At 42.6% G+C, this 144179-nt stretch overlaps 2 protein-coding genes across 3 annotated transcripts; one reads left to right on the top strand and one right to left on the bottom strand.

Annotated features, from left to right (window-relative positions):
• The first annotated feature begins 37540 nt into the window (after window positions 1-37540).
• COL17A1 (collagen type XVII alpha 1 chain) lies at window positions 37541-78714 on the top strand. The gene is made up of 55 exons (XM_068961563.1): window positions 37541-37589; window positions 39503-39547; window positions 40472-40576; window positions 42045-42176; window positions 43201-43248; window positions 44117-44152; window positions 45290-45337; window positions 46500-46643; window positions 47878-48036; window positions 48594-48665; window positions 49960-50031; window positions 50995-51063; window positions 52375-52536; window positions 52909-52986; window positions 54163-54207; window positions 55242-55463; window positions 56199-56417; window positions 56752-56781; window positions 57157-57183; window positions 58406-58432; window positions 58535-58597; window positions 59305-59409; window positions 59701-59763; window positions 60408-60443; window positions 61055-61108; window positions 61351-61386; window positions 61895-61930; window positions 62543-62605; window positions 63827-63862; window positions 64135-64206; window positions 64936-64962; window positions 65971-66006; window positions 67759-67794; window positions 68033-68113; window positions 69341-69376; window positions 70874-70931; window positions 71051-71106; window positions 71244-71297; window positions 71929-71988; window positions 72330-72356; window positions 72655-72687; window positions 72764-72838; window positions 73147-73197; window positions 73660-73785; window positions 74304-74441; window positions 74770-74838; window positions 75123-75242; window positions 75760-75849; window positions 75949-76059; window positions 76409-76555; window positions 76818-77156; window positions 77649-77786; window positions 78001-78063; window positions 78216-78296; window positions 78662-78714. The coding sequence occupies exons 1-55, from the start codon at window positions 37541-37543 to the stop codon at window positions 78712-78714; spliced, it is 4458 nt and encodes a 1485-aa protein (XP_068817664.1).
• A 1976-nt stretch (window positions 78715-80690) lies between these two features.
• SLK (STE20 like kinase) lies at window positions 80691-140837 on the bottom strand. 2 transcript variants are annotated; one of them, XM_068961339.1, is made up of 19 exons: window positions 140688-140837; window positions 119083-119247; window positions 117444-117492; window positions 114952-115101; window positions 109639-109711; window positions 109288-109482; window positions 108668-108749; window positions 107332-107460; window positions 105360-106724; window positions 103215-103345; window positions 102869-102992; window positions 101255-101434; window positions 98718-98810; window positions 91150-91279; window positions 90180-90304; window positions 89460-89648; window positions 88798-88923; window positions 87434-87547; window positions 80691-84271 (listed from the first exon to the last, which is right to left on the bottom strand). In XM_068961339.1, the coding sequence occupies exons 1-19, from the start codon at window positions 140835-140837 to the stop codon at window positions 84125-84127; spliced, it is 3717 nt and encodes a 1238-aa protein (XP_068817440.1). In that variant the 3' UTR covers window positions 80691-84124. The 2 variants fall into 2 exon arrangements, with proteins under 2 accessions (XP_068817440.1, XP_068817441.1); XM_068961340.1 differs by lacking the exon at window positions 98718-98810.
• Window positions 140838-144179: the final 3342 nt, after the last annotated feature.

Here is a 144179-nt window from a genome sequence, read left to right as displayed (position 1 = left end):
TGTTTTCCCCAGTCTCACCCATGGGATGTTAGCTTTTCTGATTTGTGTTCTTCTTTCTCTAACTGGGTACTGATCTCGGAGTGGCAGAACAGTTTCCACCTTTATATGGGGAGAGGAAATCCATGGCTACCTGTAACACCTTCTCTCCAAGTAGTTTAAAGAAGCTTAGGTTCTTTAGCTTTATTGTCAGGCTTAACACTATACTGATTTTGCAAAATAGCCAATGATATCTTTACATCTCTTCCCATGAGTTTTCTGGGCCCTAGAACAAGCCTGAGGCTATTCTGGGATGATAAAGCTGGCAATCTGATGGGCTGTAAGAACTGGGAGTACAAGTAGATCATTACTGTGGAGCTTTTGTGTGGTGTGAGATCAAATGAAATTAACTTTCTGTTTCAGACTTTCCAGCTTTTATGATAAAATCCCCTTTGAGTATTAACTTATCAGATCTTGAAACTAATGCAAGTTCCCTCCCACCCTGTTCCACCCCCAGCCCCATTTGTCTGAGCATCAGAGAAAACTCTTCTCTTTTCTTCTGTCTTCCATTCGTGTCTCTCTCCTCACCTAAAAAATCTTCAGAGGTTGATTGAATAAGTTAAGTTTCATGTAAACAACTTAACTCACTCAATCCTTTCTCAGATGCCTGAGTTAACCCAGACAAACCAAAAGTGGAAACTCAAAGGTCACATACCTGCTACATTTTTATCCCTTTAAGGAAAAGTCCCCTTTTGTGCTTTTCCTGTGCCAAGAACCTTATTCTCTACCCATGAATTATCCCTAAGAAAGCAGACAGGCTTGAATATTGGCAAGGCTTCTATATATAGTAAATCAATATGGCAAGCCATCAACTGGGATATTTCTTTTCAGTCTGGGTTTGTTTTCCCAGGTTTTCAGTTTAGATTGGTGACTTCCTTTCAAAACTACCTATTAAAATGTTATTTTAAAAAAATGTTGTTTAAGTTATGATAATATATTGTTAATTGATTACTTCTTGAACCTCATAATACTCTTGCAAGTTACATAGGATTATTATGAAAAACTTATATTGAAGTTAATGTTGCTTCTTGTTGCTTCTAGGGAAAAAGAAGGACTGCTTCTGGATTTTTACCTTTTTGCCATTGAAAAGTTTAATTGAGTTCTTTAGCTATTCCAGAGAGGTTGAGTATTTGAGATAATCAGAAATTATTAAATTTTAGTACCCCATTTCAGGTACTCTTCCTGCAGCAGTTATTTTAATATAGATGAAATGCATACAGTCTGATAAATGTAAGTTGCAAAAACATTACCTTATACAACATATTTGATTTTATGCCACACTAGTTATCCTGCCCTTTCAAATAACCTGTTAGTGTGAAGGAGATCTGAGCCCATTTCTTCCCAGAGAAAATAGTGGGTGGAAAAAGTTAGCAAAAGCAGGATTATTCTGTTTAACCTCATAATTGAGAATTGTTAGAACTTTCACAGGATTTTAATAGCATAGATTTGGGCCACAAATTTGGGGGTGATTCTTGAAGTTCCTCGGTATTTAGGATACTTAAAATCATCTTAAATAATTTTCTCAAATGCCATAGCATGAAGAAGCAAACGAAAGATCTGTATTCTAGTCTTGATTCTACCATTAATTACATTCAGCAACTTATTCAGTCTATTTGATTATCAATTTTTTCACTTGCATCATTGTTGGTTGATCTCTAAGACCTCTTTGAGCTCCAAGATTTTATGATATTAATATTAGAACCATGCCCATTTTTAACTAAAATTAGTCTCAGAGTCTAGCGTTCTTCTGAGACTGTTTAATCTCTTCATGGTACTTGTGAAAACTAGGTGTCTGTGTGGCCTTCACAATGAGGGAGGTACATTTGAGCCTTTACATTTACGTGAGTCACTCTCAACTCTTGGAGATATAAATATCTCTTCTGAAGGTCAGAATATTTTGTAGAGTTTTATATCATGATACTTGTACTTTTGGAATCAACTGGTTGGAAAATTAGGCTATGCCAGAGGGCTACGTTGACTCTGATAATGTTAAAAATGAATTTGTATTTTATTATCCACAATAGCATTTACATATATTTAGAGAATACTATTACTTATTATGTATCTATATTTGAAGAAAACTATTATTTATTTTTAGGTATCAGTGAGGATGCTTTCAACACCAATAACCATATTGGCTTAAATGATAAGGAAGTCTATGCTTGCACATGCAAGGGATCCAGAGGTAGGGTGGCCTTAGGACTGTTTATTCAGGTGCTCAAGTGTTGGCACTGAGAAGCAAGGATGTTTTCAGTTCTCTTCCCCTCACTGTAGAGATCTGTGGAGAAGGCAATGGCACCCCACTCCAGTACTCTTGCCTGGAAAATCCCATGGACGGAGGAGCCTGGAAGGCTGCAGTCCATGGGGTCGCTAAGGGTTGGATATGACTGAGCAACTTCACTCTCACTTTTTACTTTCATGCATTGGAGAAGGAAATGGCAACCCACTCCAGTGTTCTTGCCTGGAGAATCCCAGGAATGGAGGAACCTGGTGGGCTGCCGTCTATGGGGTCGCACAGAGTCGGACACGACTGATGTGACTTAGCAGCAGCAGCAGTAGAGATCTGACTCTTGTGACTACAGTGTTTTTTAGTAGTTCCATATCACATCCAGATAACAATATCCTGAAAAAGAAAAGGGCTATCTCTTTTCGTCTCCTTTGAAGCAATAAGCCTTTCTTAAAAGTCCCTTGACAGACTTCATGTACTAAAGGCCAGGGATGGGTCATGTTTCCTCCAACAAATTCATCACTAACAAGAGCAATGGGTTAAGATGAAGTTTGAGAAAGAAACAGGGAACCAGCTACCATGACCACTAAAACAGATAATATATTCTCAGTTGACAGTGTGCGGTGCACAGAGCTATGATAATAACCCTATGTCCTGCCCACTTCTGGAAATCCTTGCTCCACTCCTCTCTTTAGGACATTAACACCACATTATTAATGATTTGTATATCCCCCATGGGGAAAAAATGAAATGAACAGTTCTGAAGTAAGTCACCCTAACCTGTGTGTGCATCTTTCCTAGAGGACAGATCTCAAATATTTCAACAAATATAATACCATGTGTTGTTTTTTTATTAGTTAATGTTGCTACTGGAAAAAAAAAAAAAGCAGAAACCTGCCCACTGACCCAGTCTCAAATGAGATCACAGAAGTTTTGGTTAGGTATCATCTCTGCCAATTATTTCTGCCATAAGAATGGTAATAAAAGAACTCAGAAGGCAAAATCCAGTGCATCTGCTCCTAGTAAAAAAGTGGGTATTCCAGAATGTCTAAGCCAACCAAGAAGAAATCTCACTAGCCAGGAGCTAAAAGACATATGAGGAAAAATTTGAATGATTTTAAATATTGTATTGGGAAGATAATAAAGGAGCAATGGAACAACACTTTGATTGCCTAAGTCTCCTGGTGTCCTAAAAGTCCCACTCCACTTTTTTTTTAATTTTAGGATTTTCACATGTTCCTAGAATATAGGAACTGGGCGGGGGGAGGGACTGAAATGCTCATTGCTCCCACATTAACAGCAATAAAAATCCAGATGAAATATAAAATCATAATTCCCTTCAACCCAGCAGAGCACTGAGTTTGCAGGACAATCAAGCAGCCTGTAATTAAGGAAAAGCAGGCTTTTTCCCCAGAGAAGGCAATGGCACCCCACTCCAGTACTCTTGCCTGGAAAATCCCATGGACAGAGAAGCCTGGTAGGCTGTACTCCATGGGGTCGCTGAGGGTCGGACACGACTGAGCGACTTCACTTTCACTTTTCACTTTCATACATTGGAGAAGGAAATGGCAACCCACTCCAGTGTTCTTGCCTGGAGAATCCCGGGAACGGAGGAGCCTAGTGGGCTGCCGTCTATGGGGTCGCACAGAGTCGGACACGACTGAAGCGACTTAGCAGCAGCAGCAGCAGCAGTAGCAGGCCTTTTTCCAGGACACAGAACATAAGTACTGGTCATCTATAGCAGGACACACAGAAAGACCCAAGTCATCTTACAATGAGGTTAAGAAAAATTCAGGTAAAAATTTTAATCAGTTCAAAGCCTTTCTTTCCCAACTGCATGTGAAACATTAATAAAGGAAGACTGTTTTCCAGGGCGTAAAACAAACCTCAACAAATTTAAGGGAACTGCAGTCATACCAAGTATGTTCTCTGACCACAATGTAATAAAACTAGAAATTAATAATGGAAACTATTTGGAAAATCCCCCAAATATTTTAAAATTAAATTACTCGTGTCAAAAAGGAAGTCACAAGGGAAATTAAAAGATGTCTTAAAATGAAAACAATATATCAAAATTTGTGGGAGACTGTACATACTTAGAATATTTAGCAGTAGTGTTTATATTACACATTATAATGTAATGTGTGTGTATGCTCCGTCACTTCCGTGGTGTCCAACTCTTTGTGACCCATGGACTACAGCCTGCCAGGCTCCTCTGTCCATGGGATTCTCCAGGCAAGAACACTGAAGTGGGTTGCCATACCCTCCTCCAGTGGATCTTCCCAACCCAGGGATCGAACCTACAACTCCTGTATCTCCTGCATTACAGGTGGATTCTTTACCTGCTGAGCCACTGGAGAAACCCGTAAAGGTTATAATAGATGAGAAGAAAGATCTCAGATCAATTATGTAAGCTTCCATCTTAAGAAACAATAAGCAAAGAATGCCCTGGCGGTCCAATGATTACGACTCCATGCTTTCACTGCCAAGGGCCCAGGTTCAATTCCTGGTTGAGGAACTAAGATCCTACAAGCCTCGAGGTGTGGCCAGAAAAAAAAAAAAAAAAAAAAAGAATCAAGCAGAAGGAAGGAAATAATAAATGGGCAGAAATTAATGGAACTGAGAATATGAAACAATAGAGACTTCTGGTTTTCCAGTTCTACATGTACGGAGCCAACATTCAAACCTAACAAGTAAATATCTGAATACACTGAAAAAGCAACAGGTCTTCTTGGATTCCTAAGAGAGGGGAGAACACAGAGCAAACCACTGCCCCCAAGACTGGAGAGTCAGACAGGTGAACAGAGGGAGTCATGTTTTACTGGAGCAGAGATTCATGAGCAGAAACTACCCCTGAAACAGGTGCTGGTTTAGGAAAACCTGAACTGTAGCCACCAAACTGCTAAAGACTCTGTGTGGACAACTCAGAGGGTTGAAAACTCCAGAGGGACCCAGTTATAGGTAGCCCCATAATATTGTGAGATTAACTTTCAGGTGTTTGACCTCATTCCCATAGTAAATAGTGGAGGAAAAATCCCCTTTTGCTTCTGGCAGGAAGAAAAAAGGAATCATGTTGAAATATACCAGAGAACTCATTCTTAACAAGGCCCACCATCAGGGAAAACTAGTAAACTAGAGCCTAACCTGCTGGAGTATTTTCATGAGCCTAACTGACCTGGAGAAGGGAATACTGAGCTCCAGCCAACTCTAGCTATTCTGTCCCACTTACATGGGTAGAAAAAAAAATCCAAATAGTTGTAAAGTTCGCAGTCCAAAGGCATAAACTTTAAGACTGAGACCTAATCATAGGACTAAAGAATGCTCCCCTCTCCCACACCTCACCACCACATACCTAGATGTCTGTTTACAGCTATTCCTTTTACCTGGTACGTCATGTCCAGCTTATCAATAAAAAATTAGAAGGCACACCAAAAGGCAAAAAAACACAATATGAAGAATCAGATATGCATTAGAACCAGATACAGCAGAGATTTTGGAATTATCAGACTGGGAATTTAAAACTACTGCAATTAATATGCCATTGGTTCTAATGGATGAAGCAGACAGGATGCAAGAACAGATGGGCAATGTAGGCAGAGAGATGGAAATATTAAGAAAGAACCAAAAAGAAATCCTAGATAATAGAAAAAAAGCATAAAGGAAATTTTAAAATGCCTTCAACAGGCTTATTAATAGACTAGACGCAGCTGAGGAAAGTGTCTATGGGCTAGAGGATATATCAATAGACTTCAAAAAAACAGAAAAGCAAAAAGAACAAATGACTACAAAATATAGGTCTGTGAAACTATTACAAAAGGTGCAATACATCTGACATGGATATGAGAAGGATAATAAAGGGAGAAAGAAGCAGAAGAACTATCTAAAGCAATAACAATGGCTGAGAATTTCCCCAAATTCATGTCATACACCAAACCCCAGACAGGAGGCTTAGAGAACACCAAACAGGATAAATGGTAAAAAAAAAAAAAAAAAAAAACCCTACCCACAGGCATATCATTTTCAAGCTACAGAAAATAAAAGATTTTTTAAAAATGCCAAAAAGTCAGAAGAATACCTTACCTATGGAAGAACAAAGATAAGAATTATATCTGACTTCTCAGAAACCATACAATTAGTGGACTGAAATATTTAAAGTGTTGAGAGAAAAAAAACTCGCTACAGACCGGTTCCAAATAGGAAAAGGAGTAAGTCAAGGCTGGATATTGTCACCCTGCTTATTGAACTTATATGCAGAGTACATCATGAGAAATGCTGGGCTGGATGAAGCACAAGCTGGAATCAAGATTGTCAGGAGAAATATCAATAACCTCAGATATGTAGATGATACCACCCTTATGGCAGAAAGTGAAGAAGAACTAAAGAACCTCTTGATGAAAGTGAAAGAGGAGAGTGAAAAAGTTGGCTTAAAGCTCAACATTCAGAAAATGAAGATCATGGCATCTGGTCCCATCACTTCATGGGAAATAGATGGGGAAACAGTGGAAACAGTGGCAGACTTTTATTTTGGGGGGCTCCAAAATCACTGCATATGATGATTACCACTATGAAATTAAAAATCACTCCTTGGAAGAAAAGCTATGACCAATCCAGACAGCATATTAAGAAGCAGAGACATTACTTTGCCAACAAAGGTCCATCTAGTCAAGGTTATGGTTTTTCCAGTAGTCATGTATGGATGTGAGAGTTGGACTAAAGGAAGCTGAGCGCCAAAGAACTGATGCTTTTGAACTGTGGTGTTGGAGAAGACTCTTCAAAGTCCCTTGGACTACAAGGAGATCCAACCAATCACTCCTGAAGGAAATCAGTCCTGAATATTCACTGGAAGGACTGATGCTGAAGCTGAAACTCCAATACTTTGGCCACCTGATGCAAAGAACTGACTCATTTGAAAAGACTTTGATGCTGGGAAAGATTGAAGGTGGGAGAAGGGAACGACAGAGGATGAGCTAGCTAGGATGAGCTAGATGTCCAACTCAATGGACATGAGTTAGAGTAAACTCCAGGAGCTGTTGATGGACAGGGAGGCCTGGTGTGCTGCAGTCCATGGGGTCGCAACTGAGCCTAAAGGTCTGTGCCCTGTGAAATTATCCTTCAAAAGTGAAAGAGAAATAAAGATTTCTGATACAAACAAAAATTGAGGGGCTGAGTTGCCAATAGACCTGCCTTCAAAGCAATGTTAGAAGTTCTGTAGAAAGAAGGAAAATGATAGTGGTCAAAAATTGTATACAACAAGAACCTACTGTATAGCACATGAAACTCTGCTCAGTGTTATGTGGAGGCAGCCTGGAGGGGAGGGGAGTTTGGGGGAGAATGGATACGTGTATATTTATGGCTAGGTCCCTTCCCTGTTCATCTGAAACTATCTCAACATTGTTTATTAATCAGCTATACCCCAATACAAAATTAAAAGTTTAAGAAAATAAAACTAAAACTGTATGGTATGATTTCTAAACACTTAGGAATTTTCTAGATACCTTTTAGATACTAATTTTTTTTTTAAGTGTTCTTGATGTATAATATGTTACTGATGTTCAACATGAAAGTGAAAGTGAAGTCGCTCAGTCGTGTCCGACTCTTTGCAACCCTGTGGACTAGCCTATCAGGCTCCTCCATCCATGGGATTTTCCAGGCAAGAGTGCTGGAGCGGATTGCCATTCACAATTTTTAAAGATTATACTCATTGTTATTATAAAATTTTAGCTATATTCCCTGTGTTGTACAATATATCCTTGTAGCTTATTTTATACATAGTGGTTTATACCTTTTAATCCCATACATCTATTTTCCCCTCCATCCTTCTCTTTCCCTGCTGGTAACCACTAGTTTGTTCTCTATTATATACTGATTAATTTAACACTTCTATAGTCAGAGAGTATATTTTATAAGTTCTGTATTTCAGTACGGTTTGAAATTTGCTGAGATTTGTTTTATGGCTTAGCTTATGGTTTTCTTTTGATGAAAGCTCTTTGTATACTTAAACTGAACACGTTTTCTGTTACTGTTTGGTGTGCTGCTGCTGCTAAGTTGCGTCAGTCATGTCTGACTCTGTGTGACCCCATAGACGGCAGCCCACTAGGCTCCTCTGTCCCTGGGATTCTCCAGGCAAGAACACTGGAGTGGGTTGCCATTTGGTTCTTCTATACTGTTTGGTATAATGTTCTATAAACGTCCTGTAAGTCATATTGGTAAACTTGACAAGTTTTTCAAATATAAATATCCTGAGAGACTATTTTCTTCTTCTATCAATTATTAAAATAGTGTTTAAACAACTATGGTTATGGGTTTATGTCTCCTTAATCCTAATTTTTATTTATTTAGAAGCTATTAATTGCATAAATACTTAGTTTTTCATAACTTCTTAAGTAGTTGACTAGTTTTTTTTTTTTGTTAATTCTGATGTAACCTTCTTTATATCTAGCATGTCTCATGGTCTGGAAGTATACTTTGAGATACTAAAAAAATGCAGTTTTCTTACAACAAAATCCTGTTGTTTCTCTTATTCTTAGTTGATTTAATAATAACGGTTTGTTCAAAATAATACCAACAATGTATTCAATTATGGATGCTTGTGCATTGTGTGTGTGTATTCACATTTCTGTATGCTTTTGTAAGTTAAATGAAAAATAGCAATGACATAAGAGACAGGAGGGAGGAGTTAGAATTATTTTATTATAAGGTACTCTTATTTCCAATGAGGTGCTATGGCATTATTTGAATGTGGACTTTAGTTGTAAGTGTATGTGGCAAACTCTAGGGCAACCACTAAATAAAGTTTAAAAAAGCAGAAACAAGAATACAGCCAATATGCTAACAAAGGAGAGAAACTGAAATCAAATACTCAAAATCACAAATCACACAGCAGGAAAAAAAATGGAAAACAAAAAATAGAAACAGGTAACAGATAGGAAACAGTGACAAAATATGATAGATATTAATACAGCTATATCAATAATTAAACTTTGAATGTCAGTGATCCCTGGTGGTCCAGTGATTAGGACTTCACCTTCCAATGCAGGGAGTATGAGTTGGATCCCTGGCTGGGGAGCTAAGATCCTACATACCTCATGGCCAAAACACCAAAACATAAAACAGAAGCAATATTGTAACAAATTCAATAAAGACTTTAAAAATAGTCCATAAAGAAATGTTAATAAATAAATAAATGCACCAATAATAGATTGTCAGAGTGGACCAAACACAAGACCAACTCTTTGTTGTTTACAAGAAACCCACTTTCAATATAAAGATGTATATAGATTAAAAGTATGGATGAAAAATAAAACAACTGAGACTTTGCTTTGTTTTATTTTTGGCCACACTGTATGTGAAAATTCCCAACCAAGAATTGAACCAGTGCCCCCTGCTTTAGACGGACAGAGTTTTAAGCACTGGACTACCAGGGAAAAACAACATAACATGCTAACAACTTAAAGAAAGCCAGAATATTCATTCATTTGGCAGACAAACCAAGGGAAATTATTAGGAGTAAAGAAAAGCATTTCATCATGATAAAGAGGTCAATTCTATAAAAAGGTGAAAATGAAAGTTGCTCAGTCATGTCCAACTCTTTGGACCCCATGGACTGTAGCCTGACAGGCTCCTGTATCCATGGAATTCTCCAGGCAAGAATACTGGAGTAGGTAGCTATTCCCAGTTCTTAATGTGTATGCACCTAACAGAGTGTCAAACTACATGAAGCAAACATTAACAGAATTACAAAGAGAAATAGATGAATCAACTATCATAATTGAAGACATCAACACTCCTCTATCAGAAATAGACAGATTCAGCAGGCAGAAAATCAGTAAGGACTGTACTGAACTCAACGTCATTGATCAGCTGAATACAGTTGCTATCTATAGACTAGTATTTCATCCAAAAACAACAAAATACACATTTTCTCAAGATTCCATGGAACAGTCACCAAAATAAATCACACTCTGGGCTATAAACACACCTAAACAGATTTAAAATAAAAGTTATATAATGTCTGCTCTCAATTACAATGAAATTAAACTAGAAATCAATAACAGGTATGGAAGCCTGATACAACATTTAAAAATCGGTTTATGTAATCCATTACATCAATAGGCTAAAAAAAAAAAAATCACATGATCATATCAGTAGACAGACACACAGATCAATGGACTATAACAGAAAGCTCAGAAATAGAACCAGATTTATGAATAGTTGATTTCTGACAAATTTACAAAGGTCACTCAATGAAGAAAGGGTAATCTTTTCAATGAATAATGTTGGAACAATTGGACATCCTTGTGTTAAAAAATGAATCTTAATCCATACCTCTAACTTGACACAAATTAACTCAAAATGATTCATAGACATAAACATAAAGCTGAAAATAATAAAACTTCTAGAAAAAAAATGAGAAAATCCTTGTGAACTTGGATTAAGCAAAGATTTCTTATACATGTCTCCATTAATATAATAGAAAAAAAAAGATAAGTTGGACTTCTAAGAAACTCAATAAAATGTCACTTCTAGCCACAGACTAAGATAAAATATTTAGAAAACACCTGTCCGATAAAGACTTGTATCCAGAATATATGAAGAATTCTCAAATTCAATAATAAGAAAACAACCCGATTTGAAAATGGGCAAAGATTTGAATAGACACTTCACCAAAGAAGATATATGAGTAGCAAATAAACCCATCCACATCATAATGGTCCGCATCATCAGTCACCAGAGAAATGTAGAGTAAAACCATAATAAACTCCACACTTAATAGAACGGCAAAAGTCAAACAAATGGACAATACTAAGAGCTAATAAGAATGCAGAACAATGAATTCTCACATGTTATTGGAAGACATGCAAAAGGGTACAAACATTTTTTAAAGCAATTTGCCAGTTTCTTATCCATTATCTGCATTTATCTAGGTCAGTATTCCACTCCCAGATACTAACTCAAAAGAGATGGAAACTTAGATTCATATAAAATCTGTACACGAGTTTATAGCAACTTTATTCATAATTAAACAAAAATTGGACACAATCCAAATGACCATCAATATGTGAATGTATGAAAATTGCATATGCAAATAATGGAGTATTAGTTATAAAAATACAAAGGAATCATGTGCATAATGATATGGATGAATCTCAATTGTTAAGTCAAAGAAGCCAGGACATTTTGGAAAAGGCAGAACTATGGGAACAGAGAATAGATGAACAGTCACCAGGGACTGGAAAGCGGGGCTACAATGGAGCAGAAGGGATTTGGGGGTATGACGGAGCTGTCCTGTATCTTGAATGTGGTGGTGGTTAAACACCTATATGCATTTGACAAAACTCATAGGATACTTCAGAGAAGGCAATGGCACCCCACTCCAGTACTCTTGCCTGGAAAATCCCATGGACGGAGGAGCCTGGTAGGCTGCAGTCCATGGGGTCTTCAGGCGTCGGACACGACTGAGCAACTTCACTTTCACTTTTCACTTTCATGCATTGGAGAAGGAAGTGGCAACCCACTCCAGTGTTCTTGCCTGGAGAATCCCAGGGATGGGGGAGCCTGGTGGGCTGCCGTCTATGGGGTCGCACAGAGTTGGACACGACTGAAGTGACTTAGCAGTAGCAGTAGCAGTATAGGACACTTAAGGCAAATTTTACTGAATGTAAGTTATGTGACTTACATCTGATTCTGGCAGATGGCTATAACACCAGATCCTCCAAAACACAAGATGGGAATCACTGGTGTAACAATAATTCAGAAACTTTCAGATGCATGTTATAATCAGTGGAATATAAGTCAATAGGAAAGTCAGACAATGAGATCTGATTTTCAGTGTGAGTCTATGTACAGGAGTTAATACCCATGAGGAAAACAGTGGTAATCACAAACCAGATAATAGGGTGTGGTCTTCATGTTAACAAAGATAGTCCTTGTGGGGACATGTTTTGTGAGAACCAAACCCATTTCTGAATCATGGCCTACAGTACAAAGGAAAGCTCATCACCTGACACAGACCTTGCAAACCTTTGGGCTAAAAGCCAATAAAACGCAGTAATAAAGCCCTCTGTCAGGTGGTTTCCTGCTGTTTTGTTAAATTCTTTTCTCTTGCTTCTCAATAAAGATCAAACCTAATACAAATTTTAAATAACTGGCTTACTTATATGCACTTTTGAGTGCACATCTTTGTCTGAGCAGCATTGAACTTTTCATCCCCTTGATGCTTCTGACATATCTCCCATGTCACTTCTGAGCAAATAAAGTGCGAATATCTTGGTTTCCCCAGTTCTTAGAAAGGCTTAACACCACCAGGGTGGGCAGGTCAACACTGCCAAATGTAAGGCTAGAAATCACTTCTCACTCAGACAAGAGGATTTTCATTTCTTCCATGAATGCAGGAAGCTTTTGGATTACAAGCATATTTTTCTCTGATTATGAAAGAATAGCATCTGCTAAGGCCCACACGTCACTTATTTTTCTTTGATCCATTGCTGACTTTTGGTAAAACTATCTATAAATGTTGAATTATTAGAAACAAGCTGCAGATAACTTAGTAGGGTGTGTGTTAGCCATAACACATGGTGGTTTTTCACTTATTAAATGTATTACCTATTGTTGATAAATTCTAATATTATCCTATTGTCTTAATATCTACATTTTTCAAGACAGAAAAGTAAATCATTTTTTGAAACCTCCTATTTGTAGTGTGTTAGGTCATGAACATAGACAAAATGGAGACAGAGAAGAATCCAAACCAGAGAGAATGACTTTTTTTTCCAGTATCCTTCATTGAAATGTAAACTCTAACAGGTAGACTTTTAAGGAAAGTAACTTAGTAGGAAAGGGGAGGTAAGGTGCTGTGGTGTGTGTTTGGTTTGGAAAACTCTCAGCGTCTTCCTAGGCCCTGTCCTCTCTCTCATTCAACAGGAATTGCTAGATGTTTGTCCTAGCCTTACTGATACACCTGGGTTCCTTTCCTTTATCACCTTTGCCTTGCTAAACATGAGGCCCTATTGTCTTTCACCTAAACTATTGTTGCCATAGTCTTCTGATCAGCCCCACTATCCCATCTCTATCTTATTTACTCTGCACTATCATCAAATACATCTTTGGCCCAGTTCTCATCATTTCATTTTTTTACTTCCCACAGCTGTCCTTCACCCACAGAACAACATAGACCCTCGAAGACTGGCATTTCAGATTCCCCATGATCTGATGGCCACTCCCATACTTCAGACCTCTCCCCACCTACTCCTTTTTCATAATATGTTTCAGTTTCCTCCTCTCCTCTACTCTCTCCTGGGTCTGTGCCTCTCATGCTGGACTCTGCACTTGAAATTCCATCCTCGCCCCCATTTTCTTAGTACCATTCAGCCTTCAAAGTCCAGCTCAAATAACATCACTTTCATGAAGCTTTTGCCCCCAGCTGGAAGTGAATTTCCATAGTTCTTCATTCTCTTGTGCATTATTCTTCCCTATATTGTAATTATTTGTCCATGTGGTGAATTTAGCCATGTATCTTTCCTTTACATTGTCAGTGCCTCGAGGGCAGGTTTTATAGCTCATTCTCAATTGTATCTATACACCTAATACCTTGTTCATGGTAGATCCTCGATAGATGTTTCTTTATTCATTCTACAAATAAGTGTGAGTTTTGAATGGATAAAAGAATCAATAGATCTGAAATTAGAAGAAAGGAAACTCAGATTGCTTTGTTATTATAATAAAGGCAGCAAGGAACAAAATTTGGGAACAATTCAAGAACCATTATAGAAAAAGAGCAGATGGAGACATTAAGCTAATAGTGAAGGGCAAGAGTTGGTACTATTTTTTAGCTGCATCATTCCAAAAGCCAAACCTCTCCATAGACTCTGACATATACTGCTATCATAATTGTTTACAGGGAAGTCTTATTGTCCAGGAGCACTTGCTAACCAAAGAGAAAGCTAGTAGGAAATATAGTCTTCTAGCCTTAGAAAGGTAGTCTCAAACAGTGGCAAATAATTATTGTATCATTTTTATTTTGATGTGTATGAATTCATTTTTTTAATTCAGTGGATTTACTGTCCACAAAAGAACTGAATCAATGATTATAGATACTGAAATTGTCCCACTAAATAGAAAACTTTCTTCTCTCACCTCCTTCTCATGAACTTCACCTCCTTCTCAGTGAATGTCACTCATGTTGTTTCTTAGAAATGCAAGGCAAGTGTGTCCCAAAGCATCAGGATTCCCAGATGAAAGTATCATAAGAATACCATGTCACTTTCACGTGTTTCTGCTTTATGGGTAGAGGGTCATAGATTAGGTGGAAATCCATCTATAGGGTTCACTCCTTTTAACCAAACAAATCAAGGGAAATCTACGATTGGTGAGGTAGTAACTATCCATTTGACAAAAACACCACCCTGATAACAAAAATTGGATTTACACATCACTTTTCAGAAACTCATCAACCATGGAAAATGGGGGCCACCTACACCTACATCCCTTCACTCAGCGAGGGATGAAAGTGGTCACCAGGTGCCAGTCTGGGCTACATGTGAATGGATATTTTTTCCTCCCCAACCTATTTAAAAGTCTGTAGGTAATCTGGGCAGGGTGAATATTTTTTCAGTTGCCTCCTAAGGAAATTTTCTTTCTGATGCATCAAAAAATTGATTAAATATGACTCATCAACATAGCTGCAGATGGAGCAGGAACAAGAAACACCTTTCCGGTGTCTTAGTCACTGCTATCTCCTAAATCTCTTCATTTTAGCAAGAATTTTGTTGCTTCTTGGTTTAACTTAAAGTATTTAGAAGACCATTATTTCAGTACCAAGAATATGGTAGGAACATGTTATATGAATGTTGGGTGAACATAAGCTTTCTTTTACTCTATGTACCAAGATAATGTCTTACTGCAAATGATTTTGCCAAGCGCAATAGACTATGAGCCTAGAGTAACTAGAATATAAGGACTTAATTCTAATTTTCTTCTCCTCAAAGTACCTAGTACAAGACTCTGTAAACAGTATCCACACATGCACATATGAATAGATGGGAGCATCCATACACACCACAAACACACATACCTCCTACACACAGCTATTGAGTAAGCTCAGAGGATCCTGGATGAATTACTTTGTGATTTATCTGCTTTAGATCTGACTTTTTCATTGTCCCTGGAGAATACCCGTATTATTACAGAAACCCAAGGGAAGGGAAAAACCTGTCATGCTGATTCCTATGGTTGGTTAGCATGTTTGGTTTTATATAGCAGTTATAGCTGAATAATAGATTCTGTGGGTGTCAAGTCCTAATAGATGGATTTTTATCTGAAGTCATCAATAAATTATACCAGCACCATAATGATGTTGACTGAAAATATCCCCACTATTCCAATGATTTTAGTTATTATTTAAGAACTTATTTCACTTGCCCTCAGGCTGACCTGTTCCGATACTGCCTATTTCAGTTCAAAGCTATGGGCATACTTATATTTTAAGATACAGTACACAAGAGTTCAAAAGTCAAGTGGAATATAGGCTCTGCCACTGTATAGACATCTCCCATCCTCCTCCTGTTTGCCATGACTCTCACTCCACTACCGTATTCAACACTCCTGACAACAGACGCCTTTTTCACCCCACACTAGTCAGTGCTGCCACAGTCAGATATCCAACAGTTCAATCAGTGAAGATGCTCTCTACCTGAAGACAGGATCAGATCCCACAGGTCCAGGGCTCAGTCCCACAGGACGGTTCCCCAACTTCAGATGCCCATGGCAAGTCGTAGGCCCCCAGGTTGCTCACAGCTTCTGTCCAACTTGGCTATAGACTGGAGGTTTCCATTACCCTCTTCCTCTTGGATTTGATTATTTGCTAGAAGAGCTCACAGAATTCAGGGAAACATTTTTGTTTACCAATCGTTTAAAGATATGATAAAAGATACAGATGAACAGCCAGCCAGATAAAGAGATGCATAGATAGGATGAGGTCTGGGAGGGTCCTGAGAGCAAAGCCTTCTGTCCCCATGGAGTTGGGGGAGGATGAGACGTGCCAGCCTCCCAGTACGTAGATGTGTTCACCAACCTGGAGACTCATTAAATCACATACTGTTGGGATTTTATGGAGGCCTCATCATGTAGGCATGATCAATCATTAACTTCTTTTCCATCTCTTTACCTGTCTCTGGAGCCACTTATCAGATGTAAGATCTTTGGCCTGGTGACTAAACCTCTCTGAATTTCACCCTTCCCAGCTATAAGATGAAGATAATAACAGTATATACCTCTTAGAGTTACTGTAGAGGTTAAGAGTTACTGTAGAGAAAAAAAAAAGTTACTGTAGAGGTTAAAATAAGTATGTAAAATATTTGGCACAAAATAGATATTAGAAAGATTAGTTCCACTCTCTCTTTTTTCATAATAGTATAAACACTCAAACAGTCAGTGGCTGCATAGAGTTATTTCCTAATGTCAATTTAAGAACATTTGTAAAGTACCAAGAAACACCTCCCTACCACAGCTCATGAGACCTTATGTGATCTAGCCCCTGCCTATCTCTCCAGCTTCTCTTTCACTGCCACCCTCCCTTCAGTTGGTGTACTTAAATATTGCTCCATCACTCTTCCTCAAACTCACCATGTGTCTTTCACTTAAGAGCCTTCTCTCCTTTTTCTAGATTCTAGAACTCTCCATCTCTCCTTTCACCTGTGTAATCTCTTTTCTACCTTCATCAGTTTAGTGTCACTTTTTTAGCAGCACTTTCTTGTGTATCCTTTAAGATTATGTCTCTTCTTTTGCTCTCTTACAGTATCCAGAACTCTTCTGTATAGTAGTTATCACATTCTTAATTGTACATTGGTACATATGTGTTTGTTATGTAGATAATTTGTTACGAATTGTCTCCTCTTAAAATTCAGATGTTGAAGCCTAGCCCCTAATACCTGAGAATGTGATAATATTCGGAGATATGACCTTATAATAAGCAATTAGGTTTAAAAAAGGCTGTTACCACTATGGAGAATAGTGTGGAGATTCCTTAGAAAACTGGAAATAGAACTGTGACACAACCCAACAATCCCACTGCTGGGCATACACACCAAGGAAACCAGAACTGAAAGAGACACTTGTACCCCAATGTTCATCACAGCACTGTTTACAATAACCAGAACATGGAAGCAACCTAGATATCCATCGGCAGATGAATGGATGAGAAACCTGTGGTACATATACACAATGGAGTATTACTCAGCTATTAAAAAAGGATTCATTTGAATCAGTTCTAATAAGGTGGATGAAACTGGAGTCTACTATACAGAGTGAAGTCAGAAAGAAAATCACCAATACAGTATATATGTGTTAGGTAGGTAGAATAGGGAAAAGGAGTCCAAAATGGTGGTGGCCAAAAGACAAGGAAGGGAAAAGCCTGCGAAAATAGAACAAAAGAAGGTCCGAGGACCAGAGTGAAGACTTCAGGTAGAACAAACAGCACTCCTGGCTAAGCCCAATTTGCCTGGGGCAGGCCCAAGTGGAGGGAAGAAACATATAAAAGGAGGAGCCGAAGCGCTTTCTCTCTCTCTTTCTCTCCCACGAGCGTGCACTCTTTCTCTCTCTCTCCCTCTCTTTCTCCTTCTCTCTCTCCCTCTCTCTCCCCCCCTCCCCGCGCACCCCTCCACCCTCTTCTCTTCAAGTCTTTGGGTTGGCATGCCCTCACACTTCGAGGATGGATTCTCTTGCTATCTTCTAAATGAAATAGAGCTGTAACACTGATTTGCCTAAGAGCTATAACACGGTTTGTCCAAGACCCGAGAGCTGTGACGTGCCAAGGGCTTTAATGTCCATCGTTCCAAATCTTTGTTGAGACGAGACAAAGAACCGAGGAATGTACACTCGCATAACATATGGGATTTAGAAAGATGGTAACGATGATCCTATATGCGAGACAGCAAAAGAGACACAAATATAAAGAACAGACTTTTGGAGTCTGTGGCAGAAGGCAAGGGTGGGATGATTTGAGAGAATAGCATTGAAACATGTATATTATCATACGTGAAATAGATTGCTCGTCCAGGTTCCACGCATGAGACAGGGTGCTCAGGGCTGGTGCACTGGAACGACCCTGAGGGATAGGGTTGGGAGGGAAGTGGGAGGGAGGTTCAGGATGGGGAACACATGTACACTCATGGCTGATTCATGTGAATGTATGGCCAAAACCACCACAATATTGTAAAGTAATTAGCCTCCAATTAAAATAAATTTTTTTTAAAAAAGGCTCTTAGGTGAACCCTAATCCAGTCTGACTGGTGTTCCTATAGTGAGAGGAGATTGGACACACAGACCAGAGATGCACATGCAGAGAGGGCCATGCAAAGATAGAAAGATGATGTTGTCGTGCAGTCACCCAGTTGTGTCCAACTCTCTGTGACCCCATGGACTGCAGCACTCCAGGCAAGAAGAGAGCTGTCTGCAAACCAAGGAGAGAGACCTCAGGATGCGCCAAGCCTGCCAATGACTTGATCTGAGACTTCTGTCGCCGAGAGTTGGGAGATGATTAATTTGTGTTAAGTTTTTTTAAAAAAAATTCTTTGGAGTTAATTTGAAAATCTAATTGGTTTCATTCAATGATGAACCAAACAACATTCCATTCAGTAAATAGAAGGGTTCTCCTAGGGGTTGTACAAAATGGAAGGCTTTCATAGGCAGAAGGAGAGAGGAGCAAGTATGTTACTCAGTTCAGTTCAGTCGCTCAGTCGTGTCCAACTTTTTGCGACCCCATGAACCGCAGCATGCCAGGCGTCCCTGTCCATCAGCAACTCCCACAGTCCATCCAAACCCATGTCCATCGAGTCGGTGATGCCATCCAACCATCTCATCCTCTGTCGTCCCCTTCTCCTCCTGCCCTCAAGCTTTCCCAGCATCAGAGTCTTTTCCAATGAGTCAGCTCTTCGCATCAGGTGGCCAAAGCATTGGAGTTTCAGCTTCAGCATCAGTCCTTCCAATGAACACCCAGGACTGATCTCCTTTAGGATGGACTGGTTGGATCTCCTTGCAGTCCAAGGGACTCTCAAGAGTCTTCTCCAACACCACAGTTCAAAAGCATTGATTCTTTGGTGCTCAGCTTTCTTTATAGTCCAACTCTCACATCCATACATGACCACTGGAAAAACCATAGCCTTGACTAGATGGACCTTTGTTGGCAAAGTAATGTCTCTGCTTTTTAACATGCTCTCTAGGTTGGTCATAACTTTCCTTCCAAGGAGTAAGCGTCTTTTAATTTTATGGCTGCAGTCACCAACTGCAGTGATTTTGGAGCCCAGAAAAATAAAATCTGACACTGTTTCCACTGTTTCCCCATCTATTTCCCATGAAGTGATGGGACAAGGTGCCATGACCTTAGTTTTCTGAATGTTGAGTTTTAAGCCAACTTTTTCACTCTCCTCTTTCACTTTCATCAAGAGGCTCTTTAGTTTTTCTTCACTTTCTGCCATAAGGGTGGTGTCATCTGCATATCTGAGATTATTGTTATTTCTCCTGGCAATCTTGATTCCAGCTTGTGCTTGTGCTGGAAGCTTATGCTTCTTCCAGCCCAGCGTTTCTCGTGATGTACTCTGCATAGAAGTTAAATAAGCAGGGTGACAATATACAGCCTTGACGTACTCCTTTTCCTATTTGGAACCAGTCTGTTGTTCCATGTCCAGTTCTAACTGTTGCTTCCTGACCTGCATATAGGTTTCTCAAGAGGCACGTCACGTGGTCTGGTATAAGTTATTAGCTTGAAAAAAAATTGTTCCAGGCCAGGTCATCTTATGTTTGGGGGTAAGGGAATGGCAAGGGTGTTTTTATGCCGATTACCTCACTAGGGCTGATCAGGAAATTTCAATGTTTGTTTAAAAGTCACATACCCGGAGTGGCTGAAACTGCAGTGAAGTCTCATGTAGCTGTTGCTGGGGCAAATGAGGGGCTTCCCTGGTGGAGCTAGTGGTAAAGAACCTGCTTGCCAATGCAGGAGACATAAGAGATGTGGGTTTGATCCCTGGGTTAAGAAGATCCCCTGAAGGAGGGCAGGGCAACCCACTGCAGTGTTCTTGCCTGGAGAATCCCATGGACACAGGAGCCTGGTGGGCTACAGTCAATACAGTCCCACAGAGTTGGACACAACTGAAGCAACTTAGCACGCTAGCATGGGACAAATGGTTTGGGTCTTGTTTTATTTTTTAGCAAATCCCCTTTTGATAAACTCTAACTGAGAGACGTGATCAAAATTTAAGGCATTAGCGCCACTCTTGGCTGCTGCTGCTGCTGTGTCGCTTCAGTCGTGTCCAACTCTGTGTGACTGCACAGATGGCAGCCCACCAGGCTCCCCCATCCCTGGGATTTTCCAGGCAAGAATATTGGAGTGGGTTTCCATTTCCTTCTCCAATGCATGAAAGTGAATAGTGAAAGTGAAGTCTCTCAGTCGTGTCTGACCCTCAGCTACCCCATGGACTGCAGCCTTCCAGGTTCCTCTGTCCATGGGATTTTCCAGGCAAGAGCCACTCTTGGCTACCACTCTGTAGTTCTTGCAGCTTCATTAATCCTGGGTGTGGTATCCTAAGGTCCTTCTGTTTGGTTTAATCCCTGTGACACTCACAGGTCACAGTCCCCTGTTCATAATCCTTCAATCAGTCATTCTCTTTCCTTTTCTGACATGCCAGTCTTAGGGAGATGATTTGCTTGGCAGTTAGTGGCTGCGAACATATATTTAGTTTTTGAGAGGATATGATGCACCAGGGGGATTTTTATAATAACTACAAATAGATCAATTCCCAGTGTTTGGAGTGCACTTTGGAGCTGTGGTCCCCAAAACCCAAACCAATCAGAATCAAATAAAAATACACCATCAAAGGAGTTATTTCTAAGCCAAGTGGCTTGGTCAGTGATTTTTTAAATTTTATTTCAATTAATTTTTATTGGAGTATAGTTGCTTTAAATGTGTTAGTTTCTACTGTACAGTGAAGTGAATCAGCTATATGTGTGTGTGTGTGTGTGTGTTTGTATCATCTCTTTTTTAATTTCCTTCCCATTTAGGTCACCACAGGGTTCCCTGATAGCTCAGTTTGTAAAGAACCCACCTGCAATGCAGGAGACCTGGGCTCGATCCCTGAGTTGGGAAGATCCCCTGGAGAAGGGAAAGGCTTCCCACTCCAGTGTTCTGGCCTGGAGAATTCCATGGACTGTATTGTCCGTGGGGTCACAAATAGTTGGACATGACTGAGCGACTTTCACTCACTCAGATTTCCCTGAGCTATAGAGTATGTTCTCATTAGTTATCTATTTACTCAGTAATCATTTGTAACCAAGTTTCAACTCCTCACAAAGTGCTAATCCAGGTGCATCAGGTAGTGTGGGCCACAGCATAGACACCTCCTTATTTAGCTAAAAGAGAATCAAGGACTATCCTTTTATCAAGAACAAACTTGGCTAGAGATTCCAATGATTTTTGCTGGGAAGCTAATTGCTTAGCAAGAGAATCTGCTTTATCATCAAGGGTTAAGGAGAGGTCTCAGGAAGATAGAGGGAAGAGAGAAATAGGTGAGGGAGATTAAGAAGTACAAAATAAATGACTCACAAACATGAAATGTACAGTGTGGGAAACACAGTCAAGAACTACATCATACCTTCATACAGTAACATAAATAGACTTACGGCGGTCACTTTGAAATGTATAGAAATATCAAATAACTATATTGTGCACCAAGAACGGACATAGTGTTGGCCAACTATATTTCAAAAGCAAACTCAGAAAAAGAAATCAGATTTGTGGTTACTAGAGGTGAGGAGCAGGAGGAGGGGGAAATGGATGAAGGCAGTCAAAAGATACAAACTTCCAGTTATAAGATATATAAGTAATAGGGTTTCAATGTACAACACAATAAATGTAATTAACACTGCCATATGTTATATATGAAAATCATTAAGAGTAAATCTTAGCAGTTGTCATCACAAAGAATAAATATTTTTTCTATTTCTTTATTTTCACATTTATGTGAAATGATGGATATTCACTAAATTCAGTGTGATCATCATTTCTTGATGTGTGAAGATCAAGTCTCTAATCTGTGCGTCTTGAACCTATACAGTGCTATATGCAGATTATGTCTCAATAAAACTGAAATAAGAAAAAAAAGAGTTTCAGAGAGGTTACTGATCATGGTCTCACTTATGTCTACTCCTAATCAGAAAACTAGGCCGTGTTCACTGCTACAGACAGAAACTGTGAATCAGGAAAAAACTCCTGGTCAGTCCTTTCTGGAATAGTTAGGGACATGGTTAGATAGCCTAGGAGGCCCTGCTCAGCTGCGCTTCTGCCATTCAGGCATCCATAGGTCCACTCAAAGGTTACAACCACAGACAAAAGCAAATCCTGTTGGGGCACAAACACTTCCATGAAGGTGGCACTGTTAATGGATTCATTTGTAAGAACTGTTGTGTGAGCCCCTTCAAGTCAGGAGTTGGTGAGATTTTTCCGTTAGCCTGAAATAAAAATTGCTCTAAATTTCAGAGGTTACTCCCCTTATCAGTGTCTTGGGAGATACAGATGAGGGTGTTATCTTTCTAGGTCAATGTCAGAGTAAAGGAAAGACAAGAAAGGGTTTCATGTTTAAGTAGGAGGTCTTAATCTATCTGTGGTGGGAAGGGGCTTTGGACCATTGCTCACAAGGCTGGGATCAAAGCAGGCCTCTGCTATTATTTCAGGCAAGTGGCTAGAGTGGGCAAGGCCACAGGAAGCTCCTCTAACTATGGGGCAGAACTGAGGTGCTAAGAGCTGAACCCTAATTTCTCTTCCAGTTGAGCTGTACTGACCTGGGTATTCTGCAATCTGACAATGTCTAACTGGCTTAATTAGGAGCAGTTGGCACAGCCCATGCCCCTTCCCACCACAAATACCCTGGTGGTACTTGCCACCACAGTAACTGAGCACCAGCAGGAGCCAGCAACAACCAGTGGTTTCTTTCTCACTAACAAGCTTACATATAATAGAAATGGCCTTAGCTTGTTGTGGGGGTCATTAATTGCCCCAAGACCATGCCTCCCTTTGGCTGTTCTGAGATTTTTAAATTGTTCCCAAGGAGAGTGAGTTTTAGGGAAACACACTTGCTGGAGTCATCCAGGCTTCTCATTGGGATTGGAAAGTCAAAAAGCCTTTTGTTTTTGGCCAGTCTTTGGCTGTCAGCCCTCTCTGTGAGCCATCAGCCCGAGGCTGGGGCCTCCTGCCATCCGTCACCATGGGATTCTGGTTGGGGAAGGGAAGAGGCTGTCTGAACGAGAGCAGGTCTTTATTGTCTCCCAGGGCATGTCTTGTTTGCCCAGCACTGTCCATCACTCTCCAAATCAGGGCCAGGGACAGTGGCGAGCATGGGCAAAACACTGGAGCCCCAGAACATGTCGCCAAGGGAGGTGCTTAGGCCTCCCTGGGGCTGCCAGGACTCGTTCCTGGGCCAGGGTGGGTTCTCACTGCTGCAGCATCTGGGAAGGTATCACAGTGCAGAGTGTGAGTCTATTCAGGTCCTGGGTGGGTCTTTGTCGAAGCAACAGAAAGGACTGGGTCCACCCCCATCAAACAGCCTGAGCAGAGGGGCCACGAAGATGTCTCAGCCTGAAGCTAGAAGGTCTCAGGTGAGGAGAATCTCCCAAATTGGTGATTCTTAGTCCTGTCTGCCGGAGAAGGCAATGGCACCCCACTCCAGTACTCTTGCCTGCAAAATCCCATGGATGGAGGAGCCGCGAAGAGTTGGACACGACTGAGCAACTTCACTGTCACTTTTCACTTTCCGGCATTGGAGAAGGAAATGGCAACCCACTCCAGTGTTCTTGCCTGGAGAATCCCAGGGATGGGAGAGCCTGGTGGGCTGCCGTCTATGGGGTTGCACAGATTTGGACACGACTGAAGCGACTTAGCAGCAGCTTAATCTATCACTTTGGAAGCAGCCTAACTTGATGGCAGCTCTTCCTTGTCAGTTAGATTTGGAGATCTCTAGAATCTGTACAGAACCACAGGTCAGGTATAGTCCTTGTAGTTGTGAGATGTGTATCCGAGGCTCAAGTCCTGAAGTCTCACTGCCATCTGGGTAGTGAGGAGGACCAGTCACAGCCCCTTTCAAGGTGATTGAAGGGCCATCTTTGTTCTTGTGATTCCAAAACAGAAGGGTGGGAGAAATTTAAAAACATTTCTCCTAGCCAGATATTTGAGGAAACTAGAAGAATTCAGGATTCAGTCTAGTTTACATTTATATAACAAAACCTCAAAGATAATTAACAGGACTAGAATCTAATGTCTATAAAGGTACAAACATATTTCTCTTTACATTTTTTCCCAAGCATAATCTCAGTGAAACTAACTTGTTTATATTAAATTTGGTCTGGTTGTTGATGTAAGTGCAAGAAGGGAAGGCTACAACCCATCCAGAAAACATACATGCAACAACAAAAACATTGATCACCTGTACTAAATGACAACTGAACAAAGCCCAGGTAGATACACTCAAAGGACCCAGAAGGAGGAGTTCTGAGGCCTCTGGGGACAAATAAAAAGTTTTCCCTATTGTGGATTAAGAAATTTGAAAACAAAATGGATTTTGCCAGGGAACCAGGAAGAACCAAGCCACTGCCTTTTTTGCCCCCATAGCCCTTTCTGTTCGTTTCACTTACAGCCATTGTTTACCCATTTTAATGTCTCCGATTCAGGAGCAGACTGTTGCCATGTTACAAGGACATCAGAATGTCAGAAGTTAGACAACGAGGGGTCATTTTCTGCAGAAGCAGAATGGGCTTCACCCACAAGTGCCACAATCGCTGTAGATTCTATTGCTGCTGCCCTTGTATGAAAATCAGCCAGGGAATTTCCCTGATATCATGTTCAGTCCTTTTGGTGCGAGCCTCAATTTTGATGACAGATGGCACTTTATACCAGCATTTTACATAATTTCTGGAACACTTACATCTACCTCTGAAGACACAACATTAAGGAAAAAAAATCTTAATGTTACTTCTTATTTGGCAATGCTTCTCATGTAATTTAATATATGAAGAAAGCCTAACTAGTTTAACAAATATTTGGGATGTTCCAGGGGCCCTCTGGAAAAATCCCAAAGTTTTTTCTAGATCAGAAAGACTTCATTTTTAGAACTTGATTTTGGAAAGTTTGTCAGAAATATCCAAAGGGTTGGACACTTGACTAAATAGGATTATGGATCAATATAAAACAATTCTTTAGTTAGCAGATGAAAGAAAATTTAAGTTCTACTTTAACATAAATACACTATGATGTTGAACTTTAAATTTTAAAACCCTTATAGTAAAAATTGGATTTTAACCAGTTTGATTACATGAGGTACAATACTTTTTTTCTCTTTCTTTCTTTATACATTTACTCTGTCCTTCATTTTCTTCCATTTCTTTGAAATAAACAGATATTCTAGTTTAGACAAAATTACTCTCACTTCCTCTTAACAAAAATAGATCTTCAATCCTCATTCCTTTTCTTAGCCAAAAACACAATCTACTTTCCTGGCATATGGAGATGCTTTACTTTTTATTTTCAGTAGCTTTAATAACATTAGTATTCAAAACCCTTAATTTCTAGTGAAAATTTAGGATGTAAACAGTTGTACACTGTCTCTTATACCAGCATTCTTTAGATTGACAAATTTGTGAATACATTTTATTATTTCTAGAAACGTCCTTCTTCACAATGTAATCTTTCATTGTGATAAAAGGACATGTTTTCTAACAGAACCGAGTATACCTTAAGTTCCTCTAAAAAGAAGCCAAAAATAGATAAACCTATGTTCAATAAATAATATTTTAGTTTTTTTGAAACACTCTATTCAGTGAATTTCTATCATTAACCTTAATTTACCAAAACTCTAAGGTTCCAACTTACTAAAATATTTTAGAAGTTAGTTTTAAGTACATATGCCAGAAAATATAATTGTTAAAATGTTTATAAACTCTTTTCCCAAACTAAATCGTTTGGTCCCTAAAGTGGTTTGTCCTATCTGAACTTCATCATATCTATTTTTCTTATTGATAAATTTGTAAACAAATGTAGAATAAAAAGTGTTAATATTTAAAGCTGATAACTCTAAAGACATGTCTGTTTTAATTAAACCAAAAACTTTAACTAGATTTTATTTATGAAGGATTAATCTTAGATCACATAGACTTAAAAAGAACATTTGGGTTAGTCTCTATATTCTGAGAGTTGTGGAATACCCAACTCTTAGTTTATATAAGTACTTGAGTTTAAACCAAATTAAATACAGCTCTTTTGCAAAATTATTTTTGGCAATAGCAGCCATAGGTACAAAGTATCTCACATCCATAACATGTACATATAGACACACATAGACATGCCAGCAGAGATCTTATAACAACTCATATTTGTGGAGAAGACACTTGAGTTTTTGCTTTTTTTTTTTTAATCTTCCCAATTTCCAAATACTTCTTCCCCATTTTCTTCTGATGAGAAACATGCGTATTTCAAAGAACGGCTCTTAGGTTCTAGAGAAGATGAGGGTAGAAGATTCATAGAGAAGGCATCCAAATTTTCTCCAAGATGGAGTTTGGGGACATATTTACTAGACAATTCTGTTTCTAATGTCCTGATATCTACAACTATTTTGAAATGAATAAAGGAGGTTTGAGAATTGACAAAAAAGGATTGATACGCCCATCCGCCTATGGTTGGAGTGTCTCTTTCTCTCAATATATTTAGCTTAGGGCTTTGAAAATAAATTCCTAGCAGGCCCTGAATAACAGCTTCCAATCTGGCCTCATTTCTAATCTAAAAGTTATTAAATCCTTTCAAACATCTTGTCAGGTTTCATTTGGGACAAACTGAATATTTCTGGCAGTATTGAACAACCCAATAAATTTTAACTTTAGTTCCCCCTTGGCTGTTTAAGGGAATAATGCAGCAGTTTACCAGAAAATCCCTGAGTTTCGTCAACTTTGGGAAGGTTGTGTATCAGGGCACCTAAGTTGATGTTGAAGAATCTGCCTAGGGCCTTTGAAGACAATCTTTTTTCCAGTGTCTCCATTGTTTATAATTGAAGCATCAATTTCTGGGCCAGTGTTTTGATGAACTCCTAGAAGAGTGTAATGGGGGAGGCCTAGGTGTTGTTTTAAATACTAGCTGTGTCTTTCATTTTTCATTAGTCTTTTACAACAAAACTTAATGAAACTGTTTTAAAATTTCAAAAAATTTTAGAGCCTTCATCATAGTAATTAAAATAGGTATTCCGTCCTGTTTGATTTGGGAACTCTTGCTTTTAAGGGCACTTTTTTAAAAATTTAAATTTATTTATTTTAATTGGATGCTAATTACTTTACAATATTGTATTGGTTTTGCCATACATCAACATGAACCCGCCACGGGTGTACACGTGTTCCCCATCCTGAACCCTCCTCCCACCTCCCTCCCCTACCATCCCTCTGGGTCATCCCAGTGCACCAGCCCCAAGCATCCTATATCTTGCATTGAACCTGGACTGGCAATTTGTTTCTTATATGATATTATACAGGTTTCAATGCCATTCTCCCACATCATCCCACCCTCTCCCTCTCCCACAGAGTCCAAAAGACTGTTCTATACATCTGTGTCTCTTTTGCTGTCTCACATACAGGGTTATCATTACCAGCTTTCTAAATTCCATATATATGCGTTAGTATACTGTATTGGTGTTTTTCTTTCTGGCTTACTTCACTCTGTATAATAGGTTCCAGTTTCATCCACCTCATTAGAACTGATTCAAATGTATTCTTTTTAATGGCTGAGTAATACTCCATTGTGTATATGTACCACAGCTTTCTCATCCATTCATCTGCAGATGGACATCTAGGTTGCTTCCATGTCCTGGCTATTATAAACAGTGCTGCGATGAACATTGGAGTACACATGTCTCTTTCAATTCTGGCTTCCTCGGTGTGTATGCCCAGCAGTGGGATTGCTGGGTCACTTTTAAAATGATCTTGTCTGTTTGAAATTTTCTTCATAATGACCATTGTAATTCTAGATTGTTTTTAGTAAAATCTTGCCACCTTCAACTTCCATTCCAGGACTATTGATGTTAAACATAAAGGAAATGAGTGTACCATAAGGTGGCTCACACAACTCTTTAGATATAAAGTATCCCATTGCTCTTAACTAGGCCTTTGGGTTTCTTGGAGCCACACCAATAATCTGGGGTGTGGAGAAAGAACTGAATCCATAGGTCCCCCAAAATGGGGACTGTGGAATGATTCCAAATAAATGGGGGACTACCACTGCCACCAGTAGTTCCCAACATGGGATCTGGGATCTGGTGACAAAACCTCACAGGAGTTTCATTTGGTTTTCCAGGTACCAACTGAGCAATAGCCTTTATCTGCACAAAACAAGACAAACACCTTAATGTACTGGCAGCAACTAAGAGATGTTCACATGTCCTGGCCAGAAGACAGCCCTGTGCGCACCACCATCAGTTCCCATGGAATCTTGGACTGGGGAAAGGATTGGACCAGCATACCCCAAGGACTGGGACCTATGATCTGCTTCCACATAAATGGAAAGCTCCAGGTACCAGCAGCAGCTACCAACATGAAACCTAAGGAAGGATTCACAACAAAACTGCAGACCAAACTATCAGCAGTGTTCAATGTGGAATCCAGGGACAGAGCCAAGGGCTGGATTTTCCACCTGGACAACTGTGGTCTGAAAGGTTAGAGACTGGGCTGCAGGCAGAACCATCTGCCAGTTCAGTTGGGTTCTGAGTAGAATCATCTATGTGCTCAAGCTAACTTGTCCTGAGGAGGAAAGCCAATTAGATTGGGAGCTTGAATGCCAAAAAGCATAGCTTAGCAGAGAGGAACTCGCCAACATCCCTTGGAAACAGTGAGAAAGGAGTGAACTCAAAATGGGTTATGTGGCACCACCCTTGAATGTACTGAATGCCTTCAGAAGTTCACCTGGATCCCACTGCTGCCACCAATCTGTTAAAAAAGAAAAAGTTGACAGAGTAGATTTGAAGGTCTAATTGGCTTTGTTCAAAGATTCAAGAATCAAGGAGCATCTGGTCCAATAAATAGAAGCTCTGTGAGGGGCTGTACAAAATGAAAGGTTTTTGTAGACAGAGGAGGGTGGGCGAGGATGTTATTAGCAAAAGATAAAACGAATTGTTTCAGGCCAGATCATTATTTGGGGGGAAAGGGAATGTCAGGGTTCTTATTATGCAAATTACCTCACTAAGTGCTGATCAGGAAATTTAGGATTGTCTACTTAAAGGTTCCATTCCTAGGAAAAGTGAAAACTGCAATTAAGTCTTGTTTTACTGTGTTGTGGGGGCAAATGACTCCATCTGGGGCTTGCTATTTCTCTTTAGCAAGGCCAGCAGTATTTTGTTACAGCGGCCCTAGCAGACTAATACATTTAAGGCCTGTCCACCTCCACTGGACCCTGAACTCCATAATAACTGAAAATATATCTATATTTCACCACCAAATTCTCAGTTCAATGTCTGACTTCAAGTTCAGGAGCCAAAAAGCCAGTATATCTTTGTTTAATTCATGAATTAATGAATAAGTGAATGAGACAGTGTTATGTTAATTTCATGCTGAAAGCTTTCCATCTTCCAGATTCTTCAATACTCTTCTGTGAGATGAACTGCAGACATGATGAGTAACTATTTAGGGAAGTCAGGAACATTCCAGGAGACAAGAACCCAACAGTGTCACATTCTAGACCATTGACAGTTTTCTGAAATAAGCAACTTCAGTGCAGAAATATTGGGAGCTTAGGAGTGAGAACCCCATAGAGGGTGCTTAGTGGTCTGCTACTCATCCACTCAGTATGAGTACCCACAACAGCATGGTGCAGACATGCATGGATACTGTGCTACCAGAATCCCACAACTCCCCTCTAGGATCCAGGAATCATGCCTCAAATCAAGGAATCCAGACCTGGCATTGGGTCCCAAGAAGATGTTATGGCTCCAAAGAACTGCCTGAGTGAGTTCCAGGGTCAGATTTCCCATATTACCAATACCAAGAGTCTCAAGTAGTCTTTAGGGGGTCCCAGAAAACCAGATGCCATCCAGTGTTCATGAGAACTTTCTAGGTTGGTGCAAATTGGCCCTTCAGAAAAGTCTAAGGGTCCTATGAGTCATACCTGGAGTTACAGGGCCTCTGGGAGTTCACATGTGTCTTTGCTTGTATAGAGTCTACATGGGTGCTGATTTGAGGGCCAAGAAGGTCCTTAACCCTCCCCAACAGTATCTCTTTCCATTATTAGCTTGCTAAATGCCTAAAATCCTGTTCCTCACTTCACTCTTTGGAGTCAGCATTACTTTATCTGGTTACTTTAGAAAAGTGAACCCTATGCCACCAAATTACTCTGTATTTTCAGTTATTAACATTTTACTTTGAATTAGTTCACGACTGTTTCCTTCAGGTAAGCTTGACCTGGGTTGGATCAGAATCAGAGAAAGAGGGAAAAGATATATATAGGGGAGTAGTTTGTTAGTGTTAGTTGCTCAGTCATGTCTGACTTTTTGCTACCCCATGGACTGTAGCCTGCCAGGCTTATCCGTCCATGGGATTTCCCAGGCAAGAATACTGGAGTGGGTTGCCATTTCCTTCTCCAGGGAATCTTCCTGACCCAGAAACAGAACCGGGTCTCCTGCATGGCAGGCAGATTCTTTACTGTTTAAGTCACCAGCATTTGTCCGTGATATATAGGGGAAACAGATCTCAGAAATAAATCCTGTCAACTTCATAGTTTTTCTAGGGCTTAGGCTCAGACCCTGATCACAGGTCCCCCACAGGCCTGGATACACTAGGAGTCGCACACATCAGGATTTTGACTATTCCCATGGCAGCTGGATTTAGAAAAGGCAGAGGAACCAGAGATCAAATTGCCAACATCTGCTGGATCATTGAAAAAGTGAGAGAGTTCCAGAAAAGCATCTACTTCTGCTTTATTTGCTATGCCAAAGCCTTTGACTGTATGGATCACAACAAACTGTGGAAAATTCTTAAAGAGATGGGAATACCAGACCACCTGACCTGCCTCTTGAGAAATCTGTATGTAGGTCAAAAAGTAACAGTTAGAACCAGACATGGAACAACAGACTTGTTCCAAATCAGGAAAGGAGTATGTCAAGGTTGTATATTGTCAACCTGCTTATTTAACTTATATGCAGAGAACATCATGCAAAATTCCAGGCTGGATGAAGCACAAGCTGGAATCAAGATTGCTGGGAGAAGTATCAATAACCTCGGATATGCAGATGACACCACCCTTATGGCAAAAAGTGAAGAACTAAAGAGCTTGATGAAAGTGAAAGAAGAGAATGAAAAAATTGGCTTAAAACTCAACCTTCAGAAAACGAAGATCATGGCATCTGGTCCCATCACTTCTTGGCAAATAGGTGGGGAAACAATGGAAACAGTGAAAGACTTTATTTTGGGAGGCTCCAAAATCACTGCAGATGGTGATTGCAGCCATGAAATTAAAAGACGCTTACTCCTTGGAAGGAAAGTTATGACCAACCTAGACAGCATATTCAAAAGCAGAAACATTACTTTGTCAACAAAGGTCCATCTAGTCAAGGCTATGGCTTTTCCAGGAGTCAGGTATGGATGTGAGAGGTGGACTATAAAGAAAGCTGAGTGCCAAAGAATCGATGCTTTTGAACTGTGGTGTTGGAGAAGACTCTTGAGAGTCCCTTGGACTGCAAGGAGATCCAGCCAGTCCATCCTAAAGGAGATCAGTCCTGGGTGTGCATTGGAAGGACTGATGCTGAGGCTGAAACTCCAATACTTTGGCCACTGGTGCAAAGAACTATGTTATTTGAAAAGACGCTGATGCTGGGAAAGATCGAAAGTGAGAGGAGAAGGGGACAACAGAGGATGAGATGGTTGGATGGCATCACTGACTCAATGGACATGAGTTGAGTAAACTCTGGGAGTTGGTGATGGACAGGGAGGCCTGGCATGCGGCAGTCCACAGGGTCATAAAGAGCTGGACATGACTGAGTGACTGAACTGAGCCGAACTGATGGCAGCGAGGGAGGGGAATACCAAGCTGTGGCAGTTCTCTGGCTGTGAAAGGTAAGGAGGAGTAATAAAAGGTAATTTCCTTTATGCTGAACCTTTGTTCCCTTTTCCCATGGCCCATAAATGGTTAACCCCATAGCTCTAAACTGGAGAAGCTTTCTGCCTCCTGTAAAGTTTGATTCCTGGAGGCAGATTTTTTTTTTTAATCCTGCAAGTGTCAGATAATTGGAAGGGTGGAGTCATGCTTTAAACCTCAACACACCTTTGTCAGGACTTGTTTGGAAGCAAAGAACTGAAAGAAACAAGGGGGAGAGAAGTGAACATTTTTGAAAGATCACTCAGCTCTAACACACCTTGGCTGGGTCTGGATAAAAAAAAGTGGGAACGGCAAACAGTCTAGAAGAAAACGTCAGGGGAAGAAAGAAGGGGCATTTACTCAAAGTTGTTTCCGATTCCTTCGGCATCTCAAACTAGGTAAGTCATAGGAATTTGGTGGTTCTCGCTTCCTGTAAGACTTTAATTTGAGGTTTGCCGCTGAGAACTTGAATGTTTGTCAGAGAATCTAAGATGGCATTCTTTAATTTCCAGTGTTCTGTTGATGTGATTAATTGATCATAAATGATTAGTTTGACTTATGTGTTCTACTTAGGGTAGGTCTTTTAAAGGGACAAGAAAGTTTTGACAGTGGGAAAGAGAATAAAAAAACCAGTGAAGATAAAGTGAACTCTGATGACAAGATTTCTTTGGTATTGTTTTCAGTATTGTAAAATGACTTGTGTTAAACTGTTTTATAGAATATAAAGAGTTTAAAATTCCTTCTCTCTCAATCTCGGTTTCTCTCTCCTTCTTTCTCCCTACCCTTCTTTACTTCCCCTCTCTCCCCTTGATAGCAGAGAACAGCTCAGAAATCAAAGTGTAGCTGAGTGGGGATTTCTAGAAGTAACCCCTGAGCACCAGTGTGCTCCCCCAGAGTCTGTGCTGGCAGGTTCTGACTAAGCTCAAGGGGCTGGCTGTATATCACACTCTACATTTATTACCCCTAATCTAAAGTAAAGTGAAATATCTGAAATGATATATAATCCAGGAACTTCCTGGAGTCAAACTTGGAACAAGGAAAAAAAAGAAATCTGTCACATTTTACAGGCCAATGTAGACCAAAAGAAATTCGTTTTGGGATGAGAACTACCAGTTTAGGTATCTCACAGACCACATTAACTACTAACTGACAATTTACCACTTTACTTTTTTGAAGTGTTGGCAAATCCTCTAGCACCTCATTTCTTTGAGAAGCAGCTAATCAGTAGCTTAATGGTTGGATTTGTTCTTTCCATAAAATGTAGGGAGATTTTTTTAAAGAAATCTGTTTGAAAAGCGGAATCATTCCTCTTACCCCCATGTGCTTTCTCTTACAGCTAAGGCACAAATCTAAGTTGAAACTAAACTAAAGCAAATGTACAGCCCCCAGTGGAGCCCTTTTGAAAATCAGAGAAAGCTTGCTTTACTCTCAGCCCCTTCAAAACCCTCCCACGAATCTGATCAGAGTTAACAGGAGGGCACTTAAAGCAAGGAGTCTTGCTTCAAGCTTGGATAGAAACCCAGATTGCTGAAACCGCTCTGACCTAAGAACTAACCACATTTTTAAATTATGCCTGACCAAAAGAAGTTTGTATCTGCCTGGTTTGGCTCATTTGCCATTGTTAGTGGTAGCAGGATTTAACCAAACATGGCTATAAACAAGCAGCTTAATCACCAAGCTAGGGCCCAAGCTCCCCCAGCCCTGGTTATGAAAATGGAGGATGCTAAATGCAGAGGGGAGGGCACCCATTGCTTGCCAGAGGGGTGTAGAGACAGAAGCCTCTGAGACTATCAACCCTAGGGCATGGGTATTCATAGCCCCTGCAAACTGCTTGGCCCTTCTGTGTTAACAGAGCAATAGCTAGTGGGTGGTTTTCCCAACAACTTTGGTTATTTTGTTGTTTTAAAATGTACAGTGTACAGAGATTGGAGTAACAAGAGCTGTAAGGATACCTATGATTCCTTAGCAGAGTATAGGGACATTTATTCCTAAAATAGAAAAACATTTTCTTCTCTATTCCCTTCTTTGTGCTAAAGACAAAGCGTTTCATGAATTGTTATAAGAAGGTCAATTGAGATGGTTTTCTCTTGGTATCAGCAATTTGGCCCTGTTTGAGCCTGGGTTACACCCCATCATCAATAGGAATAGTTTTAGGTGGATGTGACATCATTTAAATGAAGCGGAAAGGGAAAAAACTCATAAAAGTAGAAAAATGATTCTTAATTGTGTTTTCTTACATAAGAAAATGGCACAGGATCACTTTTATGTCTTCAAAAGAACATTATGAAATAACCACGAAGCAGCCCCTTAGAACTATGAATGGAAGTTAACATAATTTTGGAACTGAGGACTTGAATGACCTGCTTATCCTCAGTTCTAGTAAAGTGGCCCAAACATCCCAGAAGTTTAAAATTATGCTACTTGACTGTGCTTTCGTTAAATATTACTTTTGGGGCAAGGCGTTCAGATAAGCACTGCTGGGAGAGGCAGGCTTGGCCACGAGTCTGAGCATGTACTTTCCTTTCCCTTATGTTACACTTTTTAAAAACTCTTGGCACTTAAAATATTTAAGAAGGAAATCCTGTGGGAAAACTGTAGCCCCATGGGATGATCCCCATCCAGGTTTGTGCCTCAATCCATCATTTTCGCTTTGATAACTCACAGGAAATTTCCTCTCAGCTCTGGTTGAAAGGCATTTGTCTCCTGGTACATCCCTGCCATTTCTGACTGTCAGTCTGGGTAAAGCCAGCAGAGCTCCTTCCTTATTTCAGGCCCAAGAAATCATTGTGTAAGGCCATGGGATGCAGCCATGTAGGAACTCCAGGCTGAGACAGAGCTTGCATCTACCTTCACCCACCCAGGGGTCCTTCTATCTCTAGAGTACTGGCCAGTGAGGGCTCCCCTCCCTCCCATTCTGGAGGGGGGCATCTGATTTCTTAGCAGGCTATCTCCTTGTGCCCTCTGGAAGTTAGGGAACTCTTGGCTTTTTTGTTGCAGATCTTAAGGCTTCATCATTGGGATCTAAGAAAAAAATAGGGGCTACCTAGAAATGTTTGTTATATTTTTAGGTACAGAAAGAACAAGAAAACACTTGCCAGGTTGGCTGCCTAGATGCTGAGACTCTTACCAAATGGACTGGAGCTATCATCAGTCTGCCTTGATGGCTATAAGTGGAAACGACCCAGCCAATCCAAATTTATAGCTGCCAGCAGCAACTTTCATTTAAGGATGGTAATAAGTGATAACTTGTGGAAAGTTAAAGTTTCCATAGGTTGTTATGAAATATTATCCTGAAAGGAACTGTTTATAACAATTCAGGTGCTGCCATGCTAGGTGGCTCCCCACTGGCAGCCAGGGGCATGTGAACATTTAATCTCCAAAATGCCTGCTGGTTCAGAGCTGATGATGAATTAAAAAAAAAAGAAGAGGTGGGGGGAGCTTCAGAGATGCCAAAGGCAATTAATGCTTTAACGGTGGATTTCAAAGAGGGTGTCAGGTTGTATGTAGACGGGTGGGACATAGTCCTACAGGAGTACAGACAGAGTCACAAGTTAGGTTTGGCCCTCTGATAAAGCTGGACTCCACTGTTAAATTGCTCATGGAGCCTCTGCTCTTCAGCTCTTGGAAACATACCTGCAAAGAACTTCTGTGTCTTCTTAGATGCAGCCAGGAATTTTTCCATGATGCCTCATTCCTTGCCTGGAGCTGCATTTAAAAAACCCCAATGAGAAAAGAGTTGGCACATTCGATCAGGCTCTGACGCTAACTGTGCGGATCTTGGTGGATTCCACCAAGTAGTTGACCAGTTGGTCTTGCGTGGTCTGGATTTATAGTGGGGAACTCACCCCAGGCTGCATTAGGACTTTTGTCGGCCTAGATAATTTTGCCTTTGTGGATGTCCGTCCTCTATTAAAAAAAAAAAAAAGACAAAAAACTGCATGAAAGAATATAATCCAAGTTAGAGTGTGTTCATTTTTCTGTTTGATTTTAAAAAGAAGTTAAACAATTTTTACAGGCCCCTGAAAGTATGATGGGACTAGGCCCTGTGCCCATTGCACCTAGTGGATAAGTAGACCATAAAGTCACCAGGCAGGAGAAAAAGACTGAAAGGAGAGATCTTCAAGAAAGGGGTGTCCTGAGTGGGAGTAGCTTGCTCCAGAATTCTAAAATCCCGATTTGAACTGCACCCAAAAGATCAAGTAGGAGGAAAAGAAGGTTGGGCAGACAGAACCCCAGGGAAAGCCAGGTTTCAAGTCCTTGCAGAGCCTGAAACTGGTAACTACAGCCAAAAAGCACCCAGTTGGAACAGGGATCCTTGCCTTGGTCTCCTGAACCGTGCTCCTCCCCAGCCCAGCCCAGCCCCACCCCTGAAGTCAGCCTTGCCTCATCCCATCCACGCTTCAGGACACAGTGGACAAGATCTCAGTGATTTTTCTGCCCAGAGTAAGAGTGAAGGGAGAACGCAGATGACTTGTACAAATCTTTTCCTACATATTTCAATAGATTTTACATTGACTTTCCTGTTGTTTTTTTTCCTACATAAGTCTGTAAAGAAGCATAGTAGGGTTGTTGTTTTAAAGAGAAAATTTCATGTTGTGAAGTATAAAGTTCCACACAAGTATGACCATCATAATGGTTTTTATCCTGATTTCAACCCATCAAACATCATTCTCACATCTGAACTCTAAATAATGAAGCATGAATGTCTTCTATTCACAGAGCATTGTAGAACACTGAACATTGTGGGATACATAAAAATGAATTAGCTGAAAGCACCACATGCTTTGAAAGATATTGTACTACTTGGCAAAAAGTGGAAGTTTTATAGTCAAATGTCAGGGTGCCAGATCTATGTAAGACCTTTAATGCTCAGCAGGGTTCAACCTGGTCAACTGGACCCTGAAAAAAAAAAAGATCTCAGTACAAAAGAATAGGATCCAAGCTGGAACTATTAAATTACTCCCTAACTAATACAAGAAATGGGAATGGCTCTTATTAAAATATATGCACACGAAAGAATTATGCTTTGAATCCTGGGAACCTATTTTTAGTTCTCAGCTTGAATAGTAGGGACCTGCGCTTATAAAAAGGGGTGGTAATGGACATGGCTATTCCTGGTTTTGGCTTTTTCTGTAGGTGGCGATGATATGGATGTAACCAAGAACAAACGAGATGGCACTGAAGTCACTGAAAGAAGTAAGAGCGTGATAAATGTCATTATAAAAGTGATAAAAAATTTGGAAAAAGTAAATGATTCGTCCCTAATTCTACCACAACTACTGTATCTTTTTTTCTATTTCTTATGTTTCTTGTTTTTGGTTTTTTCTTAGTTTTTTTGCTCTTTTTTTCACTGTACAATTTCAAATGTATTTCTAAATAGGCTTTATTTTTTCCTTTAAGAAGGCTTTTGTTGATTTTTTAAATACACTTGTAATCAAAATGTGTTGTTTTTTCTTCAAAGACCAGAATTGCCATTTCAATGTTACAGTTTTTATAACCAGCACTTTTAATGATTTCATAATATCCTGTTGAATGAATTTACTAGAGTTTATTCAATCGTGTTCTTATTTAGGGATAGAGCGTGATGGAAATCCAAAAGAATAATATCCCCATTACTGCAGGGACAAAGTTGGAATCACACTGGTGTCATAGTTGCAATCTACACTGAAAACTGAAAACAGGCACATTTCTTTCGTGAAACTGCCCAAATGATAAATTCAGAGACATTTAAACTGTCCCCTTAGCAGCTCTAACTCTTTCATCTATCCTGTGACTTTCATATATCTCCAATAAAAAAAAAAAATCTCTGCATCCACAGACTTGGAACTCTTCAGAAATAATTTATTTTTATGTGTCATAGAATCCCAAAAGTCCACACAAGAGGGTTAGTGAAAGCTCAAGGACTATTATTCAAATCAAGCTGCCATTTTTGTCTCTACAACCATTTCCTTTTATGCACGTGATGCTGCTTCTGCTCCTTTAATAACCCCGCGTTGCTGCTAAGACAACCAAACTAATAGGAACACGCAGAGTGAAGAAAGAAAGGGTGACGAGTGGAAGCAGTAATAGCCGTGTGGGAAGAAGCAGTTGCCAGCACACAAAGTGGCGCCCCACCATCCTCTTCATCCTTTTCTTTTTTCATGAGCCGCACCTGCATACATACCACATACATGCATATACTCGGGCCTGTGCACACATGTATGCGTGAGAAGTGTGATTTCAGAAGACAGGGGGCTCAGCTAAATAGGGGCACCTTGATGTCCAATGCAGGGGGAGGCAGTGGTTGATGATGGTCACAGTCAGAGCACAAAATTGGCCCAGTTATGGTTTCAGAATCTACCCACCCCCCATGCTGCTGTAGAGAAGAGAGTGATTCAGGAAGGCAAGAGTTCTTTATTCTAACTGGTGTTTTTAAAAAACACAAAAAAACATTTATGACCACCATAGCCTCACAACCACTTGGCACCTTCTCCATTTCAGGAGGCAAAGGGACTGATTCTCAAGTCTGTCTTGAATATTCACCTGTCCATGATTTCACCAAGCACCAAATGTGACTTATCAACCCCCTTCCTTCATACATCTCCTCACACTCAGGCATGGCCCTGAAGATTTTAGAATGAATTATGCGTCCTTGAGATACCCCCAAATTCACAAAGAAGTTCAGGGTCATTATCCACATCACAGTGGAATCAGCCAGGAAGATGTCCTAGCCTCAGCTGGACTGGGTGATTGTTCAAAAGGGACAGTGCAGAGAAAAGTGGCTTGAGGTTCTGATCCTCCTTCAAAGGTGAATCCAGGCCTGGGCTAGATCTAATTGTTAGATGAGAGACATTAATGCATGGTAACTCATTTTTCAAATCAGTGGGTAACTAACTACTTTTGGTCCCAAAGAAATATAAACCTATTTTCTAGGTACATTAAGTCCCATTGTTATTGCACCTATTTGCTTTTACAGAAGGTCAGATCAAATCCCTTGAAGCACAAGTGTATAAAAATCTACCTTGAACCTAATTTAATGTGCTGAGCTTATGAAAGATGCGAGGCCTTGCCAAAGTGGAGGAATTGCAGTGCGTTATGTAAGATCTCCTCTTTTCTTTGTCTTTTTCTAGTCATCACAGAAACAGTAACTACAAGACTTACATCCTTACCACCAAGTAAGTGACTCATTTTGAGAACTTGCTTCTCACTAAGGCTCATGTGAAGGGCTCCACGTGTAACCTTTTTCATGGGCTCTCACTCGTCAGTCCAGCAAATCCAGAATATTGGAAATCTTTTTTTTAACAGCTGTGTTGACTTTAACTTATATCCCACAGACTCCACCAGTTTGAAGTGTGTAATTCAATGGTCATTAACGCATCCATAGAGTCGTGTGGCCCCTTTGCAACAATCTAATTTTAGAACATTTCCATCCTCTCTCCCCTCTCCCTGGCCCCTAAAATACACAAATCTGGTTTCTGTCTCTCTAGATTTGATTGGACACTAAAATATCAGAAATCTTCTCCAGCCTGGGCCTGGGTTAGGAGGAGGGAACCATAGTCAGGCTTCTGTTTGAATCTGCTCTTCTCTCAGGAGGTCGCTGGGGTTAGTGGATTCTATAATGGAAATCCAAGCCCCCGAGCTAGCCCTGCACCTCCTGGGAATCCTGGTTCAGGAGGGGGGTGGGAAGCCCCCGCATCCACACATAGGTTGGAGCATGATGGGCTGCCAGGTCAAACACCATCCTCATAGAGCTGTCACTCGGCCCTCTGACACTTCCAGTGGCTGCCAGGTCCAGGGCACTGGCCAGGCATTCATAAAAGTCCAACCCAGGCCCTGGCCTCAAGGAGTTTTCATCACTTGCTGACTCTTCTAATACTTAAATTACCCTAATCAGCAACCACCCCGGGAACTTTCTTTTTAAATTCAGTAGAATATTTGCTCTTGACATTTGTATCAAAAACAAACAAAATAAGATCTGTGTGGTGCCGGTGGGAAAGGGGCCCCAAACCAAGAGGGTCGTGGGTGAGAGGCCAGGGAGGGTGCATGAGAGGGGCTGCTGAGTCCACTTGTAAATTGTCACCTGCTCCTCATTTCTGCAGAAGGGGGTGCCAGCAATGGCTATGCTAAAACAGGGTCTCTGGGTGGAGGGAGCCGGCTGGAGAAACAGAGCCTGACGCATGGCAGCAGCGGGTACATAAACTCAAGTAAGTGCCTGCTGGTGGGAGGGGTCAGGGAAGGGGAGCTGGGCAGGGAGAGGGATCACCACCACTGTCTGTCACCCATTCCAAATGCCCCAAAGAGCTGTGAGGCCTATTTCAAATGGGATCAGTTGTCATTATGTCCCCAATATAAGTAACATGGTTAAGAAGCCTTCCTAGAGAGGTGACTCCTTTCCCACTGAACTACTTACTCTCTGTAAGTCATTTCTTTTAGAAAAGGGTATGCATGTCTGAGGGTTTACAATTTGAATTAACAACAACAAATCAACAAAAGAAACTTAATGGTTAGGTTACTGTGCTAAGGAAATCCGGTGACATACAATCCCAGACTGTGTGAGTTTCCACTGGGCAAACATCCAACACAAACCCAGTAGATCCCAAAGAAATAATATTACCTGGTAACTTTCAACTGAAACACAACAAACAAAGCAGGGGAAACACATATATACACACATTGCCTCTAAAGCTATAGTTTTAAACGTTTTACTTTATATTGGAGCATAGCCAATTAACAATGTTGTGGTAGTTTCAGGTGGATGTACATATAAATGTATCCATCCTCCCCCAAACTCCCCTCCCACCCAGGCTGCCAGATAACATTGAACAGAGTTCCCTGTGCTATAGAGTAGGATCTTGTTGGTTATCCATTTAAGATTCCACAGTGTGTACATGTCCATCCCAAAGTGAAATGAAGTGAAAGTTGCTCAGTTGCGTCCAACTGTTTGTGATCTGTATAGTCCATGGGATTCTCTAGGCTAGAATACTGGAGTGGGTAGCCTTTCCCTTCTCCAGGGGATCTTCCCAACCAAGGGATCGAACTCAGGTCTCCAGCACTGCAGGCGGACTCTTTACCAACTGAGCCACAAGGGAAGCCCATCCCAAACTCCCTAACAATTCTTTACTTCCATTCCCCATTCTCTCCCCCTGTCCCCCCCGCCCCTCCCCCCCGCCCTCAACCTGCAACTGGAAGTTCATCCTCTAAGTCTGTGAGTCCAGAGTCATTTTTAAATCTTGGAATGACACTGAAGAGAAGACCCAAGGTATGCAAACAGCTGAGCTGTCCGACTCACACAGTCTGGGGTTGTATGTCACCAGATTTCCTTACCTGCACAAGTCCTTACCTGTGGAGAGACAGTTGCATGTGGGCTTGCATTCCGGTGCACCCAGCAGTGGTCTACAATTACAGGCCAGGTCCTTAGGAAACATTCTGCTTCTCCACTTCCATGCACTTTGGCTACAGACAGAAAGGACCTCCCTGCCTTTCAGGGTTCTGGGAAAGGACAGCAGCAGTAATTCCACCATTATTTCTGAGCACCCTTTCGGTCACGCTCTGCTGAAGGCCTCTGGCCCCTCCACAGGGCCCTCCTTCATTAGGACTGACTGCGTGTACCTAGTATAACTGTATGTCACCCTGTGAAGTGCTCTGAGGGTTTATGTCTTTCCCCACTTGTAGGTGGGAGCATGCGAGGCAATGCCTCCACCTCCAGTTACAGGAGGGCCCATTCACCTGCCTCCACTCTGCCCAACTCACCAGGCTCAACTTTCGAGAGGAAGACTCATGTCACCCGCCATGGAACATATGAAGGTAAGGGCCCCACAGACTTTAAGAAAGAACTACTCTCTCCCCTCAGTAGCTTCTCTCATCCTTTGAATGAATTCAGTTATTTTGTCCTAAAGTAGAGCTTCTGGCATGACTTTCTGGTGGGGCTACTTCGCAGGCAACAGGACACATAGGACTTGAGCTCAGGGAAGAAGTCAAGGCAAGACACCCGCGTGGGGTTATCCACATAGGGTTGTTAGCAGAAGTTGGAAACTGAAGGAGTTTGTCAGGGAAGAGAGTTCAAAAGCAGAAGGGAACACAACAGAAAGATAAAGTTTGGGGGGAAATGGAGAAAGAAGAGCCAGATCACAGAAAGGAGGAGTCAGTGGCAATGCCATTTAAGTCAGAGAGAGAGAGGGAAAGCTTATGATCAAGAAGGAAGAGGTGAGAGGAAGACATCTGGGGTCCCTAAGGTTACTGGAATTCCTGGTGATCTACATAAATCTACAGTTTTAGTGGGAAACAGACAAGCCAGGTGCAAATGGGTCTAATAGTGAATGAGATGGGGACTAGTGATGGAAAAGCAGGGTATCCTGCTTCAGGACATCCCAGTAAATGATTTTGACCCAGGGCTGCCAAGGGTAGGGAGAACCCTAAATCCAGGCCAGGTGGAGAGGATCACCGCGAGTGCACCCTGCTGCTCTGCCAGCACCGGTCTCTTCATCTAACAAGGCCCACCTCCGGAACACGCCGCACGAGGTCAGAGAACTGCTGGTGCTGACCGCACGTTCGTTTGATCAGAGATGGGCCAGCGGCATCAGCACTGCGTAGGGCAGAGCTGAGGAAGTGAAAACAAAAAGGAAACGAAACAGCTGTCCTTTGTTCAAACCTCGTCCCACCGAAGTAGGTCAGTGACCAGAAGGAAGTGCCACAAGCAAGGCCCTTGGGCATAATGTCTTTAAATCCTGGGCTGAACACCCAGGCTGCAAAGGTGCAGAAAGGACCCACTCTCTCAGAAGCTATTTGGGTTTAAGTGGCCGTTTGTACTAAATGTTTGTCCTTTCTCCAGGGAGCTCCAGCGGCAACTCTTCCCCCGAGTATCCTCGGAAGGAATTTGGTATGTCCTATCCTTATTTTCTAAAGAAATGGTCGATAAATCCTGGCAGGGATGGAGAGGGAACATCATGAGTTAACATCATGAGTTAAGTGGGTTCTTCTAGAAGAGTCTGACCTCTGCTGACCTCTTTTTCTTGGCTCTTTTCCTGAAGCATCTTAAGGGGACAAATGGTCAGACGCATCAGTTTGCTGTCAAAAGTCTTTGCTCATGAAATGGCAAGCTTCTCATACAAGGCTCAGGCTTGGGCAGATAAGCCCTAAGGCCAGGCAAAAATCATAGAGTTTTCCCTTCCACAGGACCCACAGAGACCTTCCTACAAAGGGGAACAGGGGTGAGAATGCACAAATATCAAACATCCCAGCCCCTCTACCACAGCAGCCTCAAAGGGGCACGTTTTAACCAAATGAAACCTGAGGTGGGATCTTAAATCTTGAGTCCATAGTCTTGGGTTCCCACTCTGCATAAGAATTGATGATATGAGTGATTATAATTTCATTTATTTACTTGCTTTGTGCAAAAACCACAAAAAACTAAAGGAAAGACCTGGCAGTCTTGATATATTTAATCAATGTGATCAACCAGTCCAAACGGATCATGATTACCTTAGTTAACATTCTAAATGTGAGCCAATTTAACATTCATTTGCTAACTTAACACCCTAAACACACTGGGGCTTACATAACTTTCGCTGCCCTTTGGCCATGTGGGCATCATTTATTAAACATCCACCATCCATAAAGGTTTCTATCTGGATATAAATGCACTATGAAAACAACCTCCCCCACTCAAATAGTTCTGCCTCCATATCACAGATATTTAGCATGCCACCTCTTATATATGCCTAATATTACTTTTCTTTGTTTCTCAGCATCTTCTTCAACCAGAGGACGTAGCCAAACACGAGGTAATCTCTGTCACTGGGTTCAGTTCAGTTCATCCAATTAGTATTTTCTGAGCATCTAACGTGTATCCAGACATGAGCCAGGAAAAGTGAGGAGTGAAGAATGAATAAGCCATGGTTTCTGACCTCAAGGAGCCTGTAGCACCTGGGGGTCTCCTTTGGGAAGGGTGGATTTTTGACAGCAGACTAGCAAGCGTGTGGAGTGGTTCGCTCTGCTGGACCGTGTGAAGGTGCTAGCATCACATCTCATTTCACGTCCAGTCTCCTGCGTGACTGTAGCAAGTTGTGCTGTAATTGCATTTACACAGCGAAAAAAAAATGAGCACAAGCCCCTCTTTTTCACTGTTCCAGGGGACGAAGTTCTCTGCGAGAGTTTTGCACTCTCCACAACTGCTTGTGGATAAGGCCCTAGGAGGGAATGTGGTCCTAGAGAAAGCTGCCCTTGATTTATCTGGTGAGGGTGGCAAGCAGTGTGTCAGGGCTGTGCTGAAGGCAGGATTCCTAGGCCCTGGGCATTCGTAAGGGTCAGTCTAAGCCTCCCAGGACCCTGGAAAGTTAGGCACATACCAACCACACACAACTTGATAGTTAATTGACGCTGATGCTCCTCCTGAAACTTAGAATGTTAAATCACCCACTTGCTGCCCTAAAGAGGCCAAGATTGACTAAGGAAATACTAGAATTCTCTTGCTGTTGGCTAAGAAACCCTGGAGACAGGAGAGCAGCTTGGTTCTGGTAAAGGGGAGTGGGCCCTAGGAAGCTGTTCTGAGTCGCTCAGTCGTGTCTGACTCTCTGCAACCCCATGGACGGCAGCCCACCAGGTTCCTCTGTCCATGGGATTCTCCAGGCAGGAATACTGGAGTGGGTTGCCATTTCCTCCTCCAGGGCCCTAGGAAAGGGGTTGGTTATTGCTGATTGTGATGGCGCCTCCAGACTCAGCCTGGGGTTTCTGCTCTCAGCGCTGTGGTCTGGGGTAAGGAGAGGACACCTCTTTCTAAGCAGCACTCATCCTGGGCACACCTAGGTTTTCTGTCCCCGGGTCACAGAGCAGCCCAAAGATAAATCTGCAGCTCAGAGCTCAGTCGGGCATTGTGGGCCCAGCCTCTTCTCTCACAGCTGTTCCGTCTCTCCCCTGTACAGAAAGCGAGATCCGAGTCCGACTGCAGAGCGCATCCCCATCCACCCGCTGTAAGTGCCTCCGTCCTGGGAGGGACCCAAGAGCCCAGGGCCCCTGCTGCGTGTGCACAGCCACTCGTGCCATAAATGACAGGTCTAAGGTTGTAACGGGGACCCAGGGCTGCATGCAGCGGTGCCGAGCTGAGCAAGTCCTGGGCCCTGCTGCTCTGTAGTTCACAGGCAATAAAGCCCCAGCCATGACGGCTCCGGGACGGAGGGAGCGGGGGCCAGAGTAGTCTTCCCTGGTCAGTCAGTCACTGGAAGGGAGACTGAAGGAGGGTCTCAGCGAGAGGAGTGGGCAGAGACGCGGGAGGAAGTTTCTGTACACCTGAAGGAAAAGGAGCAGGAGGGGACTCCAGGAGGTGGTTAAGACCAGAGAAGGCAGACGTGTGAGAGTTCGAACCTGGTTATCTCAGATGTCAGGGATTCCCTTGTCTCTGTTGACCATGTGGCACTCCTGTTGTGGGTGGGTGGGTGGGTGGGTGGGCCCACACAGTCTGGAGCTCTCAGGGGTGGGGGTGCCTGGGCAGTCCTCTGGCACATGTTATCAGCAAATGTCTCCTCTCACACGTTGCCCTTGCACCATGCCACCCTCCTCTTCTGTTTGCCACCTTGGGAGGCACAGCATGTTTTACTCCACTGAATCACCTCATTGCAAATCCTCATTGCCAGAGGGTCTGGAAATTAACTCACAGGAAAGCAGCATAATGTTTAAGAGTTATGGGCCACACATTCCTTTTGACACTTCAGAGCATACAAGGTCAGAGACCCCACACCCGAGGCAGCCTCTGCCCGGATGAGAGTACCGCTGAACCATTTGTTTCAAGGGGTCTTGTTCTCTGGCTATCCCAGGTGTGAATGCTCCCCCGATCCAGGATGACAGGGTCTTCCAGCCACAGAGTCTTCCCTGTGATGTCTAATTAGGAAATATCTACTGAGGACTTTGACCTCCTTGTAGAGCCACTAGATTTATGAGGCTATTAACATTACAAAGTGCCAGGTTAATCAGTGCTATAAATTGACAAAATGCAGAAATGACAAGGCTAACCAGAAATGTCCCAGCAGGTGAAGTGGAGGCTTCAGCCTCCCCAGTGTTCAGGGTGCCGTGAATGTTCACCACTGCAGCTTGGGAAGGAATCCCAAGCCGAATGAAAAACTAGGGGATTCCTTTCAGGGACAGAATTGGATGACGTCAAACGTTTGCTCAAGGGGAGCCGCTCAGCAAGTGTGAGCCCCACCCGGAATTCCTCTAACACACTCCCCATCCCCAAGAAAGGCACTGTGGAGACCAAGGTGGTGACAGCGAGCTCCCAGTCAGGTAAGCCCCCCAGCCCCAGGCTGCTATGGAAGGAAGGGAGTAAGGTGATAGGTGTGCCCAGGCAGGCTTTTCAGGATGCAGCGGAGACTTCGCAAAACCGTGAGCACTGCTCTTCCTGCAGCGTGAAAATGTGGACTGCATCTTCTCACCTCCATCTGATCAGCCTTCCCACGTGCCGGCCATCGTCTGGCTCTAGAGCCTAGAGATTCTCCCAGGAAATTCTCGACTTGTCCTGGGAATGTGTTGGCCAGGTTCCCCAAAGGAAGAATATTGGGGAAAGTTGTAGTGTTTTCTGTCATTCATTCACTCATCCGATAAACATTTATTATGTACTGCCTCTGTTCCAAGCACTGGGCACTGCGGAAAGGCAGTGAGCAGGGTAGACTGAGGGGAAGACAAGCAGGCTGAGTGTAGTTCAGGACTCATACATCATGTGCCTGCCAAGTGCAAGGCGGGTTCTGTGGGAGGCAGAGAGATGAATCAGCAGGTCCCTGGGGGGAGGTGAGGAGAGAAGCCAGTTCTGCTATATATGAGTTGAAGCTTTCCTCTCACTACTGGAAAAAAAAAAAAAAAAACCCTTGAGATAGCAATCTTTTGTTTTTCAATATAAAACCAAACCTCAGAGTAGTTTGTGACCTGTGTGGCTAACTCCCACTCAGTTTACTAATAGGCAGAATTGGTTTCAGATTTGAGATGTGCCCAATGCCACTCAGGGTAACAGCATGCCCCTTGGGCCTGGTTGGCACAAAGAAATGTTTAAGGAGCGTTCAACAGGAGAAGGCTGCCACCGGTACAGAGTGGCCTTGGAACTGAGGACTTCCCTTCCTGCGCTGCTGTCTGCAATTCTACTGTAAAGGAGTCGTAGCTCCGTGGCATCTGTGAAGGGGAGTCAGCAACAGAGAGAGAGAGAGAGACCATTAGTGGGGACAGTGCACTGGGAGGTGGTAAGGGGGGCTTAGAAGGAGAAATGGGCAACCCTAGAGCAAAATTTACCTACTTCAAATTTCATCAAGAGCCAACAAGAATTTCTGACTCAAGAGATCAGGTTTTCACCAGCAACAAGATTTCAGACAGAAGTGGGATGACCAACTGCTGCAGTTTCCTTAGATTGAGGGAGTTGCCAGGACTAGGGACCTTCAGGGCTAAAACTGGGAAAGTTCTGGCAAACCAAGCCCACTGGGTTCCCCAGCACAGAGAATGGGTTTGTCTCACTGGGGTGTGTGTGTGTTTTCAGTGTCTGGCACCTATGATACAACCATCCTGGATGCCAACCTTCCCTCCCATGTGTGGTCCTCCACGTTGCCGGCAGGGTCCTCCATGGGCACCTATCACAACAACATCACAACCCAGAGCTCATCCCTGCTCAACACCAATGCCTATTCTGCAGGATCAGGTATGTGGCTCGCAGCTCACAGCCCCTCCCTGTCCTGACCCCTCCACATCTCACCCTGGAGCTGAACGGCCCCACCTCATGGCTTCCTAGAAGAGCTTCCTGTGGCCAAGCAGCCCAAGATTTTTCCACTGGAACTTCAATTCAATTTCTATGCTGATTCCTCTGGTGGAATACACACACACACACACACACACACACACACCTATGTATGATGAGAAAGAACATGAAAACAAATATAAGGATTAACTGGGTGAACTTGAGAGATCATTTAACTTCTCTGGGTTTTAAGTGCCCTCTCTTTGAAGCAGTCATGAATGAGAAGGGCTTGGCTGGAATTGATGTCCATTCAAAGCCCCACCAACCTGCAACTGCCCATTGGCTAGTATGACCCAAGGCACACCATGGACTAATGATTGGTTCCATGCTGCAAAGCAGGAGCCCAAGGTTTTCCTAAAAACAGTAGTGTAACACAGTGCAATGCTGGCCTTTCTTCCAGCGCTTCTCTGCCTCTGTTCTGTGCGGATGTACTCTCACCAACCTTCTTCCCTCTCCCGTAGTCTTTGGAGTTCCAAATAACATGGCCTCCTGCTCCCCAACTCTGCAGCCCGGAATCAGCACCAGCTCCTCAGGTCAGTGCTTGCCAGCTTGAAAAAAATGGTTGCTCTTGCCTAGTGAGGGAAATGGAATGGTTTGTAGAGAAGATGTTCTTCTTGACCAAGAGCATGAGGACTTCCTCCATACACATGGCAGCACAGAAGCAGTAACCAAGGAGCTGCATTAGAAGACTCAGAGCCTGCCCTCCATCACAGACGCAGCTCAGTCCCCAAGGAAAAGGGGGCCAGAGGCTGCACTTACGTGCTTATTCTGTGCCTGTCCCTCTATCTAACAGGAGAGGGGGAGAGATGGAAGTAAAGGGACTAAGTGAGGCAGAGCTCACGACATTTTTAGGTGGAAAGCGTTGTTAATTTACAAAGAACTTAACCGCGTCTTAAATGTTGTAGTTCCTTGGGAGTCTCAAACAATGTTACTGCTTTGCTTCCAATGCAGATGTATAATCTTTTTAAAGTATTTATTCACTCTATTTCCACATACATCATCATAGCCTATATGTAAATAAGTTATCAGCCCATTTCTTTTGTTAAAGGAATTTGTCTTCTTTCTGTGTTATCATGACTAATATCACATAGTGATGTAGGCCGTTTTTATTTTCCTTGGCCTTCTTAACTTCTGATTTCAACACCGCCAATTAACTAGTGTCCCACAAACCCAGCTGATACCAGATTCAAGCTTTTTTTCCTCTTGCCTTTGCTAGTTTACTCTGCAAAATCCTGACTGAGGAGGATGGGCTGATGTTGGATTTTGTGCCCCAAACTCCAAATAGGATGGAATACAAGAAGCTGTTAGCTAGGGAGGAATGAGCTTCTACACTGTTAAAAACAGACAACCAACCAGCCTTTGAAATACTACTGGGGGTGAGGGGACTTCTAGGTACTTGAGTCAGAAGGAAAAATAAGGTTCTGTGCTGTTAGTGCCTCAGCCATGTGTCTGGATCTGCAGTTCCCATGCTGTGTATCGAGGCACCCTAGGGTCCTGCAGAGAAGGGAACCCCTGGGATATTTGAAATTTTTGAGGCATATAGTAACATCTGTCAGACCCTATGCAAACTACTACTATTAAGTTGTGTGGACCTAAGTTACTCAATAAATGGAGCTTAGGAATTTTCTGGGTGGGGCGGTGGGGGGAAGAGCAGTGTTTAAAAAATTACCATGTCAGTAAGAGTGTGGGAAGTGAGAAAGTTCAGAGTCTCTGTCATATGCAAGGGCATTCATCGTGAAAGTGGTTTAGGGGGCTCCTGGGGCTGGCTGCCTTACTTAGAGGGCCTCATCTATGTACCTGCTCTCACCTGTCCTCAATTCCTCTCAGTGTTCGGCATGCAGAACAATCTGGCCCCCAGCTCATCCACCCTGTCCCACGGCATGGCTGCCACCTCCACAGGTCTGTAACTGGGGTTTGGAGCCTAGGAGCTGGGGAACAACACCTCTTTGCAGCTATAGCTCACAATAGCCCTTTTCAGCGATGGAATTAGAGGGACCAAAATGTCCCCTAAAAGTCAATTGACCTTTCCCACCAAAGAAAAATCCTCCGTACACTGACCAGAGATGCCAATCTCAGTCAAGTGCTGGCTCAGACATGAGTAAGAGCCTTACTGGGGGTGTGTCCTCTGTGTCCCCATGTCTCATCACTGTCCTTAACTGCCCACTGTCACTGCATATCAATCATTTGGCTGACTTTATAGTGCACCCCTCTGTGCAAACCTGGGGGAGGCAGGACAGAAGAGGCACGAGCCTCAGCCTTTGCCTTCAACTTGCTTACTGTTCAGTTGGAGGGTTTCTCTGGTGGCTCAGATGGTAAAGAATTTGCCTGCAGTGTGGGAGAACTGGGTTCAATCCCTGGATCAGGAAGATCCCCTGGAGAAGGGAATGGCTATCCACTCCAGTATTCTTGCCTGGAAAGTCTCACGGGCAGAGGAGTCTGGCAGGTTACAGTCCAGGGGGTTGCAAAAAGTGAATATCTCATGCATATGAAACATCTGGGGGATCCTGTAAGAGAGCATGAATTAAGCTGTGCAGAGCAGGTGTTGGTACTGTAAGAGTTCAGAAGGGAAGTAGATGTGGGGGGACGGGGGAGTCTAGGAGGACTTCATGGAGGAGGTGGCCTTTGGAACAATCCTCCAAGGATGAGGATTATATCATACAAAGTTTCATCTAAGTTGTTGTTGTCCCCATGGCTGGAGAGAGTTGATTTCATGATTCATTATTATTCTGTTCATTACTCTTGTTCAGTATTATCTTCCTCTCCCCTGGGGAGGCCGCCTGTCTGCCAGGGCAGGTCAGCTGCTTCTGCACAGCGTGGAGCTGCCTCCTGTGCCCCACTCATCTAGTGGTTCTTGCCTTGCAGCATACGGTGTGAAGAAAAACATGCCCCAGAGCCCCACTGCTGTGAGCACTGGGGTGTCCACTTCTGCAGGTAAGTGCCGCCGCCAGCTCCCAGAGGTAGGCCAGCACACCGGAAGGTCTGTTCCGTAGTCACACGTGGCAGGAGGGGACATAACCCATGGGTGGTCTGAGGTCTACAAATAGGACTCACCCCGAAGGCCTCTTGGTTGTTTCCAGGAGTGAGCAGCTGGGTGTGCCTCTCACCTTACCTTGGCCTTCCTGTCCAAGGGGGCCATGAAGCTCCACCCTCCACACCTGCCCAAGGTCAGGCCCACACAGCCCAGCCCCCACCCCTGTTGGAAGCCCCATCACAAGAGCCAGGGTGCCCCCTGGAAACTGCCACACCCTCCCTACTTTCTGTGGCATCTTTATCAACTCGGACACATGACACATAGTAGCCTGTTTTCTCCGCTGCTCTGATCCTGGTGTGTTTCCCTCCATTCAACAAGTTATCCATCCAAATCCTGTTTACCAAGAACCTGCTTTGTGTGAGACAGTGTTCTAAGTGCCCGGCGTAGACACAGGGGCTTGCCAGGTGATTCAGTGGTAAAGAATCCACCTGCCAACGCAGGGGATGAGCGTTCTATCCCTGAGTTGAGAAGATACCCTGAAGGAGGAAATGGCAACCCGCTCCAGTATTCTTGCCTGGAAAATTTCATGGACAGAGGAGCCTGGTGGGCTACTGTCAATGTGGCTGCAAAGAGTCTGATACAACTTAGTGACTGAACAGGCACGCGGTATGCAGACACAGATGAAGAGGCTAGATTCCCATTCTCACCAGGCTGACAGTTCCAGTGGAGGAAGCAGATAACAGACAACTGGACAAAGTATACAATATAACAACAGAAAATGACACGTAGTGGAAGGACAGACATAGTGAGGTGGTAGAGACAGGGATGTGTGCATGCTGGATGCGGTGGTCTGAAAAAGCTCCCCCAGCATGCAAACACTTGAGACTTTCCATTAGAAATGAACCTACCCACTTAATTAAAGAAGGGCCTGCCTGGCATAGCAACTTTGGCCCATTCACTGAAGATCCTATAGAGTCTAGGTGGGAGGCAGCCCCTCAGGCCAGCCCCCAGTGCTTCTGATGTTGACCCAAGCTCCTGATGGCCAGGCCCAGCCACTCGGGGGAAGATGCTACTCGGGGGAAGATGTCTCTGGTCCCCAAGATGCTTCTTAGTAATGGCTGTCAGTATCAGTGAGAGCAGGAGCCCCTTAGACACACCCACTTATCCCTTTCTTTTCCTCCACCCTCCTTTTCTTCTTCTCCTGGTTACTCCTTCCCTTTTCCTTGCCCTCCACCTTTTCCATCCTCATCACCCACTTCTTTCCTCTCCAGCCAGCACCACAAATGTCCAGAATGATGACCTCTTGCACAAGGACTGTAAATTCCTGATCCTGGAGAAGGACAACACGCCCGCCAAGAAAGAGATGGAGCTGCTGATCATGACCAAGGACAGCGGGAAGGTCTTTACAGCCTCCCCAGCCAGCGTCACTGCAAGTACGTGGGAGCCCATGAGACTCAGGTTTTGGATGAAAGACAGTGTAGGCAAATGTCCTACCAAGGTGGTATGAGATGTTTGAATGATGAAACCATAGTCATTCCATTCAAATGAAAACTGTCTGTTGAGTAATGTCCCAGGGTCTGCCTTGAATGCAGACAAGCTAGGAAAATTCCACCAAAGAGCTCCTAACAGGGTCTTTGGCCAATAATAAGTTACCTAACCACAGGCCCAGACTGAGGCAGGGGGTTAACCCCAGGAAAGCAGGGCCCTCTTCCTACCAGGCCAACCTCCACCTCTGCAAGCGGGAAAGGATGTGGGTGGGGGAGCGGGGAAATAAGATCCGGGATCATCACGGGTTGTGTGCACAGCTTCTTTTTCAGAGGACACCCTAAAAAAGGAAAAACAAGCTGCATACACTGACACCTACCTAGTGTCAGAAGCTAACGGTAAGAGCAAATCTGATTGCTGTCCACTTTGGCCATTCCGTCTGTCATTGATCTGTCTTCCGAGACCTCAGACCTCAGCGTGTGGTCCTGACCAGTAGCATCATAAGACCCAGGAGCATGTTAGAAATGCAGAGTCCTGAGCCCTAACCCAGACCTGCTGTGTCAGAGACTGCATTTTCCCAAACTCCCCTATTGATTCGTGTGTGTTTATTATGGAAGCAAAGACTTTCTGTGGCACATCTAAAGTCCATAGTGGCATTTTTTTTTCTCACCTTACTAGTCCTCCCATGACTTTCAGAACTCATAGAAAAAAAGCTTTGCAAACCACTTGCTAGCTTTTTTTTTCTTCCCAAATACCTGGATTCTGTCCTGGATTACCAAATTTCTTCACATGGTGGCTCCTGTGAATCTCTCCAAATAATGGATTTCAGGGAGCTCAATAAAGGAAGAGAAAAGTTAAGCCATGGAACATTTTTCTTTTAATGCAAATGAAATCAGTTACAATCCTCTCAAGGTCTAACACTAAGTCTTCTACTTTTTTTTTTCTTGGATACTTAAGTGTTTCTTCTTTGATTATCTGAAGCGAGATCTTCTAAATTAGCAGTTCCTTACATTTTAGGGGTGGAGGTGGGGTTGTGGAGCTAAAGGACCCTTTTCAGAACCTGGTGAAAGCTGTAAACAATTTTTCCAGAAAATCTCACACACGCCCACAAATTCAGTGATCGTATAGCATCTGGGACTCACTCTCAGCCCTCCTGCCGGCCCATCTTTGCCTTTCTTTTCCTTCCAGTTCAGGTTAGGAGCCTGTGTGCAAAGACTTTTAACCAAGAAATCAAGAGTCATTTCTCACAAGCACATTTATTGTGTGAACGCCATGGTCACCCCTAGTATGTCCACCAAAAAATGTCTTGGGCTTTAAGGTCACAAAAGTTTATTACAGTGTATTTTTGCCCACTGTGAATTGTTTGCCAAGCCAAGTCTTCATCAACACAATTATTGCAGTATGAGATCCGTGAGGACTGAGTTGATGGTGTTGCTGCACATGGCTGTTCCACGAGGTCCCTGGGGCACACCTACTTCAAGCCCCACAGCAGGTCCATGCACAGGCTGGACCATCCTGTGGGCTCCTGCAGTTTAAGGGCACAGCCAAAACAGTGATCTCGGTGTTTCTTTCAGGAGATGTGAAGACTGTGTCTGCAAAGGGCAAGGGCTCCTCTGCAGGTGAGTAACAGCGGCGGGTCCCACAGCGACAGGAGTGGAGGAGCTGTTGATGGTGAATGGACCAGACAGCAGCCCCCTAGCACGGAGCCAGTGCACACATGAGCACCCCAGGTCCAGAGTGTCCCCAGAAAGCCTTCAAAGGGAGTGGGGTAGAGGGTGGTGGAGGGGTTGGCTGGGGGCCAAAGCAGGGCTGCAGAAGGAGCTCAGCTCAGGAGACATGCTCACAGTCACAGTGTACCTGCGGGACGCCCACTGTCTGGGTGCCTACTGCCTGGGTGCCAACTATCTGTCCAGGATCTGTCAACATGGCAGGAGCAATACAGCAGGGCTACTGGTGGGCCTTACAAACCACTCTCCTCCCCCTGCCCACACGCCTTCAAGGTGACCCTAAGATCACACACATCTCCAGGCCCTTACACCTTCCTCACCTGCTCCCATAATCTTATGAGAGAAGGAAATCAAGGAGTATGGGCCCACTTTAGATATTAAAAACAGAATACACTTTCACTAAAAAGAAATAAAAAGCCTCCTGGCCACCCTTTAAGTGCTGAGTATAGTTCTAGGCACTGTAGGGATTACAAATAAAGAGCCTTGTGAACCGAGATGTGGAGATGGCGATTATTCAGATTTGGGCTTCATAAAATGCAGGAGCTTGTGGCAGATCCATGTTCATAATCAAGAATTTTAACCCTGATGCTCTCTGCTACATCCTCTGCTAATTACGCTGCATGCCTTATCTCATTTAACATCCATTTCATGAAGAAAGGTCAACTTTGAACTCCATTTTATAAAAAGAGTAATCAGAGAGGTTAAGGGACCTTCTCAGGCTCACACAGCTCAAGCCCAGGATTGTCAGACCTCTGCTCATCACCAGCCACCACAGCTCCATGTTTATTCCAGGAGCCACAGGGCCCTACTCGCAAGCCCACTCATATTCACTCAGGCCTGCAGGAAATCATCACAAGTTAGAGAATTTGGAGGGAAGGGGGCACGAGCCGCCGACATTCACCTTACCCTTTCCCTCTCTTCCACAGACATCCACGGCTACGACCACCGCCATGGTGGTGGGGGCGGCGGCGGCGGCAGTGGCGGTGCCCTTGGCAGTGGGGCCGCTGGTGGAGGGGGCAAGGGCTCGTGGGGGGCGGCGCCTGCCTGGTGCCCCTGTGGCTCCTGGTGCAGCTGGTGGAAGTGGCTGCTGGGCCTGCTGCTCACCTGGCTACTGCTCCTGGGGCTGCTCTTCGGCCTCATCGCTCTGGGTACGTGTGGCAGCTCCCCACTGCCTGTTCAGAAGGGCAGGAACCAGCAAGTATCCCAAGTGTCAGGTGCCAAGGGGCCCGAGATCATGGGTGCAGACCCCTTGTTCCTGCAGATGAGGAGGCTGGGGCTCCAGGAGGCCCCTGGTCGAGGTCCTGTGGCTGCTCCGTGGTGGAGCTGGGTCTCTAAGGCAGCTCCTGGTTCTCAGGGGCCCAGGGGCCCAGGGCCCCATGCCATTGGCATCCTGCTCCAAGCACCTGCTGCTGCTGCTGCTGCTGCTGCTAAGTCGCTTCAGTCGTGTCCAACTCTATGCGACTCCATAGATGGCAGCCCACCAGGCTTCCCCGTCCCTAGGATTCTCCAGGCAAGAACACTGGAGTAGGTTGCCATTTCCTTGCTCAAAGCCCCTGGCTGCCCTTAATAATCAGGCCAGACCTTTCATAGCCTTTCTACTTTCCACGTTCCGTTGACTCTCACACAAGCTCCCTTGGGAGACTTGAGGGCCAGTTCTGTCACCATGGCCAGGCTTCTTCAAGGCTCAGTTCCACTTTTGAGTAGCTCAACCTGCTGGTAGCCACGGCAGACTATCTCCCCCAAAATATTCCAGTAAAATGTCCCCGCAGCGTAAGGAAGCCACCACAGACTCCAGAGCCCCAATTTCAGCCTCCCTTGGAGCACTAGGAAGGCACTGGCTGGCAGGCTCCTGTGCTGATGCTGACTCTGTGTGTCTGTTCCAGCCGAGGAGGTGAGGAAACTGAAGGCACGTGTGGAGGAGCTGGAGAAAATGAGGGGCCGCTTGTCTTACAACGAGAAGATGGAGAGGAGCAGCCAGGACTCTGTGCAGGGGGTTGCGCCCAGGCTGGGGGAAGGTCTAGGAAAATCTGGGCTTGATGGCTACAATCTGGAGGACATCTGGCAATTCGTGAGTGTCAGGCTGAAGACAGAACAGGAAAACGGTGAGTACATCACAGGGGAAAAGGCCAGCAGCTCCCAGTCCTGGCTCCTGTATGTGGAGTGGTGTCTGTTTAGGGCAATCCCCAGCGCCCCTCACTCAGGTCTCTTGACAGCTCTGGGAAGGAGGGAGGACCCATATTGGTATCCCATTTTATGGTTAGAAAAACTGAGAGCTAAGGAACATTGTCCAACCTGCATACTTTAGAATCAGGTAGCTAGCCCTAGCCTGTTTCGTCCCACCATACCACTGATCCCCTTCAGGTATGTGTGTGTTGTGCTTGTGTGTGTGTGACGCAGAAGATGTGCAGCTAACTCCGGCTTTGCTGTCTCTTGTAGGAAATCTCCGAGGAAGCCCTGGGCCTAAAGGTATCGCAGTGGATAGAGCCCTTTTCCTGTACTTGGAGCCAAGTTTTCTGGGGGTGGGGAGTGGGGGCGGGGGTGGAAACCTTTTTTGTTTTTTTCAAATTGAAGGATGAGCAGTGGAAAGATCCTACAGAATCTGTTGGGAGGGCTGAGAACTGGCTCTACCGTCAGAATATCTTAGAATGGGAAGGGAGCTAAAGTGTCGTCTAAGAGAGGCGAGTGACGAGCCCAAGAGACACCGATGGCGATGGAGAGGAAGCCACACCACACGCCAGCTCACTATGACATGTCATTTACATGCTGTCCACTGACCTTTAGGAGGGGATGGCCCTTGGCTTCTCACCACATCTTACAGTTTTCATGTCTCTCTTATTTTAGGTGACATGGGAGTTCAAGGCCCTAAAGGTAAATAGAACACGTACATTTTTACCTTAAATATTAGTGAGGGTTGACAGTTTAAAGCAATCAGCAAGTGCCAGAAAAGACACTTCCCACCCTCCCTGGCCATCCCCCACTTGTGATAGGACCGTGAATTGGAGAGCAGCATGCGGACCCTCGGGCTTTTGGGGAGGGGCAGGGGCTTCCCAGCAGAGCAGAGCGGCACCTCTGGGGCAGTGCTGTCGCTGGCCCGATCTCAGGGGTTCCCACAGCAAGGACCCTGAGGAGGCCTGTGGTCTGGATCAGCCCAGGTGGTTCCAAGGCCAGGGGTACACAGACCATTCTGAGAATCACTATTGGAGATGGCAGGGTCACCCCCTCCCTTCTCAGCTTCACCGCCCTTCTCAAGAGATCCCAGTGCAGGAATTGGGGTTCCTCTACTTGGTGGCCTCCCAACTTCAGGATTCCCTGCCCCCCACACGCACACTCTGGGTCATCACCTCTGTATTCCATTCCCCAAGGCTCCAGCTTGCAGGCTGTGAACCCATCCTGACGATTGTGGACTAAAAAATACAGTCACAACTTGAAAGTAGAGAGTTATTTTGTTTGGTGGGAATGTTTAGGACTCTGAGCCTGGAAAACAGCATGTCAGGATCTCTGAGAGAACTGCTGTGAGCGGGTAGTGGGGGTCAGGCTATATAGAAGTTTGCAACAGAGAGAGCAGGCAGTCTGAACATGATCAAAGATCAGGGATCCAGGTAAGGAAGTGAGCATGCTATGTATGGAAGGAGGCAAGCCTCTGGGCTTGCTGAATTCATTTCTTTCATGCGCACCCAGCTGTCTGGCCTCAATACTGTTTCCTTGTTCACCTTGCCTCTCGCATTCCCCCAGCTCCCCAGCAATCACTGTGGGGGCAGCAGCATCTGCTGGATCGCAGTTTGGGGAGTCCTCATTCACATTTGGAGGCCAGAAATTGCTGATGGCTGTGAAATTTCTTGTTCATTAATACAGGAGATATTTTCATTTCACACCATCATGCAGTCAAATCTGAATCACAGATAAACAATAACTCATTCTTCACTATAAGTATGTTCCAAACACTACAAATTCGTTCCGTGTTTATCTGCAATTCAGACTTAACTGAGCGTCCCTTATTGTAGTTTGGCCATCCTACCTAAATTCCACTGGAGACTCCCTCAGGTGATCAGCCTGGGTCCTCTGCTTGACTTTTCTTTCTCCGTTCCCACAGGAGACCGCGGGTTCCCTGGAACTCCAGGTGTGTAGCCTGTGAGGGTGCTGCTAGGGTTGTGGACCGGTGGGTCCTGGCTCCTGGGGTCTGGGAGGAAAGCAAGGCTGAGCTATTCTTGTGTGTCCGCAGGTATCCCTGGGCCCTTGGGCCACCAAGGTCCAGAGGGACCAAAGGGACAGAAAGGCAACATGGGTAAGAATGACTTCTCTGTTCACTTATTCCCTCATTCATTCATTCAGTAAATGTTTTTGTTAGATACGTGCTGTGTGCCAGGCCCTCTTTTAGGTGCTGGGGAGAGAGTGGTGAACAAAACAGAGAACCCCTGCCTACTTTTGGGTGCAGATAAACAATAGACATAATAGATAAGCAAAGTATAAGAGGGAGGAAGTGACTGGTAAAATAGGAACATAGAGCCCAGGGTGCCTGGAAGGGCTGAGGGGTAACTGAAAATAAAGCTGGCAGGGAAGGCCTTGCTGAGAAGGTGCCATTTGAGCAGAGATGTGAAGTGGGAGAGGGAGCCAGGCCTAAGATGATCCAGTGGGACCTTCCAGGCAGAGGGAGCAGCTACAGGCCTGGGGCAAGGGTCTAGGAGCTTGGGGAGGAGGAGGAGGAGGAGGGCGTCTGGAGCCCTCAAAGGAGGCCAAGAGTCAAGAGGGAGGGGCCTTGGAGACCTTGCAAGGATATGGCTTTTATTCTCAGTGAGCTGAGAAGCTGTTTGCAGGTTGGGGCAGAAATGGGACATGATCCACTTGCATTTTCAAATTCTCTGGCTTCTGCACTGAGTCTGGGCTCCAGAGGGAGAAAAGTAGGGAGGTGGGTGTGGAGACTCCAGGCAGGTGTCCTGCCAGCAAGCTGCTGCCTAGCTGGTGACTAGCTGAGGTTGGCATTTCTGTCTTTAGGTGAGCCTGGCATGGAGGGACCCATGGGCCAGAGAGGGCGAGAAGGCCCCATGGGACCTCGTGGTGAACCAGGGCCCCCTGGGGTCGGAGAGAAAGGAGACCGAGGTAAGAGGCGGTTCCTTCACTGGGAGGACTGGCTGCATCCACACTTCCTCCTCACGCAGTTCTCCCTCCCCCTCTCTTTCATTTGCATTAGCTGAGCAGCTGCTTTGAGCCAGGGTCTGTGCTGGATCCTGTGGTCTAAGAATGGGGCATGGGCTGGGATGTGGGTTCAGGCCCAATGGATCCGAGACCACCAGCAGGGTGGGAAGTGTTTTCCACCCTGCAAATGATACCAGTGGGCTGAGTGGGCAACCGAAGTGGGGGTACTCTCTCAGAGTGCTTATTTCTCCCCAGGGGATGCTGGTAAACCAGGTATTCCTGGCCCACCTGGTGTCCCAGGCTCTGTCGGTCCCAAAGGTAAGTCAAGTGCCCACACAGTGCCCAGGTCTGCCCTGTCCAGGAGGCATCTCAGAGGTCCAGACCCTGGGATCCCAGACAGCCCTTATCCACAGCTCCAGGGTTGACAGGCCCAGAGAGGGTCCCCCTCCCCAAAAATGAGTCCCTGGGTGTCAGGATTGGAGCTGTATGTTTGGCTCTGTGGTGAATTTGGGGGTTATGCCTCCATCTCTGATAAATGACCCTGTTATGTGGCCCCTAAGTGGGCAGATGGATCTGGAAATCAGAAGTCAGACAATTTCCTTGCCAGACAGGGCCCAGAGGCAAACATTTGAGAGCTATCTGTCTGGACACACCAAGGGATAGGGCCTTCTCACAGTGCGATGTCCAACTGGTCCCCTCTCTTCTCTACCCCTGCCTCAGTCCAAGTGTTCGACTGGGAAGGAGCAAGGGGTCTCTTGATCCTGGCAGCCGCAGCTTCCTCCCTAAGGAGGACTTCACACTGGGGTCACTCCTGGACCCGCCGACTCTGGGGTCCTGGTGCACACACGCAGCCCTCACCTGGGGTGTATGCCCCACCCTCTCCACATGCCACTCTGCATGGGGTCAGTGTCCCGGCCTGTACCTGACCCATCTGATCATTACTGTTGTGTTGTCCTCCTCAGGTTCCAGTGGTTCTCCTGGCCCACAGGGTCCCCCAGGTCAGTGGCCTTCTTCTCAAAAATAAATGCTATTTCTGAGGCAAAGAGAGGGAGGTTAAAATGGAGAAACAAACATTTTTAAAGCCAAAGAAGCAATTCTAAAGAGAGCCTCCTGGAGACACAAAGCTCACTTCTGCCTGTGTGTCCCCTGTGGCTAAGGTCAGGTACATTGGGTCCCATGAGACTCTGTTCTTACCCGACTTGGGGGACCAGACCCTCCAGCACTTCCAGCAGGTGGCTCCCATCCTGCCTTGCTCTGAGCAAAGCGCCTGCCTCCCCTCATCCCTGTGGGCCAGAGCTCGTGCCCGGTGTCTTGAGCTGCAGCCCACACTGTCCTGCGGTCCAGCGTCCCTGCCAGGGTCCCCACAGGTTCTCATGCCTGCGCCTGGGAATCGCAGGGGCCAGGAACCTAGTCCAGAATGAAGGAGCGGGGCCGTGGGAGGAGACCGTGAACAGCAGCACTTGACTGTTACACCAGGGAGTGTGTTTGTCTGTGCATGTGTGTGCCCAGCAGGTATTTGTGTGTGGATGTAGGCATGTACGCGTGTGCACATCCATCCCTTCCAAAGCTGGGGACACTCATCCACCCATGTGGTTTCCTCTGTGTGCAGGCTCTATAGGTCCCCAAGGACTCCGAGGTGAAGTGGGACTCCCTGGTATCAAAGGTAAGCTGGGGGCAGGGACTGGAGGGAGGGGACAGTACCTTAGAGATACAGCTCACTCAAGAAGGAGGTCTGGGGCACAGGGAGGGTCTGGTGGACACACCAACCGCCTGCGCAGGCCGACAGGTGTGTGAGGGGAAGGGGCAGTCAGGACGGTGGGGGAGCCTGACTTCAGACACAGATTCTGCCCCTTCTTGTTCGTCCCACGAAGGCTCTTCACGCTGAGGTGACCGTTTCCTTTTCAGGTGACAAAGGACCCATGGGACCACCGGGACCCAAAGGTGGGCTGCTCCTGCTGCTCCTCGGACACCACCACAGCCTGGGGACCCAGATGTGAACCCTGCCCCCGGGCCTTGACGGCCAGACCCTAGGCTGGGAGGGACCCAAGGCTCCAGTCCAGCCTCTCAGATAGTGCTGCTGAGGCTCAGAGAGGGGAGGCAGCACCAGCATCACAGTGCTGCAGTCGGGTGGCCCCCGGAGGGGCGAGGACACGGCCCTGAGGCCTCTCCCCACTAGACTGGACTCCCTGTTACCCCCAGCACCCACTGGTGAGACAGAAAGGCCTGGGTCAGTTTGCAGCTGGGCCCTGACCCAGAAGAAATCTATCTAGCTTGCTTTCTGGGTCTTTGTTAATGCTGAGTTCTCACCAACTTTCGGCTGACAGCAGCTTCCAGATACTATGGGACCTGTTCTGCAGCCAGGGTCCCTCTAGCTGAGTGAGATTCTTTTCCTTGCTCCTGACTGATGCTTGCTTCCTCTACCCCTGCCCCCTCCCCATGTTTATTTCAGGTGACCAGGGTGAGAAAGGACCCCGAGGCCTCACAGGTCAGTCCCACACAGGAATCTACGGTTACTTTAAAGACTTTTTATAAATCCACTGGATACTGTAAGTGGCGGGGGTGGGGAGGGGAGTGAAATACAGAAGCATCAGATAGAATCTCTGTCTAAAAACCTTCAGAGGACTTGCAGTCTAGAGTGGAGTATAAGCCAGCATCAGCAATATATGTTTGGGACAGAAAAGATAGTTTATGATTATCTCTGATTTTTTTGAAGAATTTACTTGGAAAACTAAGTTTTTCCCAAAGTGGCAGACCCTTTACACTACTCATATCCCTTTCCTCACTTACCTCGTGCCAACTTGCATGATTGAAAGGAAATAGTACTAGTGCTTTGGCCACAAGAGGTAGCTTTTTGTTGCCAAGGAAATGAGACTCATACACAGGCCCCTCCAGACCAGGCGTGGCCTCTGGGCCAGTCCAGGCCTGCTGCCGGGGGTGGGAGGCCTGACTTTAGAATGAAAGCAAACACCGTCCCCAGCCTCCGGTTGGCATGCCAGGTTCCTCTGGTGGGAGAGGTGGCAGGCTTCAGGGTGCCTGGCAGGGTGGCATGCTCTACCATGGTCAAGCTCCTCCATCACCTAGTCCACTTCCTTTGCAGGCGAGCCTGGCTTGAAAGGTTTACCTGGTGCCGTGGGTGAGCCCGGGGCTAAAGGAGCGATGGGTGAGTGTCTCAAAGCAGCACGCACCATGGGTCTGCACCGCTGCCATCGTCATCACAGCCCTAGAGCTGAGATCCATCTAGAGCTGTGTCTCCCATTCTCTAATCTGTCCATGCCTGGCAGAGACTCCATTTACAGTCTCTTCCTGGATCTGGGCATACTCTTGGGGCTCAGAGCTGCCACTGTCTCTGACAGCTTCTTACTGCTCTGAGGGTGGGGGGCCTTGGCAAGACATGGTCCATCCCCCTTCCCTGCCACCCTCCTCTGCACCCCCTCCACTCCCCAGTTCCTGCCTCCAAGGTACTCAGGTCCCTGGGGAGGACAGGCAAGAGCTGAGGTTCTTCAGAACCTGCAAAATTCTAGGCACAGCCCTGATACTCCAGGGCTGGTCTCACAGCCAGATCGCAGGGTTCAGCCCTTCGGCTGACCCTTCCTGAGGGGCCTGTCAGCCAGGACAAGAAAGCTGGCCAAAGACCCCCCCATGTGGCCAGGCATTTGGCAACACGTCCTAGAAGGGTTTAAGCCCCACTGATAGGGATGTGGTGCCTTGATGATCTCATTCATTTAACAAACTATTAGGAAGTGCTGACGGAGTTCACAATTCTGTGGTGGGCAATAAGATGCTTTACCTCCCTCGAGGGGAGATAAAGCTTGTGCGGGGTGACGAGGGTCATGAGAGGTACAGGGTCATCTGAGGAAACAGCAGAGAGAGAGTCTTCTTCCAACCAGAAGGAGGGAGGAAGGGGCTCTTCAGATGGTTTGAAAAAGTAAAGAAGATTTTAACCCCAGAGGCAGCCATATGAGTGAGGACAGACGGAGAGGTGGCAAAAAGCAAGGGCTGGTCCCAGATGGACATGACTTTGGACAGAGGTTAGAATGATGCCTACAGCAGAGAAGACAAGATCTTAGAGGACGCTGACCTCCAGGCCAACACGCATTGAGCACCTTGTGGGGGACATGCAGTGGGGACCATGGAAGAGCTCTCGGCAGGAAAAGAGGCATTAGGAGGAGAGGGCGGGGGAAAAGGAGGAGAGGGCAGGGGAAAGCTGTGTCCAGCAGTGTGACAAGGACAGGGCTTCTTCTGAGTCTCATGGCTGCAGGAGGGGCTGCGTGGGCTCACCCCCCACCACCTAGGAGACAGCTTGCGAGGCTGTACGGTGGTTGAAGGAGGAGTCCCAGGGAAGCTCCCAGAGTCACTGAAGAGTTTTGATCTGCTTTCCCAGGACCCGCTGGCCCCGACGGACATCAAGGCCCAAGAGGTTGGTCGCGGAGCTGCTCTCCTCACTCCCCCACCTCCCCTGCCTACCCCTCCGAGCCCCGTCCACATCCCAACAGGCAGCCCCCAGCCCCCCAATCACAATGCCAGGGGGTGTATATCACAGGGAGGTGTGCACGGCCCGAGTCTCACCCCCTTCCTCCCTTCCATCTGCTGGCAAGTTATTCAGTAGAACCCAAGAGCCCCTAGCTCCCATGTGCAGGCCAGCCAGCTTGCCTAGAGGGAAAACTCTCCATGTGGCATTGCTCTCTCTAGGGGAACAAGGTCTTCCAGGAATGCCGGGAACCCGGGGCTTACCAGGACCTTCTGGGGACCCAGGGAAGCCAGGTAAAGAGCGGGAAGAGGGAGCTGGCCGTGCTGTGTGTGTGTGTGTATACCTTTCTGAGTGCATTTTCCTCCAGAAGCTCATCAGGAAAATGCTGGCTTGAGCCGGGCATAATGACTGTGGGTCTTGACAGCTCAGTCACGCAACTCAGGAAAAAAGATCAACACCAAAAGCAAGGAGTTCTAGAAAGCGTCAAGGAGTCTCTTTAAAATGGCAGTTTATCACCACTCAGTTCCTGGTTCCTCTGAGCTCTTCAGACCTCCTCAGGCCATAGCTGGAACAGTCACCAGCGGCTGCCAGTCTGGGAAAAGAAGCGGTTGTTAGGGTCACCGCCAAAGGCCCAACAGGAGCAAGATCCCCAGAGCTGCAGGGGGACTAAGTCAGAACAAGAAAGCCATGAGGGCGGATGGCAGTCCTCCGGGGCCTGTGAGGAGCAGGGGGCCCCTGGTTCCTCTGGCGGGTGCACAGATGGGGAGCGCCAAGGAGATAGCCTAGGGGGCAGCACGAGAGTCAATGAGTGTGTGAACTTTCTGGGTCTGAGACCCCAAAAAGGCTAAGGACCATCCCCCAGTGGAGCAGTGGGTCAGAGAACTGCACATCACCCAGAGGGTGATGAGGACCCTGGAGTCCGGCTGCCCCCCACACAGGGTTCATCTCCCTGCACTGCTTCTGGGCTGAGGCGGGAGCTCCTCAGCCCTTCACCTCTCCTCTCCTGTCTTTTTTTTGCATAGGTCTCACTGGACCCCAAGGACCTCAGGGTGAGTTATTGGGTCACTCCCACCCCCGGCATTCTGCAGAAGCTTCTCCAGTCACCAGAGTGTTTCCATTCCTCCCCTCACCCTCCAGCAAGAATGGGTTCAGGTCATTTTACTGAGTCTGAAGAAACACCTTAGGCAGGTAAAAGACTCATAGAACAATCTTGAAAGGCACTCTGGAAGAGATGAGGTTAGATCACAAGCAAATTCTGTCTGCCTGAACCTGGCCCCCTATGGTGCAGGGACCCCACCCCCACCCCCGCCCGCAGCACACACACTTCCCCCCACCCTGTGAGGAGGCTCCAGGCTCAGAAGTTCTGTTAGTCCCACAGAGACCACATCCTCCATGGCTTAGCAGGGAGTGGGTGTCGTGTCACGCAGAAGGGCCCAGCCTCTCTGGGACAGCCCCAGTGTCCATTCTGTCCAATAGCTGGAGAGTGTGCACCCACCTGGATCTGAGAAACTGTTGCCATACCAGCCCCAACCCCTAAAGGAAATTAGGCAGAGATGTAAAATAAAAGCAAACAACATATCCCCCAACAGTTCAGCGCACAGGGACTTGTTTCTAATGCTTCCTAGTGGAATGAAAGCAAGAGGCAATGTTATCAGATATAGGAATATATCTGATATATCAGATATAGGAATATATCTGATATATCAGATATAGGAATATATCTGATATATCAGATATAGGAATATATCTGATATATCAGATATATAGCCCAGCCCCTACTCCCCGAGGCTGCAGGGGCTGGGATCCCCCACAGCAGGGTCCATGCACCTCTGCCTCCTTCCAGCCCAGCTGTTGCCCCATTTCCTAGAGATGGAGAAGGGCTCAGAGCAAGAAGCTGCCCGTGGGTCCGCTGGGCCCACGTGGAAGTCAGAGTCAGCTGGGCCTGCAGGCCTGCTGGGCCTGATTGCAGCCTTGCTGGGTGACCGAGTGCTAGGTGCCACCACAGGGAGACTGCTGGCCCTTCATCATCCTGACTCGCTTGTTTTCCATCACATCAGGGATTCCTGGTACCCCCGGCAGACCAGGAGTTAAAGGTAAGTGGTTTTGCAAACAAACTAGACAGTCACTAGTCATTTTTGCAGGAGGCCCCTCTCTGGCAAGAGCCTGGATCAACAGTGGCATCTAGTGGCTTCAGAGGAAGGCTGGGAGGTTGAGGAGCCAAGGATTCTTCCGATCAACTAAGCCCTGAATCTTCAAGCCCCACTCTGTTCCCCACAGTCTAGAACCTCACTTTGGGGCCTGGGTTTCCCCCAGCCTTTGATAAAAGAGGATCTGGAAGGATGCTGCCCCCACCCCTGAAGGCCTTTCCATCCCACCTCTAAAACACCCCGAAAGTGCTCCATCCCCTCGCTTAGGCTGGTCCCCCCATAGTGTGACTCTTCCCTGGGACAGGTTTTATAATCCCCATAGACCTCAGTGTAACTGGGGAGCTTTCATTCAGGAGGGTCTCAGATGCTACTGAGAGGGCAAAGTCAGAGTTCTGGAGGGAGCATCCTCAAGGCTGGACCCTTCCTCATAGGGCAACGCTAGCATCCGCCCCCAGCCCTGAGCCAGTCTAGGACAGGCGTTGCTCAGGGACGGTCCTCGCCTTCCATCCCTGTGAGCCTACCATCCTGAACCCTGACATTCCATAGAGCTGCCCTCTGTCACCGTCACCTTGTGGAGACCTACTTTCCAGAAACTGTTCCCAACAACTGGGTGGGGCCAAGGAGTTCTTTCGGGCACATCCCGGCCAGACACATCTCTGGGTCCACAGATCTGCTCAGGGAGAGGCTGGGATTCTCCAGGAGAGCCCCCCTGCCCTTCTCTAGGAGCTGTGGCTTTCTGTCCAGTGTGCACAAGAGGTGGACATTGTCCCTGCTACTAGACTGTGTTCCAACAAAAATAACTCAAGCACTTTCTCTTAGATTTGACCCCCAGGGGCTGGCAGGACACAAGCAGAGACCACCCCTCTGCTCCCCCAAAGGGGGAAATCAGCATCATCACCCCTCAGTGAGTGGATGACTGAATACCCACAGGCCTTGGAAAATGACCAGAAAGTTCCAGTCAAGGACTTTTCCATCCTCTACTTCACTCTCTAGGTTCTCTAGAATCTGTGGGTTTCCAGTCCACAGAGATTCCTCATTGAGATGGCCTTGAGAAAGTGTGAATCTGCCATCCCCTTCTTGGAAGTCTTCCATGCACATTTGCCCTTTCAACCCTCTGAAACACAAGGCAGAGAAGACATCTGTTAACCTTTACATAACTCGGGATTCCTCAGACCACAGATCCCCTGCCCCTTAACTCTGCACAGCCCCTATCCTGTCACAGGGAATTGGCACCTGAGGAGCATGGGACTTAGACTTGACCCTGCAGGCTTACTACCTCTGCTCTTTGACCTCTCAGTACTCTTTCCACCTAAAGAAATTCCCAGTAGGAGCCTTCGATGCCCATGGTGGAAGAAGACAGACTATGGGAGTGGGAAAGACTCCTGAGTTGGCATATTCTGGCCTCATCAAAAGGCACACACTCCAACACCCACCAGTGAAGCCCCTTCGCAGAGACCCAGCTTCGTCCCAAAGCTATTGTGAGCCAAGAAGATTGACACTCTGGCCTCCAGGGTCTCCTGGGCACAGACTGGTGCTTAATGCATCCTGCCTGTTCCCCTTCAGTTCATTCAAATACCTTTAGCCTGAGGGTTAGAAGCCCAGGAGTGGGTCTCAGATGCAATCAGAAGCCTTGAAAATGATTTATTGAACCACTAACTGATCCTGGGACTGACCACTCTCGTCTTCCTCCCCTCCCAGGTGAACCAGGAGCTCCAGGCAAGATCGTGACTTCAGGTAGGCAGGCCCTGCAGAGGGTACTGGGCATCTGTCCTGGCTCTGTCTCCACACCCTCCACATCTGCAGGCTCGGTGCTTTGGGCAGAATGCAGTGCTGAGCTCTGCCAGTCAGAGGGAGGTGGGTGGGGGAATTTTAGAGGTGGTACTGGCCCAACCTGGCCCACAGCCCGGCCTGGTCCCTGTGCCTCTGAATGAGGAGAGTGGGGCTCAGCGTTGAACGTGCCTTCTGTTTACAGAGGGATCGTCGACTATCACTGTCCCAGGTCCCCCGGGACCTCCTGGAGCCATGGGACCTCCAGGACCTCCGGGAGCCCCAGGTCAGTCTGTTTTCTTGCTTTGCCCCAGGTCAGCATCAGGCTTGCTGACGTTTGACTACAGTAGCGTTCAGTCAAATCTGAAACCTGGGTTGGAACCAGGGAAGAATAGGAAGAGGCTGAGAAAGCCCCTCCCCAACAGCCTGGTGAGCTCTGATTAATCCCCAGCAAGTATCCCAAGCCCTGTGTGTGCTTTGCTTCCATAGGGCCCCACAGCACCACTGCAGGCTCCAGCAGGTAACTGATGTGCTTAAGGCCATGCAGCTAAGAAGTAGCTGAGTCAGGGTTCGGCCCAGGTTCCTCTGCCTCTGGACCTGTCAAGAGTCTGTTCTCAAATTGTTGCCTCTTGGAAAACAACTTGATAATATGCATCAAGGGCAACAAAAATGCTAGGGGTCTATTTGAAGCAAACATCCCTTAAATTGTCCAACAATAATGAGATGGCTACAAAAATATGAAGACTTAAAAGAAAGATGTTTAAAGAGGAGAATACTCGATAACAGGCTTCCCCCAGTCAATAAAGAATCCGCCTGCAATGTGGGAGACCTGGATTCTATCCCTGGGTTGGGAAGATCCCTTGGAGAAGGAAATGGCAACCCACTCCAGTATTCTTGCCTGGAGAATCCCTATGGACAGAGGAGTCTTGTAGGCTATAGTTCATGGGGTCGCAAAGCGTCAGACATGACTGAGCGACTTAGCACAGCATACTCAATGTGTGCTTGGTGGTTGCAACTACATTTTTATAAGAAAAAATTGTTGGAAGGAAATAAAACAAAATGCCTGCAAGTTAAAGAATTATGGGTGATATTTTTTCTATTTATCTAAAATGCCTGTTTTTTTTAATATCTTTTTCAATTATTTAAAATGTTTATGTGTAAATGAAATACATTATTTAACACGACCAGTGCAAGTATGGACCAGCCTTCTCTCCTGATAAACTCCAGTGACAGAGGGGAGTGAGTGTTTAGAAACCTCTAATCATCAGAGGACAGTGTCAGAGTCCTGCCCATCGCAGGGGCTCCAGTGCCTGACAGAGAATTTCTCACCAGAACAGACCACAGGGCAGGTCTCAAATTGCTTATTGCTTTCAAATAAGCAAGCTGATCACTTTGGGCCATGCCTTGTGAGGAAGCTACTTATATATCTAGGCACCTGCCTTTTCTTCAGTTCTTCTAGAACTCTGACCCTCAAGGTGTGGTAAAACCTATTCTTCCCCAACCCCATTTCCAGGCCCTGTTGGTCCAGCTGGTCTCCCAGGACAGCAAGGTATGTATCGCTCTGGAGGAATGCATAACCATAGGCTGTGGGGAGAGCTTCCTTCCCAGGGTGGAAATGTGCCCATTTTTAAATGAAGTGAGAGAGGTGCATCCTGGGAAGGGAGGCGAGGGGCCCCCCCAGCCCATCACAAGGCCCTTGCAAGGCCTCAGCAGCCAGAGAAGACACCTCTTCCCACCCCCTTCCATGTTTCTGAGGAGGTAGGGGTCCCCTAGAAAGGGAGATTGAGGCTCCTGGATCAGGATCAAGCTTAGCAATTTTCACAGACCTCAGGCTTCTTGTGACCAGATCCTGAGAATCAGGTCACTGTCCAGCAACTTAGCCAAATATCCAAACTGTATCCAAAATACCATCCAGCTCCAGATCCTCCATTTCTTCCTGGGGTGTTTCTGGTTCCCAGCCAACACTCTGGCCCCACCCACACTTGGCTCAGCCCCACCCATCCTCAGCTCAGCCTCACACTGACAGATTGTTGCGAGCAGTGACCCCCAACTTTGTGTCCTCCCCACAGGCCCGCGAGGGGAGCCAGGCCTGGCTGGCGAATCGTTCATGGGCAGCAGCAGCTCCATCTCTGAGGTCCTGTCCACCCGTGAGTACCACCATTTTCTCTGGGACAGGTGACGAGGGGGGGGTGGGAGTGGGGGAGGCGGCCGTGCATGGGGGCCTGCGGCAGCTGCACCAGTGAGTCATCGTGAGCCCCAGTGTAAGGATGGCCGTTTCCGCCGAGACGCAGTGCTAGCTGAGAGAGAGGAGAACAGAGGGGCTTTATCAGCCATGGAGATGAGTCACAGGCGATGACGCAGCTGTCAGAGAGGTTCTTCCAATTCCAGGAGGACCAGGGCCACATGGGGTGTCTCCACCGAGCCCTGTGGGTGTGATGAGAGGAGTCCTGGACCTCCCCGCCCAAAACAGCCACAGGGGTCCCTGGGTTCTCAGCCCCAGACTCGGCCTGGCAGGGGTGACTCCTGGGTCCTCCTGTTCCCCATTCTTTAAAGAGCCCAGGCAGAGATGTTGTGGGCCGCCCTCCTGGACACCTTAACAACAAAGACAATGCCTGCCCTGGTCCGGCAGTCGCCATGTGCCTGCCACTGTGGCACACTGAGTCTGTGCAACGCCCTGGTGATACAGGTCTTGGGCCTCTGGTTTACAGCAGAAGGAACTGATGCTGATAGAGCTCAAGATCTTGCCCAAGGTCACAAGCCAGCAGTGGTGAGGCAGGTCTTGAACTCAGGCTCTCTGACACCGAAGCTGTGCTCCTACTCATCACTGCCACACTGGCAACAGCCACCAGGGAGCTCCACTCAGCCCCACCCTACTCAGAGCCAAAGGCACCTCTAGCCAAGGGTGTCTTAGAGGTCCCAGGCCATGACCCATGACCTGGTGTGGGGGTGTAAGTAGAGTTGCTGATGATCCTGGTGAGGGGTAAGGCTGGCAGAGACAGCAGTCTCATGACAGCTTTTACTCATTTCTGGTTTCTTCTTTCCACAGAAGGTATTGATTTACGAGGCCCCCCAGGCCCACCTGGACCACCTGGGCCACCAGGTGAGCACCTCAGGGATCTTTGGAAAGTGGGAAACCTTGGGGACGGGGCAGGGTCTCAAGGCACTTAGTAAGGAAGCAAGACCCTGGGTTCAGCATTGCCTCTTCCTTACCCTTTTCTACAAGACTGTCCATTCCAGGCTCCCCAGGACCCCAAGGCCCAGCAGCTGAGAGCTGGGTAGGTAGGAGACAATGGGACCAGAGCCTGGGCTGCTTCCCGGCTGGTTCTTAGAAAAGAGCTTCTCTGCTGCTCCTCCTGGGCAGAGGGTTCCTGGCCACCTCTTGGAATTAATAAGTCTTGGGCGGTTCTCTTATCTAGGGGAAGGCTTGCCAGGCCCACCGGGCCCACCAGGATCTCTCCTGACCAGCTCAGGTAATGCCGGGGAGTCAAAGCACTCCTGTTCCCCACCTCAGCCCCAGCCCCAACCCCAACACACGCTGTGGTCACGGGCACGTGGTCTTCTGACCTACTCTCCATGCTCCCTCCTTCTGACCTGCCACCATGGATGTGTTTGCATAAACGCCATGCTACCTGCTGCCTGGAAAGAGGGTGCTGATGTCAACCCAGCCACCATGAGAGCCCCTGGTGGCCCAGCCTGGGGGAGGCAGCTGATTCTGCCCTTGGGGAGCTTCTGGGCTGACTGGAGAGACCTAGTTCCTGTCCTCAGGGAGTCCAGTTCTGATAAAGTGGGCAGGACACATGCTCCTGAAGTGAGATAAATGCTGACAGTAAAACACAGAAACATATGGAAATAAGTTTAGAGCAAACTTTAGCCCAGAACTTGTCCCTAGCAGACAATCCATCCATCCACGCAGCAGCCTGTTCATTCCTTCTTTACTCTTACGTATTTTTCTGTCCAACTTCCCGACCAACCATCCATCCATCCATCCACCCATTCATTGGCAAATATTGATCGTCTACAGAACGACTGGTGCTGCTCTAGATGCTGCTCCCTCACAAACATCATTGCGTCCACACTCAAAGCTGTTTCTTCCCTCAACAGAGACCTTCTTCTCTGGCCCTCCAGGCCCACCTGGCCCCCCAGGCCCCAAGGGAGACCAAGGTGAGAGCAGTGTCTTAGGGGGCTCGGGAGTCAGTGTGCCCCTCTTTGGCCTGCTGGTGGCCAGAGGAATTTGGACAAGACTGGGCGAGCTGGGGCAGGTCTTCATTCTCCTGCCACATCCCATTAGGAGCTCAGCAGCTTGGAGCAGGGGCCGGGGGTTGGTCAGAAGCTCTGCAAAGCATATCCGCCTCTGCCTTGTCCTGTTGGAGGAGACGTGTGGGGAGCCCCAAGCCCTGAGTCTGCTCTGGGCCCAGATCCCTGTCCCGCCCCCCTCCTCGGGCCCCTTGAAGTCACAGCATCTGGTTGGGACATGTCTCACAACTGTCTGCTTTCTCCCCCAGGCCCCCCAGGCCCCCGAGGACACCAAGGTACAGGGGAACTGGCCTCAAACAATCCTAGGGGGCGGGGGCTGACCTTCTGAGATCGCTGAGCTTCTGGGGTTTTGTCCAAATGAGTGATTAAAGGATGTCTGTGGTTGAGAATTCTGTGCCTCCGTGTGCGTGTGTGCACGTGTCTGTGCGGCAGCTCTAGGTACTGCCCAAAGGCTGGTGCTGCCCCAGCCGTGTCATGAGTCTTAGGGAGCCTTGGGAGGGAGGTGGTGTCTTCGGCTGGGGCGTGGAGAGAGGGGGGCAGAGCTGACTGTCCCCTCTCTGCTGTGTCCCTCAGGCGAGCGAGGCCCCCCAGGGCTATCAGGCTCAGGTAAGTGCTGAGCGCCACCGTCCCCCCCACTGGAGCCTGTCCCACCCGCTGACTGCACTGTGTTGTTGGCCTCCAGGCGCCAGTTCTCTTGGACTCAACCTGCAGGGACCACCAGGCCCACCCGGCCCTCAGGGACCCAAGGGTGACAAAGGTCAGTGCAGGCAGTGGAGAGTGGGAACAAGGCTGGCTCCCAGAGCCTGAAGAGAGGGCAAGGAGTACTTGTTGGTGCTCCAGCCGTGGGAGGAAGAAGAGGCTGAAGAAAGGAGAGCCTGGAGGGAGAAAGGGACAGGGTTGGAGGGATACAGTCTCTGCCCAAGGAAACTGTGGTATCATTCCAGAAATGAGACTGAGAAACATGGGACAGTTGTTGAGTCACAAGCTGATATAGTGTGGTTGAGCTTAACCAGGGGAGGCTTCCTGGAGGAGGTGATGCAAACAGCTTCTTGTTTCGGATTCCAGGTGATCCCGGAGTCCCAGGGGCTCCTGGCATTCCTGGTGGGCCCTCTCGAGGTAAGAACCCAAGGTACCCAAAATTCTTCTCCCCGTCTTCAAGTGAGGTTGATTGTGCCAATAAGGATATTGATTAACTAATTCATTCACTAATCCATGATTCAGTGTTAATGAGGTACTTTCTCTACATGCTAGATTCTGAATTGCCCCTGAGGAGGTTACAAGTTAGCAGGGGTGGGAGACAAGGATGCCTGCATGATAAAGATGACTAACAATGCCAATGACAGTGATGGCGAGAACAGGGATCGGGCGCTAGGGGATCAGGGGCGAGGAGGGGTGTGTGGGCAGTCCACAGGTTGTCGAAGGAAAAGGAGGACTCAGCCTGGGAGAGCTCCTAGGAGCTCTTTGCCACTGTCCTAGTTCTCCTGAGAAAGACTGTCCTCAGACTGTGAAAGCATTGCCTGGGCTCCTTGGTTTGACCCCAGAGAGGACAGACCAACTCAGTGGCCTTCTCTCCTGCAGGGGGATCGTCGTCAAGCACCATGTTCATGCAGGGTCCGCCAGGCCCACCAGGGCCCCCCGGGCCTCCAGGCTCCCTCAGCAGCTCTGGCCTGGAGATTCAGCAATACATCTCTGACTACATGCAGAGTGAGTGTCCCACGTCTGAGTGGGGCAGCATGCGTGTGTATGTGTGTGTGTGTGTGTGCACAGGTGTGTGCTAGGAGTGCAGGTCCATGAGCTCCCTAACTCCCCCCTTCTCACACCTGCCCACACACATAGACTCGTACATGGACATAGAGCCCCAGTAGAGACTCATATACCCACACACTTTTCCATGTGTGGCACACACACACACACATTCACCCCTGTGTGCGTGCCCCAAACCGCATCCCTGCACGCTCCATGGAGGTGAGGGCGTGACTTCCACAGATTTCCGCACCAGAGCTTGGTCAGATGTCACCGACTGGGGTCTTGCTGGCCCACAGCCCTCAAGATCCACCTGGCCAAGCACAGACTCTGCCTCAGTTTCTCCACCTGTAACAAGGGGACTCCAGGCTCCCTGCTGGACCTGCCTTGGCCCACGCGTGGGTTAAGTGCTCAGGTCACCTCTGTAGGGGAGACATGCCCTCCTGGGGACAGGCTTGACTTGATTTCTTTGTTGGCAGGTGACAGTATCAGGTCTTATCTGTCTGGAGTTCAGGGTCCCCCAGGCCCACCTGGTCCCCCTGGGCCTGTCACCACCATCACCGGTGAGACTTTTGACTACTCACAGCTGGCCAGCCTCGTCGTGAGCTACTTACAGAGTAAGCCTCTTGCCACCCCTGTGATGACAAGTCTCCTCCCGGGTCCACGGTCATTCCTGGAGCCTCGTCTCTTAATTTACTGTTTGCTTTGCCCTTTTTGTGAATGTGATGCTCAATGTTGAATTCATAGTAATCAGGCTGCTGGATCTAGCATCCAAAAAGGTTTGTTCAGATTAAGAAAAACAGAAATTATAAATATCCTGCCAATGCCCCATTCATTCATTTCCCCCCAAGGGAAGCAGCTGGGTGACCAGGCCTTTGATTCTGGAGTTATGAGGGCACTGCTTCAGTATCAGTGAAGCAGGTGACCCGGTTTCCTTCCCCACAGCTTCCGGGTACAGCATCGGCACATCCTCCACCTCCATCTCTTCTGAAGACATCCTGGCTGCGCTCCGGCGTGAGTTGCCTGAGCGGGCAGCGGGGGTCGGGGGGCTGGAGGGCGCCCTTCTCTCCTGGCTGACTTACCAGGCACACTTGGTGGTCCCTCGGGACAAGGAGCCACTCTCGCTTTGCTCCCAGCAGTCAGCTGGACAGAGGGTGTCAGTCTCCCTGAGGGATGAGTGTAGCAGGTACCCCTCCAGCTACTGGCAGCTTGCCAATGTCCCAGCTCACACATCACTCGGGCCGGTCTGCAAGGAGGCCAAGCTGGCTGGTGGTCCACGGCGCCTCCTCTCCTTTCAGGCGATGATGTGCGTCAGTATCTACGGCAGTACCTGATGCCACAAGGAGCCAGTGGAGATTGGTTCCTCCAGTCTCTGGATTATGCAGAGCTGAGCAACCGCATCCTCAGCTACATGTCCAGTGAGTGTCTGCCTCCCTGGCAAGGGGGGCAGGAGGGCCTGGGTGGGCATGCGGGGGCTAGACATCCCTGACCCTCTCCCACTAGGCTGCACCCAACCCAGAGGAGGGGTGGTATTCAGAGCGGTTCAAACCTGTGCCCCAGAGCTGGTCACAGAGCCTGGCGAGGGAAGCCAGAGCGAGTGCCCTGGGCACTGTTCTGCAAGGACTGTGCACACGACTCACATGCACACTTCTCTAGACACACGCCCACTTTTACATGCACACACACGTGCACATGCCCAGCAGGATGGAGCTGACCTGCACTCTTCCCCAGCCTCAGAGTCCCTCCTCTGCAGTGTCCTTACCCAGTATCTCACACCTGCGTCTCTGCCAGTCTCCCTACGGCCCCTCTCACCCCTTTCCTGGCCCCTACTTCCATTCAAGTTGCTTCCATCCGGCTTCCTCTCTGACATGGTGTTTCCACCCTCCATTTCCTGCCTGACCTGCATCCATCACAACTTGGGGTTTTGTTCCTCAGGCACTGGAGTCAGCATCGGGCTTCCTGGCCCCCCGGGGCCCCCAGGCTTGCCGGGCACATCCTATGAGGAGCTCCTTTCCTTGCTCCAAGGTAAGGCTGATCAGGGCCATCTGATCAAGTGCTTCAGGGCGGAGGGCAGAGCCCCTCGGCCCAGGCATAACTGATCCTTGCTCTTCCTCGGTGTCTCAGGGTCTGAGTTCAGAGGTATCGTTGGGCCCCCAGGTCCCCCTGGGCCCCCAGGGCTCCCAGGCAGTTCATGGTCCAGCATCAGCATGGAGGACCTCTCATCCTACCTGCAGAGTAAGGAGTGAGGCAGGCGAGCTGCTCTCAGCCCTGCAGGGGGAGATGTGGCGGGGTGGGAGTGGGGGAAGACTGTACTCCGAAGTCACGAGAGCACTGGGTCCAGCAGGTGCCCAGGTGCCCAGCCGGGAGCTCCGAGGCCCAGAAGAGCTGGGGGAGGGGGTGTGATGTGGCTTGAACGAGGCTTGGGGCTGGGGGTGGAGGGCAGTGGGTAACACTCACTCTGGAGGAAGCCAGGACCCGGCTGTGCGGGTCTCCCTCTGCGTCCTTCTGGGGGGGCCCAGGCTGGGAATTCAGTGGTCCTGGCGATGGATCCCTGATCCTTCTCTGTCTCTTGCTTCCTGCTCAGCTGCCGGCTTGTCATCCATCCCAGGCCCTCCTGGTCCCCCAGGCCCCCCAGGCCCTAGAGGGCCCCCGGGCATCTCAGGAGCTCTGGCGACATACGCAGCTGAAAACAGTGACAGCTTCCGGAGTGAGCTGATCAGCTATCTCACAAGTAGGTGCCCCTGACGTCCCTGTCCCTCCTCTGTCCCCTCTCCCACTCTGGGCTTCTCTCTGTGAGAGAGTGGCCGGGGTTTGAAGGGCCTGGAGGCTGAACACCTTAGCCACCCCAGCAGGGGAAGTCCGGCTTCTTCCCAGCACACACTCCACTCGGTATGAGTTCACATCCTGCTAAAGGGTGTCAAGAACTGCCCCCAGCTCCCACTTCTTCCTCCCCCCCAGACCCAGCTCCCAGTAATGCCGCTTCCTCCCCACAGGTCCTGATGTGCGCAGCTTCATCGTTGGCCCCCCGGGTCCCCCCGGGCCCCAGGGCCCCCCCGGGGACAGCCGCCTGGTGTCCACGGACAGCTCCTACAGCCGGAGTGGCAGCTCCTCCTCTTTCAGTCGGGACACCTCCTATAGCTCCTCCATGGGCATAGGAGGAGCCAGTGGAGGCACCCTGGGCGAAGGGGGAGCCTTTGGCATGGACATGGGCCGAGCCTATGGGGCCGTGCCCGAGGGTGGCATGTATGGCAGCGATGGCAGATTCGGGGCTGGCTTTGCCGGAGGCCTGGATTACAATGAGCTGGCTGTTCGGGTGTCAGAGAGCTTGCAGCGTAAGTGGGGACACAAAGCCTCAGCGGTGTGGGGTTGGGAGCATGAGAGCATCTCCACTGAGGAGGACAGCAGTCCTGGCATCAGATGGGCGGGGACTGAAGACGAGCTTGGTTCAAGCAGCCCAGTCAGCACTGCAACCTGTGCTGCAGGGAGCGGAGAAGCTGGGGGTCGTTTGTTTCCCCTTCTTAACTTGTGCTTCTCAGAAGTGTCTGACTATGAAGGAGGGCTGAGGGAAGGTTGGTGGCTAAGCCCTTCCCCCTTGTGGCTTACCAATACAACTATGTGGTAGTAAAAGGCCTGCAATATAAGCCCTTGGAGGTGGAGACCTGTCCATCAACACGGGAGACAAAAGCAGTTGCAGGGCTCTTTCCTCGCTGCTGCATAAGAGTCAAAACTGCATTGGGAGTTAGTCAGAGGGCCTTGTGCTCCCACCTTGAAGAGGGGGCCGGTGACCCCTACTCCCTGCGCCCACCACACTCTGTGTTTCACAGGTCAGGGTCTGCTCCAAGGGATGGCATACACGGTGCAGGGACCCCCAGGCCGGCCTGGGCCCCAGGGACCCCCTGGCATCAGCAAGATCTTCTCCGCCTACAGCAATGTGACCGAGGACCTCATGGACTTTTTCCGAAGTAAGGGTAGTCCCCATTTACCTTCCCCAGACTTACCTTGCTGCACAGTCTCATGAACCAGAGTCACTGAGAACACTTGAGATGCTAAAAAGCTGATAAATTCTAAACTTTGTTTTCCTCTTACAAATCCAAACTCTACCACTATCAACAAATCACTTTACTTGCCAAGCACCAGGGTGATCTCTAGTCTAAGGCCCGTTTCTCCCCCTTGCAGCTTATGGAGCCATCCCAGGACCCCCTGGGCAGAAGGGAGAGATGGGCATCCCTGGACCCAAAGGTAAATGGTGGCTGAAACAGCCACCTGTGGAACGACCACCCGTGGGAAGCAGCTCCCTCGCCAGGGCCATGGGGGAGTGCGTGCAGCTCCTCCTGGGGGAGGAGCCCTGTACTACTGTGCCCCCACTTAGCCGTGCCCCCCTGTCCTCCTAGGTGAGAGGGGCCCTGCTGGGCCACCAGGTCGGTCTGGGCCACCCGGCCCTCGAGGGCACAAGGGAGAAAAAGGAGACAAAGGTAAGGCTCACAGCTACGGTTTGGGTTTCTGGAGGCCTGGGAGACAGGCCGCATGTTCCACAGCAAGCCTGAAAATCTTAGGCAAACTCCAGTTATTAAAAGGAGACACTGCCAACAGTGTCAATTGTGTAACAATCAAGTGAACCACCAGGGGGGAAGGAAGGAGAGCGTCAGTGCAAGGAGGAGAGGGAAAACCAGGCTGGTAATGAAATGGGGAAACCCATTTAAATCAATTGATAGTCTTACAGAAGAGTTCATCTTTCAAGCCAGTTTTGCAGTGGCCACAGTTGCTGTGATTACCCAAGAGAAAGTCCCCACAGACCGCAAGACATTTTCTAACTTCCTGTTCACCGTCCCACTTCTAGGTGACCAAGTCTACACTGGGCGGAGGAGGAGGAGCATTGCCGTCAAGCCATAAGCAACCCACGGTGGACCAGCCCCCTGGACCAGTTCTTGCAGTGGCTTACAGCACTTATGTCAAGACCTCTCCAGAGGGTAAAAGCTGGAGTCTCACTGTCTTACCGACACAGCAAATAGTCAGCTAGAACCCTTATCTTAGTCTGGGACAATGTGTATGTCTGCAGAATTCAGTCCAAGATACACAGTCTGAGACAGCTTCACAGGGTGGACTCGGGAGTGGCCATGCGCGGTGTTGTAGGATGAGGCCGGTCTCCCTGCTGTCCAGGCCCGAGCGCCTTGGTTTCTTTTAACACCAGCCTAGGAAAGCCAGATACATAAAAGCTGTTTCAGGAGCCCTTGAGCTTTTCCTTAAAAACAAGCCCAGAAACTGGAAGATGGGATTGGGGTGCCACTCGAGGGGGCTGTTTGGTTAACGCTGCAGGGCTGTGCTCCCAGCTCCTCCCTCTCCTCTTTACCCTGCATTCTCTAGTCGTAACAAACAGAATCAGCCGGTTGAGAAGAAACTCTTGCAACTGAAAACATTAAGAAATCTACTTCCCTTGAAGGTGGTGACAGGGTCTCTACTAGTTACTTCTCACTGTGCATCACGTTTCCACTCACTTAGGAAGTCTGATCGCAGCTATGCTGTCCCGTAGGCCCACACTAGAGCTGATAGTATGTTACACTGAACTAGGCTGTGGCAGACAGGAAGAGGAAGGGCAAGGGGCAGAGGAGAGAAGGGGAGGGGAGGGAGAGCAGACTGCCTGCCGGGAAGCCAGCACCCCTGCTCTGCACCTAGGAAGCGCGTGGGGGACTGGGTGCAGTTGGTTTGAAAGCACTTTTCAATGTCTATAAACATTTATGTGGTCTGTTAGATGAAGAGTCATTTCAACTGCAAAATCTCCAATTAAAGGGCTTTTTTCTTTTTTAACATTATGTTTTAATGTGATCTATCTAACCAAAAACTAAATAAATAAAGGTGGGGAAGAGAAGGAAGAAAGGAAAGGAGGAAAAGAAGGCAAAGAAAATAGTTTTTGGTTTATTTTGATGTTTTACTAATGAAAACTTACTATGCATAATGAATGACTGCATCGTGCCTTTTTCATATTTTAGTTTTACCCAGAGGCTTGACTCAATTTGTTTTTGTAATTGTAGCCTTAGAAGCTCAAGTATTCATATTCCCGTTAATGATTCTTATCTTAATTAACCGAACTTTTGAGTTTTGTCCTAGTTGAGACTTACCCATCCAAGCTATCCAAAAGTCTTCACAGAATCTGACACCCAAGAGAAATAGGGTAAAAGCCCTAAACTGCTAACTTCTCTGAACAGAACCCAGATATGAGTTATGTCCTCTGCTGGATGGCAGTGGGTCTTAGCCTCTTTTGTTTCATTAAAAAAAAAAAAGTCAAGCGTGAGCTCTGCAGTATGCAATACTCCTGGATTAGAAAATGACACACTGTGCCTCCCTCCAGCCAAGCTGACCACTCGCCAGATGATGCTGCCTAATGTCTACTGAATCTCACATAACATATTAGTGATGAAAAAAACAGGTTATTTTAGCAGAAGTGAGTCATATGGTTTGTGAAATGTTTGAGAAAAATAATCTATTTCAAGGGAAAAAAAGGACATTAAAAGAGAGGTGTATATATATACATATATGTTGATGGAAATATTTTAAGCACCACTCAGAGGAGGGGTTTGCTTGACAAAAGACACTCCCTCCAAGTTAGCAGTGAAAAGGACACTCGTGTGTGGTGAGTAGACAGTCTGGAACAATAGTACCTCTGATTGTCCCAGTCATACGATCTGGAGAACTGCAAGCTTTAAAATACAGCTAGGATTTTTAAAATTGCTACAAAACATTCTCACGCAGGACAGTCTAGTTTCAAAGAGTCTCAATAAAAGACTGCTTCCCAAAGTAGATTAAGAAATAACTTTATTTTTCATTTGTCAATCCCATGATTGAAAAGACATGTTGCTCCCAAACAGACAAGAGGCATTTTCTAAAACAAATTCTTTCTGAAAAATGTAGCTTGTGGAGTTATTACACTGCAAATCAGAGAAGGATCACCAAAAGCTACAGCCAACATTTAACACTGGTGTAACACTCTACCCCAAGCTGAGGAGCAGAAGTCTTAAAGCTATATCAAAACCATGTCGGCCACAGGGTAGCAACAAGAGTGGCATTAATTGTTGTGCCTTCAACTTAAGAAAAGCATCGAAAACATCCCATTTCCTATAAAAGATCATTTCCCAGAAAAGAACGGATTTATTCAATCAGAAGCCTATTGGAACTGGAACTAAAGAGCTCTCCTCCTCCGCCTCAGTTTTACATTTTCCTTTAGTCAACAGTATCTCGAGCTCATCAATCGTTTGACAGCATTTGGCTTCTCAGAAGAGCCTTTGTCATTTCAGCACAGTGTGGAATGGGGAAAACTGTAGTTACAAGGGAACTAGGAGAGTACAAAAGGACAGTCACTTCTGAAACTCACTGATGCTCAAGAAATCAGAGGCCCTCTGTGACAGTGAGTCTCATATGCCTGAGAGCTTTGTGCTTGAGGAAACACTCCTTAGAGGTAGCTCTGGTTCTAGTTTATATTTAATTACAATTTGCTGTATCCTGTCACAGGGAAGTTTTAACATTTTCAGCAAGGTATAAGCACTCCAAATTTCCTCTTTACCCACCCTATAGCTTCCCCACAGCAAAGGGTAAGAAAAAGCTTAACTGACTCCATAGAGTTATAGCAGCTAATTCAGCAATTCACACCTAACCATGGATTGACAGGACTAGGAAAGGCAACCTGGTGCAACGAGCTGCATGAGCTAGACCCGCAGAAGTGTGGTGGCCAGCACGTCCACAGCACGCAGGGACGGGGGCGAGGCTGAGCAACCACGGGGCACGCATGGAGGACTGCTTTCACACATTTCCTAGCACATTCTGGCACAGCAACAGAATCACCGAATCAGGAACGGATTTGACTGTACTCGTCAATTTCAAAGGCGTCTCTGCCCCTCCCCAACCTCCTATGTACACTTCATGGAAGAGAGAAAGACCACTCTTCAGTATGTGAATACAGGGCCCGGCAGGAAGGGGGCAGGGATGGGCACAAACAGCACGGTCTATAACAGAACACTTTTGGAAAAGATTTATGTAACTCTAAGTATTAAAACGAAGGTTTTACCTCTACATATGTATCATTCTGTAGTCCTGCTCCCACATGAATATGGTCTGGTCATATTTGAAAGAGAACTCGAGTGTGAACAAGGAATCCAAAGGGTAATTTCACAGAGATGCAAGAGCTGCTAATAAACTTAGCAGAGGGTCAATCCTTCTACTCTGAGCCTCCTTCCTTTATTCAATTCTCTGAATGTCAAGTTGAAAGGAATAAAAAGAACCAAATATTCAGACCAAATTAACTATGGGCCATAAGCTATTCAGCACATAGGATATCACTTAAATGATACTGAAAAAATGTCTACTGTACTGCCTGAAGTATTCATTTTTTAAAAGTCAATATACTGAAAATCTCAAAGGAGGAAGTGGTATGAGAACCTTCTTCCTCTCCTTCAAATAAATCATTAAATACACTGGGTAACATTATACTGTCATTTCTATCATAGCAATATAAACAATTTCCATCATCCTGAACATTATAAAGATATATATATATTTTTTTTTAAAGGCTTTCAAAACATTTTTCAGTCCAGCATTTGAGAATAAAGCGTTAAAAGTTTTGTATACAGTAACACATTCATGTGATAAGTGTATGAATTTACAACCATACATAATATATATATGTATATATATTTATATAAAAAACAAACTTGGGCAGAAGTTAAGGCTACCTACAAAGTTGTCCAAGTAAATTATGCTTGTCAAAACAATTACAAAATTAAAATCACATGCATTTTTAAATCATCTATAAACCACTGACAAAATAAGGTTCAGCATTCAAAGTTTTCAAATTAACTGTAAGAAAGTGCTACAGATATTTACATTTTCTTAACATGAATCAGTGTTCCCACAAAGTTTCATTTGCATTTTTCACCAGCCTCAACTGTAACATAACTAAAAACTGACATTTCTACAATTTGGTACCTAGCACTCATTAATAAGCTGCAAACGGCAGGCAGCAAGCTTCATCTACAAATGTGCTGTCTCACAACCTCAAAATATGGTTTGTAATACTGTTTGACCTGACACGTGCTTGAAAATCTAACTCTCAAGAGGGACTAGAGTGAACATTTCATTAATAATTACACATATCAAGCAACTACAGGATAAAGGTTTCAGGACTTTCCCACTCAGATCATGTAAATAATTTAAACATGGAAAAAACAAAACCAAAATATGAATGACTTTATCTTAAAACAATAAAAAGTCATTTCTGGTATTTGCCTAAATATTTTATTTAAATTCTTCCTTCAAAATTACTCTGAACAAATGCCTCTTTTGAGATTAATTTCAGAAAAATATATTCATAAATATAACTCAGAGCCTGCCAGCCTATGAGAGAATTTTAAACAGAATTTGCTAAGATGGGAGAAGCCATTTAACCAGCTCATGTATTACTTCAGGAAATAAGCTGAGATAGCTAAATCTATATTTTTTTAATTTGGTGAGTTTTATATTTTCAATTTGGACGTCTAGCAGCTACCTTTTATGTTTTCATCTTTCCAACTTATACTTTAGGATGAAAATTTCTATCAAATGGTAATACGAGCAAGATTTAAAAAACAGTAATGCTTAATGCTAAGGGTGTTTTGTCCCTGTTGAATCAAAAGGAGCAAATGCTATTTTAGACTGAATTGAAATTTAGTGTTTTAGGCACTATTTTATATAATAAAGCTAGCACCTTAGTTATTAGTTTATGTCTAAACAAGTAATTATTTTAGACAAATTACTGAAATAATTTTTCTCTTTTAAGAGTCCGATGCTAACATTTAAAGATAACAGATTTATTTATTGAATCAATATCATATTTTGAGCAACTCAAAATTTTTTCATGAGAGCTACTTACTCCCCAAAATTATTCCAATTCTCCACAGTGTAGAGAGCTTCAATTATAGATTTTAGACATCACTGAGAAGTTAAATCATGTAAAAAGATATTTACTAATACTTAAATGACGTAACAGTTTTCTTTAAATAACTTTCAGGTAACAGTATCTAAATAACACAATTTTTAAGAGTATATACAAAAATCACCTTAGGGAATTACTGCAAGATGCTACTTTGCCAACATGGCCCAGCATCTGTCTTAGTTCCTTTCCCTTCATCATTACTAAACAAGTAAAACAAACAAAAAACACCTAGAAGGTGAGGCAGGTGATTGTCTTCGTGAGCTCTCTTATAGACTATGGCTAAAGATGAAAAGAACAGAATGACGTACTTAAAAGCCAAACCCAACCACAGCATGCTTCCCATTGTTATGATCCAGTGGAATGCAAGCTGGGAATAGGGTAGAACTTGGAAATCCGGCTCTGTGTCGATGGGTTAAGGCATTCAGACTCCCCGGTCATTTTAAAGAACACTTCCTGTTCCTGTAGTTTCCTAGCAAACTCTTCTTCCAGTGTCTTAAAAAGGAAAGGAAAAAGAAATAATGCACTAGTATTACAAATAGAATTTACTCTGCAACAGTTAAGATAAAATTATTTGCCCCAAAGTCTTTGTATGTTATCCTAATGAAGAAGACACTGTTCAACAGCTAGGACCACAGGCTGCGCAGCTCTGGGTTCAGGTCTTGGCTCAGCCACATGAAACTTCAATTACTTCTCTATATTACAGAACCATTTCATTCTTCTGCTGTGAAACAGCGATAACACCATCTACCTCACTGGGTTGTTATATGAGGATTAAATGTGTTACTAATGCACTTAACCCATATTAGGCACTCAACAGATGGCACTTATTATTAACTACTGTCTGTCTCTTCCACATGGAACTTCAGCATTTTCTATTTTTTATTTTGATTGCTGATACGCATGTCTTCTCTTCCACACTGAACCACAGATTAAAGGTAAGACCTACGGCAGATTCATCTTCACACACAGTGTGGGACAACTATGTTAAGTACTTGCTAAGTATCTGAGGTAATCAGTTACTTTGTGGACAAGTGACTCAGGAGAAGTCCTGCTGCAGAAAACAAAGTACAGGAAAAGACGGAAGGACACAGGAAAGTTTCTCAGGAAGACCATGAGCTTGGTTTCACTGGAAAGAGAAGAATTTGACAGACAGGATGGGGAAGACATCCCAGGGAGAGTGAGCTGACACAGTGCAGAGGCAGGAAGCTGGAGCTGCTGTGAGTAACGGTGAGCATACCCAGCACTGGACCAGGAACTGGGAACAAGGTGGCGAGCAGGAGGCAAGTCAGGAGGGCTGCCGTGGCCAAAGTGTGGCACCGTGAAGGCTTCAAAGTCCAAGAGAGGAGTTCACATTCTGTTCTGATGAAACTAAAGATTTACCAATACCACGACGACAGCATCAGAGATGCTCCTGAGGATAAACACTGGTGACGGCAGCCAAGGAGGAAGAGAGGAAAGGGAACAAGATCCCAGATGGGCCATTAGGACATTACCAACAGTTTTAAGAAGGAAGACAGCAAAGGGAGAGAAAGATTAGGAAATGAGAGTCCAGGCTATGTGTCATTTGCCTGAACGTGGGGTCTGGTGGAAATGAAAGATAGTTCAGCTTTCTAGCCTAGATGCCAGTTAAGAGGACAGGAATTTTGGGAAGAACACCCGATGGTGGGTAGGACTGGAGGGAAGGGAAAGGTGAGATGGAGATGAATTAAAAGGGTTATTGAGTTCAGTTTTACCTCCACTGAGTTTACACTCTTTAGTCAACACTGAATAACATTCAACAGGCACGTCCTGATCATTTACAATGTGCAGGAACTGTTCCAGAAACCGGGTATGTAAGAGTGAACAAAGCTATGATGCCCCTGCCCTCAAGGAGCTTACATTCTGGTGAGAGAAGACAAACAATAAAGAAATGTAGCTGGTAGGGATAAATATTATGAAGAGAAACAAAGAAAGGTGAGGGGACAGAGGAGTGTTCCAGCTGGGCACTGAAGCTATTTTATGCCCAGTCATCAAAAAAAGAAACCTCTGATGAGATGATAATGGAACAGAAGGAATAAAATGAGGAGAAATGGAACATCCAGAGGGGACATGGGAAGTGAGAGCATGAACCCACAATAAAAACAATAAAATTACAGCAATAACAAACATTCACTGGATCCTGACCAAATCTTAAGTACTGTACAAGAACTGACAAGTACTGTCCACACACAGCTTCTGTTTACTGTCTTAACAAGGCCAATTAGGGAGGCAGTAACATCTTCATTTCACACATGAGGAAAACAGGGCTCAGAAGTGTTAAGAGGAAAAAATTAACCAGTGTCAGCACTGAGACTCGAACCCAGACTTGCATCTCTTTAGAATTTGTATTCTATACAGGTTTTGGAATCGTCCTTAAACATGCCCTTCAGCTTCCACCGCTGAAGCCAGGACAGTCTACAAGATCATCGTGCAAAGAGCAGAGGTTAGGCTGCAAATGGGGAACGTCTGCCTTTCAGGCGACTTGACGACAAAGGAAAGTGATGAAAAAGCACAGAGAAAGAAGAGACTATGTCACAAACGCCAAGTGAGAGGAGACTTTTAAGAATAACAGGGGGATAATGCCACTGGACTGTGACCACTGTCAACCAGCTCAGCTGGGGAGGAATTTAAAGCAAAAGCTAGACTTCAAAGGGTGAAAGGAGGAACTGGAGAAGGGACTTCTCACTTTCATCCCTGTGTGTACCCTCTGAATTCAGAAACACATGAATGTACCACCTATTCAAAGACGTAACAATAAACAAAATTCAAGTTAAAAAGCCAGCCTATCAGCTGACTTGGTCAGTTCTAGAAAGTTTTATTAGCACATGGTAGGAGCTAAATATTATTTCCTTGATTAACTGACTGGATGAATGGAAGAAAGGAATGGTTGAAATGTATAGCAGGCAGGAAGCCCAAGAGAAAATAAAGGTTTAAAGTTTGAAAGCTAAGAGAGAGAATCATATAAGGAATAGAAAAGACAGAGTTCAAAGATGGCTGACCAGCTGGGCCAAGCTAGCAGGGAGTCAAGCGCACACAAGGAAGACGGCTGGCTGGCTGTGGGCTAGGAAGCCTTTCTTACTTTACTAGACTGTCAATGAACACAGCACGTAAGGGCCTTATAATCTGGCTCCAGTTCACCCATCCAGACTAAGCTGTCATCCCTTCCTTCTCTCCCTCCCTAATGCCTACACACAGGTACACGCTCCCTCTCACCCTACCATGACAGGGAGCTACATGAGATTCCTGTACACATCCTTTTCACTCTTTCTCTTCTCTGTACTTACATTGCCCCATCCCACTCCAATTTGTCTGTCCTCTCAGCAAGCTCTTGCTCATCCATCAAGCCTCATTTGGCTCACAAGGCGTCTCCTCTCGCACGCCTCCTGCCTTCCCCGGGCAGACTGGAGCATTCCTCCTCTGCTGCTGGCACACTGTACTACTCTGCTCTGCACCGGGCACTTACCTCCTTCAGAGAAACGCCCCTGCTGATCTGCAGCTGCTTGTCAACTAGACTCTGAACCTCTGGGACTTGGACTCCTCGTCTCTGTGTCTCCCGTCCCTGACACATACTAGGTAAAGGGCCAACAGCCAGGAGGACGAATGCAAGTGTATTTTAATTAAAGCTTTTAAAATTACCTTTTTCCTAGGTCTCAATTTCTCTCTCCATTCCTTTAATTCTTGGCTGTGTTCCTCATCTAACTCCTTTAGTTTCTGAGTCTCATGTTCAACCAAGAGGTGACATTTTTCATTCTGAAAAGAAAGTTTGAATTAAAAAAATTTCAGATCACATTAGCAATTTTTCACAAATACAATTATCTTCCAAAATAAAAAATATATATATCCATCAAACATAAAGCTATTACTGAGGTTGAAATTCTCTTCTAACAACCAAGGACCAAGAATTATGAAATGAGTCATAGTTTCACTTTGGCAAGTTTAGAGGCTAGATCTGTTACTTACCATATAAAAAGAACTTGACTAGAAAGAACTAGTTTGTGACCCTGTATGCGAGACAGCAAAAGAGACACAGATGTGTAGAGCAGACTTTTGGACTCTGAGGGAGAGGGAGAGGGTGGGATGATTTGAGAGAATGGCATTGAAGCATGTATACTATCATGTAAGAAACGAATCGCCAGTCTATGTTCGATGCAGGATACAGGATGGCTGGGGCTGGTGCACAGGGATGATCCAGAGAGAGGACATGGGGTGGGAGGTGGGAGAGGGGTTCATGTTTGGGAACTCATGTACACCCGTGGTGAATTCATGTCAATGTATGGCAAAACCAATACAGTATTGTAAAGTAAAATAAAGTAAAAATTAAAATTTAAAAAAAGAAAAAAAAAAGAACTAAACTAGAAAAAAAAAGAAAAAATGAATTAGTTTGATCCTGATTTCCCATTCTAAGGTTTACTCACAAAACTGACACTTCAGAGGGCACCTTGCAAGCATTTTATCCAATGGTACCAGAACACGGGATTAGAAACTATTTTCTGCTCTAGAAAATTAAGTATATATGATATCCACAATGTATATACACTACTTTGAAATTGTAAACATTTTAGAAATTATATATTAAGAGAAAATTTCTCATATATTGATCACTTTTTTCAAAAACCTTGAAGAAAATGAACTATTTATCCTGAGATAAAAAGAATTTTAAAATTCAGAACGTAACAAAACAGCCTACATCATTTTCAAAACTTTGTTCATCTTCTTTGCAAAATATACTACAAATTCTCAACAGTACTTTTGAAAGATGCAACTTCTTATATCATAAATTAGCTTCATGTTTATACTAATCACGGCTGTAGAAAATCTCAACAGGTGCCTGTGATACTAAACTGATCTTCCTTTGGGTCTACAGAGGAAAGAAAACCTTTAAGTTCTGGCATCTTCTCAAGCCATGTGCGGCCTACTGTGAGCACCTATCGCTTCCTCAACGCCAGCCACCGGCGCTGTGCCTCTACTGCCAGCTCTGCTCTCTGGCTTCTGGAGCTGACCTGCAGCTGATGCAGCTCACGGACGTTGGCTTCACACTGCAGCTGAAGATCCCGCATTTGATTTTCATGTTTTTGATGCTGAGCCATTCTCTCATTTTTCTGCCTCTTTTCTTCTTGAGAAGCAAACTATAAAAAAGAAAAACAAGATAAATATGGTTAATAGGCAATGTAATTTCTGCATCTTCCAAAAGTGTAATTAAGGAATTTAACAAAGCTTAAAGTACAATAAACTAAAGCTACAAGTAATAATACGCTAGGACTCAAAGCTGGAGTCTACATCATGGCTTTGGTGGGGGTAGGGAGGCAGGGAGAGATTGCTGTTTCAATCCTTGTTTCTCCTATCTGCTTAGTGACCTCAGTTAATCTGTATGTGGGAACTGTGACTACAGAAGTACAGTGAGGCCGTATGTTTGATTGTAAAGCTGGTCACATCACCTTATTCCCAGGGCCGGTCTTGGGATCTATCTAGCCCTGGATCTTGTGTGGGGCATGGGAGACAGCAGCTCTCAGTGACCAGCACTGGAGGAGAGGGAGCTAGGACACGCCATGTGTTTACAGAGCCCAAAGTGGCTCCAATGTTTACAACACAATTATGTGGTACTTCTAAAGACCATCCAAAACTTCTATACCTAAAAAAAGAAGACAGTAATCTGCTTATTTACTTGTTTAATTTTGTCACGGTCCTGATCTGGCGTTGCTGTTGAGTTAATTCTCAAACTCTTCTTAAACATGGCCATTCGCGTCTTGGCTTCGCTACGCTGAATCTTAGGCAGTCTTGCTCTTTCTTGAGTCTGTCTGTTTTTCAGCTCCTCAATAAGTCGTTGATTGTAACGCTGCATTTGTTCTGTTTCCTGAGAAAGTTTCAGAATCCAGTGATATAGAGATAATTTAATACCCAGTACCCACAAGTATGCTCAAACATGTCATTTTGCTATTGTTCCCCAAATTATTCTCTCCCTTGTTACATACTGATCAATAAAGCATTAGGCCAAAAAAAAAAATTTATAAGAAAAATAAAGCTAATAGTAATAAGAGTCTTATGTTAACTCTCTTATACTAAATACAGGGAGTCCACATTTTTAAGATATCTGAATTAAAAAGGAGCCAAAATAGCTACCTTTGAGAGATAAGTTGAAGACTATAATGTGTAACATGTCTTTAAGCACTGTTTATTAGTTACCTTCCTTGGAATTTGTAGAAAAGAAGTTTTGCAATAATGATCAACATATAATTAATTACTCCAGATTTCATCAAAGAAATTTTAGGACAAAAGAAAGAAAAGACACTTAAAACTTATTCTGTAAAATATATAAGTTTCAAAAATAAACAGCTCTGCAAACTTTAAAATGAACAAAAAAGTGAACAAATTTCCTTTCATTAACCTTCTCATGGCGCTTAAGTAGCTGGTGTCTTTGCATAAAATACTGATCTTTAAGTTGCTGTTTGAGCAGCTGGTGTTTTTCTTGTAAGTGTCGTTCTTCAAGCTCCCAAATCGCAGCTTCTCGAGCTGGAAGAAGAAGGTAATTTTCAAAATGTCACTTTGCTCTTTTCATGAATGTACGCTGGTCCTTGTTTTAATATTTACATAAAAGTGTTCTAATACACTAATTAATACACATAGACGTTCTGAGCTATAAAAGAAATATTACCAATGTAAAGATAATATCCATTACCACTTTCCATTCTGTTCTAATGTCCTGTAAACAAAGAATGCCCCACTCCCAACACTAAAATTCCATTTAATCATCTCAATGAGAAAGAAAAAATCCCAAAGTATTTGTTCGAGGAAATAAGTGCTTAAAATTCCATTCTATCATGTAGCCAATTAAGTATACCATTACAGGGTATAAGTGAAGTGAAGTGAAGTCGCTCAGTCGTGTCCGACTCTTTGCGACCCCATGGGCTGCAGACTACCAGGCTCCTCTGTCCATGGGATTTTGCAGGCAATAGTCCTAGAGTGGATTGCCATTCCTTCTCCAGGGGATCTTCCCAACCCAGGGATCGAACCCGGGTCTCCCGCATTGTAGTCAGACGCTTTACCGTCTGAGCCACCAGGGAATTCCTTACTAGGAGCACCTAAAATTACTTAGGTGTATTTCTAGCATCACCTGCACAAAAAGATTTTTTAGGGGTTATATGTTTACTTCACTTTGATTGTTCACTTCTATTGCCATAAAGGAATTCTATGTCTTACAGTTGTTCTGAATTGTATACAGTATTTTCCTCTTATTTACCTTTTTATCTTTCCCTCTACCACTCCAGCAAAAGAAAGCATTCAAATAATTCCCAGGTATATCTCTGCAATGTTTCAAGACATATCATGTATATACATATGCCTCATATTTCATGTACCTCTCATGAGCTGCTGCTTGTTATTCAGGCACTCTCTTTCAATATTGGCTAACTCTGCCTTCTGCTGTTGGATGATCTTTTTCAGAGAGCCGTCTAATTCTTGTTGTTGCTTCTGAACAAACTCTTGTTCCTAATAGACATGGTTAACCATCAGTTAGTAAGTATCTATGGAGCAAAACATCCATTTATCTATGTGGCTGTATGTATCAGTAATTAACAAGATTTCTGAACCAAGTTTCTAAAGTTAACTAGATTTAAAAATCACCAAAATTATACAGTATAGGCATATCATATATTTGTCACCCAACTCAAGACCAGAAAGTACTAGAATATTTAATATTGTGAACTCACTACTAAGAATAATACATACAAGAGAAGTCTATATAAACTACTCATGATTAAAATGCCCAATTATGCTGACATCTTTGAGAAAAAAATAAATTTACACCTTCTAAAACTGACTATTCAATCCACTAGAGTGTGGCTACAATAAAAATGAAGAAGAATGCCTTTTAGGAAGAGAGGCAATAAAGAACAAACAAGTAAAGCAGGAGCCGGGAATTTTAAAGTCTGTATTTTTCTATTAACAGAGTTAGGAAGCAACACCATGGCTGTACTAACAGAGAAAGACAGTTTCTGTGTCTCCAGCCTGTGCATAAAAAGAGCCACACTTTAAGGACTTAGTGAGAAATAATGCTTTGCTAGAGAAGCAGGCACTAGAAACAGGAAAGAGAGCTACATTATCTAACTCTGCAAACAAAACTCCTCACAATCAGAGAATTCCACCAACATGTTTGGGAGTCACTCATTCAACAAATATTTACTGAATACATACTATTTGCTCAAATGCCAAATTTATGCTTTTTAAAAAATCTCTCAATTATTGTATAAGGAAAGGAAAGGTTAAAGGGACTTATGGTTGCTATGCTAGATTATACAGTTGTGGATGAACAGTAACAATACCTATATTGAAGAAATGCAAAATTTTCAAGTAACCAATTGGATCTCTATCCCTCATTTGGCAGTTATGGTAGCTTGTAATTAATTCAAGAGATATTCTTATCAATTTGAATGTGGATTTAGAGATTTAGGGTTGAAGCAGCACTTCACCTATAATCCCTTCTCTTGCATATCTAAGAGATGATAAAACTTCAGGATTCATTTTGGAACCATTTTTCAGGCCTTGGACAGAATCTGGCAGCATCTGGATCACTACCAGCCTGGTCTTCAATGCAGAGTGAGCCGAGCAGTGTTCCTCAAGATGCTTCTCTTACTACTGATTCTCTGGAAGTGAGAATCTGGTCTCACCATCCATGACATCCTGTTAATTTGTCGTCACAATGCTGCTGTCTCGTCTGCACTGTGATTTGTATTTTAGCATGAATACAAATGTACAGCAGCAGAAAGACTAGTGAACTGGTTCTAAGGAATACAGCTACCAGTAGAGTTTTGTATCGATTAGGATCTTTTGTACTGGGGACAAGAAATGTATTTATGTGTCATTAAAAAAGACACAATGTACATTGTCAGTTTTGTAGATAAAATTAATGCTGAGCATTTATACAAAAAAAATTACAAATGCCAACTTGACTACAGTCACATAACTTTATCATAGGAAAAAAGAAAAGAACTCAGTGACTATTACAAACCTAATTAGATTTATTTAATAAGATTGCAAAATCTCCATCCTATCTTATAAGCAGTTATAACAAAATAAGTTGTTCAAGCTTCTCTTTTCTTACAGTAAATATCGTTTATAATAAAAATTAAACTGATTCTCTAATTTCACTGTAAAATTTCTATATGTAAACTTGTTTAATAAACAATAGAACCTGCAGATACATCAAAAATTTTATTTTGTTCAGTATTTTTATCATTAGTTTGCATATATAACTTAAAAAAATATGTGTGGACAAAAATAATTGGTCCAAATTATCATAAATATAAATATTACATTTAGACAAAGAAATCAAGTATAAAAGATTGGATGAATAAGTACCTATGTGAAAATAAAAAGGTGAACACAGTGAACCCTTCAACAACACAGGTTTGAGTTGCATGGGTCCAAATAAAGGTAGATTTTTTCACTAAATATGTCCTAAACATCATGTGGTTGGCTGACTGTGCAGATGTGGAACTGTGATGTGGAGGACCAACTGCAAAGTTTTACGTGAACGTTCGACTGCGTAGAGGGTCAGCACCCCAAAACCCAAACTGCTGAAGGGTCAACTGTATAAGCCAGTGCCGTTAAAAAAGTGAATGTGATTCCTTGTCGATGCAATTTTTGGTTATTTTATTGTATTTGTCGAAATTAAGTAAGAGTTCAGTTCAAAGAAAACCTTTTTCAAGCACTTAATAAATGCTGGGGTCTGTACTACTTACATGGTTACTAAAATCAATAAAAGACAGCATTCCCTTCAAGGAGCTTCCACTCTATTGGTCCCAATTTGGTTTTATCTGTCAGTCCCTATAAAGCATAGTGGGCCCCTTCCCTCAGTAACATACTTTCAAAAGTTCCAAAGTAAACCACAGAGAACGCAATGCAAGGAATAAAAGGATCCTGAAATGAAGATTCAAAGTGAATGACAAAGAACTGCAGAAGCAAGCCCTGAAGTGGCCAGTGTATAAGAGGGAAAAAAAGAGTGAAGACTGTTATCTAGAAGCTGGCAGAACTAGCACCATGCTCCTCCAGAAGATAAAACGAAGATCAACAGGTAGGAATCAAGGCACATAAAATGGAAATGTTTCCTCATCTTCCGAGTCTGCAAAGACACCAACTGCCTTACTGAGCTATGGGCTTGAATAATTAAGCAGAGCGTGGATGATTACACAGCCAAAATATTTGCAACTGATTTTTTATATTAAAGCTTAAAAGTACCTAAAAGGGTCCCTTATTCATTAGGTATTCTTTATATTGATTTTAAATATGGTTAAGATTTGACTTCCATCACAGTTATCTGTCCTCTTTCTCAACACCAACATAATTAACTCCTATTTATTGAGCCCTTAGCAGTAGCGGCAGTGTTAGTCACTCCATTGTGTCTGACTCTTTGCGACCCCACAAACTGTAGCCTGCCTGGCTCTTCTGTCTATGGGATTCTCCAGGCAAGAATACTGGAGTGGACTGCCATTCCCTTCTCCAGAGGATCTTCCTGACCCAGGGATCGAACCCAGGTCTCCTGTATTGCAGGCAGATTCTTTGCCATCTGAGTTACGGGGAAGATCAAAGGGTTCCTTACATGCTAATTAATATATTTTATTATCATAAAAGAAATGAAGATTTACTATCACTGAGCTTTCATTAAAGTTCCTAACTTCAAAAGCCGAGTATAATCCATTCACAGGGGAACCTGTAATTAAAAGTTACTTAGGATCTAAAAGAAAAGTGATCTTAACATTCCAAAGAAACTGCACAAACTACATTCACTTTAATAAAATAACAACAGATCAATTCTATCACTAGGAGTAACAAATTCAAAATGGACATATAAATTGTAAAATGAGTGCCCTTTAAATGTACAAGTTTTAATTCTGATAATGGAATTTTATTAGTCCGATAACAGTAAACGTTAAAAATACAGCTTTGGGTTCTAGGAAACTATAAGGAAGAATTATGATATGTGGGGCTATTTTAATACAGAATTTGATCATTTTAACTTAAAAGAAAAGTGTAAAATGGTAATGATCAGAAAAGTGTTTGTAATTCATTAATTCCTCCCTCTCATCATAAAATAACATTTTGCTTACTCTTTTAGAAAACGAGAGAGTCCAATGGCTGTCAATAATAAAGATAAATAAGTAATTTCAGGAGAGGGGGAAGAAGGGGTTGAAATCAAGCTGTATTCTATCTACTCCAGCTGTGTATATCAAACATCACAAACAGAATTATAGTGTTAAATAAGCTACTCGTTCCCCTATAGAAACTGTGAGAAAGAATACAGCCTGGAATTCCACACTTAATTTAAAACTGCAACATGGAGAATAGCAACCCACTATACATAATGCGACAATCTGAATAGTGAAAACTAAATGGAACTGAAATCACCACTTTCAGCATGGCTTTTCTGACCATAACCATAATTAAAATATCTACATAAACATATATGCAATCAAAACGTCACTTCACACGAAGATAAAAATCTAATCACAGCATTCAATTTCTCACATGTGCAAAAACACAGAAAAAACTACTGGGAAGACTTTTCTTGAAAAAAGATGAAAATCTCAGATTAAAATCTGTGGTGGAGTAGACAGAAAAAAGAACACTATAGTAGACGTGTTCTAGTTCCAGCTCTACCACTAATCTCTTTTGCAACTTTAGGCAAATCACTTAGCCTTCTGTGCTTCGATTTCTTCATCTGTAAAATGGGTACACCCCACCTCTGTATTAGGGGGTTGGCAGTGAGAATTAAATGTGAACACTCTTCAAAGAATACTGTACTATAAAGTTCATGTTGGGTTATTACTACTGACATTGTCATTTATCAATCTTCTAGATTTATAACAAGTGAAACTAACAGTGAAAAGGCACATGTGAGCCAAAGAAAAGCAGGTAGAACAGACGGCATCCTCCTGTAAGGCACGGGGGACTTACGTCCTGCATTTGGGCGTTGAAGACTGCGCAGGACGACAGCTGAAAAGAGTGAATCATGGCCTGAGCAACGCCCTGTGGGTCAGAATACAGCGCCTCCCAGGTGAGAACAGAGCGGAGAAACTTTTTGTAAATGGAAAGAGTAATTATACAAACGCTGAGCTTCCCGAGGCCTGGAACAAGTCAGTTAACAAAAGGGCCTGTACAATGAAGAATTTGAACTAGATCAGTGGTTTCCAACCTCTAGTTTGCTGTTGTTGTTTTTTAAGCCAGCTGAACTCTCTTTTTAAAAAATTCGCCAAAAAAAAAAATATCACTTTATAAAACAGATGAAAAGTGGTACTGCTCTGGACGTAGGGGTACAGAGCTCTACTGTTCTCATTTCTGAAGAATTCGCAATGTGCTTCTTCCAAACTCAACAGCCCCTGGGAGTACAGTCTGAAGACCACTGGACTAGATCATCCAACAGAGTCTAGTTTCACGTGTGTGTGGTTCTTATCCATAGTCTTTAAAAAGTTTACAATATTAGGCTCTGTAATCTAGCATCTTCATCAAAAGCAGTAGCTAAATATAAATACTTCTGAAATCAGTTAATTACTAAATTTGTCATTAAATTTACAGAAAGAAATTTACTATTGATTTTAGCTTTAGTCGGAAAATACAGGCTGGCATCGCAAACTATATGAAAAGTCACCTACAAAGTTTTATTAAAGCACTATTAAAGCACTGGATTACCTGATTCAGTCAACACTAAATTCTTACTTTTGACTCTATAATAGAGTCTGACACACTGCCTTTTGGAATTAAACTCCATCTCCCTTCACAAGGTAAAACCAAACTGTTGTTCTGGAGTGAAATCCGATTATCCAAAAACAGATGTGGGGCCAACAAGGACCTCCTCTTCAGCTGTCAGTAAGACATGGCTAACGACCACTGGCCCAGCCAGTAAGAGTTCAGACTAGGCACAGAACAGGCAGCTTACACACGAGGCAGGATGACATGGCGCAGTGTGTGAGACAGGGAGGCAAACGTGCCTAGATGGGAATTCCAGCTCCAACATTAACCAACGTGTGAACCTGGCGAGTCATTCAACCTCCTGCGCTTTCGCTCCCTCACCTGCAGAATGTGGGTCATACGGGCAACTACCTCCTGCGTTGTGAGGTTACACGAGTTCATACGGGTGAAATCAGTATGACACACGGTAAACACTGTGTCTGCTATTACCACCTTGATGACAGGCATGCCTTGGAGATATTGTAGGTTCAGTTCTAGTCCACGCAATAAAGCAAAACACGTGAATTATTTGGTTTCCCAAGTACACAAGTTATGTTTATGCTATACTGTATTCTATTAAATAAAGTATGCAATAGCATTGTCTGAAAAAAACAACATACATACCTTAATTAAAAAGTAGTTTATTGCTGAAAATGCTGACCATTACCTGACCCTTCAGTAAGTTGTAGTAGTAACATCAAAGATTTTAGATCAGAGATCACCGTAACAAATATAACAATAATGAAAAAGTCTGAAATGCTGTGAGCATTACCAAAAGGTAACAGAGAGACACGAAGCGAGCAAATACTGTTGGAAAAATGGTGCTGACACACTTGCCTGATGCAGGGTTGCATTAACTTTCAATTTGTGGGAGAAAAAAACCCACAGTGCTGCAAAAACACAAAGAAGCGAAGAACAATGAAAAGAGGTGTGCCTGTAGGAACTCCCATACGAGGCCAAGACAAAATTTTGACTCACAGGAAGAAAAAAAAAAAACTAAATTTATTTAAATATCCTAGTTTTATTAAAATTTTTAAATTCCAAGATATTTTTCTTATTTTTCATGGTGTTAAAATAATTCCTAGTTTGAAATGATGGTGACAAGTAAATAACAGTTTCAAATATCCTGCCTTGACAAAAAACAACAAAAAAAATTTTAATGACAGTGCACTGGTCATGGTCCCCAGAGGTTTCTGTTGGTTTCTATATTCCTTTTCATGAATCTACAAAATTCAAAAGGCTGGGAACCAACTTTTTAAACTATATAAAAACCCACATTAAAAAGGCAATTTAAAGCAGCAAATAATAAATATTCCATGTCTCTTCTCCCTTTCATTAACATTTGTAACTACAAACTGAGCTCATTTCTCTCTTTGCCTCCAGGCTGAGTACAAACTTAATTAAAAGAAAGATGATCCCAAGTATAAAAGACCTCATGGAGTAATGTGAGGTAATTCTAGAAAATCCTGTTGAAAATACCAATTTATCTAGTTTTGTAAAGAATTTACCCATTAACAGGTTCAGCCTTATCATAACCTAAAATCAAGTTTACTTAGGTAACAACTATCTATTTTTGTAACTGCTAGATTCTGAATCAAAAAGAACATACTTAATATTTAAAATATGGTTTTAAGTAGCTTATATTGTTGAGTTTAACAGTAATAAATGTATGATCTACCATTTAACATTATCATTTACCAGCTTGTGGAGTCTTATTTCCCTAACCAGGGATTGAACCCAGGCCACAGTAGTGAAAGCCCAGAATCCTAACCACTAGGCCAACAGGGGATTTCCCAAATTAATGGCCTTTTAATATGCATTCTTTTTGTACGCACAAAGCTTATATACTCACCCTCTATATTTTTCTGTCCTAAAAGTCTTCTATCAAACATTGACATTACCACTTAAAAATGTAAGCTTCCATCACGATTAAAATAAGAATACAGTGGATTATACATTAACATACACGTTTATTTCATCTGCAGTCAGCTTTCCAAACATTTCACTTAATTTCATATTAGCAACTTAAATGTCACCATTAGTGTGAATTTAGTACTACATAAAGAATGCCCTGGGACCCTTTGTCTGAGGAGATGTCAACATCATATAATAAGTACAGAATTTACCCTTTTAACCATGGTTTATTGAGCTGTGAGAATAATGCCGCTTTCTGTTTTTAGTAGCATTAAGCTGCTGCTGTTACCTGAGCATGCTGGCTTTGTGCAAGCTCCTCTTTCCTGCGTTTCATGAGCTCTTTTCTCAGCTCTTTGGGTGCTCTCTCCACTTCATTTATAACCTACAGTGTATAAGCATGCAGGAGGTGGGGAAAAATACTTTCTCCACAGCAAGCATTTATGTGAGCAGACAAGCTACAAGTCAGATAAAGCTGTTAAAAAGTTCCTTTCAACATGCATTAGCACAGGTGTTAGTTTGAAGAAAAAGAATGAAAGGATAGAACATGCTTAATCATAGTGCAGAAAGGGACATTACACCATATAAAGGTTAATTAGCTGCTTAATTATCCCTACATATCATTCTCTCTTAAATTCGAAGGTGATCAGTAAACAATTACTTGCAGCACTGACGCTGAACTAAAGGTGATAAACCTAAGTGACCTTGAAAGATCATAAAATTACAAATGTATCTATTGACGTCGTCTACTGACACTGTTTGATATCCTGGATATAAGGAAAACTAACGTCATTCATTTATAAAACTGCAACATTTCATGATTGGCTTGATAAAACGAATGAAATAATTCTAAATGAAATCCACTTAATGAAATCAAAAGAAAAACAATAGTAAGCCTTAGAATAACACAAAGGAGAAATAAGTGCACACTAAGTTTTCTTTTTTTATAAAACACCATTTTATACATGGTGTGATAAAAATGAACATATTTGAAAACTTTAGGGTTAAATTAGAATAACATTCTCCTTTGCTGATAAATTAAGCCAAAATCAATTGTCAACTTTAAAATCTGTAATATAAAGCCCTCAAAAAATAAGTTTAGTATGCTATGATTTATTACACCAAATAAAGTATATTATAAAATAAAGTGTATTTTAGAGCTCCGTCTTTTATACACTTCAAAATCCGAGATGTGTATTCCACCTAAGAACAAATCTATAATCCAACTATGAAAGACGATCATGTGTTTATAAGTAGAAGCACCAAAAGCAACCAGATTCCAAATCACCACATGCCATTTATGGTCTGTGAAAGAGACTGATTTTGATTTAACAAGTGTATTTAAAATTTCCCATCAGTAATCTCTCATGAAACCAAATCACCATTAAAAAGAAGAGACTCCCCAAATGCAAGAAGTTTAGCAATAAGGAAAAAAATACATAATTATTTAAAATATGCATATCACAATCTCAAACTCGTTCAATGGCTAAACCTCTCCTACTTCAAAACAGACAGTAACTAGAAACATTTTTATCTCTAAAATTAAATCATATATTTACCTACAAAATTTTTAAAATTTAATCTGATATTAGAAAACAACCTTTTAATAAAAACTATCCATCTATCCATGGTTTTAAGAAAAATTAACATTTGGTCTCAATAAAGTCATACATCATGGTATATAAAGCAATTCTATATGAAATAAAATAAACAGTAACAAAACAGTAATTTTTAGAAACGGAAGCCACATCAAATGGCTATATACCATTTCACTCATCTTTACCTACAGAAATCAAAGAATGTACGATTAATATTTGATTCTATCCTTTTAAAACCAGATCCTGAAGTTCAGCAATATGATATTCCATTTTCTGCATTTCACTGTTAAAATCAATGAATCTGAGTATTGGGGACATGCAACAAAAGTGAAAATGTATTCACTAGTTTGGTTGATGTTAGTTTGCTCCAAAACTAATAAATCTGATCATAATATTGTCCAAGGGGTCTTTTATATCATTAAAAGATAAATTCTCCTCCTACACTAAAGGATCAGAATAAATTATAAAATTATCTCTCAAAACTGCTAATATGTAAAATTTCTCTTAATTTTATTTTAATTGGAGAAGAAAAAGACACATTAATAAAATATGTAAATCTGCTTTCTGAAACAATGACAATCTTTCATAGTAAATAATACCACACAACAGATTCTATGACAATATGGAACAGTTTCAGGAAAAATGAAAAAATTCATTCTTGTCAAATGACTTTACAGATATTTTCCACCTGTGATTCTTCAAAGTATCTCACACTTTGATAAACTTGGAGATATTATTTCAAATTTCAGGTTATTCAGCTTTTGTTTGGACACAGTATCTGAGAAAGGTACTCAAGATAATCAAGAAAAAATAATTTTTAAGCATGAATTAAATTTGCAAATAAATACTAAATTAAAATACTGTTGCCACCTGCAAATAGATCATAGCATGTTTTCTTGAAAAAAACATCACTATGTCAGGACTTAAACGTTGCATTAATAAAGGAGGAATGATAGGTTACAAGGAAAATGGATTAGACTCAATTTGAAGTCTTGTTTCAAGGGTTAGCTGGATATTTAATGTGTGTTTGTGAACTTGAAAAGGTCATTAAAACCTTCTCTACTCCAGTTTTCTTGGCAGTAAAACTAGGTAACATCTGGCCTTACTGCTACCCTACATGACTGCTGGGAAGACTGAAAAAAAAGAAAAAAACAATGAGTGCCACTTAACTAACAAGTATTATTCTTTATTTCTTAAACACGTGTACGCTGAAAAGGGTAGTTACACTTACCTCCTTCTTTCGGTTCTTCAACACATTCTGAAATTTGGACAGCTCTTTTTCTTGGTCACCTTTAATGCGCTTGGCTTCATCTCGCAAGCGATTTGTGTGTTCCTGCTCTAGACGTTCAATGGTCTGCTTCTGCTGTTTTTCTAGATTTTCAATCTCCTGGTCATACTGTCGTTTCTTGCTCTGCAAAATGATGTAGCTCAAGATCATTTAACATGAATGCTCATATCAACTTATTATACTGAAAATGTTTCCTAAGAGCACATATTGATAACTGGCATTTAAACTTAGTGAGAAAATCCGTACCCTCTGCAATACTGAACAAGTCAAATTCACTAAAATATGTTTTTAAAATTTTTCAAAAAGATGAGCATTTTCACTTTTTTCTAATAAGGAAAATACTTTTTTCTATTATATAAGTATAGAATATTCAAAAATTATAGACAATCCAGAAGAATATCCAATTGCTATGAAATACTAAAGTAAGAAAAATTTCAATATTTTTCCTATACAATTTTTGATAAATCAAAGGTCATATTTGAAGTCTACTTTAAAAACATACCATTACTTGTCATTTTCAGAATTACTCTTCCTCATCAAGAGTCTTAAAATAAACATCCTATTTCATTGAAACAAACCTTTTAGAATTATAAAGCTATTCTCTCAACAAGATTCCTGTTTATATAATACTTGAATAACACTGCAATTTTAGACACAGATACTTATTTGTAAAGAGTGTTTTCTTTTAAAAAATTAAAAAGCAAAATATTTGGAAAATATGGGGAGAGGAGAAACACAGTTTTTGTAAGGTTCTGAAAAAACAGAATATACTGCAAAAATACTCAATGAAAACAGAAGCTCATTGTTTCCTTAGGAATTCTCAGTTAGGACCCAACAAATGAAATCAGCAATGCCAAACTTCACACAAAACAATCCTTACCACTTAAAATTATAAAACATAAGAACTATAATCAACCATGAATCCTATAACATTTCAAATGATCCTTTTTTCTAACCTACATTAAGCTAGATGTTCAACATAGGTTATTGAAATTTTATATCACGTTAACAATTCCTTTTCCAACTTTGGACACAAAGTAAAAATTTAAAGACTCAGTGACAATTACCCTTGACAAGTTAGCACTAACTTCTCTAGCAGCTGTGAAAATGGATGTGGAAGCTTAACTAGTAGCCAGAGAAGTAACATATTCTGAAAAATCCCCCAAGAAGTTCTAATACTCAACCGATTTTGAAAACAACTGCTCTAGAGTAGCTTAAAATCTTGGATTCTGAGAGGTAAAGTTTTAGCAATAAAAAGTTGTCCAGCAATAGAAATTTGCAAACCACCTATTAGCTTCATGATTCCAGGTTTTCATGACAGATTTTAATCAAAGAAAAATGAAGACACCCAACATACTGTAAGTCAGGCAAATGGCCTAAAACAGGAAGAAAAGAAAAAGAAAACATCCAGAACACCAAAGAGAAAAGGCCAAAAACACATCACAAAGCCAGAGAAATCTAGTAAACAGAGACAAAGTTATAAAACCTTCCAGCAGTGATTTTTTTAAGCAGTAAATTTCTTTATGAACAAAATGGTACAAAATTCCAAGACTTTACCATCATCTCCTGCTCAAAACGTCGGAAAATTTGCTCTCGCTGTTGCTGCAGTTTGCCATTGAGCTGCTGTTGGGCTCTTTGTTCTTCTTTTTGAAGAAATCTTAATTCCCGAAGTTCCTGACGTCTGATAAAATTTAATGGTGACAATAGAAAAAGAGGAGCAAAAATTACACCATTGAAGTAATGTTTTACAAGAAAAAACTTGAAAACTAACATTTTCTTCCAACGGAAAAGTAATAAAACATAACTCAAAACTAGCCAAGACTACTCATTTCTCTCTTCTCAAACTCTGCAGAGACCTGAGAAGTCACAAAACCAGCTGAAATCACGTTGTTTCTCTACTCACCTAAGAAACCTCAACTCTTCGGTCTTGGAGTCACTATCAGTAACTATCTTTGACGTTGTTACACTTACTTCTACACCATCAACAACAAATTTGCGTGTTTTCTTCAATGTTTTCTTTTGTCTTCTTGTTTCCTGAGGAAGATTTTACTTTAGTTAGGCGTTATATGGGGAATACTAGAGAAGGAAAACATTTTCTTAAAAAAACAAAAACAAGAAACGGAACTAACTGCTATGAAGACTACACACACAAAGCTGAACAGAAAGCAGTAAGACATCTCTGAAACCAATTATACCAAATACACCTCATCTGATTGTCACATGACTTTACAGATGAAACCAATCTTTTTCAAGTGAAATTATGCATTTTGATGATATGCATGTATAATTTTTATACTACATCACAATTAGGCACAAGTGGTAATGATCAATTCACAAAAATGAGTAATTAGTACAATCTTTACATGTTAACCATCCTTTCTTCCTCTTTCTACCTTGTAGGTTCTCGGACACCTCTGTTTTTCTGTTTCAAAAACACAACGCCATTAAAAATGAATTCCTGGGGCACATCCCTCAAAAGAATTCAAATCAGCAAGTCTGAAAAGGCTGAGGCTTTTATTTTGAAAAGGCTCTCAGATAACTTTAAAACACTGCCACAACTGAGATTCAAAATTCATTTAATCAACAATATCACCAGCCCTCCTTCATTTCAGGGTCAGAGATGGAGAAGTGATTTTAGAGTTACTAGAAAGACAGCACCTCCACCACACCACCCAAAGTACCACATCTGCCAGCTAGCTACTGCCTGAAATTCTTTATCAATACCAAACTCTTCATTCCTCAACTGGCATCCAAATGTTTTTTAAAGGCAAAGAGAAACAACAGAAGTATGTAACACTGCTATAAACACATCTTGGTAAACATGTAAATACTGAGAACAGATAATTACTTAGTTGTAATAGGTGGAAATGGTTAGAAAGCAGAGGGATCAAAAGGAGAATGTGAAAATACTACATTTAAAAGGCATTAGAATTTTTAAGTTGGTCTTTGGCACTTTGCAGTCTTCACCCTCTTACTGTTCTACTCTCTAGGTTTCCAGTATCCTCACACTTGCTCTCCCCTAAGCCCTGGACTATGGCCACCCTATCCAGACATCTTCTAAAACCTAAAATGGGCATGCTCCAAAATTAACCTACCTCCCTGTAACCTCCAAATTTTCCATTTCTTCCGTTCCTACTAAAGCACCCACAATTAATGTCACCTTAATTCTCACAGAAATATTTGCTTTTTTTTTTCGGAAAGGCTAACTGTAACTATTAAGTCTGTAAATGAACTTCAGAAAAATGGAATTTCAGGCACTGAAACAAAATAAACTGAAAACTGAAGACCATCTAAGCAATACATGTGGTAATATCTGGGGCACATAGGCAGGCGGATCAGTCATGCCCTGGAGTCCTATCCCTAAGGCCAGTTCTAAGTTCCTGCTTTTCTGCCACCTGTCAATCCAGTCTCTAAGCAGTCTGTGGCTCACTTGTGTCAGAATTCCATGGGATCTTTTGTTACAACACTGATTCTCTGGCCTCACTCCATACTTCTACATAGCTCTTCCTAATGATTACCTTTTTAAGCACACTCAGATTGGAGAATTATGCTGTAACAGCTCCAAGCATTCTGGGTTTTAGTGTTTGGTTTGGTTTTCCCATAATGATTTACACAGCAGTAGAAATGGCTATGACTGAGGAGTTAAGAGTGGTCATCTGCATGGCCAGTAGTAAACCAAGGGATATTTAAATCCTAAACATTCTTCAAAGAGATCATTCTTACAAGCCCTCTATTCTTTCAAATATTCTGATTCTTGCTAAAATTATACCAAGAGATGTGCAGTAGGAAAATCCAAATACCAGTAAGCAATTTATTATACTATTTATATTGAGTTGGCAAAAATAGGTAGGTACTACCCAAAAATTTAATGATTACATTCAGAATCTCTCGTTTTATTTTTAATTGATTGCTCTCATAGCCCTGAATTTTATAGGGTTAATACTACACTGATTTAGTGTTGGTTTGTTTGAAAGTCATCAGTTTTACATAAACTCTCAACTGCCAAAACGACAAAGAAAAATCCAAACACGGACCCATATACACTTACTTGTAAAGATATTGATCCACTGTCTTTAGTTTTGCTTAGGAAGCTAGAGATGGACAGATTCAAGTCAATGCTGCTATTATCAGCAGTGGAACCAGTGCCCGAATCAGTATCATTTTCCTTTTGATTCTCAGATTCTGGTAACATGGTTTCAGTTTTTGATAAAACTTCTCCTTTACTTTCTGCATCTTCAGGATTGATACTGATACTGGGTATTGGAACAGGCTGAGGTTCACTGGGCTGTGAAGCGGCAATAACTTGAGGTTCTGCTTTAACTGGCACTTCACATGGAATTTCTTTTTGCTCTGCGTCCATCTGAGCAGCGGCTTTATGAACATCCGGAGTTTCACTTTCTAAAGCCTTCTGGTCAGTATCAGTCACTACACTTCTGACCTCTGTTCCTTCGGTGCCACTTGATTCAATAATCTCAACTTCATTTGTCCCGACTTCCTCACTGGTCTCCAGTCGGTTCTCTGAACTGCTGATTAGTTGTTCCTCACCTTTCCCGTCTACAGATTTTTTGTCTGTCTCATTAGTTTCAACTCCTTCTTCAACAGAAACTTCCCCAGTACCACCAGCCTCAGGACCCTCTGTGGACTTGATCGCTAATGTCTGGCCTACGTCACCCACTTCTCTCCCATCATTACGCTGAGCATCCTCAGCACTGCTCTCAGTTGCCCTCTGAGCAACGTCTTCTGCCTCATTTGTTCCCATCACTTTGCTTGTGTCACTGATCATGTCTTTTTCAGTTTTGTCATCTTTTCCCAATTTCTCTTGGGAGTCTTCCTTTGTAAACTCAACTTCATTTTCAATTGCCTGAATATCTGCCTCTCTTTCTCCAGTCTCTTCAGAAACTAAATCCATTGCTTGAACAGTAGTATCTTCAATTTCTTCAGATTTTATAAACTTATTTTCAAGTATCTGCTGCTTTTCCTGATCTGTTTCTTCTTCAGGTTTCAGATTCTGCTCAGTATTTGTTTCTGAAGTTATCATTATGTTATTTTCCTTTCCTTCACTGACGAAATTAATGTCCACTGCCTCATGGTCTTCTGTATCAGGAAGATTTTCAAGCTTGGGTCTCTTCTCTTCTCTTCCATTTTCCTCAATTACTGCTGCTTTACTATGAAGTTCAGCCATAGCTTCTAAATGAGTATCATTAACATGTTCATCAGTACCCACCCCAATCTTTTCAAGTTCATCACTGGTGGGTTTTTCAGTAAGAATTTTACTGTTAAATTTATCTTCAGAAGTATTACGTTCTGTTTTTTCCGAGACGGATTCCAAAATACAAGCGTTTTGTGAAAGCTTATCTTCTTCAGAGCTGGCAATACTCAGGTCAGAGGAGGCACGCTTACTGGCAGGTATTGGCTAAAAAAGATTTTACACAGTTTTAGTGTTAAAAACGTTAATTTCAAGATGGTGACCAAAACAATATTTCATATATATGTGTCTGTATATATATATATAGAAGATGAATTCATATATATAGTGATTTAATATTTTTATTCAGTAAAATTTGATAAAATTATAAAAATAATTAAAAGAACTGACAAATCTTCACATAATAAATATGACAAAAATGGAGAGCAAGGCACAAACTTGAAAGCAAGGAGCAAACTTAATAAATCTTCACCTCTAAATTAAAGGTTTTTGTATTGCTACCCAATAAATCAGGCTTCCTTGGTAGTTCCATAGTAAAGAATCCACCTGCCAATGCAGGAGACACAGGTTTGATCCGTGGGTTGGGAAGACCCTTGGAGGAGGAGATGGCAACCCACTCCAGTATTCTTGCCTGGGAAATCCCAGACAGAGAAGCCTCATGGGTTACAGTCCACGGGGTTGCCAAAGAGTTGGACACGACTTAACAACTAAACAACAACAACCCAATCAATTAATTCTTAGACATACATGGAATCGTAACTCATAACTCAACTCTGAAAATCGCCAAAACACAACTTCCTTTTTAAATACTGACCAGGGAATTTTCTGTTTCCTCATCATCATCCTCCTCTTTGCCATCTTCAACTTCTTCTGTGACTTCAGCCTTCGCCTCTGCGATCAACTCCCGAATTGGTTTGTTGGAATCAACAGTCACAAAAGGATGCTGTTTGATCATTAAAAAGAGCACACTCAGTAACAACTGAAATGCTTGTGGAGTGAGTTTCATATATATAAAACACATTATTATGTGGTAAAAACACTGACATGTAAATAGGAAAAATACAAACAACTTCAGATGACACTACATCTGGGATAAGACGGCGGGGAAGGGAACTGAACAGGAATAGGGGCGGCCTGCAACTTTATCTCCACGTGTTTTTTAAGAATCTGAAAGAATTATGTCAAAAATGGTAATACATTACTTCTGGGTAATAGCTTCATGTACTCTGCTGTATGTCTGAAAATTTCATAACCTAAAATCTAAATTAAAAGTAAACCAAGTTTCAAATACATTACTAGTTCTTAAAAAATAACAGTATGCTTACATCTCATATAAAACCTCAATAAAATAATTGCAAAAAGCTTTAGAGTTCTGTTAAAACTGTCTATAAACACCTGTTTGTTTTTTTTACATAGTTCTAATGTTTTTAAGAGTAAGAAGGTATTTTATTCATCTCCATACTCTGCACTTAGTGTTTGGTACAGACTAAGGCCTTCCAGTGTGGAGGAAGTGAAACAAGAGAAAATGCATTTCAAGGTTATACTTGTATAGACAGAAAGGCAATGTTTCTTGCTTCTCCCTCCAGATAAATAGCACCCTAAAAACCATAATGGAGGAGCTGCACAATAACTCAACCTACTAGTAACTGCTTCAGGATCTGTCATTCTACTTGTCTACCTCTCCTATTGTTTGACAAAATTTTATTTCAAATATTACAAACAAGTCCTGCTATAAAACAAAATTATTCAATCACTTCAACACCATTTTTTTTTAAAGTTAGCAATATTTACTGAACATTTACCCTCATTGTAAGCGACACTAAAAAAAAATTAATTAGCTCACGGCCCCTGTCAGCAAAGTACTTGTTTTCTAGTAATGGAGAAACCGAATGGAAGTGATTGACAAAGTGGAAATAACTAAACGAAATGAAAAGAACACAAACTGAATCAGAAAAGCATAGGAGAAATTACTTAAAAGCTAAATAAATGCCTCTTAGTAAGGGGAGCACGTGTTTTTAAAGTGAATGTTAACTACTACCACGTATCCTGCGTTTGCACAGGGAAACTGAAGGAGTCTGAATCTGTATTCATCCTCAAGAGATGCTCCAGCACTCACATGGTCGGCCACTGTCATCCTGCTCCTATTTTACCTGCAGTAGCTGAGATGTAGTCCACCTGGAGTCCACATTCTTTTCCAAGCATTTCTTTAGAAAGTCCTTAAAATTCGAAGACCTTCAAAATAAAATTTTAATAATGACATTCTATTTTATTTTCTTGTTATTAAAATCAAAACTATGAGAAACCATGGTTAAGTTCTATCATGTATGTAACAGTATTAACTCAACATAAAACTAGTTCATGAGAATATTAATATTCATAAGTCATTCATTTATAAATACAAGTCACATGTATATAAGTAGGCTTATAGTTTTAAGTCACTGAGATACAGTCAAATGTTCATAAGAAAGCTAAAAATCACAAAAATTCTTCTATTATATTAAACTCCACAAATACAGATCACATATATGCCTCAGCTTCTCACAGAAAATACTTCTTCATGTAGAACTCCAATCACTGCTATTTTCAAATTGATGGGGAAAGTTAATTATAAGAGTTTATATGATCCTTAAGTCTCGAAAATACACCAGTATCAGTTTTCTATTTCATACAACCTTTGTACCATGTACCTAGGTTTAAATACCCTTGGAAAGCTGGAAGAATAAATCTTCAAGTTTTGCTTCTGAAAAAGTTTTGTTTAGGAATATTTTACCATTTTGATGGCTGTGCTAATGTAGGGGGCTCAGATTTTGCTATTTTTAGCAGCACTCTCATTGGATTTAATTCATGATGAGGTGGTTCTATCTCAGCCATCTCTATTAAAGTGATACCCAGGGACCAAACGTCAGCTTTGTAGTCATAGGGTCTGTCCTTTGATGTTTCACACATGACTACCTCAGGAGCCATCCTATGAAGACAGAGAATTGAAAATTAAGACGTTTAACTTAAAATGGTGATCACAAACCACATAAAAGACAGACGGTATAATCAAACGTGGACAAAATTAACATAAAATAACTGCTGACATAACTGATGCAGCAAATCCATAAAACTGGATACATACCAATAGGGTGTGCCAATAAAGGAATCTCTCCTTTGAATTGTCCTTGTGTTTTTAGCTGATACTCCAAAATCCGCTTGAAACAAATAACCATACAAAAGTATTACTGATAGTTTTTAAGCAAAGTTTGCTATATTCAACTTAAGGGAAAAGCATATCAAGTCTTTAATAAGACCACTGTTATTAAAGAGTAAGCAAAATAGAACTGGAGTGGCAACCCACTCCAGTACTCTTGCCTGGAGCATCCCCATGGACAGAGGAGGCCGACAGGCTACATAGCCCATGGGGTTGCAAAGAGTCGGACACAACTGAGTGACTAAGCACAGCACACAAAATGGAAAGAGAAGTAACTTCCCTATCACCCTAATATTGACCACGCTCTTTCTACCATATCCCCACCCTCCCCACAAAAAAACTGCCACAGAAAAGATTCCATCATTAATACACTTAATACCACCATCTTCACACATCTTCAGATCACAAATTCTCCAGAACTGACAAAAAAAAATAGTAATTTTAAAACAGACCAATCTATCCACTTCAAAATAAATGTCACGTAGTGCTACATGTTACAATTAAATTGAAGGACAGTTTTTCTATAGTGTGAAAGACAGAAATTATACCAAAGAAGCCTTAAATGACAGCATGCCTGCGTGCGCAATTGTGTCTGACTCTTTGGGACCCCATGGAGTGTAGACTGCCAGGCTCCTCTGTCCATGGGAGTCTCCAGGCAGGAATACTGGCATGGGTTGCCATGCCCTCCTCCAGGGGATCTTCCCAGCCCATGCACTGAACCCGCCTCTCCTGTGTCTTCTGCATCGCAGGCAGATTCTTCAGTGCTGAGCCACCGAGGAAGCCCAAATGACAGCGTACGTCTTACTAATTTCCTCATAATATTACATCACAAAGAAAAAACCCAGGAACGATGTTTCCTGATTTAAATCATAGGGCACAGCAACACCATAACTTTATCAGTTGTTTACTCCTTTTCAGCTTAGAGCTCGATCACTAACAGCAACACAAAATTGCTATTGCTGCATAAATTACCTCATGCCATATACATTTCACTCCTAAAATTTCATCCGACATGCCACAATTCTCAAAACTGAATAAATACCAAAGATCTAGTATTTGTATTCATGCCCCAAGGTCTGGCACAGAATACACACAATAAATGGCAGCTACTATCACTAATAATATATGCAATTTTAACCTCTGTGATACTTTGGCAGTAGAACTTTTAAAACTCATGAAATCCTGCCCTGTATTCTAATTATTTGTATCTATTATATAGTTTTTTCTTTTCTTTTTTTGACCAGGTAGTTCTGCTTAAAACACCTTGGTAGCTGCCTACTGCCTACAGAATGATGTTACACTTGCTAATGTGGTGATATGAGGGCTTCCCTGGTAGCTCAGATGGTAAAGAATCTGCCTGCAATGCTGGAGACCCCAGTTAGAGTCCTCGGTCAGGAAGATCCCCTGGAGAAGGGATAGGCTACCCACTCCAGTATTCTTGGGCTTCCCTGGTGACTCAGACAGTAAAGAATCAGCCTACAATGCAGGAGACCTGGGTTTGATCCCTGGGCTGGGAAGATTCCCCTGGAGGAGGGCATGGCAACCCACCCCAGTATTCTTGCCTGGAGAATCCCCATGGACAGAGGAGCAGGCTACAGTCCATGGGGTCACAAAGAGTTGCACACAGCTGAGCGATCAAGCACACAGTCAACTCAGTATTTACTCCATTTCAGTGTTTTTTGAGAACCCATTAATAGTCTTTTGAACTTTTTTTTCCCTCAGCACATGACTGGGAAAGGAGGTCCAAAACCAGACCTAAACCACAAATGTCCACTGCCAACAGTCATACCTCCCTAAGTACTCTTAAGAGCAGGCGATAAACTAAGGAGGGATAAGAAGCCACCTTCATTCTTGTGCAAGGGGGAAAATTAAGGTCATTATTAAGTACTTTACAGTTCTACTTACAATAATGTGGCAGATATATGTTGGTCTGTTAAAATAGCATTTACATATTTATTTCCATTTGCAAGAATGTGATCTGATAATAAAAATTTGGTTATTGTAATGTATATATGGCTCCTGAGGATAATACGGTTCTATAATATCTGTGTATACTTAATACAATGTCACAGAAAAGGAAGACATTCTGTATGCATGAATTAATGAAATAAAGTGCAATTATTTTAAATGTCAACCAACGCAAAACTATTTCAGCATCCTAAATCTTCAAAAATATAGTTATTTTCAATGCCATGTATTATTTTATACAAAAGTAAATTGCTGTATTCAAATAAGATTTTAGAACACTTACAGAAAACATGTACCAAAAATAGATCAAAATTATACTATTTCAAAACAAGCTACAAACTTCAAAATATGATATGACATAAAAAAAGTAATATATATCAGCATTTTAAAACTCATGAATGAGGTGACAGAACACAAGAGAAATCAGAAATAAAAAATCACTTTAGAAACAAAGACTAAACTAGGAGAAATGCAAGAGCAAATAAACACAACGAATTCACACCCACTATCACTTCAACCCCATTAGGATGGTTGTCATCAAAAATACAGAAAATAACAAGTGCAGGTGAGGAGGTAGAAAAACAGGAAGCCCTGTGCATTGCTATGGAAATGTACATTTGTGCAACCACTGTGGAAAATGGTACGATGGTTCTTCAAAAAACTAAACATAGAATTACCATACAATCTGGGTATCTGCCCAAAAGAAATGAAGGCAGGAACTCAAAACAGATATTATACACCCATGTTCATAACAGCATTATTCATAGAAGCCCAAAGGTGGAAGCAACCAAAGTGTCCATCAATGGATGAATGAATAAGTCAAACATGGTGTATACATAAGCTGATAACAGAATACTATTCAGCCTTAAAAAGGCAGAAAATTAACACATGAATTTGAATAGGACATATGTAGGAATTCAGAAGAGCCTTGCTCTGTTCTTTGGAAAGGCCTAGAAGGAAGGCCAGTCCAGAAACTATAAGTATACTTAACACTCAGACTGTGGTCTTAAAATACCATGTCCTAATAAATGAAAGAATACAAAACCATGCAGACTCTTGCCAAAAAGTCTTTGGATTTATCTGCAAATTGAGGGAAATATAGAGAGGAACTTACTGACGTCATCAGGAGTATGCAGCCAGTAAAATGCAAGATAAGAAAAACTACAGGTCCAACAGCTCAGGTCCCACAGACGAGTGTTTCTCAACTTCTTTTTCATCCTCTCCTAAAGAGCCTTTTTAGACATTTTTCCCCAGTCCTCTCTCTCATGAAATTTTAATGTCACAGATATACTGTATATCTGTTCATGTACTATCAGTGGGCCTTTGGAGGGTCACAACCATGGTAATACGGAGCTTTTCTTTCTTTCTTTGAGAAAGCATGCCATGAACATGCATGCCACAGATAAAACATAAAGAGAAGAAAGGAATGGTGGGGAGGGGGATGGGGGGTATGAGCCATACATTAAAAGAGACTTAAAAGAAAAAGCAGGCTTTAAACACGGACAAGTCTAAACTCTAAAGTCAAGAGATGAACACTGGGTGACAGGGCCATGAAGAAACACAGGGAAGTGATTACCATAAAGGTTAGTATACAGGGTACCTGTGGAGAAGAGAAGGACAGTGACTTGAGATGAGACACGTGACGCAGCTCCTAAGGTGCCTGCTGCTGCTGCTGCTGCTAAGTCGCGTCAGTCATGTCCGACTCTGTGCAACCCCATAGACGGCAGCCCACCAGGCTCCCCCGTCCCTGGGATTCTCCAGGCAAGAATACTGGAGTGGGTTGCCATTTCCTTCTCCAATGCATCAAAGTGAAAAGTGAAAGTGAAGTCGCTCAGTCATGTCCGACTCTTAGTGACCCCATGGACTGCAGCCCACCAGGCTCTTCCATCCATGGGATTTTCCAGGCAAGAGTACTGGAGTGGGTGGCCGGTGCCTGACATATTTCTATTTCTTTATCTAAGTGGTGATTACAAAGCTATTGTGTACAGAGCTACAAGTCAATAAGCTACACAACTCTTAACGTGGTTTCCTGTATTTATTTCTCAAAAAAATATTTAAAATTTAGTAGTATATCAAAGTATACCTGCTTAGAGGTCATGACAAAGTAAAGTGAACTATGATCACTGGTATCAGCATGGCCTTTGGATATATTTTGTCCTTTTAATATCTGTCCAAAATACTCAAATTTAGGCTTCATCACCAGAGTTTTTTTATAATTCATATCTTGGGGATACTTAAAAAGGACTGTATCTTCTATCTGTATGTGTATATATGAAATTCATTAATTTCCCATCTAAAGTTTATATCTATTCTTCCTTATGAAATTATCATTTATTCCCTCAGTGCAAAAAAAAAAAAAAACAAAACTATTTTCAACCTTATACTTAATTTAGCATCTTTTTTACACTTAGTTACTTTGTGAGTTTAGCCAAGATACCATATCTACAAAATAGAATATAAAACTAAAGATGGAAAAAGAAAACAACTAGATATGAGTTCTAGAAATGAAGACAAAACTAAGTGGTTTTACATAATGTGTCATTTTCTAAATGTATTATATTTATAAATATTAATTCTACATATAAAAATTTAAGGGAAAAATTATTAGGCAGTCTTTTAAAAGTGTGTCTTTTTAAAAATAACAATCCATCCTTTCTTATTGTTTAAAGAGTCTTTATATCAGGTGCCTATACTTAGAAATTCTGGGAGTTAATGAATAATTATTTACCCAAGTTTTTTTTTTTTGGCCTCACCGCATGAGGCCAGGAGGATCTTAGTTCAGGCCAGGAGGTCTTGCAGGATCTTAGTTTCCAGGCCACTGGCAGTGAAAGCACCAAATCTTAACCACTGGACTGCAAGGGAATTCCCGCCAAGGAAGTATTTTTAAAATTGCTATTGCTGTTTAATCACTAAGTCGTACCTGATTCTTTGCAACCCCATGGAATGCAGCCCACCAGGCCCTTCTGTCTATGGGACTTCCCAGGCAAGAATACTGGAGTGGGTTGCCATTTCCTTCTCCAGGGGATCTTCCCAACCCAGGGATCGAACCCACATCTCCTGTTTGGCAGGCAGATTCTTTCCACTGCACCACTTGGGAAGCCTCAATTTAAAAAATTAACATGAAGTAATTCTCCATGTTTTACATATTTTAACGTAATTCTCTGTTTCACATATTAATATTTGAGTCATAACAGAACAATATTAAGTAACAGACATACAGGGAGAAATCTCAAAGCATAAAGTCAAACGTTTTATCTAAAAGAATAAACTTACCCAACTTAATATCTCCATCTAAAGTAAAAAGAATGTTGCCAGCCTTTAGATCTCTGTGGATGATTTTATTATCATGTAAGTAGTTCAAAGCTTCTAAAGTCTGCTTACAAACTACTTGTATTTGGGACTCAGTTAATGGTCTCTCAAGCTCTGCAACAAAAAAGTAAACAAATAAGCATTTTTGTACCCTGAAAGTGTATCAGCAGGCTATACACCTTTAATACCTTTACTGTCACTGTTGAAGATTATATACAATGAAATGACTTTTTAAAAAGTGTAACACAAATATTACTGTCTTCACATATTATCAGTTCAATTCAGTTCAGTTGCTCACCCGTGTCGGACTCTTTACGACCTTATGAATTGCAGCACACCAGGCCTCCCTGTCCATCACCAACTCCCAGAGTTTACTCAAACTCATGTCCATCAAGTTGGTGATGCCATCCAGCCATCTCATCCTCTGTCATCCCCTTCTCCTCCTGCCCCCAATCCCTCCCAGCATCAGAGTTTTTTCCAATGAGTCAACTCTTCACATGAGGCAGCCAAAGTATTGGAGTTTCAGCTTCAGGATCAGTCCTTCCAATGAACACCCACGACTGATCTCCTTTAGGATGGACTGGTTGGATCTCCTTGCAGTCCAAGGGACTCTCAAGAGTCTTCTCCAACACCACAGTTCAAAAGCATCGATTCTTTGGCACTCAGCTTTCTTCACAGTTCAACTCTCACATCCATACATGACTACTGGAAAAATCATAGCCTTGACTAGACAGACCTTTGTTGGCAAAGTAATGTCTCTGCTTTTGAATATGCTATCTAGGTTGGTCATAACTTTCCTTCCAAGGAGCAAGAATCTTTTAATTTCATGGCTGCAATCACCATCTGCAGTGATTTTGGAGCCCCAGAAAATAAAGTCTGACACTGTTTCCATTGTTTTCCATCTCTTTGCCTTGAAGTGATGGGACCAGATGCCATGATCTTAGTTTTCTGAATGTTGAGCTTTATGACAACTTTTTCACTCTCCTCTTTCACTTTCATCAAGAGGCTCTTTAGTTCCTCTTTACTTTCTGCCATGAGGGTGGTGTCATCTGCATATCTGAGGTTATTGATATTTCTCCCGGCAATCTTGATTCCGGCTTATGCTTCTTCCAGCCCAGCATTTCTCGTGATGTACTCTGCATATAAGTTAAATAAGCAGGGTGACAATATACAGCCCTGACGTATTCCTTTTCCTATTTGGAACCAGTCTGTTGTTCCATGTCCAGTTCTAACTGTTGCTTCCGGACCTGCATATAGGTTTCTCAAGAGGCAGGTCATCCTGGAATGTGAAGTCAAGGGGGCCTTAGAAAGTATCACTATGAACAAAGCTAGTGGAGGTGATGGAATTCCAGTTGAGCTACTTCCAGTCCTGAAAGATGATGCTGTGAAAGTGCTGCACTCAATATGCCAGCAAATTTGGAAAACTCAGCAGTGGCCACAGGACTGGAAAAGGTCAGTTTTCATTCCAATTCCAAAGAAAGGCAATGCCAAAGAATGTTCAAACTACCGCACAATTGCACTCATCTCACATGCTAGTCAAGTAATGCTCAAAATTCTCCAAGCCAGGCTTTAACAGTATATGAACCATGAACTTCCAGGTGTTCAAGCTGGTTTTAGAAAAGGCAGAGGAACCAGAGATCAAATTGCCAACATCCGCTGGATCATGGAAAAAGCAAGAGAGTTCCAGGAAAACATCTATTTCTGCTTTATTGACTATGCCAAAGCCTTTGACTGTGTGGATCACAATAAACTGTGGAAAATTCTGAAACAGACGGAAATATCAGACCACCTGACCTGCCACTGGAGAAACCTATATGCAGGTCAGGAAGCAACATTTAATTTTAAAATTTTATTATGGTCTAGTCAAGACTATGGGTTTTCCAGGGGTCATGTATGGATGTGAAAGTTGGACTGTGAAGAAGGCTGAGCGCTGAAGTATTGATGCTTTTGAACTGTGGTGTTGGAGAAGACTCTTGAGAGTCCCTTGGACTGCGAGGAGATCCAACCAGTCCATTCTGAAGGAGATCAGCCCTGGGATTTCTTTGGAAGGAATGATGCTAAAACTGAAACTCCAGTACTTTGGCCACCTCATGCGAAGGGTTGACTCATTGGAAGACTCTGATGCTGGGAGGGATTGGGGGCAGGAGGAGAAGGGGACGACAGAGGATGAGATGTCTGGATAGCATCACAGACTTGATGGACGTGAGTCTGAGTGAACTCTGGGAGATGGTGATGGACAGGGATGCCTGGCATGCTGCGATTCATGGGGTCGCAAAGAGTCGGACACAACTGAGCGACTGAACTGAACTGAAGAATACAAAAATAATTAGGCTAATTTAACTTACTGAATGTTACTCAACAATAAGATAAATATACATGTATAAATGTTTGAAATCCACTGACTTTTTTTAAAGTATCATTTAAGATATAAATGTAAGGAACAAAAAGGCATTTACCAAGCATCACAGCATCCACTGCTCCACCAGCACAGAATTCAATGAGGATCTGCAGGCAAATAAAAAAGCACACATCTAACACAACACTGACTCTGAGTATTTTTCCTTCGAGCTAGCAAAAAAGATAGATAAATAGCTATCAAATAACCTAAGCTACATAAATAATACTATGCTAACAACCATAAAGGCTTTCTTTGTAAACAGAGTTACAAGTCTTGCTATCCATGTGAGAAAGCACAAAGGGAGCACACGTGGAAGCATGTGCACCTTTGTTCACCACCAGCTGTAGCGCCCCAGGTTCTCTAAAATTACCAGGTACAGAATTTTTATTAAGGGCCATATCATACATCCATTTCCTCACCACTCAAAGACTTCATAAGCTCCTTTTTTAAGGTAATTATTGTGAGTTAAATGAACAAGTATATTTTTTAACTTTACTAACAGGAACACATCCTGAAAGGTTGCTTTTAGTTTTTCTAAAAACTTGGGGAAAACATACACAAGAGCTTCAGATACTAGCTCACTTATCACTTCCCACTGGATGCCTTCCCAAACCTCCCTGGTACACACCACCATGCATTTTTCCTTCCTAATCCTCATCACCGCTTTCATTTTGTATTTTTATGATTCTTCAATTAACTCATGTCTCTCTCTCCCTCCCACTGTCCCTCATAGTTGTCTAGCTGTTTCTGTTAATTACATAGCTTAACAAATTGTACAGATTCATAGTTTTTTCTCCTCTATAGAACACCACTTTATTTTTTACAGGAGCTTATTTTTTACAATAAGTTGTTTTTCAAATTCATTATATGATATGAAAAATAATTTGGGAGACAGATCATTATTATCCTATAGTGGAGTAAACAGACTAATAAAGATTAACTGATTTATTCAAGCTCCTGCCTAGCATCACCAAAATAAAAAAGGAAAGCTCTTTTGATTCGCAACCAGGTATAGCTTATACTATCTACTCTTCTTTTGTAATACTTTGCTTATTTCTTCAAGAAGACAAACTAAAACTCCATTGAAAAAAGTCCTCTTGATTAAATTATTATTGGTGCAGAGCAAGTGACTGAGTGCTTATTATAAATATTAACATTTTATTTATATATTTATGCCTAACATTTTCTAAAAATGAATAAAAATTTTACATACAGACCTGGCCAAAACAAAAGAAATGTTAAAAAAATTTAAATACTTAAATTTAAATTAAGAAACTAATATAAGACACTTCAAACTAACATTAAAAAACAAATAAATAAATTAAAGACCTGGGGAGAAAAAAAAAGAATTGAAACAAAGAAGTTCCAATTGGGAAAAAAATATTAATTCAAAACAAAAAAGGACTCCATTTCATTATTTAGGAAATTTAAAATTCTTCACCAAGTTTCTACATTTCGGTCCAATGTCAAACAGTCATGAAATACAGTATTCTGAAATACACATCTAAACACCTGCTGAAGCTAAGGATATGTTGCTGTGTTGTTAATCACCCTCTCATCAATGGGTCAATTCTCGTTCAAGTAGATAAGTAACTGAACAGAAGAGGTAGTCAAAAAACAGGTCTACACAAGTTATAAATCTCTTCAGGACAATTACTTATTTTGGCTATTCCTACAGATTAACCAAAAATACTTACCCAAAGATTATTCTCATAATAGAAGGCATCTAGAAGCTTGACTATATTAGGGTGATCACAAGATGCTAATATGTCAATTTCAACCATGTAGTCTTCAAGTTCTTCTTCAGATTTGGTGTCAATCACCTTTGCAGCAGCTAAAACATTGGTCTCTTTATTCTGAGCCTAAAAACAAAAGTATCATTGTGTCCAGGATTACAATGCATATTTGCTTTATAAATATTATTATTTTTTAATAAACTTTATTTTTTGTTTTCAGTTCACAGCAAATCTAAGCAGGAAGTACAGTGCAGTGCAGTTTAGTCGCTCATTCATGTCCGACTCATTGTGACCCCATGGACTACAGCATGGCAAGCCTCCCTGTCCATCACCAACTCCTGGAGTTCACTCAAACTCATGTCCATTGAGTCGGTGATGCCATCCAACCATATCATCCTCTGTCATCCCCTTCTCCCGCTCTCAATCTTCCCCAACATCAAGGTCTTTTCAAATGACTCAGTTCTTCACAGCAGGTGGCCAAAGTATTGGAGCTTCAGTTTCAGCATCAGTCCTTGCAATGAATATTTAGGACTGATTTCCTTTAGGATAGACTGGTTGGATCTCCTTGCAGTCCAAGGGACTCTCAAGAGTCTTCTCCAACACCACAGTTCAAAAGCATCAATTCTTCGGCACTCAGCATTCTTCACAGTCCAACTCTCATATCCATACATGACTACTGGAAAAACCATAGCCTTGACTAGACGGACCTTTGTTGGCAAAGTAATGCCTCTGTTTTTAATATGCTGTCTAGGTTGGTCATAACTTTCCTTCCAAGGAGCAAGAATCTTTTAATTTCATGGCTGAAGTCATCATCTGCAGCGATTTTGGAGCCCAAGAAAATAAAGTCTCTTACTGTTTCCACTGTTCCCCCATCTATTGCCATGAAGTGATGGGACCAGAAGCCATGATCTTAGTTTTCTGAAGGCTGAGTTTTAAAACCAACTTTTTCACTCTCCTCTTTCACTTTCATCAAGAGGCTCTTTAGTTCTTCTTCACTTTCTGCCATAAGGGTGTTGTTATCTGCATATCTGGGGTTATTGTTATTTCTCCTGGCAATCTTGATTCCAGCCTGTGCTTCATCCAGCCCAGCGATTCTCATTATGTACTCTGCATACAAGTTAAATAAGTAGGGTGACAATAAACAGCCTTGATGTACTACTTGACCTATTTGGAACAAGTCTGTTGCTTCATGTCGACTTCTAACTGTTGCTTCCTGACCTGCATACAGATTTCTCAAGAGGCAGGTCAGGTGGTCTGGTATTCCCATCTCTTTCAGAATTTTCCACAGTTTGTTGTGATCCACACAGTCAAAGGTTTTGGCATAGTCAATAAAGCAGAAATAGATGTTTTCCTGGAACTCTCTTGCTTTTTCCATGATCCAGCGGATGTTGGCAATTTGATCTCTGGTTCCTCTGCCTTTTCTAAATCCAGCTTGAATATCTGGAAGTTCATGGTTCATATACTGTTAAAGCCTGGATTGGAGAATTTTGAGCATTACTTTACTAGCGTGTGAGATGAGTGCAATTGTGCGGTAGTTTGAACATTCTTTGGCATTGCCTTTCTTTGGAATTGGAATGAAAACTGACCTTTTCCAGTCCTGTGGCCACTGCTGAGTTTTCCAAATTTGTTGGCATATTGAGTGCAGCACTTTCACAGCATCATCTTTTAGGATCTGAAATAGCTCCACTGGAATTCCATCACCTCTACTAGCTTTGCTCGTAGTGATGCTTCCTAAGGCCCACTTGACTTCGCATTCCAGGATGTCTGGCTCTAGGTGAGTGATCACATCATCGTGATTATCTGGGTCATGAAGATCTTTTTTGTACAGTTCTTCTTTGTATTCTTGCCACCTCTTCTTAATATTTTCTGCTTCTGTTAGGTCCATACCATTTCTGCCCTTTATTGTGCCCATCTTTGCATGAAATGTTCCCTTGGTATCTCTAATTTTCCTGTAGAGATCTCTATCCCATTCTATTGTCTTCCTCTATTTCTTTGCATTGATTGCTGAGGAAGGCATTCTTATCTTTCCTTGCTGTTCTTTGGAACTCTGCATTCAAATGGGTATATCTTTCCTTTCTCCTTTGCCTTTCACCTCTCTTCTATTCACAGCTATTTGTAAGGCCTCCTCAGACAACCATTTTGCCTTTTTGCATTATGGTCTTGATCCGTGCCTCCTGTACAATGTCACAAACCTCTGGTCCACAGTTCTTCAGGCACTCTGTCAGATCTAATCCCTTGTATCTACTCTTCACTTCCACTGTATAATCGTAAGGGATTTGATTTAGGTCATACCTGAATGGCCTAGTGGTTTTCCCTACTTTCTTCAAGTCTGAATTTGGCAATAAGGAGTTCATGATCTGAGCCACAGTCAGCTCCTGGGCTTGTTTTTGTTGACTGTATAGAGGTTCTCCATCTTTTGCTGCTAAGAATATAATCAATCTGATTTCAGTATTGACCATCTCGTGATGTTCATGTGCAGAGTCTTCTCTTGTGTTGTTGGAAGAGGGTGTTTGCCATGACCAGTGCATTCTCTTGGGAAAACTCTTTTAGCCTTTGCCCTGCCTCATTCTGTACTCCAAGGCCAAACGTGCCTGTTACTCCAGGTATTTCTTGACTTCCTACTTTGCATTCCAGGCCCCTATAATGAAAAGGACATCTTTTTTGTCCTAGAAGGTCTTGAAAGTCTTCACAGAAGCATTCAGCTTCTTCAGCATTGCTGGTTGGGGCACAGACTTGGATTACTGTGATATTGAATGGTTTGCCTTGGAAATGAACAGAGATCATTCTGTCATTTTTGAGACTGCATCCAAGTACTGCACTGTGACTCTTTTGTTGACTATGATGGCTACTCCCTTTCTTCTAACAGATTCTTGCCCACAGTAGTAGATATAATGTACAGAAAGTAGATATAATGTAGCAGAAAGTACAAAGAGCTTCCATATACAACCCTTCCCTGTTCATGCACAGCCTTCTCCACTACCAACATTCTGCACCAGAGTGGTACATTTGCTAAAGCTGAGGAATCTATATTGACACATCATCATTACCTGAAGTGCACTGTTTACATTAGGATGAACTCCTGGTGTGCCTTCTATGGGTCTGGAGAAAATACATGATATGTATCCACCATGTTAATATCATACAGAATAGTTTCACTGCCCTAAAGATCTCTATGCTCGGCCTATTCTCCCCACTCTTTCTCCTAACCCCTCCCCTGATCTTTTTACTGTCTCCACTGTTTTCTGTTTCTCATACAGTATGTAGCCTTTTCAGATTGGCTTCTTTCACTGAGTAACATGCATTTAAGATTCCTCCACATCTTTCCATGATTTGATACCTAATTTCTTTTTAGTGCTAAACAATAGTTGGATACACCGATGTAGTAGGCATGTTTATTCATTCACCAACTGAAGGCATCTTGGTTGTTTCCAAGTTTTAGCAATGATGAATAAAGCTGCTATAAACATCTGCATGCAACTTTTTGTGTGGATTTAAGTTTTCAACTTCTCTGAGTAAGTACAAAGGAGCAGAATTACTGGATCATACGGTAAAAGTAAGTGTATAGTATACCACCTTCCCTGGTAGCTCAGACAGTAAAGCATCTGCCTACAATGCGGGAGACCCAGGCTCAATCCCTGGGTCGGGAAGAACCCCTGGGGAAGGAAATGGCAACCCACTCCAGTACTCTTGCCTGGAAAATCCCATGGACTGAGGAGCCTAGTAGGCTACAGTCCATGGGGTTGCAAAGAGTCGGACACGACTGAGCAACTGAAGTGAACTCAAAGTGGCTATACTATTTTGTATTCCAAACAGCAATGACTGAGAGTTCCTGTTGCTCCAATAGTCTAGTAGTCATGTATGGATGTGAGAGTTGGACTATTAAGAAAGCTGAGAGCTGAAGAATTGATGCTTTTGAACTGTGGTGTTGGAGAAGACTCTTGAGAGTCCCCTGGATGGCAAGGATATCCAACCAGTCCATCCTAAAGGGATCAGTCCTGAATATTCATTGGAAGGACGGATGCTGAAGCTGAAACTCCAAAACTTTGGCCACCTGATGCAAAGAACTGACTCACTGGAAAAGACCCTGATGCTGGGAAAGATTGAAGGTGGGAGGAGAAGGGGATGACAGAGGATGAGATGGTTGGATGGCATCACCGACTCAATGGACATGAGTTAGAATAAACTCCAGGAGCTGGTGATGGACAGGAGGCCTGGCGTGCTGCAGTCCATGGGGTCGCAGAGAGTCGGTCACGACTTGAGTGACTGCACCGAACTGTTGCTCCTCACCCTTGCCTGCATTTGGTTGTGCTGGTGGAGGTTTCTGTCATTCTAATACGTGTATAGTGGTGTCCCCCTCTTTAAATTTACAACTCCCTAATGACAGATGATGTTGAGCGTCTTTTCATATGCTTATTGGCCATCTGAATATCTTCTTTGGTGAGATGCCCAAATCTTTGGGCTATATTTTAATCAGACCATGGTTTTCAAACTGTTGAGTTTTAAGAATTCTTAATATATTTCGAATTACAGTCCTTTATCAGATATGTCATTTGCAAACATATTCTCCCAGTCAGTGGCTTGTCTTCTCATTCTCTGTTATACTTATTTTTTAAAGGTAGTCTAAACATAAATATTAACAGATACATGCTAAGTGCTTAATACAGATAGAATTTCAAGTTGCAGGTTCTAGTGGATCAGACTGTTAGGGTTCAAATTATGGTTTTGCCACTTAATAACTACGTTCGGCAACTTACAAAATCCTTCTCTTAGACTTAGCTTCCTCATCAATAAAATGTACTTACAACTCATAAGTTTGTGAGAATTAATATAACAGATATTTGCCAAGGGAAAAAATACATATAAACATTTAATACACTGCCTGCCATTCACAGTAAAAAGAATTCAAAAATGTTACCTGGAATTATTACTATTATTTGTTAATCCTCAAAATGATACCATGATATATTAGCATTCCTGCTTTAAAGAAGGATAAACTTAGAGAGATTAAAATGCTTCCACAAGGCCAGGAAGAAGAAAGAGGCAGAATCGAGATTCAAATTCAGGCTGTTTCCAAAACTCTTTCTTTATCTTAATCATTACCCTTCCTAGTTTCCCTATATTTCCATCAGTTTAATCATTTTTCATTGTTTTTAGTACTTTAACTTTTCTATTTTCTTTCTTTAACCGAATAACTTCTCACTTCCATTTATTACAAAGGAAAGGTTTCCAAATGTGTAGCAGAAGTCAAGATCATTATTTTAAAGTTAGGAGTCAAATCATAAAATACTAACTGAAGTGAAGTCGCTCAGTCGTGTCTGACTCTTTGCGACCCCATGGACTGTAGCCTACCAGGCTTCTCCGTCTATGGGATTCTCCAGGCAAGAATACTGGAGTGGGTTGCCATTTTCTTCTCCAGGAGATATTCCCGATCCAGGGATTGAACCCGGGTCTCCCGCATTGTAGGCAGACACTACCATCTAAGCCACCAGGGAAGTCAAAAATACTAACTAGGTTTTTTAAAAAATTACACGGACAGAGGAGTCTCGTGGGCCACAGTTCACGGACTTGCAGAGCCGGACAAGACGACCGAGCACACACACAAAGGTCTTTAAAGGAGATTTTCAACATTATGCATGTTACCATCACTTCAGCAAATCTATCATTTTATAAGAAAAAAACAGCAAACTTTCAAAAGCTAGTAATAAGTGTCTTAATAAATAAATGCCCAATTCCATTTTAATAATTTATAAGGAGAAAATTTTATAAAATAAATATATATATGCAGAAAACATTCACCAAAGCACTGTTTATAATAAAGAAAACTTAATCAGCCTAAATGTCCATTAACAAAAACCTACTTAAATCATTCAGTATGCTTCTATAATGGAGAATTATGCAACCATTAAAATTAACTGACTAATCAATTAATATTTCTTAAGATAGAACAAAAACCACAATATATTTCTGAATGGAAGAAAAGCAACTTACTAAACAGGAAATGTATGCATTTTTACAAAAACTACACATCCACTTTTACATAGGGATAGCTATATAAGAAATACTTGGAAAGACATCATTGGGGGTGGCCGTTTCACGTGCCTTTGACTTTCTCTGTAGTTTCACACTGTTCACATTTTTTAATGGACGTGTATTGTTTGTATAGAGGCAACAAGGTACTAAAACATCAGTCTCTGGGATATTTCTTAGGGATCTATTACCTAATCTTGGAGATGATGATGGAGGAACAATTAAACTAGGTATAAGCTTCTATGTGGGAATTCTCCTTTGCTTCCTAGCATACTTTGCTTCATTTTACCTCCTTAGGTAAAAACAGAGGTAGAAATCAATGCTAATTACTAACAAAGCAACCCTAATGTTTAGGGTTCAGAGAATGGTGGTGTAGTCACCAAGTCATGTCAGTTTCTCTGTGACCCCAGGGACTGTGGCCCACCAGGATCCTCTGTCCATGGATTTTCCAAGCAAGAATATGGATTGGAGAAGGAAATGGCAACCCACTCCAGTGTTCTTGCCTGGAGAGTCCCAGGGACGGGGGAGCCTGGTGGGCTGCCGTCTATGGGGTCGCACAGAGTCGGATATGAATGAAGCGACTTAGCAGCAGCAGCAGCCATTTCCTTCTCCAGGAGATCTTCCCCACCCAGGGATCGAAAGCTGATCTCCCACACTGCACGCGGATTCTTTACTGACAGCTACCAGGGAAGCCCATTATCTTATGTTCTGCAAAGAAAGAAAAACTGCTAATAAACTATGACAGAAGTTTGTCATTTAGAATTTTCACATTATTCTTTTTTAAGAGCTCTTTTGGATAGATCTAGAGAAAAACTGCTATTGTATATTATCTTTGTAAACACAGGAAAAATAAAACACTTCACAGTTAACTCTTCTGAGTCACTTTTTCACTCAGAATTATCTAATGTCGGTGTTTTCACACAATATTATCCTCTGGTCACGAAAAGCTTTGGTGATACAGCATTTCTTTAAAAAGTATTCCTTTGCTACTGTCTAGAAAATTTTCTTTGAAGCCACTACCTCCTATTTTGAAATCATAATGCTGATATTCTCTTGATCTTGTAACAGCTGCTAAAAGAAGCTTTTAGATGACAACCAGGACTCACATTCTTTCTTCACAACATTCTTAAATGGCTTATTGATTGAAACATCAACAGGTTGCAACTGTATGATACCTGAGATACAGCTGCATTCACAATGCACAATGATATATATATCACAACTGCCACCTGACGAACAATGTTAAGGCATCAATGAATCGGGACTTATCCCAGTTTCAGAAACGTTAAAAAGCTGAAGGTCTATCTTAACTGGGTGAAACACGGCACTAAGTTTACCCAAGAAAGACACTTCAGTTGAAAAAATAATACACAGAACTCACCCTCCCCCAAGTCAGGAAATAAGTCAGTGAGAAATGTCCTTCTCTCACCATTTTAATGTAACACTTTGGGAAGAAAGAGAGCAGAGCAACTGTCCTTGAAAAGGAACACTGTAAAACACAAGCAGTGCTAAGAGACCAAGGATATTGTGAGTAGAGGTAAAAAGTCATCCTTCTTTTGCATGCCTCTACTCGTGGCAGGAGAGATTTTAAAGATGTATCTTTTACTTGTTAACAGAATGGCATGAAAGGAAAAATAATTAATACTGGATAATCTCTAAAGTTCTTTGTAGCAACAAATTTCATTATTCCATTGCCCTGGATATACTGATTAAGTCAGTGATAGTACCATTTGGTTTAATATAAATAATAAATAAAATTTACATTAGAAAATATAGTGCCTCTTACATACTGCTTGAAAATATTCATCACGATCTGGTTTGAGAGAACTCTGAAATTCAAAACTGAAATAAACTGATGTGTGCAAAACCATACTTTAAACAGACATAATGCAAATAAGGCATTAAAAAGAAACAATCGCATCTACTACCAAAAAGCATGAAAATTCTAGACAAAATTTTAACTGTTAATAAAAAGAAGAATGAAATAACAAACATTCAGATGTTAATTTAAAGGAGCTATAATTTCAATGGGTAAAGTTTTCAAAAATCAGTCATGATCACTTAAAAATCAGTTTTTATCTTCACGAATCACAGGAGCCAAGGAAAGAGATGGCAATGACACAAACTCAGCAACTTGGAGGAAAAGATTCTGCAGAGCTGAAACTCAGATCCCTGAGGAAAGAGTGGTGCTCAGCTGCTGCTGAGTCTCTGAACTTGGAAGAGGGATCTTGTGAGACCAGGGTACCTTTTGAGGAAGAGAGGACTAGCCAATCAGAGCTGGTGTTTGTAAGGGTTATGATAAGACTAGCTCTGTGAGTGTTAGAAAAACTACAAACTGAATCTGGGACAGCTATTGCTGGGGTGAGAAGTTCCCCTAGGATGATGGTCAAAGTAACAGCAAAGGAGACAGGGAGCCACAGGAAGCAGAAAGATGCAGGCGCTCTCTCACCTCCTCCTGTAGTGTTCAACACTTCTGAAAACTAAAAGCGAGCACCTGGCAAGACAGAAACAGTGATCTGCAAAAATCTCAGAACAACGTCACAAAGCAGAACCACAGAAAGGGGTGTTTGGAGCTGAGGATGACAGATGGGAGAACTGTATATTAAATATTTGGTTAATAAATATTCAAATTTCCAAAGAGCAGTCTGGGAAAAAAACAGCACTAGAGAAAGAAGATGGTTTTAAACTGTTTAGATACTATTAACTGTTTTATATTACATGCTAATCCTGGTGATCGTCTCAGAACCCAGATGAGATTTTGGTAGGAATAAGAGTGAATATCAGATAAGGACAAAATTACTCAACATAACTTAGCAAAGATACACAGTTAATTTCCACTATTTATTCTCATGTGTTCTACAGAGTCACTACAAACTCTGAATTAGTGAATATTGAACCACTGCTCCTAGAAGAAATACACACACACATTCCCCCAACACAGACTATAACGTTAGATCTCAAACAACTCATCCTGGTAGATTCTATTTGTTTCACAAAAGAGAAAATGAAGTTCAGCAATGTTCGGTGATTTGTTCGAGGCTGCTCCAACAATAGGTGCCAGAGTTTGGGTTCAAACCCCATCCAGCTGGTCCCCAACCAGGAGCCTCTTGCACTACAGTACGCAGCCCCCTCTCCTTCCATCCTCTGGGCCTCTCTGTATGAGGTGAGGCAAGACAGAGCACTACCAGGTTCGATCTCAGCATGAAACAAGTGCATCTAGGCACTCACATCTTACACAACTTTGCACGAGTACACAAACAACTGTGCAAGCACCGCAGGCACAGGTTTGGGGGCTGCAAATAGATTTTAGTAAGTAGATAAATTTGCAAATAAAGAATCTGCAAATAATGAGGATCAGCTATACAACATACTCTTCCATTAACAGGCGGAAAATATTACAGATATCCTTTTTTAAAGGAATTCTCCACCGTAGAGTGCATGGGTTTGATCCCTAGTCAGGGAACTAAGATCCTGCATACCACGTGGTGTGGCCAAATTAATTAACTTAAATGCTTTTAAAAGAACACGTTTTCATGCCATTTCCTGAATTCCGCAAAAAAGAAAAGAATATACTTTATATTCTCTTTATATTCCCAAACACTACTTTATTTATACTGCTCTCATTATTTACAGAAAACTTAGTTATTGGTCAGTCAAGATACCAACAACAAAGTGTCAATAATAAGTTAATGTTGGTTAAATCAGCAATTTCTAAAATGTTTTACCAGTTCTCAGATAACACAGTTTTCCCATTTATTTCATGGACTTGCTGACTGAGCAGCATGAATAAACTGCAACATTTTTGATAATTGTGTGATAGATAAGCTTTAGGAATTTGCAAGGGTTACATAGTTGAAAGGCTGAAAAAATGAGAACACAAAAAGAATTTTTTTTTAATATTTAGAAATAGGACAAAGACATACTACTTCTGGAAATTAATTCAAGAAAAATAAAGGCTTTTAAATGGTAAGGAAGATCATTACCACAAAAACATTCTCCATGTTAAATTATAAAAGTAAAGGGCCAAAACAAGCTGCTGTCAAGATAAGAAATTCAACACAAAAGATTTTTATAAGGAAAAAAGATAAGCCAGCACATTAAAGCCATTTTTACAATTCAAAGTTTCAGTTACCTTTTTTAAAACATATATGTGTATATGCTAGGAATTTGGACTTCATGTGGTATTGAGTTCAAAATACAATGCAGTATTTAATAAACACCAGGTAACTGCAGTAGCATAATACAGAAGTAGTTACCCATTCTGAAAAGAGACTTTCTCTTTCCTTTCACAGAAAGAGAAAAATGATGAATATATAAAGGGAGAAAAAAATGTGAAAAGAAGAACTGTTAAGTGAAATAAAGCAATGTGCAGAATAGGATTTTAAAATATGATCCTTTCCTTTCTAATTTGAAAAATCCAAACCTACAAAGAAATTGAGTGAACAGACAGTGACCAACCATATACCCCTCACCCAGAGTTACCAACTGTTAACATTTTGTCATCCTTGCTTTCAAATCACTCTTTTGTAGACTGTCCCACTATTTGGATTTGTCTGTTTCTTCATTATTAGATTCAGGTTAAATACCTTTGATTAAAAAACACAACATTAGGTGATTATACAGTTCCCAATGAGTAGCACCAGAAAACATAGCTTATCTTACTACTGTTGATTAACCCTAGGTTTGATCACTTAAGATGGTAGCCATCAGCTCTCTCTACCGTAAAGTTACGTTATATGGGGTGGTATTACGATACTTATGGGGTGAAACCCTGTTCCTCCACACTCTTTCACACAATGATTTTAATATCCATCAATAATTTTTGCCTGAATTACCATCGTATGGTTGCACGAGTTTTTCTGAATTATATCAATCTTTATGTATCAACTAGTTAGCATTCCTCTAGCAGGTTACTATTTTGTTGTTGATATTTTTGTAGTTCAAACTAACCTGTATTCTTTGGCATGTCCCCATTAATTTTTGACCATATTCTTTGATTTTTGAGCATATGAGCATAAAGCTTATATCCTTGAGCTTTCTCGTACAATATATCCCAGGCTCCTCTGGGAAAAAACAAGGAGTGGAGAGGATTTTACTTTTCAATTTTATCACCTCTGTACTTCTCTAGTTTAGACCTGGAACAGACATTTCAATGAGTCCTGGTTAGTTTTAATGGGGAATGGTATTTAGAAACCAAGAGGTAGGAGTATTAATTATCATCATTTCTAGGCCTTTGTCGGTAGAAAATACGAATATGTATATATGTACTGCAGCCATGAAATTAAAAAGACGCTTGTTCCTTGGAAGGAAAGTTATGACCAACCTAGACAGCATATTATAAAGCAGAGACATTATTCTGCCAACAAAGGTCCATCTAGTCAAGGCTATGGTTTTTCCAGTAGTCAGGTATGGATGTGAGAGTTGGACTATGAAGAAAGCTGAGTGTGGAAGAATTGATGCTTTTGAACTGTGGTGTTGGAGAAGACTCTTGAGAGTCCCTTGGACTGCAAGGAAGTCCAACCAGTCCATCCTAAAGGATGTCCTGGGTCCTGGTGTTCATGGGTTTGGGTGGACTCCGGGAGTTGGTGATGGACAGGAAGGCCTGGGGAGCTGCGGTTCATGGGGTCGCAAAGAGTCGGACACGACTGAGCAACTGAACTGAACTGATTGTGTGTGTGTGTACTTGTGCACACAAGTGAATGTGTTATAAGTTCAAACTAAAACCTCTAGTTCAAAAATCATCACAGGGTTCTTCCTTACATTTCAAGCTTTTAACCCCTTTCTCTCAGTTATAACCCTAGTTCTTAAAACAAAACTATATTAACTAATTTGTTCTATCCTATAGTATATATAAAGTATTTTCAGAATTATAGCATCAATATCACTACTAGTAATAAACCTATTTAATCAAGTTCAAGCATTCTTTACTATTCTTTTTATCCTTTAAATATATCCCACTAGTCTTGACCCAGAGGGCCGGGATGGGGAGGGAGGTGGGAGGGGGGTTCAGGATAGGGAAAACATGTACACCCATAGCTGATTCATGTCAATGTATGACAAAACCACCACAATACTGTAAAGTAATTAGCCTCCAATTAAAATAAATTTTAAAATAAATAAATAAATATATCCCACTAGTCAGAGTACTCTACTCAAAAATTATTTCAAGCACTTTTCCAGTATGACTATGTTATCAATTTGATATGCAGTTAAGTTCACCTGTATATACATGTGTGTGTGTGTAAATATATTTTCAGTTTTACAAACAAGCATTCATACATATGCTCAAACAGGCATAAAATTTTATCCGAAAAGACACACAGATATTGTTACAGTGACTGACTTTGGGGAAAAGGACTGGTCGGAAACGTTTCATTTTTCAATTTTACCATTTTTGTACTGTTCAAGCTTCTAACCACATTAGTATCCCCTTGAATTTTTGTTAACAGGTTAACCAACAGATATAACCTAAAAGGTATTATGTGTATATAGTCATCTTTATACTCTGCAATATTTTCAGAATAGTATTTAAATTTTTATAAACAGATAAAACATATTTTAGGGGATTTTTTTTTCGGGTGGAACAGGGCCTTCCCTGGTGGTTCAGTGGTAAAGAATCCACCTGCCAATGCAGGAGACGCAAGTTCGAACCCTGGGTTGGGAAGACAACCTGGAGGAGGGAATGGCCATCCACTCCAGTATTCTTGCCTGGAAAATGCAATGGACAGAGGAACCTGGTGGGCTACAGTCCACGGGGTTGCAAAAGAATCATACACAACTTAGTGACTAAACAACAAGGGTGAATAGCGCTTCATGTCAATCCACAGAAAAAAATTAAATTCCAGATGAATTAAAATTAAAATTCTTAATATACTATTAAAAGTCAAGAAGAAAATATAGATAATATATAGATATATAGAAAATATAGATAATATATAGATATATAGAAAATATAGATAAATTCCTAGGTAGGGAAAGTTTTTCTAAGCATGAAAGTGAAGAAGAAAAAAGGCAAAGAAACACACTGACAGATTTTATAAAATAAAGAACACTATGTCTTTATATCAAAAAAGCAACATAAACTAATTTAACTAAAATAAATACACCATTACGCTAAAGTGCTCATTTTCAAGTCATAAAAAGTACTTTCAGATCAACAAGAAAACAAACAGCTCATCAGAATATGGATAATTCAATTATTTTTAAAATGGCGATATCTTTAGAAATCAAAGATACGGAAAATGAAATAAACAAGATACTCTTTTTGTCTATCGAAAAAGCAAGTACTTTTTAAAAGGATAAAAACTAACCTTGAAAAAGGTCAAGGAACAAAAAGGCACAGAAATAAACCGTTGTTAGGTTGTTTAAACAGGCATAACCCATGTACATGTATGTTAAGTATACAGAAAAATATCGAGGAACATATACATGAAACTGATGATGGGGAGTTCCCTGGTGGTGACTTTCACTGCCACGGCCTAGATCAGTCCCTGGTCAGGAAACAGATCCTGCAAGTTGTGCAGCACGGCCAGAAGGAAAAAAAAAAAGAAAGAAAGAAACCATGATAGTTGATACAGAAACCAAATAGTTACATTTACAGAGAGAAGAGAAGAAACAATAATTAGAGTGATGGCCAAAGAGACTAACTTTATCCCTAATAAGTTAATATTCCTTATTAATAGAAATTCTTTGCATAACTAAAAATTAATTTCAAGGTAAGTTTATATATTTCTAGAGTTAATTTCACAGTAAATATTAATAAACGATCATGTATTTTGCCCTAACAATTCTAAGAATTTATCCTAAAAAAATAAGGAATGTCAGAGAGAGATATCATGAGTATATGGACATTTGACATATGCTGGAGGCACTGAAAAGCAGTATGGAAAGGGTGATCTTTTCAGTAAATGTTGTTGAGACAACTAGGTATCTACATAGAAAAAAGGAAACTGGACTCCCTATTTCATACTACAGACAAGAACCAACATCAGTTTAATTATAGACCTAATATAGAAGATAACACCATAAAACTTTAAGAATGTAACATAGAAGGACAACTTCAGCACTTTGGGTAAGGAAATTTTTAAAGACAAAAAGCACCAACTATGTATAAAAAGCTAATATACTGAACTACACTAAAATCTGAAACATCTATATAAAGAAGGCCATCATAAGAAGAAACAGAAGACACACTATAAAGCAAGAGAAAAGAAGGTGGACCACATATACCTTGAGAGGATTAGTATCAGGAAAACACAGGCTCCCATAAACCCACGAGAAAAGGAACCCAAAAGACTTTAACATAAGCACTTCGGAGAAGAAGCCCAAACGGCCAATAAGTATATAAAAAGAAACTCAATCCCATCAGTAATCATAGAAACAAAACCCCAGTGGGAACAGGAATTGCCTGTAAATGGGCACAGGAGAGCTTCAGGTGGTCATAAGAGGATTCTAAAGCTAGACTGCAGTCATGGTTGCACAACTGTACTAACTTATTAAAACTCACCAAATTATATACATAGAACGGGCGAATTCTGTGTTTTATATACATTGATAAAGTTTTTTTTTTAATCGGCAACAAACAGGAAAATTCACTGGAAAAAATACCCAAATACTCAACAGGCATGAAAAGGTACTCAATTTTTTCAGTCATCAGGAAAATGTAAATAAAACCACTTCTCACTCACCACAATGGCTAACATAAAATATTAATAACAGTATTAATAATAATAGCAAGCGTTGCTGAGGATATAGAACAATTCAGAAAACTGCCATCCCCTACTGATGGGGGTGTAAATTGGTACAACCACTTTAGAAGACTGGCAGTATGTTCTGAATCTTAAAACACACGTAGCCGATAACCTAGAAAATCCATTCCCAAGTACATATACAATAGAAATGAATGTAAATGTACATCAACATGTATAGCAATATTCACAAGTCTTATTCTTAATATACAAAAAGTGGAAATAATCCAAAAGTCCATCAAAAGTAGAATGGATAAATTTTAATATTTCATATATTGCAAGACTACAGAACAAATGAACAAAAAAGATGAGACGACTACTACATACAAGTAGAGACAAATTCTTACTCATAATGTTGAATAAAAGATTCCAGACACAAAACACACGTATGATTATATTTATATGAAGCCCCAAAATACACCAAAACGCTGCAGTAGTCTAGGTAAGAGATAATGGCAATTATGACTAGTATTACAACAATAAAGAAAGAAAGGAGGAGACAGATTCAAGAAATATTTATAGGTAAAATTGACAGGCTTGGTGATTGATTGGGTCTGGTGGGTAAGAAGTAGAAGATGTTAAGAATGACTTCCAGGTCCCTGGTCTATGCAATTGGTAGATGGAGATGTCAATTACTGAATGAGGAACACAGGAGAAGCAAATTTGGGACTGACATCAGGAATTCAGTTAATTCATGTTTTTTACTTGCTGTTTAAGGAATCTGTGAGACATTCACGGAGAAGGCAATGGCAAGCCACTCCAGTACTCTTGCCTGGAAAATCTCATGGACGGAGGAGCCTGGTAGGCTGCAGTCCATGGGGTCGCTAAGAGTCGGCCACAACTGAGCGACTTCACTTTCACTTTTCACTTTCATGCACTGGAGAAGGAAATGGCAACCCACTCCAGTGCTCTTGCATGGAGAATCCCAGGGATGGGGGAGCCTGGTGGGCTGCCAACTATGGGGTCGCACAGAGTCGGACACGACTGACGCAACTCAGCAGCAGCAGCAGCTGTGAGACATTCAAGTGGAAAGCTCTAATAGATAGCTGGATGGGTGGATCCAGAGTTCAGAAAGGAGATCTCGGGATAGAGACCAAAATTGCATGTAGACGGTAACTGAAGCCACAGGAGAAGATGGGCTCTCAAAAGAAAAGATGAGGGCCCATATCCAGCCCTGTGGAACCCCAACACTGAAAGCCAGGAAGAGCAAGAAGAGCCAGCAAAAACATCTGAAGAGCAGACACAGAGGTATGAGAAAAATCAGGACTATGGTGACCTAAAAGCCAGCTTTTTAAAGGAAATGATGGTCAAAGGTCTCAAGTGCTCCAGAGAGAGGTCAAGTAAAAGAATTAAGTGTCCATTTAACCCTTTTACTTGAATCCTAAGACCACAAGAGCCATTTAACTAGGTGAGCAGGGATGTCAAATAAAAAGAAGAAGAAAATGTCACAGAACTGAAGAACATGAGTCTCTGAACTGAAAAGACTAACCAAGAGCCCAGCAAAATGAAAGGAAGAAAAAAAATACCTATATCAAAGTACATTACCATGCACAGAGGATAAAATGTAAATTCTAATAGCTATCAAGAGAAAAGGATCACAAGGGACCAGAAAACAAAATGGCAACGGACCTTCAAGAGCAACACTTGACGCCAAAAGGCAACGAATGGAAAAGTCTAAAATCCTAAGAAAAATGTACTTTTGAACTAGAATTCTACAACCAAACTATACATCAAGTGTGACATTACAATAGAGACATATCCAGACAGGCCTAGTCTTAAAAAAAAATAAACCTTCCATGTATCATTTCTCAGAAGACTACTGAAAGATGTACATAACCAAAACAAGGAGGAAATTCTAATGGCAAAAACAAAGCATTTAAGACACTCCCAAAGTAGTCTGAGCTCCTAAGATTCTAGAGGCGAAAATTATGATTCATTATTGACAGACATTTTTTAAAAAGATCTAGAAATAAAACAGATGCATAGATGGAAAGACCAAGTATTATGGAGATGTTATTTTTCACAAAGTTAATCTACAAATTCAATAAAACTCCTTCAAAAAAACACAACAGGTTTCCTGTGTAACTCGTGCATGTGTGTGTGCAGGCTCTGTCACTTAGTCGTGTCTGACTCTTTGCGACCCCACGGACTGTAGCTTATCAGGCTCCTCTGTCCACAGGATTTCCCAGGCAAGAATACTGGAGTGGGTTGCCATTTTCTTCTCCAGGGAATCTTCCCAACCCAGGGAGGGATCAAACTCACATCTCCTGTGTCTCCTGCATTGGCAGGAGGATTCTTTACCACTGAGCCACATGGGAAGCCCTTTGTGTAATTCAGTTAGGCTAATTCTAAAATGAACATGAAAGCCCTAATGGCCAAGAATACACTAGACATTGCTGAAGAAGAAGAAAAGGAAGTCTTTCTCTAGCAGAGATTTGTTTTGATGCTTTCCTAATTAAGACAGTGGAAAACTGATAAAGGAACAGACACACTGATCAATGAAGAGACTAGAAACCCCAGAAACAGACACAAGCTGCAGAGCAGTGAGGAAGAGTCCCCCCAGTGCTGAGCCATGGGACACCTGTGTGCCCACTGTGGAAGACGGGGAAATCGGACCCCTACCTCACACTATGTGCAAAAATCTTCACCAAGTGGGTTGTAGACATAAATGTTACAGGCAAAATCGTAAAAGCTCTTAGAAGTAAGATAGCGATTTATCTCCATGATCTAAGGTTAGGAAAACTTTTCTCGCCTTTTTTTTTTAAATCAAAAATCGAACTGGCTTTATTAGGTGATTCAATGAATCAGGCAGCATCTCACCCAACAACTGCAAGGGTGCCCCAGGAAAGAATTTCTCAAATACAATACAGAAATCATTAACTGAAAAAGAAAAAAAAAAACAGACAAAATGAAGTATGTTAAAATCAAGAATTTCTTGTTCATAAAGACACCATAAAGAAAATGAAAAGATGGGCACAGAAGAATGTATTTGCAAAAGCCATAAACAGCAAATGGTTAAAATCCAGAACACACAACAAATAAACAAGAAAAAGAGATCCAAGAGGAACATGAACAAGACACTAAGCACAAAAGAAGAAATCCAAGTTACTAACAATCCTACGAAAAGAAACGCTTATTAGTAGTCAGAGAAAAGATGAATTAAAACCACATGAAAAATAAAACATCAGACTGTCAAAACTTAAAAATTCCAACAATATCAAATGGTGGAGAGAATGCAGAGTAAGGACAATTCTCATAGGATGCTTGTGGGAGTGTAAACTGGTATAGTCTAGTAAAATTAAAGATACACTACCCTATAACCTAGCAATTCTACTTCTAAGTTAAGTCTTAGTGAAATTCATGCATACATGCACCAGTATAAAAGCCCAAAACTGAAAACAACTGATATATCCAATAGGACAATGGTAAATAACTGGTGATATAATCATATATTGGAATTCTATGGAACAATTAAAATTAACTACAACTCTAGTGATAACAAAGATAAATCTCACAAACTTAAAGCTGATTCTGAAAGAGGTAAGACACAAAATACACTCAGTACACACAAAACTAAAGGTATGATGGTTAGTTATACACTGCTGGATAGTAAACTATGAGGAAAACAAAGAAATGAATAACTTACAGACAGGATAGTGGTTTCCTTTAGTGGGAGAGCAGAATCAATTCAGAAAGGAAGTGAAAAGGATTCTAGACTACTGGCAGAATTCGTTTACTCTGATGTTGTTAATATTGAGTTCACTTTATTACTCTTTGCTAAATGTACATCTATGTGTTGTACTTTTCAATATAATGATTATATGTTTCACTATTTTTTAAAAAGGCGCATGCCCATCAGGGTCCTAAAATGAATCACTTTTCATCCAGCGCAAGTCAGTAACCCAGCTTCAATTCAACAGATGATTTTACGCATTCCTTTTTTTCTGTTAAAAGCAACAGAAATCCAAACATAAAAAAAAAGTGAGGGATATTACATATCTTCATTTATATGTCAAATAATACTATTAAAAAAAGAGAAAATAAATTTAAAATGAGGATGCTCTTTCAAGCAAGAAAGTAACTGTTACAGAGCTAAGTGGTGCAGGACTAAGTGGAAAGGATACAACTATAAAAAAAAAAAGAATACAACTATATGATGAAAAAATGTTTCAAGCAAACTAAATATACAAGACAATTGCCTATTTAGAAATTAATCTTTATAAACAGTTACAAGCATATGTTAGTTGGAATCAACTTCAGAAACAGCTTTCTATTGCACACTATACATACTATTGTACGGTTTGCTTGCTTTTCCTCCTACACGGAAGGAAGTTTATAAATTTAAATTTTCTAGGGAATCTTGGACAGGAAAAGAGGTTAGGAAAAGGACATAACAGGTGAGATAAGTTTAAATTTTAACTTTTCTGTTTTAAAAAGTTCACAGCTTACTCCTTGGAAGCATAAAATAGTGAGACAAAAAGAGAAGATACAAAGAACTCCCATTCTTCAAATATCACACTAAAATACATACCAAGCCCACAAAAATTATCCTTGACATAGTCTTACAGTGTTAAACCACATGGAGTAAGGCTCTTATTTTTCAGAAAATTTTCAATAGGTACCTCACAATAGGAAGACATATTCACTTTGCAATGTCATGAAAGAATTAAATCACAGAGTATTAGCATGTCAACATAATCTGCCTGGGCCAGAAAATGGTTTTACTATTTTCCTAGGTCCCTTTTCCTGTCCCATCCCATATTTCGTTTTCAAGCTCTAAATATAACGACAGTAATTTTCTGCCATTTCCTGAGCCCTTTTTCGTGCCTTACATTTATTATTTCCTTTAATTCTCACATACTGAGGAGTAGGTTTTACTGATGAGAAAAACGAGACATGGAATGATTAACTTACCCAACATCAGAGGTTGCTATTGAGGGAGCCAAGATACAGTCCAACTCCAGAGCCAGTATCTTAATGCTACACTGTTTCTATTCAATAAAACATTCATACCATGAAAACTGCCCATAATCACCTACTGCCTTCTAACTTCCAGATCCCAGATGCCTTGAGGATTTATTACGCCTTTCCTAGATAGCTGTATACTGACACAACATTAATGGGTAAAGGAATCTAAACATTTAGGGAAATCGATGATTTTCCAGCTAAGAAAAAGGAGGTCCAGAGACATTAAGTGTCCTAAGACCTCAAAGCTCGTCTGTGACAATCAGCAATAAAACACAATTCTTAACTCCCAGAAGCATCTTCCCATTGCACTAAAAGCCCTTCTACCACACATCTATACTCTAAGCGCTTGTTGAAATCCATACCCTCCACAATAGGTACTCAAGTTTACTCTGTCAACTTTCACAGCACACAAGAGCATCAACAGCACTCACAAGCAGGTAACACACATTCTTTCATTTCAACAAATATGAAGAGAAATGCACTATGTGCTAAGGCAATAGAAGTAACCCAAATGTATACCATAATTGGGCCCCTGGTCTTATCATAATAACATAAACACATTAACATGTGACAGGTGCCATAGGAGCAATGTGAACAATGTGTTTTGAAAGCACACAGAAAAGAGTAGATATTTCAGACTAAGCAGGCGGGGCTTTGAGATGTGTCAGAGCCAGTGCAAAGGCAGGGTGGGATGTGCTTAGAAAGAAGGAAAAATGCTATCACTTCTATCACCAAAGGTTTAAGCTAAAAAAAAAAAAAAAAGCAGTAATCATAAACACAGGGTCAGAAGGGTTGAGTTCAAATCTAGGCTGTGACTGGTGTGAATGTGAACAGTTTCTGTGTCTCAGCATCCTCATCTATGAAATGGAGATACTAGTGACCTGCATGTCTCCCAGGACTTTTGTGGGGGGCAAATTACGAGTAAGCTAAACATAAGTTATTTATATTTCACATCTAGGCAACCCTGTGGGTCCTTCCCCTTAAAAACTGTCTCATAAAAACCTCACCCTTCAGATGAAAATATTCCAATGACATCATTCATATACTCCTTACAGGATAGTAAACATTTAACACAAATGCCCTCAGACTGAAACAGCAAACTTCCTTCTACTGAAACGAATATCTGGGTATAAAAAATATTTGTGTATATATATCGGGGGGTATGTGTTTTTTAATTTCTTAGGCCCTGGAATGGATTTCTAGTCAATGCTTATTATATTTAGAAACTAGTATCAGATGCAGGTTTCCTTCTGGAAATTTTCTATCAGAAATTACATTCCATTTTACTGTATGCTGTCAAGCAACCAACTCAAGAATAGTCTGCAAGTAGCAATCGCTTTGCTCTCATCCCAAGAGACTGGTTATGTATAAGCCATAGATACAACCAAATACATACCCTGGACCCCAAAAAGAAACTATTTTAGTATAAGCATATATATGAATGCAAACAGCTTAACAGAAAAATACAAATCCACTTTAAAATATGAGTTTCTGATATGAAAACATTTCAGGGCCAAACCAGACCCCTCCTTTTAATGAAAGAACACCCTCATTTCCTTTAACGATCAACAGTAGACTGCATCTCTTGTCTCCCTTTGGCAACCATTCTTTAAACTACATCCAGGCCCTATTTGGTTCAACCTTAAACCCTACGTCTTAGCTACTCCTCGGATGGTAACCTAAATAAAGTTTCAACGTACGTTTACGAAGTCAAAAGAAGGTCCCAAAGACAGGAACGGGACGCGAGAGCAAGAAATCCTCGTGCCACTCCCGGCCGCTGGCTGTTTGATCTCTCAAGTGTAACTTCCCTTTTCTCCCTCTTACCTTGTACACTTTGCCAAAGGCTCCGTCGCCCAATTCTCCTATAATTTCCCAAAACTCCTCCGGGTTCAGGTCCCTCTTCACATGTTCGTACTGCTTCTTCTTCTTATCGCTCCCCAACTTGAAGATCTTACGGAAATTGAAGAAGGACATTTTTCCTCCCCAACAGAGTTCCTCACACTTAAGGATCAAAAACAATAAGAGGCAAAGTTTCTCCTCCCTCGTCTCCCGCGCGAGCCCGGCGGGCGGCGGCGGGCGCGGGCAGTTCGGGCTCCCGCCGCTCCGGCCAGGCGGTCCCGGGGGAAGGCGGGGCGCGACTCCCCCTCCGGCCCACGGGTTGGGGGCGCTGCGCGGGCGGCCCCTCCGCCGAGCCCGGCCCGCGAGCTGCACGGCTAAACGCCTGGCCCCCGGCCGGCCCTCGTGGGGCGGCACCTGCCCCGACGCTCGTCCCCACCCGGCCCGGCCCGACGGGTCCGAGCGGTCCGGACGCCAGCGGCCGCGGCGGTTAGGCCCTTGTCAAAGCGAGTCTCCAGGGGCGGCGGCTACTCCGGGCTAGGGACGCAGCTGGCGGTTCTGAGGCGAGCAGTCGGCTGGCCGAGCTCTCCCGCCCCGGGCCGGAAACCGCGGGTCTCCTCTGCAGCAGTCCGCTCCCGCGGCTCGAGGCCCGCGCTTCCCCTGGGCTCTGGGGCGCAGCCGCCGCCGCCTCGCTCCCTCCCGAGCCCACGCAGCCTCTGCCTGGAGCGCGCGCCGACGCCGACGCCGCAGCGCGCCCGCCAGCTCCCCCGGCCGCGCGCTCGGCTCTCCGCGCGCCCGCGCGGGGGTGGCACCTCTGGCCCCGCGCACGCGCGTTGAGTCCCGCAAGCTGGCTGCCCAAAGAGGCTTGCGGGCGCCCTGCTCCCGGTGCGATGTGGATTATAGAGCGGGTAGCGGGTTGATGGTTCCTCGGGGTTTGCCCTCCAAGCCCCAAATCCTTGTCAGTCCGCGGCTTTGGCGGAGTTGCCCTTTGAGCACGACCCTCTTGGTTGTGCTAGCGGATGTTGCCTCCATTCTGAATCTGGGAAAATGTGTAAAGAGTGAAAGCCGGGCTGCCCCGATCTGGACTTTTTCTCTCTCAAACGAGCCCCAGAATAGAGTGGGAGGGAAGAATATGCGATGGCTGTTTGCTTTGGATCCAGAATTTATCAGCTTTCTGACGTTGGGCGGGTAACCTCTCCGAGCCTCAGTTTCTTCATGATGAAGTCAAGGTCCTTGAAGTCCTGATCTGGGGATTGTGGCGAGGACTAAAGGCAATGGAAAAAATCCCTATGCACTGTGCCTGCGCTGGTAAATGCTCAATTTCAATTCCTGCTGTTGTTAAAAATGTGCAAGTAAAATAGACATAAATATGTAAAAGTTAAGCCCACTTCTTAAGTGATGCCTAGGGCTTTCTTTTGAGGGTAATCTGTCTTCTTCTGGCCACTTCCATAGCCGTCATCCTGGTGTCACCCTTCATGGCTCCATCTGAACCGCTAGCTAAGGCCTGCACTTCCTGACCTGCCTCCTGCCCCCTTCTACAGCACTAGTGGAAGGCCACCTACTGTGGGCGCTGGCTAGGCTCTGTCAGATGGTGCCTTCCCGTCCTCGAAAGAGAGCGCTTTCAAGGCGGTCGCTGATGAGTCATCACAATATCCAGCTACTGTACCAACATTCCTGGCATATGATAGGTAAGCCGATCTCTTGAGTGAATGAATGAATGAATGAACGTTATCTGGAGCAGAAGACATATTGCTATGTAACCCTACCAAATCATTTTGCCTTCCAATCCCAAAGTGACATAACAAAACCTGGCTTCTAGTAAGAGGGATATGGTGATTTTGTTTCTCAAGACTCTATTTTTTGATAGCCTTATCACCTATAATGGAAAAGAATAAAAACGAACATGTATATATAATATATATACGTATACCTGAATCACTTCACTGTACACCTGAAAATAACATTGTAAATCAACTATATTTCAATAAAAATTAAAACTAAAAAATAAGTCATTATAAGGAATAAATAAAATTTAACTATATACTTTTGTGTTTTGACAAGCATAAACACCTGTGAAAACAATGCCGTAATTAATCTATTTTCAATTGCTATCATTTATGTAGGTGGCTTACATGAAAAGATAATATGTGCTCATTGTGGCAATTGAAGAAATACACAAAAAAATAAAAAATGTTGTACTTCTACCATTTAGAGATAACCATTGGCAAGACTTTCCAAATAGAACTTTCTGGCCGTACATTAAATTTTTTTACATGGATAAAATTATACTGCCTATAAAGATTTGAAACTTGTGCTCTTCATATTTCAGTGATTAATGTTTTCTTCCATCATGAGATATTTAATAGATTACATAACAACTTTTCTCTGTTTCAGATAAAACATTGATAAATATCTTTGTTCACAGATTCTTTTCCACATATTTGATTATTTCCTTAGGATAAATTATAAGAAGTAGATTTGGGTCCAAGGATATATCTTTCCTTTATTTGTTCTTTTAAAAATAGAAAAACCTTTACCATTTTCTCAATTAAAAGATAGCATAGTCTTGTTGTAAAACAATTCAAATAATGCAGAAATGATAAACTAAGAAGCTGTCTATAATTCTCCCCTCTTGCTTTCACCCTACCCAACTTCACCCTCAACCTAACCATGTTAAGAGTTAAAACCTTATGAGCAGGAGGGAACTTTGAGTGGTAATAAAAAGGTTCTAAAACTGGATTGTGGTAATGATTGCAAAACTATAGGCATTTACCAAGAATCATTGGATTGCAGACTTACAGTGGATGAATTTGGGGGTTCCCTGGTGGTTCAGATGGTAAAGAATCTGCCTACAATCCAGGAGAACTAAGTTTGATCCCTGGGTTGGGAAGGTCCCCTGGAGAAAGGAGTTATACCAAAACAAAACTACTTTTAAAAAGTTATAGATATATGACCAAATTATTTTCTGTGCATATGATTTTTAATATAAAATGACATCTGATATGGATCATGGACATCTTTCTATGCCAGCACAAACAGATATATCTAATCCTTTTTAATAGAGACATAGAGTCCCAGTACATATAGCTCTACCATCATTTATTGAAGCATTTCTCCCCTGGCAGGCATTTAGGTGGTTTCCAGTTTTTTGTCATTATAAACAAACAGTGAGCATGCATATACAAGCATCTTTGTGTATTTGTCTGATTATATTTCTTTAAGATAAAGTTCAAGAAGTGGAACTGCTGACTCAAAGAACATAATTTAAAGTGCTTTTACCTGTTGCCAAATTGGCCTCCAGAAAGATTGTAGAGTGCTGCTCTCTGTTCCTACTAACAATCTATGTATGAGAATGTCAGTTCCACCAGACTCTCAATAGCACCAACCCATCTTTTTAAGCTTTGCCAAGGTAGTCCAAAATTATCTCTTATTGACATTTCTCTGATTCTTGGTGATGTAACCTTTGCAAATGGATACTGG

Source organism: Capricornis sumatraensis, chromosome 23 (assembly GCF_032405125.1).
Source record: "Capricornis sumatraensis isolate serow.1 chromosome 23, serow.2, whole genome shotgun sequence".
Taxonomy (NCBI): Eukaryota; Metazoa; Chordata; class Mammalia; order Artiodactyla; family Bovidae; genus Capricornis; species Capricornis sumatraensis.
This window is presented reverse-complemented; position numbering and strand designations above follow the sequence as displayed.

Excerpts from the sequence above, each read along its gene's own strand:
- COL17A1 (XM_068961563.1), top strand. The coding sequence starts at position 37,541 with ATGGATGTAACCAAGAACAAACGAGATGGCACTGAAGTCACTGAAAGA. Across the intron at positions 52,987-54,162 it reads CCTAGTGTCAGAAGCTAACG|GAGATGTGAAGACTGTGTCT; the intron begins GTAAGAGCAAAT and ends TGTTTCTTTCAG. Across the intron at positions 56,418-56,751 it reads GAAGACAGAACAGGAAAACG|GAAATCTCCGAGGAAGCCCT; the intron begins GTGAGTACATCA and ends TGTCTCTTGTAG.
- SLK (XM_068961339.1), bottom strand. The coding sequence starts at position 140,837 with ATGTCCTTCTTCAATTTCCGTAAGATCTTCAAGTTGGGGAGCGATAAG. Across the intron at positions 103,346-105,359 it reads GTGGATCAATATCTTTACAA|GAAACAAGAAGACAAAAGAA; the intron begins GTAAGTGTATAT and ends AATCTTCCTCAG. Across the intron at positions 91,280-98,717 it reads CACAAAGCCAGCATGCTCAG|GAACAAGAGTTTGTTCAGAA; the intron begins GTAACAGCAGCA and ends CATGTCTATTAG.